General features: G+C 40.9%; 3 protein-coding genes across 3 annotated transcripts; 1 reads left to right on the forward strand and 2 right to left on the reverse strand.

Annotated features, from left to right (window-relative positions):
* Window positions 1–2102: 2102 nt before the first annotated feature.
* Window positions 2103–106460, forward strand: LOC134678434 (protein crumbs). The gene is made up of 47 exons (XM_063537010.1): window positions 2103–2342; window positions 36383–36538; window positions 53777–53988; window positions 57463–57646; window positions 61221–61320; window positions 62809–62960; window positions 63116–63235; window positions 65983–66111; window positions 69818–69963; window positions 70332–70509; window positions 71162–71233; window positions 71675–71803; window positions 72147–72253; window positions 72569–72757; window positions 75225–75726; window positions 78436–78543; window positions 80154–80276; window positions 80915–81063; window positions 81586–81781; window positions 82055–82244; window positions 82666–82845; window positions 83172–83278; window positions 84138–84256; window positions 84841–85083; window positions 85515–85727; window positions 86074–86287; window positions 86726–86894; window positions 87331–87472; window positions 89009–89101; window positions 89217–89384; window positions 89969–90162; window positions 95583–95687; window positions 96151–96279; window positions 96858–96986; window positions 97072–97148; window positions 97518–97657; window positions 97928–98014; window positions 98607–98722; window positions 99355–99508; window positions 99954–100060; window positions 100238–100425; window positions 100749–100870; window positions 101364–101511; window positions 104632–104734; window positions 105482–105662; window positions 105981–106222; window positions 106341–106460. The coding sequence occupies exons 1-46, from the start codon at window positions 2282–2284 to the stop codon at window positions 106218–106220; spliced, it is 7071 nt and encodes a 2356-aa protein (XP_063393080.1). The 5' UTR covers window positions 2103–2281; the 3' UTR covers window positions 106221–106222; window positions 106341–106460.
* Window positions 106461–115912: 9452 nt separating this feature from the next.
* On the reverse strand, window positions 115913–120731 carry LOC134678423 (protein OPI10 homolog). The gene is made up of 4 exons (XM_063536998.1): window positions 120607–120731; window positions 119973–120225; window positions 119431–119540; window positions 115913–118973 (listed from the first exon to the last, which is right to left on the reverse strand). Exons 1-4 carry the CDS (start codon window positions 120643–120645, stop codon window positions 118776–118778), a joined length of 600 nt encoding a protein of 199 aa, XP_063393068.1. The 5' UTR covers window positions 120646–120731; the 3' UTR covers window positions 115913–118775.
* Window positions 120732–128252: 7521 nt separating this feature from the next.
* Window positions 128253–131207, reverse strand: LOC134678479 (delta-1-pyrroline-5-carboxylate dehydrogenase, mitochondrial). The gene has a single exon (XM_063537048.1). The coding sequence runs from the start codon at window positions 130991–130993 to the stop codon at window positions 129296–129298; it is 1698 nt and encodes a 565-aa protein (XP_063393118.1). The 5' UTR covers window positions 130994–131207; the 3' UTR covers window positions 128253–129295.
* Window positions 131208–135001: the final 3794 nt, after the last annotated feature.

A 135001-nucleotide genomic window follows, 5' to 3' on the forward strand; every position in this document is an offset into this window, starting at 1 on the left:
CATAAAACTGGTATTTTCAAAATCTATGACTGGATCATGTGGAAAGCAAAAATAATGAAAGTTTTATTTAACACAATAGAAATTTAAAAACATACTAAACGTATAAACATATAATCAGACGTATATGTTTGAATTACCCTCCTTTTTAAAGGTGTCGTGTAAAATTAGGACATGATTTTTTAAAATCAATAACTTGGATCCATAATTTTTAAAAGTTGGTGAACAAATGTTGGTCAGTTTGAGGAGTACAGCCTTTAGTTTGATTGCTCCTGTTACAGGAAGCACTCTGTATTATATCTGTGTCCGAAACTCAGTCATGACTAAAACATGACGCGACGGGTTACATATCAGAATACCGAAAACTGATTTACCTAATGTTGAATCACCTATGTTTGATTCACCTATTTTTAAATTACCTATCGATCATTTTACCTAAATATTGACTGACCTAAGTTTATAATACCTAAGCTCAAATAACCTAATGGACGAAACACCTAATGCACGATGTATCTAATGCACGTTTTACCTATTGCACGTTTCACCTAAAGCTATTATACCTAATGCACGAATCACCTATACCTAATGGACGATACACCTAAAGCTGATATACCTAATGAACGATGTACCTAAACTTGATTTACCTAATGGACGAAATACCTAAAACTGTTAAACCTATCGCACGAAATACCTAAAGTTGATATACTTCCTGCACGAATTACCTAATGTCGATATGCCTAATGCACGGAATACCTAAAGTCTATATACCTAAAACAAAATTCATATCATTTTGCCGAACGATATGAAACTGTTTGTTCGGATAACAACTTAAAAATACACTTTTTGAAACGCTACTTTTTAGGTAGTAGAATGATTTTGTAAGTCTGATACAAAATTAGTTATCTTATCCTATCTTATCAAAAACTGAATTTTTGTAAGATAACATCATGACGATGAAATAAAAGTCGGTTTTGGCACTGTTTGGTCGCAGTTAACCTAACACGCTCCTCCTCGCTTTACTCGTCGTCGCACCTATCTCGACTCTGGCAACTGACTAGACATTATATTATAATAAAAAATAGTTAGCCAATTGAATAATTTGGCTAAAAAATGTATACTAAATGTTGTATGTCCTAGTAATATTCTACCAAACAATAATTATATTTTTTATTTTAGGTACATATTTCGTTCATTAAGTGCATCGACTTCAGGTATTTCGTGCATTAGGTGTATCGAATTTAGGTATTTCGTTCATTAGGTATGTTAACTTTAGGTAATTCGACCATTAGGTATACCGACTTTAGGTAATTCGTGCAGTAGGTATGTTAACTTTAGGCAATTCGATCATTAGGTATACCGAGATTAGGTATTTCGTGCATTAGGTATATCAACATTAGGTGTTTCGTGTATTAGGTATATTAGCTTTAGGTATTTCGAGTATTAGGTGTTTCAATTTTAGGTGAATCGAGCATAGGTATTCTGAGCTTAGGTAAACCAATTGTAGGTGAAACGTGCAATAGGTAATTCGTTCATTAGGTGTTATGAGCTTAGGTTAATTGATCATTAGGTATTTAAAAAAATAGGTGAAACGAGCATAGGTGATTCAACATTAGGTAAATCGATTTTCGGTATTCTGATATGTAACCACGCGACGACTCCCAACGCGATGCTGTGTGTTGAGGCTAATAAAATGTTATTATTTTGTATAACCAGAAGAAGAATCACATTAGTTGTTATTTTTATTGCACAAGGTATTTAAAGCTTTGTATAGGTAAAGTCCAATCAGTTGACTATAATAATCATAATCATTTCAATGCATCCATGGTATTTCATTCATGGGAAGTATGAATATCATAACTCATAAGTGACCTATATGCGAATTTCAACAGATGCCTCGAAGGTTAGCAAGTGGATAACATCCTTAATCTGAATGTTAACAAAATTTAAATATAGATAGTGTTACGTTTACCCAAATTGGTAGAAAACTGGTTACAGTAGGCGTGCATAATCTACCATCTACCCACCACCCACGTCACGCGTCTTCGAGTTCGCTTCGCTCCGTTCCTTCCTACTGAGTACTGAGTATCCGCCACAGTCCACAATGAACGTCGGAGGGTGACGTTACGCCGCCGGACAAAACTTACGAAAACAATTATTGTGGTTCACGTACTTTTTCGTGTTACCAATTAAGTTGTGTTTGTGAACTTCAACATGTTTTAGTGGATCAGATGTGTCCGAATTGGCGTAGTGTTTAAGTTATTTTGTGTTTTGTTTGTTATTTACGATGAAGTTGGACTCGGGAGTTGGTAGGCGTCGCGGTCGCAGCCTGCTCGGCAGCCTCGCAGGTACGTTACATAGCGCCATTGCATTGCATTCTTTGTTTTAAGTTTGATATTTAACATTTAAAAGTGTCGAAAGAAAGTTTCAGTTGGCAAACGGACGACGTGAAAGGCACCGCTCACGGTTTCACCAAGTTATTTATGTTTGAAAACTTTTACACGCTGTGCGAACGTTTCATTTCAAGTGGCTATTGCCTATTAGTCAACACTTTAGGTTTTAAAAAAATAATCTTAAAGTACATTTGGTTGCACTTTAAAAGACCCTTTTTTGTGTTAGAAAAAGTAAAAATTTCGAAACGGTGTTTTGGTTTCTCGCGCACCTGTGGCGCTGTGTGCTTGCGCGAAAGAGATAACATGCGACCGTTAAAAAGTTTTTTTTATAGTTGAATACAATGTATTATTAAGTGGCAGCATACCGCCGGTGTTCTCACGACCATGTCCTCATCTACTTGGAAAACTTTATTTTGAAAGAGCAGTAGGTAATTGCGTAAATTGCCAGGCTTTGTTTAGGCTTTCCGCGCATGTTGCTATGGTAATTTTAGTACAAACATAACGATATTCGATATACCTTTCAAGTACGTAGTTAAAAATCCATACATTATTCTGCGATGGTCTGTCAGATTTTTTCACAGCTAAATTACTGAACCTATATTGATACAATTGGGTATACATATCGAACTAACGCGAGGAAACCCACGAGCACAGCTATTAGCTTAGGTATAAATTGTACTAAATACAAAACTATGGCCTTACAAAAGTATTTTTTGCATAAACGTAAAAATCTTAGTTTCACTTTACATTTTATGCCTTGAGTCATTCTCACCATTCATGGTTAATCTACAGCTGATTGTCTATGCTTAATTACTTTTTAAATACCACGAGGCAATGGGTTTACAATTTTACATTATAGTGCCATGCATCGCTATGCATGGTTATTTAATTTACTGTTAGGTGACTCACCTTTTACGATTTATGTTTTGAGATTAAATGCGTTAAGCGAGGATTATACTTAAAAGGTGTTTTAACATTAATCGTACGAAAAATAAATAACTGAAATGTGTAAATGAATTAAATGATGATGTGTGTGTGTCAAGTGCAAAGATAGCGAAGTAGATGGCGCCGTTAGACGCCGTAAATAAAATTTCTTTATCTGCCTCTCTCGCTCTTGCACTTGCACATTCGAACAATAAACAGCCCAGTAAAGAAATCTCGTTTTTTTTTTCGTGGACCTGCAACACCTCGGGGCAGAGCAGAGCAGATGTGCTTATATTCGCGGTATTAATTACAGGGCCATCTACTTAATCTCTGCCTACAACAATTTGCACTACATTCATTCTAATTCTAAGTAGGTACATATCAGGTTAGAAAGGTGTGCTGGACTTTAAATATTGCCAACAATGCCAACTCGCCATTAGCACTCAGGTGCCATCGGTTAGACTGTTCTGTCCATAGGTGGACCTTATGCCTTTTGTAATAAGGTCCACCGCTACTAAACCACTCGCCACAAACTGTCGATGGGGTAGTCACATCCCTACGGCTACGAGTAGATATATTACGCAGGTTTGATAGTTTATTATTCTCTTTATTTATTTTTCTTCTTATTATTATTTGTATCTCCTTCGATATCACGGGCCTATAATCCCGGTTTTTTGATAGGCTTGCGTGGGGACACAGATCCAACACGTAGAGGCCCCTTGGAGAGCTTTTATGTCATGTAGAACGCCTGCTGGAACCCGTTCACAGGTGCAACAATAGACACCCGTGAACCGGTCTCAGCAGGCATTGGGACTATTGTAGAAAAAGAGAACAGTATACCGGTCTATGGATTGAAGTTTGGGTGGACTATGAGACTGGGCTATTGTAAAAGAGGTCCGGACACCTGCCATAACAATGTTAACACCGTCATCGAGGCAGGCGGTGACTCGCCGCTGACTAGATGGGCCCCTGAAACTGCCGTCGTAAAGACGACCAGGAGCAACATCGGTGTGAGCGGCTCAGGGGTGTCGAGAGGTGTGCGCCGCTTTCTACCCAGTGGCTGTTACCAGCCACTGTGCCAACTCGCGTCTTATGCATCTTTCACTTCCACCCCTGTGTTACAACCTCATTTCATACCGCATATCACATTATCGACGGTCTTCATATGTCATGTCTGTCAATTCACTTTTCATTGTCAACGTATTTATAAAACATTAATTAAGCCAATAAATATGTAATTTATATCAGTGGCGACGAGGATTAAAGAAAAATCGTCACAAAATGAACAGCGAACAATTTGACAAATTCCTTGCATTGCAAGCTACACAACAACAACAAATCTCGGACATATTACAATTGCTGTTAACGCAACAGCAAAAGGCAGCTGCCGCGACTCCCACACCAACAACGACACACGGCACGGAGTCGCCCAGCTCTTCGAACACGAACGGTAACAGAAACAATGTTTACAACGGCTTTAAGAGCGACAAATTCAACCCGGATGACACCGCAGTTGAAAATTTTGGGTCTCTATTGTTTCCCAAATAGTTTTAAGTCATAATGTATTGATTGTCAGAATTTTCGTTAGTCATAATTGGTTTTTCTCAGAAACGCGTAACTTTTCAGGATTGCCACAAAACAAACCTAACCTAACCTAACCTATCTATAGCATAACCTTAGGAAAATCCTGAAAAGTTAACGGTTTCAGTTTTATGACTAACGATAATATGTCAAACAATACATTATGACTTAAAACTTTATGGGAAACAAAGGGACCCCGAAAATTTTATCGACTATTTCGAAACCAAATGCAAACTTTGGGGCGAGGATGCACGTATCATACAGAAGGAACTGCTATTTACCTGCCTCTCACCGGAGACCTTTCACGAAATTAAGGTTGCCCTTACACCGCACTTTGAAAACAGTACATATGCGGATATTCGAAATAAACTGCTCGACCTATTTAGAATTAAACGCACACGATACAGAGCATTAACGGACTTTTGGAACTGCATACGAAAAGACAACGAATCTATGGAACATTACGCTAACAGATTGAAAGAAATAAGTAAAGATTGTGGCTATAGCGATAACTTATTAGAACGACAGTTACGTGACCGATTTGCAACCGGGCTTAACCACGAACAATTACAGATCGACCTGAAACAAAAATGGCCGGATCTACAAGAAATTCAAGATGGTACGACGAAAGAAGTCACCTTCTCTCAGATTTTTAGCGTTGCTCAATCGCGGGAACGAGCAGAAGGCGATACAGACACACACGTCAAAGTCAATAAGATTAAAAGAAACCCCAAATCTTACCAGAACACGTCACCGCGCAAATTACGGACCCATCAATGCTTGAGATGCGGTGAGCCCGAAAGACATCCATTAAACCAGTGTGCTGCCAAAGCACATACATGCAAACAGTGTAACACACCAGGTCACTTTGAGGATTGCTGCATCAAATCAGGCAAAGCATGCTTACCTAATCGGAACTATAAACAAACAACATTTACTAAAGGAAACAAGCTGCACAAACTTAAGCATGACGGGAGCAGCAGCCACTCGTCTCAATCTTCCTACTCAGACGACAGCGGAGATGAAACGGACGTTGTCTGTCAAATAAGCAAAACTAAAAGCAAGGACAGCAAAAAAATTGATGTTTTCATTAACGACATTCCGTGCACGATGGACTGGGACCCCGGTTCACTCTATTCAATTATTAGTACACAATTGTGGGCGCGTATCGGAGCTCCTTCCCTCATGAAGGCTCCCAGCTTGCGCGCATATGGAAATACAAGACTCAAACCAAAGGGTCTAACAAACGTTACCGTACGTATTCAAGACGAGGAAAAACTACTTCCTGTTGTTGTAATGAAGTCAGCTGACCCTATGTTGTTCGGCCTACAGTGGAGCGAAATGTTCCAGATGGATTTCCCAAAGCCAGTCTATTCCATCAAGAAAACTCGACACGAATCCATTACACTAAAACAACTCTTGGACAAGCATACAACTCTCTTCGACGGCAAACTTGGAAAAGTAAAAGATTATCGAGTAAACATACATATCAAGCCCCATGCTCAACCGAAACACATCCCAGCCAGATCAATTAAATTTTCAATGAAGAAAAACATTGAAGTTGAACTAGATCGTTTGGTCGAAGAAGGAATTATAACCAAAGTAGACCCAAATATAACTCCGGTTCAGTGGGCAACGCCGACAGTTAACGTGGTGAAAACCAATGGCCAGATCAGAATCTGTGGTGACTTCCGCAGTACACTTAACCCTGTTCTTATAACACACGCACACCCTGTTCCTTTATTTGACCAACTACGCCAGAGTCTAGCGGATGGTGAGAAATTCTCGAAAATTGACCTAAAAGACGCGTACTTACAATTTGAAATTGAACCTGAATCGAAACAATTCCTGACAATATCGACACACAAAGGATACTACGTCTACAACAGAATGCCGTTTGGCATTTCGACGGCGCCGTCAATATTCCAACATTACCTTGACAAGCTTCTAGAGGGATTGCCAAATGTAGCAGTCTATTTTGATGACATTGCGGTTACAGGGAAAAATGACAAAGACCACCTTGAAACATTACGTACCGTATTCGAAAGACTGGAACAAGCCGGATTGAAAGTCAATTTAAAGAAATGCACCTTTTTACAGCCAGAAGTCGAATATCTTGGACACACAATTGACAAAAATGGAGTACGCCCTACAAAATCAAAGATTGAAGCCATCACCAAAGCCTCCCCGCCAGCTAATGCCAAGGAGCTACGAGCATTCCTTGGGTTGGTCAACTTCTATGAGCGGTTTATACCACACTTGCACAGCGTCTGTGCTGATCTTCACGCACTAACTGGAAACAGGGTGAAATGGCAATGGACCGACAAGGAAGCTGAGGCTTTTGAACGTGCTAAGTTAATGATTGTACATTCTAAACCACTTGTAGCTTTCAATGACAAATGCCCACTTTATCTAGCCTGTGATGCTTCAGAAAAGGGCGTCGGAGCAGTGCTTTTTCACATGAGGAATAATATTGAACAACCAATCGCTTTCGCATCACGAAAACTCCGACCCGCAGAGTCAAAGTATTCTGTCATAGACCGCGAAGCCCTAGCAATATTTTATGGAATTAGAAAATTTGACCAATACCTTCGCGGCACGAAATTTACATTAGTCACGGATCATAAGCCCCTAATACACATTTTGGGATCTCAACGAAACTTACCCAAACTCGCTAACAATCGCCTAGTACGATGGGCTTTAATAATTGGAAGTTACGATTACGACATTAAGTATACAAAAGGTTGTAACAACCTGATCGCAGACTATTTATCAAGAATGCCCAACCCAGAAGAACTGCCATCCAAATCTGAGCTTAAGGTTCACAGAATTGTAGCGCGATTGCAGACTGACAGCATTGGTGATCTTGCACTATCTGAAAGCGTTATACGAGAAGAAACACGCAAAGATATCACGCTGAAACAAGTATATCATCTTATAAAAACTGGTTGGCGTGAGCATCAATACTCAAACGATGTAAAACCATATGCTCGAAAGCGCGGTGAGTTGTCACTAGAAGATAAAATAGTCATGTGGCAGGGCCGTATTATTGTTCCTGATACTCTAAGGAAGGCGACCCTAAAATATCTGCATCGTGGACACCCAGGCATTTCAGCAATGAGAGCACTGGCACGTTTTTACGTTTGGTGGCCAACTATAGAGGAAGATATAGACACGCATGTGAAGGCTTGCCACAAATGCCAAGAGAATAGACCTAATACTTCAGATTTACCAATCTTCTCATGGTCTATGCCAGATCAAGCCTGGGAAAGGATTCACGTTGACTTTGCCGGACCATTCGAGGGCACATATTGGTTAGTTGTATCAGATGCTTTTTCCAAATGGATCGAGATCAAGCCGATGACCAAAATTACGACAACCAAACTCTGTGATGAACTGGATACCATTTTTACTACCTTTGGCCTACCCCAATTTTTAGTGTCTGACAATGGCCCACAATTTATATCTAAGGAATTTCAGGATTACTGCAAAGAAAAAGGAATAAATCATATCAAATCGTCACCTTATCATCCACGGACGAACGGATTGGCCGAAAGGCTTGTGAGGACTTTCAAGACCAGAATGTCATCCAGCACAGGATGCCTCAAAAAACGTTTAGAACATTTCCTTTTCGCTTATCGCATCACACCCCATAGCACCACTGGCAAATCCCCGGGCCAGCTAATGTTTGGAAGACAACTACATTGTGTGCTTGACAATGCCCGACCAAGTGCTAGACGTTCATTACAATACAAACAGATACAAGCAAATGTTAACTCCGACGGCCAGACTCCAAACTATAGACCAGGTGATGCTGTGTATGTGCGAAGCAGGGAGCAGCCGCGGTGGGAGCCTGCCACAGTATCTCGACGCACGCATCGATACTCCTATGTCATTAACACTCCAGTCGGGGTGGAGAGGAGGTATCACGCAGATCATATACGACCCCGTCTGCCTGATCTAGAAGAAAGCCCTGCAGAGCAAACTTCTCAATCATCTATGGTCCCAGTTGCCTCATCGACGCCAGTACTGGGAACCAATAGATCCGCAATGCCTTGCCCAGGGTCAAGAGCTGGAGTGGAACTTGACCCAGAAGTTATTTCAGCTGGCTCACCTCAGAATGAGGCTCCAGAAGTTAGTCCAGCTGGCTCACCTCAGAATGAGGCTAGCGAGGCCACAGCAGCTACACCGATGGCACCGCGTCGAAGCAAGCGTGCCATTAAACCACCTCGTCGGCTAATTGATGAGATGGACATGTAAATCTTTAAAGGCGGACGAATGTTACAACCTCATTTCATACCGCATATCACATTATCGACGGTCTTCATATGTCATGTCTGTCAATTCACTTTTCATTGTCAACGTATTTATAAAACATTAATTAAGCCAATAAATATGTAATTTATATCACCCTGGAGCATATAGCTCTAGCGACTCCTCTCTGGACGGCCAATTAAGGCAAGCCAGAGCTGAGAGTCCTGCGGGTCCCCTTGGGGTCCACTCTGACCGACGAAGACACGCCGGAGACGGAGACCCTGACCGACTCTCGGGAGCACTCGGGTCCGTGGGGTCGTTACTCCCCAACAGCTCGCCACAAGCTGCCCTGCGGGCTTATTATTATTATTATTATGAGCCTATATTGTCCCACTGCTGGGCAAAGGCCTCCCTCTTATTTCTCCACGTATCCCTATCACCTGAAGTCTCCCACCAGTCTCTCTCATAGGTGTCAAGCTCGTCCCGCCATCTCCGACGAGGTCTGCCGTGACGCCTTACAGTCCGTGGGACCCAGCGGGTGGCTGTTTTCGCCCACAGATCATCCGGCATACGGCAGACGTGTCCCGCCCAGTCCCATTTAAGCTTGGCGGCAGTTTCAGCTACGTCAGTGATTCGCGTTTTGGAGCGTAGTATTGTATTTTTAATGCGATCGGTCAATTTCACGCTCAAAATACTACGCTCCATGGCCCGCTGACAAACCTTGAGTTTGGATTTTTGAACTTTTGTCAAAGACCAAGTCTGCGCTCCGTAGGTAAGGATGGGGAGAATGCACATGTCCATGAGTTTTCTTTTTAGCGGTATAGGAAGGTTTCCCTTCATGTACTCCTTCATAGACCAAAAGCTCTATGAAGGAGTACATGAAGGGAAGGGGGGATTTTTCTTCTTAAGTTAGGTTAATTATAATATGAATATAAAAGTAAAATATAAAAACACTTACAAAACAATTAAAAAAAAATTATAAACACATTATAAAAAACCTAACCTAGGGTGCCGCCGGCAGCGGGGCAGGGCCCAAGCTGCCGGTGGTCAGGGCCGCAGAGTGAGGAATCGACGTACTATACGCGCCGTGTCCAAAATTACCGCCTTCTGCATCTGACCCTTGATCCAACCACCTAGCGAGAGTCTCTCTAGGTGTTGGTCGAGACTCTTCGCTATGAGACCGTTCGCTGACACGACTATAGGAACAATGATCGTCGAGTCAACATCCCACATGGCGGTTATCTCGTGAGCTAAGTCTAGGTACTTGCTGGACTTGTCCTTCAGAATCAGAATCAGAATCAGAATTGTTTATTGCACTCATATTAGTATACTTCTCGGCCTTCACGAGATTCTCATCATGGGGGATGGTGACGTCGACGATCGATCTATCAGCACGATGTCAGGCTTATTGGCTACAATAGTCCTGTCAGTGATGATAGATCGATCCCAATAGAGCGTGGCACGACCATTTTCGAGAACTGGCGCAAGTGAGTACTTGTAGTACGGCACTTCACGGTCCACAAGGCCGTATAGGAGGGCAAGTTGCTGGTGAATAATTCTGGCTACGAGATTATGCCTGTGCAAGTACTCGCCGTTAGCAAGATGAGAACAACCGGAGATAATATGCCTGAGTGACTCTCCGGGACGGCGGCATGCCCGACAAATGTCGACCGTACCGTACCGTCCTTCAGGATATATCTCCGGTAGTTATTCGTCATGATAATGATAGTTTATTATTATTATCTCATTTATTTATTTTTCTTCTTAAGTTAGGTTGTTTATAACATGAATATAAAAGTAAAATACAAAAGCACATAAAAAACAATAAAAATACATATAAACACATTGTTAAACCTTATTACCTATTATGATTACATAACCTTTGATCGGACCTTCTTCTTCGAATGATTTGTACGGTAGGATATCGCTTGGGCTCCTCCCTAACTACCTTCCGACGTGTCGCAAGCCGGTGTTGCTCGAAGCCTGATGTGGGCCCTATATTTCGTTTTTTTTGCATTAGAAAGAACTTGCAAGAAGGTAAGCGATCTTGACATGTCTTTTAATTGAAAAACGCTTTTTATAAATCAAAAACTATTACTTATGAAAGCAGAAGAATATGAATGATCGTATTAGGGCCCCCCTACATCTGGCGTCTTTCGAGCGTCGGCGTCTACAATTCTATGGCCGACGTCGACGTAACGTCGACGCAGCGTCGACGCAACTGCGCAGCGACGTCATATTCCATAGCGCTGGACCGACGCCGACAGACGCCGACACTCGAAAGACGCCAGATGTGGGGGGGGCCTAAGGGTGTCTACAATTCTATGGCCGACGTCGACGCAGCGTCGACGCAACTGCGCAGCGACGTCATTTTCCATAGCGCTGGACCGACGCCGACAGACGCCGACGCTCGAAAGACGCCAGATGTGGGGGGGGGGGGGCCTTACATTCATAATTGTTACATATTTGCCGTGACTTATTTTAAAACGTGTTTTTCAATTAAAAGACACATCAAGATTGTTTACCTTTTTTCTAATGCTAAAAAAACGAATTATAGGAGTAGGACTATAGGCACAAAAAATAAGCCCCAAGAAACCAAGGCTTCTATTAAATTTATTGTGTTGTAGTTTCCTATTACAAAGGGACGTGTAAGCACTTGCATACTTGCACCCTAAGGGCCCCCCCACATCTGGCGTCTTTCGAGCGTCGGCGTCTACAATTCTATGGCCGACGTCGACGCAGCGTCGACGCAACTGCGCAGCGACGTCATTTTCCAGAGCGCTGGACCGACGCCGACAGACGCCGACGCTCGAAAGACGCCAGAGGTGGGGGGGGCCCTTACCGATATTGGTTTTATTGAAATACCTACGTGCTACGTGCATCCACATTCCACAAATCCACACACTTGCAATAAACCCGCAGAGCAATATCATGCTATTTCTCCACATACGCTGGTTGCTATTTCAAAGGCTATCTTAAACTAGTTGCAACGCCAAGTCAACCTTAATACCCTTTTCTAGGCATAGCACGATTTATCAACCACCTACGCGCCAATAGAATTTCAACTTTAGCGTTCCGATTTAAGGTTCCAGTTAGATTAGATTAGACATTCGGAAAATGTAACTGTCTTTAGTTGAATCATCCAAACTGGATTAGTGAGATATATTTTTTGATTTTTGGGAAAACTTTCTACATTGGTGCGGCGCGGCCTGGAAAAGGGCTTATCTTGCACTACGAAGTGCGGCTGAGAGGGGGGGGAGGGGTAAAATTTGCTTGTCATATACCTGGCCAGTATCACTAGCTATATTATACTAAAATTATACTGCTATGGTATGCAGGTTGACGATATATACATGCATGCATGATATGTACTATTAAATGAAAATTAGACAAATAGACATGTGTTCGTGATTTTTATTTACTGGACAAACTTTGTAAGATTTCGCGTTGACAGTTCTAAGGTTCTAACTGACCGCTAATCCAGTGTTAAATTGTACTGATAACCATGGTAACTCCAGGTTGAACCGGTTAACCCCGGGTTAGTGAATGGTGCAAGTGGCCCTAAGTCTTCTAACTGTCACATTTCCACAACACGGCCTCAGCGCACGGTCCGTCACGCACTACAGACTCCACCTGCGCCTGCGACGCTGCCCTTGCAAACTCAACTTTGTCCTTATCAACTTAAGGTCGAATTTTGAACTTGAAACGGCATAGATATTGCTATTGTTGGTATAAATGGTGTGATGGAAAATTGGATTTTATGGTGGTGGAATTAAAGTCGAAATTGGCAATGGTGCTTAAGGATTAAAAGACCTTTTTGATAGTTTAACCGTAGCTCGCACAGATTGGGGGCTCTAGATAGGTGTGTCGCGTAGTTTCGTTTGTTCTTGGAAACCATTAAATACTAGTAATCTGAGAATTATAGTACAGAGGGCCTACCGCGAACCAAGTTCGACGTGTTACCTCCCTGTCACACTTACGTACGAATTTACGAGTGCACCAGAGAGGCAACACGACGAACGTGGTTCGCGGTAGGCCCTCTGAGCGGCTACCGCGAAAACCGAAATTCGCAAATTGCGGGGATCTTTCTCTTTTACTCCAATGAAGGCGTAATTAGAGTGACAGAGAAAAATCCCCGCAATTTGCGAACTTCGATTTTCGCGGTTATGGCCCTGATTTCTAACCGGAGGGCCTATACCTGACGCGTCGAATGTTGATCCTGATCCCTATGACAGTTCCCCGAGTCGCTTTTGAATAGGCTTACTATAAAAAAAAAAGTTTTTATTACTTGAATTTACATGATTTCAAAATAATTTAATATGCTAAACTTCCAGAAAATGTCTACAATCATTTTACGTGATAGAGCTGCCCCATTTAAAAATGAACTCTCATAAGGACCATCATACGCGCGAGTTATATTAGCCGTTGGGTTATATGTAGGTGTATGTTTCCTCGATATGAGCCGAGTCTTGTAAATATTCTAACATTGTAAACACTCGCTCTATCCAACTTACTTTGCAAGCGATCGTGACCGGGAAAGCTGGGCTCTGGATTAAGTATAGATTTAAAACAATAACTTTCATTCTACTGCGTATAACGTTTGCTTCCAGGTCCTAAGGCCTAAGGTATACTTGGTTAATACATTGAGGACTTATCTTAGTAAGTAACTAAACAACAGTGATATATCACTGTTGTTTAGTTACTTACTAAGATATGGCTAATTATCACTGCACATTAATTTTGATATTTCTATTAATTAAAATAATAAATTGATTCAATATAGGTACCTAATAACAAGTGTCCAAAGCGTACAGCAGTATTACTGAATCGCAATTAAAAAGGGATTGAGATAGCTGTCAATCCATATTGATTTAGACGTAAGTGTATGGAAATCTGTCATTTCTAATCCCTTTCTGATCGCGGCATGATAATATAGGTACTTCAGAAATTGGCTGCACGACACGTGGCCAATAGTTGTCAAATAAAGGTTAATCATTTTTCAGTCAGTCACTTCAGCCCCTTTTGGTGGTAGACAGAGACGAGACAATAGTAAAGACTGTATACATACAACGTTGCGTTTCCCATTATCATGTGGAAGAGGCGTTGGCCCCTGTATAATGGAGAACTAGAAAGAACTAGAAAGAACTAGATACTACATGCATAATGTTCGCAGACGACATTTCAGTGCTTATTAACTGCGTAGGAAGTGAGGAATGTCATAAAAAACTAGAAAATTACGCTAACACAATTTTTGAATGGCTACAAGATCATAAATTAGATATCAATCTAAGTAAAACTAAGATCGTCCAGTTTAAACCGTATCAAAAAAAAGAACTAGAAATAGACTTCAAACTAAATAACCAGACTATTGAACAAGTTGACCAGTTCAAACTTCTGGGCATAACCGTCGATAGTGGAATGGATTGGAAACCACATGTACAAAATATAAAAAATAAGCTATCCACATTCATATATGCCCTTAGTGTACTCAAAACTAATACAAATTTCGAAGCATCGTTATCTGCATATTACGCATATGCCTACTCCTGGCTACGTTATGGACTTATCTTATGGGGTGAGAGCACTGATGCACACGATCTGTTTCTTCTACAGAAAAGATGTGTCCGAATTTTAGTAAATATTCGAAGGAGAGAAACAACAAGGCCACACTTTATAAAACATAACCTCCTGACACTGCCTTCCCTCTACATTTTGGAAGCAATCATGTTCGTTAGGAAACATTATAATTTATTCGTGCAAAAGAATCAGATTTGTAATAATTATAATTCAAGGACAGGGTATCAGTTAGCGTTGCCAAAAGCGAACCTTGTTATTTTCAAAAAAAGTCCATATTACCGATGTGCCCAAATTTATAATAAAATACCCCCAAATATATTAAAACAAAATAACAATACTAGGTTCAAAAATATAATAATGAAAATTTTAATACAGAAATGTTATTACTCAGTTGACGAGTTTTATAAAGATAATATAAATGAATTTGATATCGCATATAATAATTGACCTTAGCCTGCATTGTTTTGTTATTTTGTTTTGTCTAAAATTTATAAAGAATTATTAATTAATTATATTGATTTATTGACATCTAAATGATGAATTTGGAGGAATTTTAATTTTTTTTTTTCTAATGACTACAATTTTTACGATTTTCAATTGACTTTAAGAATTTTGTGTAATTATATAATAATCTAGCGTAATTTTAGTATGTACATACATCCTTGCTTTGCCCTTACAGGGCCCATGTGAAACTGCTTATAATATTGTGTAACACCTATATTACCATGGTCGCAATAAAGTATTATGAATATGAATGGCTCCTCTACACGATGGGCCAACGCCGGCCACTCCAAGGGACGCAGCAATGCGGTAGAATGAGATAGCAATATCACTTGCTCCCTCTAAAGCATAAATGCGTCCCTTGGAGTAGCCGGCGTTGGCCCATCATGTAGAGCAGCCATAACACCGTCTGTTACATATATGCGTGGCAGTGGACCGTATTGACATCAGTGTGTTTGACGTTACTTGTCACGCTTTTAACATAACAATATTTGCAATACATTGCGTCTTCAAAACATGAGTTATTTTCAAAAGTTGCTGAACAAATGTTGGTCAGTTTGAGGAGTACAGCCTACAGTTTAATTTATTGCTCCTGTTACAGAAAACACACTGTATTAGCCTGGTACAGTAACAAATGTCATCTCCATACAATATAAGCTTAAAACATCCAAGTCTATGATTTTTGCCTCTCTGTCCGTCGTTGTGCCGACCTTACTTTTCACGGCGAGGACCGGACGCGCGCTCTTTTGTCTTCAACGACAATGGATACATATTAATGCACATGCCAAGTATGCGTAGGCGCCTTCGTGATTACATCACTCTTGTAAGTGAGCCCGTTCATATCGCAAGTAGTAGTATGGACGGCCGTAGGTAGTACCCTCGTTACCTTGTCATAATGACAATAGTATGAGGTACTTTACCTAGCGACTTTCTTATGAAAATTATAATGTTTTTAACTTTCCCTCACCTTGATTTAAACTTTCACGATTATTAAACATTATCAAACTGCACAACGGGACTTAATCGCGTATTTAAGTTTTAAGATTTACCTCCGACGTTTCGAGGACGGCGTTGTCCCCGTGGTCTCGGAGAAGACTGGCTCAAGTTGACATCAACATCTTCTAGCCGCGCAAGTTTTTCGAACTACCCGCACTTGATCTTGTTTATCAGTTTGAACGTTTTGCGCACTAGGGATGTCACTCTGTCGACACACAACACTAACGATATTCGATTTATCGACTGTCGATATTCGTTTCCGCTTACATTTACTAATGACTGGATTCCATGTGGATGAGATCTTAAAACCCTCGTCCCGATTAAAATTGCAATGTTTTTTGATTTCAATGGCTAAACCTAAATACGCGATTAAGTCCCGTTGTGCAGTTTGATAATGTTTCCCTCACCTTGTTCTGTTCTCTTCGGTGTAAAGTTAGCTTACAGCCTTACACAGACTATATATTTCTCGTCAGAATATCTCGTTTTTAATTAAGTTCTACTACCTCCGTGAACTACGTCCTGTGTCTGCCCCTGACAGGATCTTTGTTCCAAGTTCCGCGTAAAACTAGCTAATATTGTAATTTCCACTGTCTTTGAAACTTAATTAAGCCTTCAGTTTACAGAACTGGGGTGAAGGTGCTATTACATTGAGCATGACGTGTGGTTTTTAGGTTTTTACGCACTTATTGAGCCACCGCTTTTATTTCTTTTTTTTTTATTTTATTGGTGGACATCTTACACAGATCAACCTAGCCCCAAACTAAGCAATGCTTGTACTATGGGTGCTAGGCGACGATATACATACTTATATAGATAAATACATACTTATATACATAGAAAACACCCATGACTCAGGAACAAAATAAATATTAGTGTTCATCACACAAATAAATGCCCTTACTGGGATTCGAACCCAGGACCATCGGCTTCGCAGGCAGGGTCACTACCCACTAGGCCAGACCGGTCGTCTTTGTATTCTAAACTTGAATTTGAATCACTTCCCGGTGTCTGATTGAGCTGAAATTTGGCATACTTTCTTATTCGGAGCTGATCTTATGACTTATGATGCAGTCGGAAGGTGAAGAAAAAAACGTAAACACAGAGTTTAGGCTCATTTGAGAGATCTCGAGTAAAGAAAAAAGACACGCAAAGGAGAAAAGGTATAGTCGGCAATAAAAGTGTGTATCAAAGAATATTTTTGACGGTAAAGTAACTTGTTTCCTCTAGTTTTGGGAATAGCGGACGGTAATCAAGAAAATCAAGATGTGTATCGGTTTTCTCAGGCCCTACCGCGAAAATCGTGATTTCTTTATCTGCCTCTCTATCGCTCTAAGAGTTAGATTTCCCTTTTTCGTCGTGGCTGGTGGACATATTTTTGGATTCTTGGTTATGTAGGATTTTATGGCAATTTTATTGACTGTTGACTGCACGTGAATCCTGCTGACGATATTTAATCTTTGGTAATACTAAGCTAGTGTATCGTAGGTATTTATAAAGATTGTAATTCTATAACTGTCATTAGATATTGAATCTTCTTGCCTTGAGTACAAACAGCAACACTCTTTAACTGTCCATCCGTGGACCTTATGCCCTTTGTAATAAGGTTTATGTGGGTGATGGTACATATTTAAATACAAGTGAACGAGTTGCCGCGCCGCCGGCGCATCTCAATGTTACCGAAACTCGACACTCGCCGCGTTTATAAGAATGTGATAAAAGTTTATAGATGTCATAGAATTATACCTTATTACTTTGTGTTAAAGTGCATAATTGTTTACATATCATTGTTTACATACATGTGTTAGTTTCGACAATAGTGATTGCAGCTTTCCATCGAGTACCAATGCCAAGCGATTAGGCTTCGAGTTCTACAGTTCGGTCACACTATGTGCAAACGGGGCTTCGCTATATTATGTGCATAGTATCGGTGTAGATATCGGTTGAATGATCAGGCGGCCTAGCCATGATGATGCTGATAATGATGTAAAGCCTTTTTATTCTGAACTTCTCGGTTTTGTGCGACTACTAAGACATGTTCTTGTTTATTATAATACGTCTCGAAGCTCAGTTTGCCTCTTGGCATAGGCCTCCTCTAACATTTTCCACTGGGAGCCATGATGATAGAAAACGCCAAATTATTTTGGCCGCAATATTTGGTAGCATCTTGACTGAAGTAGCATCTGGCCTGTAATTTTTTTCCTCTTTTTTCTATTCGTTTGGCGTTTGTTGCCCCAGGCTCTATTCTGATTGGCTACAACAACCAGACTAACATGACCCCTAGGTCTTTAAATATTACAGGTAAACTAAGACCACAATAAAACTTTATAACATAGAGATACGCGCTATACTTAGCCGTTCAGATTCAGACTGCACTGCGACATATATTACTACCGACTGCATTACTGCCGCAAATGTCAAAAATTCGAGTATAAGTAACTTCGATTTTGACATTTACGGCAATATTGCAGTCGGCTGCAATACTGCTGCAGTCGACTGCATTTACTGCAGGAAACGTCAAATTTAATGAAAAACTGTATAAAATCTCCGTTTTGACATTTACTTCACATTTCTACATTTACGCAGGGATTTGATGCCGCCGCATTGGCGTGGTCCGCCCTAATAGCTCGAATGCCGAGGACCTACGGTACGGTAGTACCGCAAAAATCGTACATTGAAATTTCGTTATCTGTCACTCTCGCTTGCATATTAGAACAATGGACAGGCAAATGGACGAACGAACGTAGTATCTCGCGGTAGGCACTCAGAATTGGCTATACAGTGTTTATAGACCCGCAAATTGCCCAATTGGCCCGGTCAGCATCCATTCGACTGTTAAGTAACCGTTGCATTGTGTTGACTCTGCCTGAACTATCACACCACATCGCACGCCCTGACGTCACTCTAAGCAGTCTGCCCTAGCTAGCACCCAGCAGACCCATCGGCCATGTTAGGTAACGTATTTTTATTGTGCTGTAGCCGAACTATCACAATGCATAATTAAAACACTTTCACAGAATCTTTAATTACACATTGTCTCGCGAGTTGCACTAACACTTATCTTCTTCTCTGTCGTATCGCTCTTGACAGAGCGGTCGTGGTCACGTTGAGGCGTCCGCATCGGTAGTAGAGGCGGACACAGCTCTTCGCACGATCTCCCGCCATCTCTCCCTGTTGGCAGACACACTTATACAGTCTACATATAAAAAAGTGAGTTGCAAGTGTATAATTACATATTAAAACATTCATTACTAACTAGCGACCCGCAAGAGGATTTTTTTGGAGTTACTCGAGCGTGCCAGATTAAGATAATATATTAGGCTATTACATATAATGAGTGATATCGTGCTACTTGTGCAGTTGAGATTTACATAAGTACTGTAACCACTTTTAGTCATCTATGTTGTTGGGTTGGTTGGTGGGGGGTTGGTAGGCAGTTAAAAAAATCGTTGGTAGATTCTGGGTTCGGTTAGTTTGGTCCATGATGCTATAATTGTGCTAATACTGAATCTGACAATAGTGACAATTATGAGTATTTGTACCTACTCATTGACGGATACATGTTTGAAACCCATTTTTAGATTGTAACCGTCAGATTAACAAAAATAGTCCTGGGTGTCCAGCGGTGGAGGTGGAGTGGGCTGCGTCACTACCGACTAGGCTAATAGGATGCCGTCAAAACATTACCAAGATATTTTTAAAATTTTTGGAAACTATAGATAGTCGTACAATCTCATTGCGATTGGTTGTGCAAAAGTAAAATGTCTGCTAATATAAAAATGGACTTTGCCTGTTTGTAGCACGCCGGCCTTGTCAATAATTCTTAAATTAGGCATTAACATTGACCGCACGTAAGTTAATTACTGTTTAACTGTGCGGTTAACTCTTGATCTGTTGGGATAACTTTAATCCTTAATTGCATAGAGGCAAGATTGAAAATTAATCAGCAATATACGAGCTGTCTGGTCTTTTAGAGTATCTTGGCTCGTGCTTGATTTGATACCTCAATTATAAAAATACTGTTGTATTTAATTCTGCTACGTTGCCGAAATAGTTATTTACGATACAAGTGCGGAAAAGAGGGAATTCGAAACGAGCGGCAATTCGACACGAGTTCGTACAACGTTTTACATGCCCCTTTAAACTTTTGACATACGCACGAAAAGTGCTATTACTCGCACTAGTGCGGAAAAATATGACCATATGGGTACTGTAATAGTACATTACTACAGAGGCCGGGACGAAAGGGGTTGCCGGCCGAAGACATATAGACGGCCGAGCGAAGCGAGGCCGGATAGGTCTGAGCGCGGGCAACCCCATTTCCCGCCGAGGTATGTATAGTGCTTTTCTCAAACATGCAATGAAATAAATAAAATAAAAAATCCACGAAACCCAAAGTTTTGTTTATAGAAAAAACTAAAAGTAAACTACACCCAAAATATAACCAACACGTACCTATATCATTATCACGCGTATGTTTTACACGAGTCGTGTATTTTTACTACCCGTACATTTTCATGTATCTTTGATTTTTTCGCCTTGTATCCGTCTGACTGTCGTTTTCGTCACATAAGTTTACATAGTCTTTTATATTGATATCATGTTTCACATACATCGTTGCTTTATGCATGGAGTAAATAAGTATAGTTTCCACAGTGTTGACGAATTTGTAGTTACATTCATTGAAAATATGCCACAAAACTATTTCTAATAAACTGTAAGCCATTTTTCTTAGTTTCTCAAATAATAAAATTGCCATAAGCAACCATATACATACTTCGTCTTTGACTTGGCGGCAGAGGCAGCAAGTTATTTAAAATCAATTCTGCTTACGCTGCCAATTCCAACACCTACGATTACAATTAATATTAAATTCATTATTTCGTCGGAACTCATATTAAAGTCAAAAAATCAACAACGCACCATAAATCCAATAAAACAGAATGAATATTTTTCAACTTTACCTCCATAAAAATTTAAAAAATATAACTACGCGTGTTTCAGTAGACCTTTTTAGCGCTAACGTTTAGATGAAATATTTTAAATGTTTTTATTTGTGTAGTTAAATTTATAATTTAAAATTATAAAATTATAGAATGTATTATTTATTAAGTTCATGTTGATTTCATACAAATAAAACTGCAAATTATAGCAAACATTGTTTTTTGTTTTTTTTTATAGGCGTAGTGGCAGAGTGTCATTACGAACCATAAAGCAAATACTGCCTCTAGTTTTTTTTAATGGATGAATGCCACGATGCTGTGTCACAAATATCTGTGAAATGAAAATTAAAAAAGAGGACTTTGCCGGCCTAGGCCTGCAAGATGTGTATGAAATTCCATTAACGACCTTTTGTCCTAGCCGCACCTGAAACGTCATACTTCGCAGCCTATTATAAGGAACATAACATCAATATTTCATTGCATGTTTGAGAAAAGAATATTGCTGTTTGCATGCATGCCCAGGTCCTGTAGGTATATCTGCACTCGATCTAGCCTGCACCTACGAGGGTGGATCAAAAAAAATATCTAGGCTCGGTTGTATCTGAGAGTGGCAAAATCGAGGCGGACGTGGCCCATAGAGTAAGTGTCGGCTGGCAGAAGTGGCGTTGCCTAACAGGAGTACTCTGCGACCCCCGAATGCCAATCCGCACAAAAGGAAAGGTATACAAAACTGCTGTTAGACCGGCATTGTTGTATGGAGCCGAATGCTGGCCAGTGCAGAAGACAGATGTACAAAAGCTTCACACGACAGAAATGAAGATGCTTCGATGGTCGGGAGGGGTTACTAGGCTTGATAAGGTCAGAAATGAACACATACGTGGAACCTTCAAGGTAATCCCTATCCCCGAAAAGCTAAACGAATGTCGTCTGCGGTGGTACGGACACGTCATGCGCAGAGATGACGAGTATGTGGTGAAGAGAGCGCTATACCTGCCGGAAAAAGAAAGAGGTAGAGGCAGGCCCCCAACGACGTGGTGGACCAGCATGAACAGCCTATTAAAGAAGGAGGAGCTTCCTGATCCGACAACCCTAGACAGAATGTCATGGCGCAGAAAAATTAGGAGAGCCGACCCCACCTAATGTGGGAATGAGCAAAGAAGAAGAAGAGTATTATTTATTAAGTTCATGTTGATTTTATACAAATAAAACAGCAAATTATAGCAAACATTGTTTTTTTTTTTATAGGCGTAGTGGCAGAGTGTCATTACGAACCATAAAGCAAATACTGCCTCTAGTTTTTTTTAATGGATGAATGCCACGATGCTGTGTCACAAATATCTGTGAAATGAAAATTAAAAAAGAGGACTTTGCCGGCCTAGGCCTGCAAGATGTGTATGAAATTCCATTAACGACCTTTTGTCCTAGCCGCACCTGAAACGTCATACTTCGCAGCCTATTATAAGGAACATAACATCAATATTTCATTGCATGTTTGAGAAAAAATAATTTAATTACCGTCGGTCGTGTTTTCATTTATCGCCACTCGTTTCGAATTTCCTCTTTTCCACACTCGTATCGTAAATAACGAATGTAGGCTTTATGTTTGAAATTGAAATACATATTTACAACTTCACGGCTAAACTACTGAAATAGATATTAAATAAAAAATTAAAAAAACCCTACGCATTAAGTATGCCAAAGCCAAAACAATCGTTTTTATGCCAAAAATGCCTAACGTCAGTATAGCAACTAGTAACTAGTGCGCTGGAGTATCGAACCAGAGGCCGTGAGTTCAAGACAGTAATATTTTCCACTTTTAAATTTATTCGAAGTCAGTTACATTTTGCAAAAGAGGTGATACTCTTCAAACTGCTGGGTCGATTTCTATCAAACATAGCTAAGAACCACCGCAAGGGAACTCGCTTTCACGTAAAAAAGCGCATCGAAATCGGTCCAACCGTTTTGAGACGTAGGTACTTATGTTTGAAGCCAATGTCTGTCTGTCTGTGGCATCGTACGTATACGTACGATGCCACAGACAGACAGACATTGGCTTCAAACATATAATATAGGTAACACCCTTTTTGCGTCGGGGGTAAAATTTGATGCACGAAGCTAATTACTTGAGATATATGTAGAGGCCCTCTAGAAAAGTTTTTTCATAGACAACTTTTTTTAACGACACAGACAGTCCATTACGTAAATTTTTCACACCGTTAGTGCCTTATGGCCTGTAATTGTGTTAACTGTAACGTGCCGGTGACAGCTGGACCGCGAACACAAAAGTGTGGGACCGTTACGGCCGCGACGAATCTTACTTCTTTTAGCGCCGCTTGCACCATCCCACTAACCCGGGGTTAACCGGTTAAACCGTTAACTGAGTGTCAAATTGTACTGGTAACCATGGTAACTCCAGTTTAACCGGTAACCCCGGGTTAGTGGGGTGGTGCAAGTGGCCTTTAGACTACTGCCGTTTCATGACAGCTCTTGTCTAAACTACTTATGTAGGTACATTTTCATTTCTCATTTCATTTAAAAAATCTTACATACCAATACATTCATGTAAACTTAATTCAATTATCTATTAAAGATGGGAGTGATGGGACATGTCGGCAGCGAACCAAAGTAGATACATATTTGCATAATACCTTCAAGTCTGGTTAGTACAAGCAGCAACACACTTAACTCAACTTAGGCTTTATCTCGTCGCAGTAAGACATACGAATGGTCAGTCAAATCTGTCGACGGATGGTACCGGTCCTCACCGAGATTGAGTCATTGTGTGACGTCACCAACGCGCAGGCAATCCCCAAACTTGTTTTCTTTTTTCAACTGAACATGTTACACTATTGGCCTTTTGATACTTTTGAAATTGCTTAAAAATATATATGTATGAAACCGACAACGAAGCGCACAAAATATCAATTATAGTCAAAATAAACTTGAGTTTTTTTGTGTTGCGAGTCGAGGTCAAAATGGATAATTTTGGACAAAAGGAAGCGCGTTTCCGCGACCAGTTACCTGACACTTGCCGCATGGTTAGGGTTCGTTTTTAGGGTTTCATAGTCAAAATAAGGCTTCTACTTATAGTTTCGGCACAAATATAGAATAGTACATATATAGAATAGTTACCTATTCTGGACATGCCTTTAAAACAACAGGACACTCAACTCGACAACGCTGAATCAGTGTGGCTGATGCAGTCCGCGCCGTACGAGGGTTCATTATTCATTTATGGGTTTAATATGCATATGCATTTTTTCGTCTTAAGCGTCATCTATCTGGTGACTGGTGAGTTAAAATGTACATATTAAAGAACCATCACCGCGTGGAATAGCAATAAATATTACTAGTTTTGGAGTTGGTGAATAGTTAGGAGTAAAAGTCGGGGGTAGGTATTCAGTATCGTAAATAGTAATTTAAAACTTTAGACTTGTTCCTTGGAGAGCAGAGAAGGCGATAACAATAAACAGCCTCGGACATATTTCAACAGCCTACCAACCTCGTGGCCACCGACTTATTATTAACCTTTATACATCGCACAATTCGCACAGAACAAGCGACTTTGGTTCCAAGGCGCTACGAGCCAGTGTCGCCTGCGCGCGAGCTTGGTGACGTCACCACAGGGTTCGGTAACCGACACAGGTAATGCCTTGCGTTCCCGATGCTGCCAGATCGACCAGTGTTATTGTGAACGTGGGATTTCTGACAAACACAATCAAGATCAATTTAAATATTATTAGAAACGTGAAAATGACCAGGTTTATGCTTTTGAGACGAGCCGATCTGAAGATGGACACAGGAGCTCTAGCTATAGAACTCTGAGATAAAGCGAGGCAACCTAATTGTGTTCGGGTTTGTTAGAATTATCTCGATAGGTATTATGTGGCTGTTGAAAGCTTCATGAAAGCAGTCATAGATAAAAGCTTATTTAACCCTTTTCCAGGCATAGTGCGATTTATCAATCTCAAACGTGCCAATAGAATGTATAAACTTTAGAATTCTGTAATTTTCTGTACAAAACAGTCTGCCGATTTTTGCGGGGGAGGGGCACATCAAATGTATGGCTTTGTACGTAACGTTGTACGGTCAGCCAAGAAAGTGGTCTACCACTTTTCGACTCTATCAATCAGATGAATTGAAAATTGGTAGACCACTTTCTTGGCTGACTGTACGATAAACGTCAATCCCATACAAAACTATGCACAATTGTGCAAGGTTTACTGCAGAGGGTTAAGCTTTTAAGAGCCTTTAAAAGCGAGTCCGATTATTAAATGCTCGAAAATGGGTTGGCTCGAATGTTCGCCTCGGAAATATCACAATAACAATGCAGGTCCTGTTTCAACAGCCGTTGGAATTGGAATATTAATGTCAACAATATAGAGTGTAAAATCGTTTAAAACTGGTTTCGAATTCCTTATTCTCAATGTTTGAGTCATGAGGGCTTTCTCCGATACTAGGAAAAGAGATAAGGATGTGATGCGTCAGAAACGGTACTCAGGTATTCTTAACGTGATGCGCATAGTTATGAATTAACTAAGCCTGAGTCGGAATTAATGTACGGAACCCTTGGAACGTGAGTCCGACTCGCTCTTGGCCGGTTTTTTCCTTTTGCGTGGTTACAATCTTTCGGGTTCCTCGTGAGCACGTATAGGTAAGGTACCTACCTACTTAATACGGAGTCACGGACTTTAATTGTTGACCCATGTAGGGCTCAAGCTAATTTGGTTGCCAATACTAACGGTATGAAATCCAATGTAAAGTAAACCCTTAATGGGTCAACAGTAACGTCCGTAATTGTATCTAATCTAAACTATTACGAGTAAGGGCCGAGTAAGTATATCGAAGCGCTTGTTTAATCGGGTGTTGTTTTTAATGGACTGCTATTTACGGGTACAATGTTTCATAAACATGCAATATTTATCCGTTGACATAGTTTCAACGTTTGAGACACGTTTTGCTGATGTTTTGCCTCGTGACGATTGTTGTTCCAATGCCATTAGATATATCAGAGCGGCCAAGGTGATCACAAGTATCTGAACAACGTCCCCCTAGTCAAGACGTTCATGGTCAGATACTTTTGGGCGCCTTGGCTGCTCCAATATCTGATGGGGACTGTTCCATTTTGCGAGAGGAGCTAGAGTGAGCGTGTGGCCTCTTGGTGATCTTGGTGATGGATATCTTTCTCATTACCTGCAAAAAGTCTCTTTTAACCTCGTTAGGCCCACGGCCCTACCCGTAGGACGAATGAATTTGATTTAATTTTAACCATTTTCAATTGGAACAAGGTTGAGAGTTACATTTCTTTTGATTCGTTCGATTTCAGAATAATAATTTCCTTCACTATTGATTTTATTAAAATCATATCGCATTTTTGTACAGAGGTTAAAACTATTCTTTACATAATTCCTGATTCTCAAATATATCCTAACATTCCTAAGATTCCTAACAGATCCTAATAGCAACTCACTTCTAAACTGATGAGCTCCGTTTTGCTCACAAATGCAAATTCGCTATCTGACTTTATCGCACCAATATGCTAGTGTTGTAAGCTTCTACAGTCAGCAGCAGAAGATGCTAAGCGGGCGAGGTGTTCAAAATGATATTGACGCGATTTTATTGTTAAGAGAATAAGAGTGTGTCAAGGTCATTTTGAACACCTCGCCCGCTTAGCAACTTCTGCTACTTACTGTGCCAATTCAAAAATGAAGTTTTCGACGATAAACTTATTTACTACATGCTTACAATTAGGCAAATTAATCTTTTAGTGCCGGTACATTTGGACTGCAACCCGACTCCAATTTTTATGGGAACTGCACGCCAACTACAACGTCCCCTACGTTCCCATACAAGTTGCAGTCCGTCTGTGTGGGCCCTTAGTCTAGTATCTATTTGTGAATAGTAAAACCCCAGTTTAGTGGTCCATTTCCAGCCGCAGCCGAACGCTTTAGAAAGTCAGTGGCCGACCGTTATGCAGGTCAACGCGCTAGGAAACGAAACACTAACTTTGCCTATATCTCTAGCATGCAGCCCCATTTATAGTTAGTGGACTTCTATACAAATGGCAAATTATGTAAACAAAAGCTTTTGATTTATTGAAATTGAATTTATTTATTTCAGGCAGAAGGCCCATTACTAGATTTGGGCGGTAGGTGTCAGTTTCGACAGAAACCAGTTGAGATTTTGGACAAAATCTCTATAATTTAGATTCTGGTTACTTCAGATTACCTATAGTTCGGTTTCTGAATGAGATGGTTTCGGAAAAAAACGTATGAAGTTTAAGTCACTTTTTTTTCAATTTTATTTCTGAGTAGGTCAGATTCTTAGCAGGTTACGGTCATTAATGTCATTATAGTATCAAATCAGATGACCATTAAGTGTGATACGAAAAAATGAGATTTCTCATGTATGTACCTAACGTAAACATAGCCGTGTCAGATAAACGTCAGTCCATACATGTGGTTGACCATTGGCCGCCTATTTTCGATAGAGGGGAACGCCGGTTAATGACCACTCAGTTTGGTTATGTTCTCTAAGCTCGGGAGACGCGGTTGGCAATGTCAAACTTAATGGTCATCTGATTTGATACTATAATGACCGTAACCTGCTAAGAATCTGACCTACTCAGAAATTGAATTGAAAAAAATGTGACTTAAACTTCATACGTTTTTTTCCGAAACCGTCTCATTCAGAAACCGAACTATAGGTGAAGTAACCAGAATCTAAATTATAGAGATTTTGTCCAAAATCTCAACTGGTTTCTGTCGAAACTGACACCTACCGCCCAAATCCATTACTATACAATATGAAATAACAATAAATATATCAAATTAATATTATGACTATCATATTTTAATAATGCTTTGGGTTCTTTTAATTGGTTCCAACGCCTCATCAGTGGGCAGTCTACTCTGGAGACAATTACATTTAGGAAACTGTTGGTGCTACCTAAAAATATCTGAGAAGGTTGTTTTCACTGAATTATCAATGAAATAATATCTTAACTTTTATTTTTTTAATCGTATGGCAAACAAGATACGATGTGGGTAAAATAAAAAACAAAAAAAACTATATTTCGCTAATGTTAATCAAGTAAATCGTATGGCAAACAAGATACGATGTGGGTAATATTAAAAAAATAATTAAACTATATTTCGCTAATGTTAACCAAGTAACACTTCATTTAAAAAAAGAAATGCAAGAATAGCGTAAATAAATAGGCAATAATAACGAGGCGCGCGGCGTTGTATGGAGGTTAATACTTAGATTAATTTACTACTATAATTGTATAAAGTGTAATATACATACAGTGTATGACACGTTTCCCGTGTTGACCAATCAGAACCCTTATCACCGCTACATAAGGGCTATTGGTCATGGTCAGTGAAGTGTCCCGATGGGCTGACACGGCGCGTCTAATCGATACCTAACTAATTGGATTGGCCCGAGTCGAGAACCGACGCAAGAGCCTAAGGCAGCTGTTACACCGCTCAGAGGACGACAATATTTGTTCGCTCTACATACTTACCCCCTTATTCACATCATAAACGTTTACTAAAGTTGACAAGCCGATAGTAATCGTTTGTCCCTTTCCATCATACTAATGCGTCGGAAAGGGACAAACGATTATTATCGGCTCGTCAACTTTAGTAAACGTTTATGATGTATAGAAGATTTAGAATAAGTTCATAAAGTTAGACCAAAATAAGTCTTTGGCGATTTCGAAAGCCCAGAGTGTGCAAGTGTTATTTTAAACGTCAAACTTCTATGAATTTATGACGTATAAATAACTTTTGCAGAGTTATCTTGGTCTAACTCTAGAAAATCTGGCAAAAATAAATGCATATCATGAATGAACGAATGCACCTGAAGTAAAACATCTGTAATAAGGTAGACGTACTGGTGCTCGACGCGATTCCAGTACATGTCATCTTGAAACTTAAGTCATTGTCAATTAAGGTGAAAGTAAGGTGTCATCTATTGGGCATTAGCATGTCGAGCACTAGAGTCAGACCGGGAAAAGTCTGCAGCGGACTTGATAGCCCACGCAGTGCAAGAGTTATAATAAAAGTCAAACTTCTATGAAATTATGACGTATAAATAACGCTTGCACTCCGTGGACTATCAAATCCGCTGAAGACTTTTCTTGGTCCGACTTTAGTACGATTACCTTACTCATGTAATGAAATGTTTAAACCGTTTAAAGTTTAATTTGCAGTTTAACCGTTTTGATGATGATCATACTCAGATAAATGCGAAGTGTGCAGTTAGCTAGCTTTATGAAAATAGGCATATACACAATTATTCGCCAGTCGATGCAATAGGTAAAGGGAGCGTGCGTGAAGTATGATCTGTCGGGGGCAGCATAGGAGCTGCCAGATTTTTGGCGCAAATGTGAAGTTTATGCTTTCGGTGTATGACTACACGGTGTAACATGAGAAAACCGAATAATTTTAACAGCGTATTCCTGATCATATTTAGAGACAAAAATGTCCTATAAACTTTTTTGAAATCCGCCTAGTTTCAGATATAATTATTTATTAAAAAAAAAACAAGTTTTTATTGTTACATAGTGTAAAAGGCCTTTTTGATAGTGATGTTGCTGCTATGGGACGTAGTCTAAATATCCTTATTGATAGATGTCAAAAAGTGACAAGTAACACTTTGCAAAAAGTAGGTTCTACAAAAAAAAATGTAAAAATCAATTTTAAGTGACAAGTTTACCAATAACATTTATTTTTTATGTACAAATACATTCAAAAACTCGAAAAAACAAAACAAAAAAAAAATTTTTTTTTGGCGAAATTGACCTAAACTCATATTACATTTTTTACTTCTTTTGACCTCAGAAATGCGTGGTTAAAATTATTCGGTTTCCTCATGTTACACCGTGTATAATGTGAGGCCATAAGATGGCAGAACCTACTATGCACAAGAAAACGTATGAGAACGGTAGATCAGGTAGTTGGCAGCACTTGCTAAGGCAATGTAGATGTTTGTTTCCGATTCAGGCCATGCTTTAGACGGCAGACCTCCCAACGCGCATAAGAGCTGTATAAAACTTGTTATCGGTATGGTCGGCGGTGGAACGGCTGCCTTCTTCTAGCAAAGCACGATGGTCGTTTATTAAATTAGTTATATTTACTCAGTGTCCAAAGGGCTCACGTGAACTAGCCTATGTGTTTACCATGATATTATCTTGATTTGTAGGTTCTTTACTAAAAAAACTTTTCATTTCATTTCATTTATTTCATGCGAAAAACCATGGATATAAAGGTGTTACATATAGGTTTGGTACATGGTCACCCTGCAAGGGCGTAGCACTGTCTTAAAAACTAGTTAAAAACTAAACAGTTTATTTATACAAAACAAGATATGTTTAAATTGGTAATTGCAGTGGAAATATAATAATAATCAATTGGTAATAAATATTTAACATTAGTGATTTATCATAATTATCGTCATACATTATTATTATAGTAAATTAGAATGATAACAAATTAAATAGTAAAAATTAGTTAAATGTCAAGTCGTTACAGTTAGAATTTGTTAAATTGTCATCAAAATATTCAGTAATAAACTCGGCAAACTACTTATTTTCTTCTTCTTTTTATGGCGCCGTCTCCTGGCGGAGGTTGGCTATCATTAGGGCTATTATCACTTTTGACGGTTTTGTTTATTTTCCCCTTGATAATAATTATATTGTCTTTAAATCAGATTCAAGTCCCAAAAATTTTGAATTTTACAGTTAACCACAACACCTGATCGTATTGTATCATAATATTTCGTATATTTAAATACTAACTGTAAGTCAGGAAATCACAAAACAATTTTTCTCAAAAATGGACGGCAAAGTCGACTTTGCCGTCTAAAAAATAGGTCGCGAAGCGCGTAGTTTATGGTCACTCAAAAATTAAAAAGTTAATAACATTTGCAGTCTCGATTTTGGGACTGCAATGTTGCATACAAATTCCATTATTTGTCGAGTTCCAAACTTTTTAAAAGTTGAAATGGCCATATCAAATGAAGGCACAGGCCCATTAAACAGCCAAACAGATGATTAGTACCGCGACTATTTAGGTGTCTCAAATAGGTTGGCGTATTTTCGGCAGAAAAATACACTTCTATTTTTTTATTAAAAAAAATAAAAAGGCGGCAAGGGCTTTTTTCTGTGAAAATATATACGTAAGAACGTTGCTTTTGTAAAATATTTCTATGATATTTATATTTCTTGCACCATTTTTGAGAAAAGCACTATATATGACTCGGCTGGAAGGCTACTTGCTGGCTTCGGATTCAATTAAACGGACTCCCAAGGTCGTCCGTTTAAAACGAATCCTCAGCCTGCAAGTAGCTACTTCCGAGCCTCGACAATAATGTACTATTATTAAATTGTATCTTCATGCATAGAAAGTAAGGTCGCTATTGGAGAAACACGTCGTCGTCGTCTTAAACGTGTCTGAGCAACATGCCTACAATCATTCACACATTCGCTATCGCCGCAAATCGATTCAATATCGGTGGAATGCACTACAGCAGCTCAACAGAGGCACTAGGCAAGATTGCGGGCACTTTGTATTACTATCAAATAAATTACAAACGTTTTGGTACATTCTATCGTGGGGCCAAGACTTATAAGTTTTTAATGTTTTTTATACCAAGATCTAGGTCGTCTAGAAGGTACCTAGTGCCCTTGTTTCTCACCTAGTGCGCTAGTGATAAGCCAAGTTACAATGAAATACTAAACCTCCGCTAACCGCTGCACGGCGGGGCTTGAAGTGTATAATAGTATACCTACTGAAGCACTGGGTACACTTTATAAAACAAAGTCGCCCACGGTGCCAGGGTCCCTCTATGACATTTGGTCGAGCACCCCCCACCTAGGTCTGACCGTTTGGCCGGGCCGTCATACATTTTTCTGACCGGAAGCGGTAGACCAAAAGTCGGGATTTTCTGGGGGTAAGGATACTACACCTAAACTATCGTGAATATTCATGGTATAAACTACGATAAATAAATAAATTCTCGTTCTCGAGAACATTCTCAGAAGTGACCGAGAAATTCTCATGTGGAAAGTTTCGCAACTTTGGAAAGTTCTCGTGCGTGCATTGCTACCCCCACCCGATGGAGGAATTTGTTTTATCCCCGCCGCGTCTGTTTGTTTACATGTACTTACCACTTACCTATGTTCGCAATAAACTCAAAAACTTCTTAACGGACTTTCATGCCGCTTGCACCTATCACAGAAAACCGCTGGCACCTAGCAATAGATTGATTCTTTAGGAAGGTTTAGGAATATACATATTTTGTTAAGGTTTTCGTGCGAATCCGGGGCGGGTCGCTAGTATAAGAACACTTGCACATTTGTGTACCTGTTGCACAAAATACTATTAATGTAAGTAATGCAATACTAATTTCCAACCGTGGTCCAAAAAAGGAGGTTAAACTTTAAACCCACCGTTGCGGTTAGCGTGCTGTATGCAATATACCAGCAGTATACCGCTGTGACCCGGTCATACCAACAGCGACTGTTTTGATCAATTGGGAACCTTATTACAACCACATAAGGATCACCAGTAGTCAGTTTTTGTTATTGTTAAGAACATGCAATGGCTCCACGATTAAGATTACCGTAACGACTTGAGGCGAAATAGGTCTAGTCTAGCGTCTAGACTAGCTTTTTTTTTACAATTTATGAAATGTAGGTTGATGTACTCGTATACCACCAGTGTGACACTGACAATTACAGCTGACCAGGGTGCTGGTAATGTATTCGCTAATCGTATGTGTAACTTACTTTCTATGCATCTCGCTCGTACTAGCATATTAGTGCGAGTGAGGTGTAAATATGTCAGTTTGACACTGCTAAGGCAGTCGTGGTATAAGGCTACTGGCACAGATTATATAATAGTTCTTACGAACAGATACTTATCTCTCAAACAAAACGCAACTACCTACCGTTTTGATACCTACACAAAAATACAATGGAGTGACCTTCAACGCGCCGCTCCCCGCACCGCGCGCACCGGCACAACGCTAGGGTTGCTGACGCTTTGAAATGATAAATAAATACCTACTTAAACAGCGGATTGAAATAAAAGGAAAGCTAAATCTTAAATTATACCTAATATTCCAATTTAGCGTTAGTGTTTGCGAAATAGTCATTTTAAAAGGTCATATGTCCCTGCAGTAACCGCCGTTTTATAAACTGTGCAAAAATCCCAGCAAGAATTAGTTTTAAAACTTCGTGTAATTTAAAACCAGATAAAGATTAATTTTACACAATAAAGAAAAATAATAGAAACACATGAATACAGGTAATTAATTATAAGTTAATCAGAGCAAAAATGAGTAGGCACTTTCCGGTGTAAAGTTAACTTAATACTGTCATTAAAATAAACATTTACCAAAATAGATTAAAAATTTGCTACCTATTTCAAATAGATATCTAAAGTTATACATTTGTCATACATAATAAACATTACATGTTTAATTCAATAGTAGGTACCTACTACCTACTTGTAACTATCGTAAAAATTGACAGTGCGGCGCGCAGTGACGTGCGTACATGAGCGCGTGTGGCAACCAACTGGCTTGCTTTTCTACCGTGAACGGGAGCAGATTCGTAGGCATAACTCCGACCTCGCGCGGAGAGTTCCATAGGCCTGCTACTGGTGAGGTTTTTGAGTACCCTCTCAGTCAATGTATTTTACCATTATTAAATGTAAAGTTTTAACAATTGCACGCGTCCGACATTTCATTTTCTACGACAGGTGAAAAAAATCACGTGATGCTTTCTATTAAAAACTGAAGTGTCGGACGGCTCTTATTAAACTCAAGAAGGCCTGTGTTGAGGGTCATCGGGCAACAATAAAATTATATGATACTAGACGGGCCCGCAGCTCCGCTCGCGTAAATGAAATAAAGAGTTCGTTTTATGTTTACTTAAATACCGACATTATTATGTATTCAACCCTGCCATGGTTTAAAACTGTAATAGGGATTTCTTATTTGTAGCCGTTATTTGGATAACTCAATTCGCAAATTTGTCAAAAAATGATGTGATTTGATAAAAGGCAAGATTGTATTTTTTCATCTACACGTATTTATTTAAAACTTGTTTCAAGATAAAATTATTATTTGTTCTTATAAGCCTAGTTGCAAAAACGTTCATTAGATTAATTTTCGCCTTAAAACGAATATGGACGACCACCGCCCTTAAATCGCCTTTTCATACAAATAGGTAGTCTAGTCCTCTCGGTCTTGCGATAGCTCTCGCCAGTCGCCATGGCCGAGCTTGAGCAACTACGTCGTTTCAGCGGTACCTAGGACGCCCACTCGGGCGTCTCCCATTTTGTTGTCCCAAGTACCTGCGCTCTCTTCACGGCACGATCCTCTCCCATTCTCTCTAAGTGTCCGAGCCACCACTGAATTTAGCCGCTTTTGTCTCTCAATATTTCGCCACTATATCGGACCACATCCTTATTTCTATGGCAACAAAATTATATTACGATATTTGGCTGACTGCTGACTGTATATTTGCTTATTTTTATCAGGTCGCTCAATAATATCTGAACATGCACTTTAATCTACCTACATAACTTACTATCAACTTTGTATTTTTGGCCCATCTCAGCATTCTTAGCCCGTTCCCCGGACGAATGGCAATGTTTGCCGAAGCCGTGAAAGTCAATCTGAATAATATAACTCAAAAATAAATTTAAAACAACAAAATACAAATTGATAACAATAATATAGTAATTACTTTGATTGATAAGAATGATAAGTCATATATGACATAAATCACTCGTATGGGCTCTATAGACTAAGGTTGAGGTTGACAGCACTTTTTATTTTACTTCGTGTAAAAAAACTCAGAAATACCTGTATACCAACATGACAAACATAATTTAAGTTACTAACTTACGGATAATTTGGTCTAGGCTGTAGCACCGCCAAACGAAAACAACCGAGAGTTGCCGAAAATGGGCGAATATCGTAAAATCAAGATTGTTATGAAAATTTCTTTTACTTATTGTAAATTAAATACGCATAGAAAGCGATAGTTTTTATATTCTAGTTTTATTCCCATATGTAGATAATAGATTTAAACAGTTTTTTCTTATCATACGTGCGTTGTATTCGAGATACGTGTCAAAAACTTTTTTAGAAATTTGTAAGGCGCCATCTCTCTTCTTCGCTCGTTTTTTATCCCGTTCTGGTTTTTCAATTTTATATATATGATTGATATTATACAAAACAATCTGTGCTCTTCACACAAATAAATGCCATTACCGGTATTCGAACCCATGACCATCGGCTTCGTAATGGTAGGGTCAGTACCGACTAACCCAGACTCAATTTTATAAAGTGTGGTATAATAACGGTAAAGCTCACAAGAAAAGGCCACAGCCCGGCCTTGAGATAGTTGAGATCACCTGTCGATCTGGCACCTGTCTACCGATAACTATATTTACATACGGAACCGGGCGGCGAGTGGTGCATCGCCCTTATGCTGGCTGTACGTACTTACCCATCTTTATGATAATTATATGGGTAATTGGGTACAATTCGGTCCGTCTAAAGTGGGAAGTAAGAAATTTGATAATATTGCAAATGCCAAGTAGTGTTAGCTTGGCTAGACTCTAGGTTTTAATGGAAACATCCTTTATATTTATTATAGTTTATACTTACTCTTACAATATACCGAGGAGAAGTTTCTTAAGTTGCGAAACTTCTATGAAGAATATTCTCTGGAACTTAAATTTAATAAACAATCTAATCGTGTCAAGACCGACGTAGACACATGCCAATATTTCGCCTGCCCGCTTTACTGTTATGTGGCGTGTAATATTATATATTACATAAAACGTTAAAGTTCTCATGGGAACATTCTCACAAAAAACTTCCAAGTTTCTTCATGTAATTTCTCTGAAATTTCCGAGAACATTTCTGCAATTTCTGCAATTTGTACATTGCTAGTCAGTGCTAATTCATGATTCATTATAACACAGTGGGTATTAAAAATTGAATTTTTATATGTACTTGCTTAACTTAAGATAACTAACTACAACTTATCTGATACCTGGCGGAGTTGCGTTCTCGCGCGAGTCCATACTTGAAGTCGCGCTAGATATGCAATGGAGTCGCGCTAGAAGGTCTGTTATGATTCTCTTTCTACACCTCTATAATGTATACTAACCATATAATAATTTGTTACAGGGTTCAGCCTCCTGCTCTGGGTGGGAGCTCAGGCCGCGAACCCGCTCGGCCCCTCCGAGAGGCCCGAGGCTTATTTCAACGGCAGCTCCTACATACGACTCTCGAGGCCTATATCGCTCAAGCAACTCGTCGGCCTCAACTTTCGGACATGTGTCGGTGAGTGGACATTTTGTCTTGTAAGGGCTCCGTAGGCAAGGGGTGAATAAGGGTCCTGCTTGAGGCCTGTGCACACCGGCTTGCGTGTGCGTGACGTGCAAGTGCGCGTGCGCTAAAATGTTGGAGTCACGACGTCTCGCAAGCGGTGTGCCGTCTCTCATAAGGATCTGTATACTACAAAGCCGCACGCGCACGTACATGTCACGTACACGCAGCCGGTGTGTACAGGCCTTTGACCTAACTAAGGGCAAAATGGTTTTTCCGTTTAGGTGATAAACTGGTAAAATAAGTAAGAAATTAAAACTAAGTGACAATGCCCGGTGGACCGGTGGACTTGATGGTCACTTTTATCCGTATGATATCATTGATATCTTTTTCAGTTTATGTGACAAAGACGAATTGTTGGGAAATCAGTAGGACAACAATAGTAATATTATACTGATTTATACATAAACTAACCCAATTCCCCCAATGGAGGCGCCACTGGACGGTCGACGCATTCTTAAGCGTAAGCGTCAATCTAATAAATCTGTGGAAAAAACAGGCTCATGATTTTTCCCTTAGACTCTTCGTACACAAGTGAGTAATTCCATAAGTATGTTGGATATGTGACTTAGGTATGTGCAAAAATAATAAACACAATCCTTATAAGTTGTGGATATACGAGTATTGTATTGATACGACCCGATAGTATCAATATGTGGCTTATGTGACTCAGCATAATGAGTCATGGGCGAGTAAGATGGCGGCCCTCGAAGGGTCACAATAATAAATCATTATGATTGGCTGTAGATTAGCACGTTTGTTCGTAGACAAGGCTTTTTGGGTGATGGGTAGAATGTTCACTATGTCATCCGGGTCATGCAGCACATTGTGCATTAGGCTCATAGCACACTGCATCCGATTCGCAAGTGCAGTATCAGCAGTGTGCCATGCGCCTAAGGTAAGGTTTTCAATAGAATGCGCGGAGCGCTGAGGGTCTGAGGTAACGGCTGAAATCCACAGACAATACTACCTACGATAGCCATGAAACTCATGGTTAAAAGAAAAACAAATATAAAAATCCGGGTGTGACACACGGTTACATCATTGTCGAGTTGACTCTTCACAGCATCCAAAAAACCGAGCTTGCTCAAATGATCAAACAATAGTCCAAGTAGCCGTTTTTACTAAGACACCGTAAGCACATAGAACTAATAATATGGTAGATAAAGCTTGAACACGCCAAAACGTGGGCACATAAAATTACAAATAAATAGAAAATAAAGGTCTAATGGAGCGAAATATATATTGAATATAATTGAAAATATTATAGTTTATCATGCTAATATACTAGACTATCATTTCAGCCTCAGGATTTGACATGTCACAGACTTCGTGATGACCAGGACACAGGCACTTTGCACGACATGATTACTGTATGCTTAAGTAGTCCAAGCCAGAGTTATTTGCGGATAAGTTGATAATATAACTTTAACGGGTGTCTTTTTCAAATATTCATTGATATGGGCCCAGTCCATTGCCATCCGCCTTCATTTATTACCATCCGCCAAAAGTACCCTTTTGGCATTGTCAGCATGTCCATCATGTTAATACCCCTTCGTCACTGTTATAGTGTAATGACAACACGATGAATGCTACCAAAATAGTAACTGTGAGCTGTGGCTTCTTTAAAATAGGTTTAGGTCATTTTCGCAAATGTTTCTTGCATACATTTCTATAGTCAATGTCCCTTATGTGAATTAACGGCGTCGCTTGATGCAATCACAAGTAGCTGGCTCAACCAATAAATAATGGGGATACTTAGCATTATTTTTATCTTGCAATCTTCGGGAATGTATTAGCAACTCATACAAGTCAAACTTTTTATTTTGTGTATTGCTTGAAGTATGTATTTCTATAGAACCATCGTCTAACACCTAACACGCTCAAATACGTTAAAAATGATCAAACGTTTTAATATCCTACATTTTGCATACAAATTTCATTTAGCACCACTATTTTGGGAGCAGATAAGCTCTTGCTAGCTCTTAATTTAACTTGACTTCTCTTTTTGTACATAAATTTGAGATATTTGTACGTTTTTTGCAACATAAGAAAAATTTGGTTTCGGTCTTTATGTAAGAACGCTGTATTTTCCTAGTTTCTTTTTTTTTCTCATTTGTATCTCGTGTTATTCTGCTTTCTGGTTGTCTTTCCATTCATTGACGTCTCCGCAACATTTCAAAAACACAAAAACTAATCGATCCTCGATATATTAACATTTTCACAAGGTTCTTTAGCCTAATCGACTTTTCCAATTCTATTGGTGCAAAGTGATTTCGCTCAGTTATTGTTTAAAGCTCGTTATCATGAAAACGAATCATACAATTGACAACTATTGTGGTATCATATATTCCTCATACTATAGCGATTTTAATTTAAGTAAAGTAATAAAATTTAACCACCCTTTCCAAAATGTATAAGCAAAAATGTGTGCCCACGTTTTGGCGTGTTCAAGCTTTATGGTCGACTATCCCATTGTAATTCATCACATCATCATGATCATGTCAGCCCATTATCGTGAGCAAAGGCCTCTCTTCTATAGTACGCCACCTGAGCGAAGCCCATCCAGAATTGATCCGCAATCTTTCGAATGTCGTCCACCGTCCACCCAACCAGCCAATGGATGCCAGGCGTTTCGTTCATCCGAAAGCGGTTACATTTGAATTCAGAGGGGGCTAACCATTGCTGTACCTTATACCATTAATAATAGTCGAATTATTAGTTAAACAGTGTGAACAATGGTAGTCAACCGGTTAACGCGCAAATTCGCCGAACACTCTCGGTTAATCGTAACCGTGGAATAAATTATACGCTTCGATGAAGGTTTACAAAATATTGCATGAAACTAGTCTGTCTATTTATATACGAGACTGGACAGTCCAAGTTAATTATATACATAAGGTCGGATGTGAACATTAACATTCTTGACTAAGTATAACTTGTATTTTTTTTTATATACATATATCATCTATTTGACGACAAACGCAAACAATACATGGATATATGTATACTTAAACTGTTTTGTATTATGGGTGAAACGTTGGATCATATCCATTGCCAACTTGTATTTTTTATACAATTTTAATTAATGTTAGACGACCTTATTGTGAAATTAGTAACATAAAATTTGATCTGTATAACAATTAAATATTTAAAAATGATATTGGATTGAGTTGCTCGCACCGGTCTTGCTCCTGGTTGTCTTTACGACGGCAGCATGCCGCGGCAGTTTCAGGGGACCATCCAGTCAGCGGCTTGTCACCACCTGTTTCGATAACGTGTGTAAGCATTGTTATGGCTGGTGTCCGGACCTCTCGGCAATAGCCCAATCTTTTGCTCAGCCAAATTTCAACACCATAACAAACATGCTCCACTGTATTTACAATAGGCTCTACGCCTGCTGGGAATGATTTACGGGTCTCTATTTGCCATGAACATTTACGTAACATATACATATAGATGTCTGGTACTTCATGTTCACTAGCCGCACCATCGCCACCATCATCTTTCAGGGCGTCCGCTGCTGGTGCGGGTACACGGAGCGGGCGCACGCACGCACGCGGATGCCATTGCGCGGGCAAAATCCGTCGTCGCGCCTACTATTTTTCACTAACACGCTCACCCGCTCCAGGCAGCGGACGCCCTCATAGATTAATAAAAGCGTCCCGTATTTTTCAGCAGTATATTTATTTTTAGCACAAATTACCCGGCACACTGCGGGTCGTATTCCCGTGAATAATTATCTCGAAACATCGCTGTGGACCTTGTAACTCTAGAGGTGATTACGTGATTAACGTGCATTGTAGGCCATCGTTAATATTGGTCTACTCTTGTATAACAATATTACTGACTTTTTACTTCTAAGTACTATATATCCCAAGTAACAATTTGTGGTACTATAGCAGTCGATAGAACGTTTCCTAAATACCACTTAAGGTCCTATAAAAGACCTATGAAGGTTGTATAAAGCCAAAATGGCGCATCTTTAGTGCCATTCAGTGATATAGTAGACCTGTAGCAGTGTCAGTCGTGACGTTTTAGGTCTATAAAAGTGATATAATGCATGATTCTTGTTCTAATTTGTTGTCAGAAACGCCATTATAGTGTCAATTTATACTATAGTAGCATTTGAGATTCCATTATAGTGCTTGTTTTATACTATAGTAGTATTTGAAATTCTATTATAGTGCTTTTTTTATACTATTGTAGAATTTATAGTTCCTTTACTACGCAATTTGCTATCAAGTTTTCCATCAACTGTTGTGAGTGGTTTTGTTGTGTGTTTACTTCACAAAAACGGTAAGTACTAAGTAAAATGGTGACAAGTAAAGACTATATTAATATGCGTCATTTAGATGTCGAATAATTCGGTCCTTAGCGCAAAAAGTATATGGGACGGAAGTTTTACCGTTAGAATAGTATTAGGTTAATGAGGAATTTTAAATGCCCCCTCGATTTATTTATGATTTTAATAAAATAATTTAATAAAATATTATGATATTCACCATATTTACTACTATACAGCCAAGAAGTAAATCCGACGCTTTTATAGGCTAACTATAGAACTTACGACGAAATATTCACCGCCATCATGATTAAAATTAGGGTTCCAAAAGAATTTTGCTGTGACCCAGTTACACCAACAAACTCTTTAGAAAGACGTAGGATTTTTTTTTAATTAAGATGTAGTTATTACTGTTGTTTTCTTTTTCAGTGTTATTGGTAAAAAAATGTGCTAATAATGGATGGCGATAAATATCAAAACCGTCACGATTATATGCTTGTATTAAAGCATTGATGATAAATCTGAACTACAATCACTAATATCACTGGGGTCTTTTTTTATCAATTCATTAATATAAAAATATTTTGTACGGAACCACATTATGTGGCTTAGGCCTGAACTTATATAAGCAAGATATAAGTAGCCATTACAGATCAAATTTATCATTTACAAGTAGTCGGTTTCTACCTTTATGTATCTAACTCGGTTTATAAAAGACATAAAAACTCAGCTATAACGTTGTTGTCTTTTAAAAGAAAAAAGAAAAACCACTATACAACAGTTTTGTGATATAAAAGAGTCATTGTGACGTTTACAGCGATGAGATATAATAGGGATTTAAAAACTACGAAAGCGATTTTTAATGCTATAAAAATATGTCCCAAAAACGCTACTACAGAGCAAAAGAGTTGTATAATAGTGTTCATATGACTACTAAAGTATTATGTACTATAACAGTGATCTCTAAAGCCACTATATCCTGAAATCGTTGTATAGATGGGTTTTTGTCACTGTTAAAACACAAAACTATAGCGGCTAGCAGGGAATCTTAATAGCGCAAACTACTAAAGTATTATGTACTATAGCAGTGATCTCTAAAGCCACTATATCCTAAAATCGTTGTATAGTTGGGTTTTTGTCACTGTTAAAACACAAAGCTATAGCGGCTTGCAGGGAACCTTAATAGCGCAAACTACTAAAGTATTATGTACTATAGCAGTGATCTCTAAAGTCACTATATCCTAAAATTGTTGTACAGTTGGATTTTCGTCACTGTTAAAACACAAAACTATAGCGGCTTCCAGGAAACCTTAATAGCACAAACTACTAAAGTATTATGTACTATAGCAGTGATCTTTAAAGCTACTATATCCTAAAATCGTTGTATAGTTGGGTTTTTGTCACTGTTAAAACACAAAACTATAGCGGCTTGCAGGGAACCTTAATAGCGCAAACTACAAAGTATTATGTACTATAGCAGTGATCTCTAAAGCCACTATATCCTAAAATCGTAGTATAGTTGGGTTTTTGTCACTGTTAAAACACAGAACTATAGCGGCTTGCAGGGAACTTTAATAGAGCAAACTACTAAAGTATTATGTACTATAGCAGTGATCTCTAAAGCCACTATATCCTAAAATCGTTGTATAGTTGGGTTTTTGTCACTGTTAAAACACAAAACTATAGTGGCTTGCAGAGGACCCTTAATAGTGCAAATTTGTTGCATAAAAGTGATTCCAAAGACTATTATACAGTAATATTGCTCTATAGTGGTTATATTTGAACCTGTCATAGTACACGCCTATAACGGCTCTATAAAATGATGATGTAAACCTTTACATCAATTGTTTATAGAATATATTAGCTGTATAAGCCTATAGAGCAAAAAGGTGTTGCCAAACGCTTTTATACAACAGGTGGTCACCTCTGGAACCTTAATACGACGTCTATACAAGCTTTTAGCGATAAAAACTAAAATTATAGGACTAAAATGTTACTTGGGATGTAACATGGCAAACCTGCATGTACAGCCACCGCGCGCACTGGCCGGTTGGAAATAAAAAAACTAAGGGTTTCGCCGTCTTTTGTTTTTTCTTCGTAAAATTTCCTTTGGAAATGTTGTCGGATTTAGCACAATTCTGGAATTATTATTTTAATGCGACTACATGGTTATAATTAGTGATAAAGTTTAATACTAGGGCTGCCACTAATGCAGCCCTTTCTTCTACCTTTTAAATTGAAGAGCTACTACTGTTGCTGCTTATTATTTGAATAATTGCTGCTGAAGCTTTTCTCTCTGTGGACCTTGCTGCGTGGAGCCTACGTTGCCAAAGCTGATTCCTGCACCCGCAGCCACAGTTGATCGTACGGTTCGACTAAGAATGCATGGGATTCAAGAACGTTAAGGCCAGTGACAATATTTATTTGGTTTAGGTTCAAGTACTGACAGAAATTAGTTTATTTTATTGTACATATTTTCATATTATATTGTTTACTGTAAAGAACCTGGTTTTCTTTTACCGCACTAGCTAGCCGGCTATACCTAACAAATCTAGATCGACTTCACGGGTCCGCCATTTTCAAAACATCCGTATACTGAATAGACAAAAAAAATCAAAGAGTTATCCAAAGGATTAGTCGACTACACTGATGACCGAAGAGCTGACAGCTTTCTCGCGGAACGTACTAATTAGCATCGCAATACGGCCGAGAAATGCTGCCAGCATCCTCCACCATACCAAAGGGGCCAAACTTTTTAGACGTATTTAAGTATTAGTTTTTAGTTCTAATTTAGTGTAATTTTGTTATTAATATTATAAAATTTATAAATTATGACCACATTTGTATATTTAGTTTATACACATATTGTAACACTGACTATTCACTGCTGCCAGCAGTGAATACCTTACCAGCAGGTAATACCTTATTTATTACAAATTATAAGGTATAAGAAATGTCAGATCTTATTGTTAGTTGTGAGGCGAGCGGCATGCTCAGCTCTAAACATGAATCACTATTGTCACCTCATTGTCACAGCGCATATACAATACCTATTGGGAATCAGAATGCAGTCGTGTTTTGTAATTCCGCAGGCTCTGCTTGATGTGTTCTAGAGTGAACATATAATAACATAAATCAGAGAAATGTTTCCTACTCGTATAATTCTGTGACGATTGAATGCGTCAACTTGGAGCCATTTCATTAGCTTTATACAAATTATATTTCCGTTTGACTATGAATTGTAGAATTCAATACATCAGGGCTACACAATTCTAAACAGCCAGATTATTTGACCGATTGTTAGCGAAGATCTCCGTTTCAGCTTGGGCAAAAATGCTTTCGTATGTCCTGATGTGCTCCTCTGCAGGTCCCATTTCTCAACCGATTCTCGTGAAACTTTGTGAGCAGGTTCGGTAGTTAGGTATAACTTTTCTGTCGATTAGTTTTTTGGAAAAAGATCAAAATGGTGGAAATTGACGTAAAGGACTTAACCGCCAGTAAAGTTTATGGCATTTCAGTCAGTGATCAGTGCACCTTCGATAAACTCTTTTAAAAACAAACTCGATGAACACTTTCGTAGACTACAAAACACAAGTGGACATTGATGTGCACGTATCAGCTTTAAGCTGCCTGTGCATTTACATATAATAATATAATATAATATAATATTTAAAACCATTGTGAATGAAGTATGTATTAAATTTTTGAGCTTATAGTATACATTACATCAGTATACAGCTGACAGAGCCACTAGTATTAGATTTAAGCCTATTAGTATTTTAGTTGTGTTTGCTCAGAGGATAAAAAGGTTAAATTATTGAGATTAAAAGTATGCTATGTTATTCCCTGGGACTCAAACTATCTCTGTACCAAATTTTAACTAAATTGGTTCAGCAGTTTAAGCGTGAAGAGGAATTAAAAAAAAAGTATTTTTTTTATATTTTTAGGTTTTTACTTCGGAATGGTGTCATTATGATATCAGAATTGAATTCGGCACCCCCGATTTATACGGAAACGATACCAAACTTGACCTAGTAGCTTAAATGATACAGATATCAAGATCAAGTTGAGAGCCCCCCCCCCCTAAAAATTTACATCAAAAATCTCGGTGGCTCCACTTCTTGAAGTATCTGAGGCGTAACAGAGCTCGAAATAGTTACAGTTTTGAATTGCCATCCGATATGTCGGGGCGGCCATGGTGCTCACAAATATCTGAACACGCCTCTATTGTCAAGGAGTTCAATAGAGTGCGTGTTCAGATATTTTTGGTCACCTCGCCTGCTCCGATATATCTGATGGCGAATGTACAAGCCTCACTGAGCTTACCGTGAGCTGTGGGATTAAAAACAGAATATTTATAAACCATTTCTAGGAATAAAATCTTTTGAGACGATGAAAGCGATTTTTTATGTTAGCATCTCCTTTTACTTGTATTATAGGGTACATCGCCAATTACTAGCCACCCCCCAATTACTGGCCACTTAATTTGATTTCTATTTATAGGTGAACAAAGTTCATTTTAGTATATAAGGTACGAAAATCCAATTATTAGCCAGTTTTCAATTACTGGCCACCTATTCCAAAAATGAATTCTATTTACAGATAAATAAAACTCATTTTCAGTATAAGGAAAATGGCCAGTAACTGAAATTTATCCACAACCCACTCGTTCAATAACTGGCCGCCTCTTACAAAAATGAGTTCTATTCACCTATACACAGAATTCATTTTAGTATAGGTGGCCAGTAATTGAAAACTGGCTAATAATTGGCGATGTACCCTATATTTTATTTTATGTGGCATTGGTTATTATATCATCATCATCATCATCAGCCTACTCTCGTCCACTGCTGGACATAGGCCTCTCCTATTGCACGCCATTGAGCACGATTTGCGGCAACTCTGATCCAGCTCTTGCCAGCCGCCTTGCGAAGGTCATCGCTCCATCTAGTCTGAGGGCGTCCTACGCTACGCTTTCCGATGCGCGGTCTCCACTCGAGAACTCGTCTACCCCAACGGTTATCGGTTCTACGGCTAATATGACCGGCCCACTGCCACTTCAGCTTGCTAATCCGGTGGGCTATGTCGACGACTTTAGTTCTCTGACGGATGACTTCATTTCGAATACGATCCCTCAGAGAGACTCCGAGCATAGCCCTTTCCATAGCTCGCTGAGCGACTTTGAATTTATGAACCAGTCCTACCGTGAGTGTCCACGTTTCGGCTCCGTATGTCATCACGGGCAGGACGCACTGATTGAAGACTTTTGTCTTCAGACTCTGTGGGATTGACGACGTGAAGACTCGACGCAGCTTCCCATATGCTGCCCAGCCCAGCTGTATCCTTCTATTCGACTCTTTCTCGAAGTTGTTCCGTCCTAACTGCAGTATTTGCCCGAGGTAGACGTATTCCTGAACAACCTCGAGAACAGCCCCTTGTACTGCAATAGGTCCCGGAGCAACACGTTCGTTGAACATAACTTTCGTTTTGTCCAAATTCATCCGGAGACCTATGCGTTGAGAAGAATCAGCTAGACCGGTCAGCATATGCTCTAAATCCTGCAACGTCTCAGCCATTATAACGATGTCGTCGGCAAATCGCAAGTGTGAGATGTATTCGCCATTAATGTTAATACCATGTTCCTTCCAGTCGAGCGTTTTAAACATATCCTCCAAAGCATTTGTGAACAATTTGGGGGATATCACATCCCCTTGTCTCACACCACGATGCATGGGGATAGGCTTAGTCTGCTGGTTTTGGACTTGGACGGCCATGGTAGCTGCGTTGTACAGACATCTCAACACTTGGATATATCGCCAGTCGACTTGGCATCGCTGCAGGGAATCCAGAACAGCCCAGATTTCAATGGAGTCAAAGGCTTTCTCATAGTCCACAAATGCTAAGCACAGGGGCCGATTATACTCTTCAGTCTTCTGTATGATCTGCCGCACTGTGAAGATGTGGTCTATGGTGCCGTATCCTCCTCGAAATCCGGCCTGCTCCGGTGGCTGAAATTCGTCGAGTCTTCGTGCTAGGCGGTTCGTGATGACCCTCGAAAACAGCTTGTAGATGTGGCTTAGGAGCGAAATAGGTCGGTAGTTCTTCAATAGGGACTTATTTCCCTTTTTGAAGAACAGCACGACAACACTCCTACTCCACACCTCTGGAGTTCTCCCATCGAAGAGAACGGCGTTAAAGATGTTCTGGAGCTCCTTCAGTGCAGGTTTGCCTCCCGCTTTCAGAAGCTCAGTTGTGACGCCGTCCTCGCCTGGGGCTCTTCCATTTTTAAGCTGTCTGAGGGCCATCTCGATTTCGTCAGTGCTGATTTCTGGCAAGTCTTCGGTAAAGTGGCGGATTAATGTGGCTCTCGAATCCTCATTTTCGGAATCTGGTTGAGATGCATGCGAAGCGTATAGCTGGCCATAGAAGGATTCGATTTCAGAGAGAATCCCCGACCGGGACGATACAACAGCCCCACCGGTTGTGGTCAGCTTCGTCAGGTGGCTTCTTCCAAGGGACTGGACAAAAACTTTTGACCCCCGATTCTGCTCAATCGCTTGCTCAATGAAGCGTGTATTGGCGCACCGGAGGTCACGTCGTACTAGTTTGCCAATCCTCTTGTTTAGAGCCCGTCGCTGTGACGAAGTGGCAGGTGGGTCTTCCCGTCGTACCTTCATAAGCCTGAGGGTTTCCTCCGAAAGCTTCGACCTCCCGGCTTTACGCCGTACTTCGCAAAATCTCGTACCTTCATCCCTGAGGATTCCAACCACATTTTTGAGGGTCTGGTTTATATCAACGGCATTTGTGCTTTCCACGGCAGCGAATCGGTTCTCCAGGTTTGACTGGAATGCTTCAGATCCTACCATGGTTTGGAGCAGGCTAGGTCGGAGCCTGGACTTCATCAAACGGACACGTTCGAGCTTATAATTGATATTCAGAGAGCCTCTAACAAGTCGGTGATCACTACCGGTGTTAAACCTGTTGATCACTGAGACGTCTCTGAATATATGCTTTTTGTCGGTTATGATGAAGTCGATCTCGTTTTTTGTCATAGTATCGGGGCTCCGCCATGTCCACTTCCTTTGGGACTTTTTCTTGAAGAACGAATTCATCAAGAAAAGCCCCTCTCTCTCGAGGAAGTTGACAAGCATTTGCCCCCTATGATTCCGGCTACCAAAACCATGGGATCCTACTACCGACTCGCTGCAATTCTGTACTCCCACTTTAGCGTTGAAATCACCCATGACAACGTTGAAGTGGGCCTTGGTGGTGCGATGTAGGGCCTTCGATATGTCATCGTACATATCTTCCACTTCTTCGTCCGTGTGTGTCGAGGTCGGTGCGTAAACCTGTACCACCTTGAGGCTGTATCTCTCATTGAGCTTAATTACGAGGTACGCAACCCTGCTCGACACACTCGACATTTCCACGACGTTGTCACAGAGGGCTTTGTTTACCAGAAACCCTACGCCACCTTGGGATAGCTGGTCTCCCTCTCGAAAGTACATAAGGTGACCCGATTCGAGGGTTACTGTGTCCTCCCCCTGTCTTCGGACTTCGCATAATCCCAGAATGTGCCACCTTATCCTTCCGAGTTCTTCTTCGAGTTGTGCCAGGTGCTCATCCAGCCGTAGCGTGCGTCCGTTGTACGTCGCCAAGGTCAGTTGTTTGTGGCGGCCTTCCGTCACCCGGCGATTCTTCGCACCCCCTACCCTACCGTTACCGAGACCGCCGCCGTGGTCCCGGACGACAGGGCGACCGGGAACTGGGGGCCGTGGTTTTTGGTGTGCTTCCATGGAGGCTTTGCCCATAATCGCCACGCTGGGCAGGCGGGTTGGCGATCGCAGAGCGTAACATATCGCACCAGTGTCGCTGCTGCCCGACACTGGTCTGTTGGATTTTGCTACGCTTGTTTACAAATGGTTATACCGCCATCAGTCGGTCCAGAGCCTCGTCTGTTGTCCGGCAGGATGCACCACGAGCAGGTGAGGTTGGTGGGAGCTCTGAGGTGATATTTGTTCTCCCTTACATCCCATTGGTTATTATATGTAGAAAGATCAAATAAAATAATGTTCAAAACTATAGTTAAAAATTAAACTTCAAAGATCTTATTTCATGCAGATGTACTAAAAGACAAAAGCCTATATTGTTCCCGCGGGAGTTTTATTTTCTTTAATTAGGTAAGTACTCGTATCAAGCTTGCTCATAAAATTTCATGAATCTCGCATGGAAAATGCGTCCTATAGAGAAGAATAGCCGATTAGTCGGACATAGAAAACAAAATGATCCCACCTACTCGTAGCGGGTTCTTGCTAGTGAATATGTTAGCTACATACATTCGTATTCACAACGCTGAAATGACTAAGGCTCGAAGCATACGCCCACAACTCGTATCATACAGTCGCACGTGGCCTTTTGTGCAATTAGATTACAACTACTACAAGTAAGTACCTATCTTCTGCACTAGAATGCTGAACACATCTACTGGAGCAGGGTGCACTCCCGGTACACTCAAGGTTCTTCGTAATGAGTAACGACGAAGAACCTTTGCAACGGTACAACACACGAAAATAAATAAATCTTCACTAGTTTCCATTGTGTGTTCAGAAGCAACGCGCTAAAATCTGTACAATAGGTTTACAAGGATCAAACGCCTTTGATGTTTGAATAGCAAAGTGGGACGTACGAGGGTGGATCAAAAAGTACCCGTGTTAGAAACGAAGACGCTTTTTTTTTACTTTAAACATTATATATTTTTTAACGTAATCTCCTTCTAGGTCCTTACACGTTTCCCAACCTTCCGGCCACTTATTTAACTCTTCCAAAAAAAGAAGTTGTCAAACTCTCTAAAATATGCCTCTCTCTCGGCGATAGCTTCTTCTGAACGTCAAACGATTGACCAGAATTTCTTTCTCCGGAGCCATTTTTTTCATACTGGGGAACAGAAAAGAGTCGCAGGGAGTCATCCGGTGAGCAAGGTGGGTGTAACATCAATTCGCATCGTAGTTGGTTTAATTTGACGGCGACAAATCTGGAAGAATGTTCTGGTGAGTTGTTGTGGTGAAACAAAACTTTTTTCTTTACAAATGGGGCCATGTCTCCTTTATTTTTTTTTGTCGAGATGGTCTAATAACTCACATTAGGACTGCACGGTAATATTTTAGCTTAAAAGTAAAAGTCCATACGGATTATTCCCTTGAAATTCCAAAAAATCGTGAACTTAACATTTCCAGCTGTTTGTTGACTTTTGCAGCTGTTCTTTTGACTTTTCCTTCTTCGGGTCAGAATTGTCAGGAAAAATCCATTGTTTTGGCTGCTACTTGGTCTCCTGGAACCAAATTTGATCAACGATAACGACACGACGCAAAAACTCCTGCCAATATCGCTCAAACAAGCCCAAATACTCCTTCAACATTAGCAGCAGTATCGCCAGCATCCGCTTGTTTTCATCCGTGAGCAATCGCGGCACACATCGGGCGGACACTTTTTTATGTATGACTAGTTGGTAACCATGTTTGCAGGTAGTCCTGGGCGGTTCTCATAAAAACACATGTGTGACCTCGTGTAAATGTATTATATCAATATCTCATGTTTGTAATAGACGGCGAAAGACCTCCATAAACAGCATCTAACTTAGCTTTTAATTGTTCGCATGTATTTTCATCCAAAAATAAGAAGCGAATTACGGAACGATACTGCTTTTTTCCATTTAGTATGAGAATCAAGAAAGTCTCACAAAATTAGCCGCCTAGAAAAACTAAACCCCAGATACCTGTCAATTTTTATTTTTTTTATTCAATAATAGTAAAACTACACGACGGTAATAGCAATTTTCCTAAGCAATGCCATTTGTCATCAAACACGGGTACTTTTTGATCCACCCTCGTAGGTGCAGGCTAGAGTGCAGATATACCTACAGGACCTGGGCATGCATGCAAACAGCAATATTCTTAACTGTACATCGGACCTTATTACAAAAGGCATAAGGCCCACCGATGTACAGTTAATAGTGTGGGCGATGGTATGAATCTAAAAACATCAAAATTAAAATAATGTTCTGCTTGTAGGTCTCAAGGGTCCAACATTTACAGTGACATCATAATTATAATAGTAACATGTAAAACATACATATATATGTAATTATAAATACAACAGCCAATACCTTATGTGTATTATAACACTCTTAAACTAAATGACTACTAATATATGAGATGTATACATATTTGTGTAACTCAATAGGGTAATTTATACAATAATTTTGGAGATGTAAAAGGTTCTTTATATGCATCTCTCTCAAACTCTCAACGTTATCTTCAACTCTTGCATATTCCAGAAATAGACAAATAAAGAAACCTTAAATAGAAATCTTGGCCATTCGAAACTTAAAACAGCCCTATACATTTTTTCCACTATTTTTTCTATTCCTTTGGCGTTTGGTTGGTGTGGCGTTTGTCGACGTATCATCGCCCTCGCTGTTAACCGTCCATCGGTGGACCTTATTAAGTTATTACAAAAGGCATAAAAAGGTCCACCGATGGACATTTAAGAGTGTTACTTCTTGTACTATTGTCATCTTGATTTAGTACACACTCACATTAAAAGTTGATATAATAGCTAATAATATTGAAGGTGGATAGCAACATTTAAAATAAGATGAATTAATTATTATTAAGCTATTAAGTTCGCTTCATTTTTGCAAACACGTAATTGTTAAAGCTCAGATTATGATTTAAGTATTAAATTCATGAATTTTGATAAAGGTAAACGGATTATGTCTAATTATAATTTAATCTCAGTTTCTACCTCTTCTCCCGAATGTTATTTAGCTAAGTTTTGCTTCATTTTATTGTGTTTTGCTCTTCAATAAAACGAGACTAGCTACAGATTTTAGTTATTAGGTGCACAAGGTATTTGGTATTAGAATAAGGTGTATAATAGGTTAAGTTTTTATTTCACACCATATAAACTATTTCTTTTTCATAAAAAAATATTAGCCATGAAAGCGGCATATTATTTGACCCTGCACTCTTCGTAAACGCTTGCGGTGTCTGTTTATATAAGTCTGTGACAGTTTCACATATGCCAGGCCCCATGGACAATCTATTTCGATTTAGAAATATACAGTTTACACTTTTACTTAACTCCTTTGTACATATCCATCGTTATGTACGGACTTATACATTTTCTGTGTGTGTATTACTTAATGCATTGTCCTTTAACTATTAACTATTGTGATGCAGATACATATAATTATTACGTAAATATGTATATGACTTAAATATGTGTTATCCACTATGATAACGTTTTTAGGGTTCCGTAGCCAAATGACAAAAAACGGAACCCTTATGGATTCGTCTTGTCTGTCTGTCTGTCTGTCTGTCCGTCCGTCCGTCCGTATGTCACAGCCACTTTTTTTTTTAAATCAATGACCCAAATAACATAAACCGTGGTCGGAGTCTGATAAAATCCTCTGTAAAGTATTTACCTTCAACCATTTTAAATCCTGCCCCAAGTATCTACAGCACAATGTAAGGCTTCCCCGACGGCAGTCGTCAACCCACCCACGCTGTAACTCGAAGCACCAAAACTTTACACCGCACCTGCCGATCTCCTGCACTCGCTAATTAGTCTCTCCTTGCCTTGAATACCTGTCAATGTCACAAATTATACCAGTGGTGTGCAGCTTATGTAGATAATCCTTAAATATAAGAATTATAGATTTTATAATTCTTAGATTTAAGGACCTAGGTTTAAGGAACTTAGTATGTAGTTATATGTATTCAAATACAATTGTCACATTGTTCATGAATAAAAAAAAAATGTCAATAGGGAGCAGAATTTAGACCGCCAAAGACGCCAACTGACGCGCGCGGCTTCGGCCCAATATCATTTTTACAGCCTGTAACAACAATTTAATGTTACCTATTTAACAAATTACATCATACAGACGACCTGCGTCTCGCCGCTGGCTCCTGCAATCGACTGTGTGAACTTTGGAAAACTCACTGACACTTGCGTCGGGGGCGCAAGTGTCAAGGGGGGGGGGGGGTCGGGGGGTGAAGGACGAATGTTTTGTTTTAATTGGGGTATTTTCATCAGTACCTGTATGCCAACTTGACAACCCTAGCAACTTGTGTTGTGCATCTGGGTGCATCAGTATAATTCTTTGCGTTTTTATTTGTCGAAGGTTTGTAAGGCATCACTGCTTTATGAATCTTATTATCGATAATTTATTGGTAATACGATTATACAAGTTTCAAAGGATCGCTTCATAAAATAACTGCAATTCTATACTTGGAATTAACAGTGCAGATTTCTAATTAAGTAGCATTGATTTGCAATTTCCACTGTTGCGAATAATTCACGTTCATTTGAATTTCCTGCTGTTCAGATCACTGGCGCAGTCGGTAGGTTTACGCGGAATCAAAAGGAAATGTTATATATTAACAGTCGCCTGTGTTCCATATTGGTATATACTACTGATATACTAGGAAAAGCTTTAAAAGGACGAACGGCGATTGAAACATAGGTACCTAAATCGAGAATAGATGTTTTCTCCCGGTAGGTAGGCAGCAGAAAACTAAAGTAAAAAGTAATAAATGTATAGCGTATGTTATCACTCAACACGTCAAGATTAGTCGATTAAACAGTTGCGTAGTGTGAACTTTCCGAGCCGTGGGCGAAGTCACATCTCCGAGGCCCTTTTCGTACACTGTGCCCGAAGGGCCCTCGCGCTAGGTCGCTCTTGGGGCGCAAGGCCGTGGGTGAGCTCGCTAGTCTGTGGCCATGAGTAAGCCCATTCAGAATTATAAAAACAAAAAACTTCACCCACACCTAGCTATGCCACTACGATTAAAGGTGTTAAAATATTCGTTTAAATATTGTAACATTTTTCCTCTTTTTGCCAGGAGGCGAGCTGTTCTCCCAGCGTTTCGCCGGCTACACTCTCCACGTGACCGCCCTCCTGAAGCAGGTGGTGGTGTCCTGGGTGCGGCCGGGGCAGCAGCAGCGCGAGCAGGCCATGAACCGGAGCACCCTCGACAACAAGTGGCACTGGGTGGCGCTCAACTACCAGCCCAACCCGCCCTCGCTGCATCTAGAGGTCGACCGCGAGTCCAAGGTTCGTATTCTCGAAATTAAGAAATTAAGTACACAATAGCCTAAAAGGTTACACAAACAATGGTATTGTGGGGCGTTGCAGGGCAGTAAATAACACTAGAAGGTCTGCTGTTTACTGAACCTATTTATTAAGTAAAATCGGGCTTATATAAATACTAGTGGTCTACGTGAGTGGCATTTAGGTGACCTTTACATAAATGTAATTAGAATTATTGTTCATCTTAATAAAATATATTTTCTATTTCTTAAATGTCACCTTAAATGTCACATGACGCGTTGACCCTAATACTCAACACGTCATGTGCCTGCTCACATTACACAATGGAACGGATTAATTATTAAAAATAGAAAACAAAAATAAGAATAGAAAGATGAAACATTAAATTGAGGAATTATTTTACAATTTAACACTATTATAAAAGTAAAAAAGCGATCTAGCTGTGTGTGGGTGGGGTTCTGTATGTAGGTATTGTATGGTACGTGTGAAAGTGTTATGTATATTTATTTACTTATCTCTCAGATAAGTAAACAAATATACAGATACAGATAATTCTCAATATCCTCATAACAAAGGGTTTAGGGACCCGGGTATGTCCTTAAACTACGTCCAGGACCCGGGTATGTCCTTAAACCACGTCCAAGACCACCGGTGGACGGGCAGCAGCGTCCCTCAAATCCGGTGTACTCGACTGCGATCGCCAACCCGCCTGCCAAGCGTGGCGATTATGGCATTCACCCCCCTTAAGGGGAGGCCTATGTTCAGCAGTGGACGTCTTATGGCTGAGATGATGATGATGAAAGGGTTTAGAGCCAGATTTGCTTTTCGAATTTTACTGGTCTTGAATATTCAGGCAAAGGAATTTCTTAAGTATGTACAATCTTAAGTACAACCGCGAGCGCAGGCGATTGTACCTACATCTTTGTTGTATAGGAAATGTACAATGCGACCGAATCGTTTTGCGTATACTGATTGATTTTTTTCATCATATTCTTGTCTTCATATTTTTACCATTTTATGGAGCAATTTAAAATCCAGTGAACAAAGCACAAAGAAACTTCACTAACAATTACTTAATATGTAACTAGAATATTAGTTTGCACGACGTGCTTTTCAGAAATGATACCGGCAAGGGATTAATATGAGACTTTACTAAAATAGTCAAAGAGAATTGCAAGCCGACCTTATGGAGCAAAAGGCATTCATTACCTTCGTTGGAGATGAGTTCGACTTAACGGTACATACCTAAATAATATGGGACATCTCACACAAATCAACCAACAACCAAGCCCCGCAGTAAGCTTATCACACAGTAAGGCTTGTGTTGTGGGTACTAGACGACGATGTACAGTCAACGGTAAAAATATGGGTGTACTCTTATGTCAGTGAATTAAGAACTATGGGACATATTTTTGAGTAAGTTGTCTACACCCATATTTTTACCGTTGACTGTATGTAATATAATAGATATATTACAGTGAAACCTGGTTAAGTGGGACCTGGATAAATGAGAAACCTCTATAGCTGGGACTCATGGTGCGGTCCCGACACTTTAGCACTGAATTACCTCTGTTACTGAGAAAAAACGAAGCTCTATAACTGAGATTCGTTGTTGTGATTTTATAGTCACATTTACCTCTATAATTGAGACAGAGAGTGTATTTTACCTCTTTTACTGAGACTATATTTATAAGATTACATTTTCCTAATTGTTTTTTAGAATTTTATAGGGAATTGACTTCTGTATCTGAGATAACGTCAATCTATGACCTCTCTAACTTGGACTTCATTGAACAATTTCCGTATTCTTGCTAACTCTTAGTTTATCCACAAATTCCGCATTTGCCTAATTGTGTCTAAACAACTTCAAGTTTGATTTAGTTAATTTATGTAAGTAGTTAAAACGATGGAAACAAAAGCTGAAATTTTGATAAGTAACACGAAAAAATAAATTTTCATTTATTAAATTTCTAATATGCAATGAAGTCCGTATCAAATTTAATTTAATTTTGAAATATCTATCCTTTGGAGAATCATTCAAAATAAATTCAAAGAAATATTTAAACAGACTTAAAAAATATTTAGGGACAAGGATTATTTTACCTTACTTATTTTTAAAGATAATTACTAAATACCTTATTAACCACCTCTATAACTGAAATATACTCTATTCTCACCTCTATTAATGGAACCCTCTGTAAATGAGACAGAAATTTATTTGTACCTGGCTAACTGGGAGCCTGTGTAAGTGGAAAACCTCTTTAAGTGAGACAAATTTGCTCGTCCCTTGAGATCCCACTTATCCAGGTTTCACTGTATATGTATATCACTATCACTACACCTTATAAAACAAAGTCCTTCTTTGTGTGTTTGTATGTTCGAGATAAACTCAAAAACTCCTGAACGGATTATCATGCGGTTTTCACCTATCAATAGAGTGGTTCTTGAGTATAGGTGTATAATTTGTTAACCCTTGCGAAGCTGGGGCGGTTCGCTAGTAGATAAAGATAAATAAATACTTCAGTACATAGAAAATCTGTGATGGACACACTAATAAACGCCCCCAGGTGTGGAAACCGGGACCTACGGCTACGTAGGCAGCATTCCTAGTTCCTTCTGGTTTATCAAACAGAGTGATCGTGGTATGTCTCACCACACTCCGAGGATTGGAAATGTAGGTATAGGTAATACTGAACAAGGTTTTCTATGGACCATATGGAGCCAACCATGAGCTCCATATTAAAACATACAATTTTTAATTTATCAGGAATATTACATAATGGAAAACTTCAACGCCTACGGCAAGACTTGAACTTGCTACCTTTAAAATATGCGTTTTAGCTAGAGGTCGTCAGGCGCCTCTGTAAGGGGTAAAATTAAAATATAATTTTACTAATAACCCGCGATTCTATTCATAATTCGCCTTCGGGCGTGAAAAACAAAAAGGGGAATGGAAAGTTAAGACAGAGAATTTTGCTTGTCAGTGGCTAATTGGCGGCTATATTACTAGTTATTTTATACTTACTAAAACTGCGGTATGCAGGGTAACGGTATACAACCAAAAATAAATTAAAGTTAGATATATTTTCGTGATTTTTATCGAGCCTACTTTAAATAATTTAAGGTTTTGTTTGGAGTCTGCTCTTGTATAGTCTAGTTTCCTTGTAATTTTTCATGGCAAGCCTTGATTAGAACTTGTATAATTTCAATATAGGAACTACAATTTTGCGTTATTCTCTCAATAACTTTCTCACACTGACTCCTAACTTTGTTACTAACATAATATGGGACTTGTCCTGAAATAAATATTTTTAATTTATTCATTCAATGAGTAAGGTGGTGGTACTGGTGCTCGACGCGGTCCCAGTACATGTCACCTTGAAAGTTAAGTTATTGTCAATAGAGGTGACAGCAGGGTGTCATGTATTGGGCATGGTCATGTCTCTTACTCGTACCACCTGGTTATGTTGGTTGCAGGTGATATCGAACCGCACGCTGAACCCGTCGCTGCTGTCGCCCGGCAACCTGCAGGCGGACGGGGCCGAGGTGCTGGTGGGCAACGTGTTCGTGGGCTGCATCCACGAGGGCCCGCAGCTCGAGTTCCACGCCAGCGCACAGCTCAGGAACGTCGAGTTCGGGGAGTGCCCGCTCACCAACAACTGTCAGTACATACATGTCATTGTTAGGGCCGCCATACACGGACTGTTTTGAGCAGTCAGTGCCAACAGCTTCAAGCGGTCGCCGTTGGGTGATCTGCAGTTTCAATACAAAATCGTCATTCGCAATACACGAACCGCTCAAGCAGTTGCAACTGCTTCGGGCGGTTGGTTGCGCGGTGAAATTTCATCATGCGGTCAAGCTGCAAAAGCAGTCCGTGTATGTTGATCACTGGGTTACTGCTCGAGCAGTCCGTGTATGGCGGCTCTAAGTTGTATTATGTCGTGGCCAGCGTTTTGATCATTTCATGAAATGCCATTTCAAAATTGATCACTTCATGATTTAGGGTGTACCTATTTCATAAAAATTATTAAACGCTACCGCCTCTGCGCAGCTATTGACTGCACTAATGCGCTTATAAAAGTAACCGAGCGGCATTTGCTGAGCAAAATTCATTATTCAACTACTCAAAAGCAGTTCTTTAAGTATATAGTGTCAAGCAAAGCAACAATGGACTACTTACATTTTAGAATATACGTACTAAAAGCTCCGTGTACCTGAAATGTAGAACAGGGTGCTTTGAAATCCCGCTGCATTTTAATTAAATATTAATATACCTACTAAGTACAAATCGATTTTCATGTCTGGCCGCGTTTCTATTAACAATATTTCCAGGGAATATGTATATTGGAAATTACCTTCGCCATCACATATATGATATATCGAAGCGGCCGAAGTTCTCATAAAGATCTGAATAGGCCTATATTGTCGAGGCGTTAGAGTGGGCGTTGACCATCCTGGTATCTCGATCTTGTTTCATTTCAACTTTATATATTCTGTGTACGTATGTCGGCGTCAGCGATCAGGGGCCAAATTCGACACGTAGAACTGTCAGATTTCGCATCCACGTCAAATCAAACGTTGATTTTATTGCATACTGAGCTTCGAGCAACACCGGCTTCCGACACGTCGGAAGGGAGGGGCCCAAGCGATACCTCACCGTACAAATCTTTCTGCCATTTTTCGCGGGGGGAAAGGTGCACACAGACGCACTTCTCACACACTTACATACAAAATCCAATCTGTAATGACGACACAAATACATAGAAAATGACGCACGTCAAAAACAAATCTTGCAAACCTCGATCTCTTTTTGTGTACGGACGAGTGACTAGTGTCACAACACGCACACTAACACATTTTCGTTGAAGTATGTCATTGTATTCTGAGAGATGAGAAGTCGGATTTGTCGTTCGACCGATCCGCAATTTGTACTGAGCGAGCAAAATCGATAAATCCAACAATTACTTGAGACTAAAATATAATAATTGTATTTATATGTAATTTAACGTATGATATGTAAAAAAAAATTACATGTGAAATGTAACACTTTCTTTTTGTAAATTTGATGTCCCCGATCTCTTTTTATAACAAAAAACCGAGCAAACAGGCATTTTTGTGCAGCAGTGTTCACGCGCGCGTCTGGACTCGGTCTAGTGAAAAATCCAAGTGCAACTAGTTTTATTACCCGCGCTCAGTGAACGCATATATTTAGTATGGAAACCGCCTTTAGGAACATTACCGTTCAAATTATCGGGTCAAATTAGCACACATACAAAATTACGCCTACATTTAAATAAGACGACGAGTTTACAGAGCCTGTAATCAAAGCTGGTAAACAAAATAATAGTCATCTTTATTACACTAATGGTACATAGCTAAGTGTAGATGAAATGCATATAATGTCAATAACTACCAATCAGCGACATTAATCCGCTAATAACCTTCTTGCTGTACGTACTGGCCGCTGAGAGTTTGCGGTTCATATTTGATTAGAATATGACTTGGACAGGGATAGGTTTATGCCATACATTGAAGAACCAGTCAAATAATTCACGTATAATAATTTAATGCAGATTAAAAGATAACTAGTTAAAATGTTGTTATGAAATGACAGACTAACTCTATAAGTAAATATATCATTGTTGTATAAATGTATTCCGCTATAATAAGTATTTTGTATATTTTATTATCAATTTGTATGGCAGTGCGAAGTCACGTTCAGGTATAGTCTGTCCGTTTTTCTAAGATCAAGTACGCCATTGTAAATGTATGGTAAACTTGATCTTAGAATTCGGACTGGCTATACACGAATCGGGTCAAAAATATTTGAATAGGCGGAGTCACAATAAATCCCCACTTTCAGTTCCAATGGAATTATTTTATATGTATATAGCCGGTTAAGCAAGTTTGTCAGTAAAAAAAAGGTGCAAAATTAAGATTTTGTATGGGACCACACCCGTTCGCCCGCTTACATTTTCTAAATTTGCTGCTCTTTTCTACTGACGGAAATAGCTTGAGAGAGAACCTACATATATGTGACGGTAGAGGGTGGATTCGAATGATCAACATTTTCAGATAATGTCTGTATTTGTTAAATTAATTCAGTGGAAGTGTATCTACATATAGGAGACCGGGTATATGATTATCTCACGAGTTATATCTCATGAATAGAACATATTCTAGATATCTTTCCAGGCATCCAATTAATTTCATGTCTCTCTAATTGGACAGCTTTTTTCCATAGTTCTCTGCGAATAGCATCTTGTGGGAATCTGAATGGAAAGTAATGTAAAATGATAATATCAAATTTGATTATTAATTTGTAATAATTAGGTAGTTTTTTTACAGCTCCATCTCATGAAATAAAAAAGGAAAATACAAATCTGTAAGAAAGAATTCATTACTACATTCATAATTATATAGAAAATACCTAAACCAAGTACAAGTTAATAAAATAGTCTACTTCATTTGGCATAACACCATCCCTATTATCCTCGCAATTTAAAAAGTCGTATGTTGTTATGAAAGTCGTATGCAGTTGTTACGTTTTAGCTTAGCACGGTAGTATTGAAAACAAATCGTCATGTTTATTCCAAATTTTACTGAAGTTATCTGTTTACTACAAGTGAAAAGTGATTTCACTATCCTTGGTACGAACTAAAATAACTTCTGCACCACTTCACGACACATGAAGACATTTTTAATTACAAAAAAACGTTGTTTTTATAAATCAATTTAGCCATCCGTCACTGACTGTCATCTCGGACGAACTGAAGTTGCGAATCGAATAGTTTGTAAGCACCGCCTACAATCGAATAGTTTACGTTGGGTCATAACTGAGCGGACAGAATACTTCCATGTATAACAGTTCGCTGCCCGCGCTAGATTAAATTGACGTGCTAATCTTGTACCTCGGCAGAGGGGAAATAGTGCGAATGCCGCCTCCCTTCCGTGTTGCTCGAAGATACTGAGTGTTGATTCCATCAACGGTGGATAATATCATTTGGTACAACCAAAACTCAACTCTAAACTAAGGGTGGTTCGGTTTGGTTTGCTTGTCACCCTAACTGTGGATTGTTAATGTCAAATTTTGACATTGTACCTATTCGAGAACTTATGATTTTTCCCACATCAACGGGAGATCAACACGATACGTCAAAAGTCGCTTGTCGAATAGGGGTCCAGCGTGTACGCTCAAAGTACCCTTTATGAACATGTAGTTGATTGTGTGGCAGGCACCGTGCGACAAGAAGACGTGCAACAGCACCTCCCGCGGGATCGCTGCTACAACGAGCCCTGCATGCGGCACGGGACCTGCATATCCAGGCTTGACAAGTAAGATATACTTATAAACTAGCGCTAGCTGCAGCGAGCAAGCGTTGACAGATATATGTGCTCGCATTCATGGAAAACTAAATTTATTCTACACAATTATTTTGTTTGTTTTTCTCCATTTGTCTTTGTATGATTATTTTTTTCTAAGTCTATATTTATTTTTGTACCACCGAATGGACCCTAGTGAAAACCAGCGCTGGTTTCAAAGCTAGCATTATGGTGAGTTGGGTCCATTTCGTGATGCATGCTTAGTGATCTCAGTTCTGTTTCTCTGCTTTTATGGTATGTACATGTTCGTACATGTTTTGTGATTGTCACGAATAAATACCTTTTATCTTTTTTATTTCTCTTATCTAAACTTTGGCCGCCCAGATGCCTATAAAATGGTATTTCATTCCATTCAAATTTTAATTTTGATAAATCATAATTGCTTTTTATTCTTGGTAAGTTTTGAATGTGTGGGGGGCGCCTAGAGGCCCTAGAGGCTAAGGTCAACCAGGTTAAAGTTTATTTCGTTATTTTCGAATATGATTGGTCGGAACGCCCTCTATGTTACGTGTTATCCAAGTAATTTTTTACGCTTGTTTTCTATTCTCTATTAAATATTTTAAAAAGTTGTCTTAATTAATGTCTGAAAAGTTGCGGGTAATGCAATATGCTTTGCGAATTAAAGATTCATTTGAACGTACGATATAGGTACTGCAGTACCTGTTATTAAAATATGCTATGATTATTTAAGCGTTGCGAAATGTTGTGATATCCTTTTCTGTAAATTATTTACTAAAACATCGACTACAAACATATCAGTTTCATAATTACGTTTCATGATGTAAACTGATACGTTTCATATACGTTGAATAATGCAAACTCAAATATGCAAATTTCGACCATTTTCCATAACATGAAATGACAAAAAAATGATATCTAACTACTGAACCTGCTCACAAAATTTCACGAGAAACTGTTGAATGCGACCTGCAGAGAAGAACATCCGGACAAAAGAAAACATTTTTCCCGATACGGAGACCTTCGCTAACGCTTTGTCAGTAAGTGTAAAAGAGCGTTTATAGTTTTAATTTCTTTGTAGTCGTATCCGACATCCGATATCGAATCAGACACGGATCGGACAGTGTGAATACGCCCCAAATCTTCGACTCGATTACATTACTGCCTACTAGCGATTGTTTTGTATACCTAACTGTTGATAGTTATTTTTGATTTTACTCATTATTTTTCGAGTGCTGTTTGCGTTGTTATAATATCCTACCTAACAATATGTAGGTACACTATTGACATAGACAGACAAAAATATGTTGAATGACGTGAGAAAATTCCGCTTTTGTATACTTAAAGTCGGATCAAACTAACTCTGCACGGCATTTGTAACTACAAAGCGAGCAATGTCATGATTAATGTCAAATTTCTATAATAATACGACGTTTATAATGACACTTCCTCGCTTTGTTCTATTCTCCTTGCTCTCCACAGCTACGAGTGCATCTGCTCAGCGCGGTACACCGGCAAGAACTGCGAGGTGGACACGGGGGACCCGTGCGCCTCGGGCCCCTGCCAGCACGCGGGCCGGTGTGTCGAGGACGCGCGCGGCGACTACCAGTGCGTCTGCGACCCGCGGTACCACGGTGAGTGGAGCCCTGTGTGCCCCCTGTGGGACCCTAGCGCCTCCGGCCCTTGCCTAGTTAGTGTCTGTGTCAATTGTAAGGGTTAGATTGCCACCTCAGACTCTCCATGTGAGACGTAGATGATTGTGTGCTAATATGCCTTCTCCTGTGACCAGGAGAGCATTGCGAGCTGGAGGTGTCCGAGGACCCGCTGTGCGTGGCCGGGCCGTGCCGCAACAACGGCAGCTGCAGCGTGCCTCCCACCGCCGACACCTACGTCTGCTCCTGCCCCCCTGGTAATTGGAAACTTGCTTCGTATCATAAACATTGTATTATGATTGATTATTACCCTCTTAAGTTCCCGCGTAGGCGTGCACCTTGTACAAGTACAAATTAAATTCAAGCTTTGAACTCTTGTCCTCTGAAGGTCCAAGGTAAGCCCAAGGTCATACCTATAGTAGGTATTTAATTATGTAGTTGATGAAATTTGCGTGTTTTAAAAGCAAAACAAGTTTCAAATTTCTAAAGCGCAATAATTGGTTTGGTGCTTACGGGGTTCATCTTAATGTAAAATTGAAAATACGCAAGTGTTTTGTAACATTTTTGTAAAGATATTTGAGTTTAATAATGTAATATTAAACTTATTTCTAATGCCTAATATACTCAGCGAACTGATATACATGGAAGTATTCTGTCCGCTCAGTTATGACCCAACGTAAACTATTCGATTGTAGGCGGTGCTTACAAACTATTCGATTCGCAACTTCAGTTCGTCCGAGATGACAGTCAGTGACGGATGGCCAAATTGATTTATAAAAACAACGTTTTTTTGTAATTAAAAATGTCTTCATGTGTCTTGAAGTGGTGCAGAAGTTATTTTAGTTCATACCAAGGATAGTGGAATCACTTTTCACTTGTAGTAAACAGATAACTTCAGTAAAATTTGGAATAAACATGACGATTTGTTTTCAATACTACCGTGCTAAGCTAAAACGTAACAACTGCATACGACTTTCATAACAACATACGACTTTTTAAATTGCGAGGATAATAGGGATGGTGTTATGCCAAATGAAGTAGACTATTTTATTAACTTGTACTTGGTTTAGGTATTTTCTATATAATTATAAATGTAGTAGGTAATGAATTATTTCTTACAGATTTGTATTTTCCTTTTTTATTTCATGAGACGGAGCTGTAAAAAAACTACCTCATTCTTTCAAATTCATAATCATATTTGATATTATCATTTTGCATTACTTTCCATTCAGATTCCCACAAGATGCTATTCGCAGAGAACTATGGAAAAAAGCTGTCCAATTATAGAGACATGAAATTAAGTGGATGCCTGGAAAGATATCTAGAATATGTTCTATTCATGAGATATAACTAGTGGGATAATCATACCCGGTCTCCTATATGTAGATACACTTCCACTGAATTAATTTAACAAATACACACATTATCTGAAAATGTTGATCATTCGAATCCACCCTCTACCGTCACATATATGTAAGTTCTCTCTCAAGCCATTTCCGTCAGTATAAAAGAGCGGCAAATTTAGAAAATGTAAGCGCGCGAATGGGTGTGGTCCCATACAAAATTTTAATTTTGCACCTTTTTCTACTGACAAACTTGCTTGACCGGCTATATACATATAAAATATTTCCATTAGAACTGAAAGTGGGGATTTATTGTGACTCCGCCTATTCAAATATTTTTGACCCGATTCGTGTACCCATGTAAATTTTGCAGGCTGTATAGCCAGTCCGAATTCTAAGATCAAGTTTACCATACATTTACAATGGCGTACTTGATCTTAGAAAAACGGACAGACTATACCTGAACGTGACTTCGCACTGCCAAACAAATTTATAATAAAATATACAAAATACTTATTATGGCGGAATACATTTATACAACAATGATATATACTTGGTCAAGCAGATCTTGTCAGTAGAAAAAGGCGGCAAATTTGAAAAATGTAGGCGCGAAGGGATAGCGTCTCATACAAAATTTGAATTTCGCGCCTTTTTCTACTGACAAGATTTGCTTGACCATCTATATTTACTTATGTTGAGTTAGTCTGTCATTTCATAACAACATTTTAACTAGTTATCTTTTAATCTGCATTAAATTATAATACGTGAATTATTTGACTGGTTCTTCAATGTATGGCATAAACCTATCCCTGTCCAAGTCATATTCTAATCAAATGTGAACCGCAAAAAGGCTTGCTACACGGTCGCCGACAAGCCTTCTAACCGTCTGACCTTGGTCTGTCCTTGGTCAGTTTTGGTCAAATTTTGTTGGTAACAACTGTCTACACGGTCCGGGACCGGCCAAGGCCACGCGGTCTGGGGGCTTGTCGGCGACCGTGTAGCAAGCCCAAAACTCTCAGCGGCCAGTACGTACAGCAAGAAGGTTATTAGCGGATTAATGTCGCTGATTGGTAGTTATTGACATTATATGCATTTCATCTACACTTAGCTATGTACCATTAGTGTAATAAAGATGACTATTATTTTGTTTACCAGCTTTGATTACAGGCTCTGTAAACGCGTCGTCTTATTTAAATGTAGGCGTAATTTTGTATGTGTGCTAATTTGGCCCGAGAATTTGAACGGTAATGTTCCTAAAGGCGGTTTCCATACTAAATATATGCGTTCACTGAATATACTCGTAACGAAAAACTTGCTTTTCGTGTTTTCTTTTATACATTTGGGCAGCAGCGCATTTTATACATTATTTTAAATGATAGACTTGGTTCAGCCTTTAGTATGACGTTAGAAAAACGTGCGTGTAACTGTACAATGTTTGTTGTTTGTTAATTTTATGTTTTCTTTATACTTCTAATATGTAACACATATTTAATTACACAAACGGGTCTACCGAGATATAATTGCGATTTAATCGCTGGTGCAACTCAGCTGAAACGTCGGAATTAAAGGTAAAAACAATGAAATTATATCGCGGTAGACCCGTTTGTGTAATTAAATATGTGTACAAAACGCGAGAGATTAAAGTGTTATGTATATTACAGGATACACCGGCCGAAACTGTGAAACGGATGTGGACGAGTGCGCCTCCTCGGGCGCCAGCGTGGCCTGCCTCAACGGAGGCCGGTGCGTCGACGCGGTCAACAACTTTACCTGCGACTGCTCCGGTACCGGTACGTATACTTATATTTATATACATATATTATATTGCTATACATTATATATGTCGCAGACCGTCTATAATTAATTATGTATGACAGCTGCGTTTGAAGGAATGTCAAGTTGAGTGTGTTTGACTGCGATACAGTGACTTTTAGACCAGAACAGCTTCTTTAATGGATTGGTTCCTGGCTGATTCTGAGGACAGATCGATAAAGAAAGTAATACGTTTGTCCTCGGAGTAATTAACAATTGGTTATATCCTCTAAGCGTTTGTCAAGCTTGTAGTAAGTTTGATTTGATTAAAATTAGAAATTTAACGTCTATTGGCGCAACACGCGCGCACGCGGGTGAAACACGCTTCACGCTTTTTACTTTCATAAGACATAGCATAAGTTGCATGTGGTATATAAGTAACGATGAAACACCTGCCTCCGTGCTTTGAAGTTGAAGTGGTGTTTCGATGATTAAGCATAACGATCTTGTTTTTAAAATCAGACAAAGCCCAAGTTTATTTATTTATGTTAGTTATTTATTTATGAAAAATATTTTCATGACAGTAGGCCAGCATAAGTGTTTTGTATGATTGTTTTCTTTCCGTTAATGGTTATAATAAATAACGAACGGTGAGTGGAATGGTGAGGTGATGTAATAGACGCTGCGAAACCGATTTGATTTTAAGGATCGAGGATGTAGAATAAGGACCGACTGAGCAATTTTAACTTCATTTCAATTTTGATCACCTGAATGGTGGTGAAAGGTGATAGATACACATCGAAACAATTCATGCTCACCTACCTACAGTAGGTACCTACAAGTATGCTCACGATTGGTTAGGGAAAATACGAAAGTGCCAAAACCTTTACTTTCAACTAATCTAGACGATGATAATTGATAATGCAGTCTGGAGCAAGTTCGCAATGATGACTTCGAATCATTAATAAATCATTAATTATTAGGTTGATAAAATGTTTAATATTCTCACGCGAATGATACCTACTAGTAGTACATCTGTGATTTCATTGGTGGTTTAGCCAATGATGCAGATTGCGGGCTACGCAATATGTTGTGGTTTTTCATTGGTGGTTTAGCCAATGATGCAGATTACGGGTTACGCAATATGTTGTGGATTTTCATTAGTGGTTTAGCCAGTGATGCAGATTGCGGGTTACGCAATATGTTGTGGTTTTTCATTGGTGGTTTAGCCAATGATGCAGATTGCGGGTTACGCAATATGTTGTGGTTTTTCATTAGTGGTTTAGCCAATGATGCAAATTGCGGGTTACGCAATATGTTGGGGTTTTTCATTGGTGGTTTAGCCAATGATGCAGATTGCGGGTTACGCAATATGTTGTGGTTTTTCATTGGAGGTTAAGCCAATGATGCAGATTGCGGATTACGCAATATGTTGTGGTTTTTCATTGGTGGTTTAGCCAATGATGCAGATTGCGGGTTACGCAATATGTTGAGGTTTTTCATTGGTGGTCTAGCCAATGATGCAGATTGCGGGTTACGCAATATGTCGCGGTTTTTCATTGGTGGTTTAGCCAATGATGCAGATTGCGTGTTACGCAATATGTTGTGGTTTTTCATTGGTGGTTTAGCCAATGATGCAGATTACGGGTTACGCAATATGTTGTGGATTTTCATTGGTGGTTTAGCCAGTGATGCAGATTGCGGGTTACGCAATATGTTGTGGTTTTTCATTGGTGGTTTAGCCAATGATGCAGATTGCGGGTTACGCAATATGTTGTGGTTTTTCATTGGTGGTTTAGCCAATGATGTAGATTGCGGGTTACGCAACATGTTGTGGGTTTTCATTGGTGGTTTAGCCAATGATGCAGACAGAATACTACTAGTCGAACAACCTGTTCCATTTTTGCTGATAACAAAGCCCTAAGCAAATAAGGTTATTGCGAACTTGCACTTGAACTTGTTTCGGCTTTGAAATTCTTATATTCATAAATAAAATTCGATTGAACATGATCGAGCAAACGTATGTAAAGTCTGTTTGCACTTATGATTGTGGTCAGGATAGCCGAGTGGACTTGTTGTTCCTTAGACTTGCATAGTACTCTTCCCACGAGGACGTGTGAAAGGTCAGAATGGCCTGTCGCTGTCGATTTGAATTGGAAAAGTGTCGCAATCAACCTCGCTGCATTCCTATATTTTATATTTTATGAATTGTATAGTTTTAGCCATAGGTTTTAGCTGTGCCGTTCCTGGATTATCATTAATTTATCTGCTCCCCGTCATATACATATTACTTCATACAATCATCATGGCCTGTAGAGATAAAAATATTCCAGTGATGACAGTTTTTATGGACATGTCAAAAGCTTTTGACAGGGTATCACATGATATACTACTGTCTAAGTTATACAGTTTAGGAATAAGAGGTAATGCACACAAATGGTACAAATCTTATTTGCTAAACCGACTGCAGTGCACTGAAATAACTAACTTCTGCCATAAAACAAAAACAGTAGTGACATATAGATCGAATTTCAGTAATGTTAGATATGGAGTACCACAGGGAAGCATCTTAGGACCTCTTCTTTTCCTAGTTTATATTAATGATTTGCCTGATGTTACAAAGCATAAAATTGTACTGTTTGCTGATGACTGTTCTCTGGTTGTAAGAGGCGATGACCCTATGTCCTATGAGTCTGAAGCAAATCTAGCATTCAACAATATAATTACATGGTTGGAAAACAACAACCTTAAAATTAATGTTACAAAAACAAAATTTATAGAGTTTTATGCGCCCCAAGGTAAACCTAAATGCGTCCAGCTACTGTGCAATGAAAACTGTAATCAACAGATAGAACAAGTCTCCTCTATTCGTTTCTTAGGAATTACTGTGGATTGTCATAATGATTGGAAACAGCACACTGAAAATCTTATTGATAAGTTGAGCCGATTTGTTTTTGCACTTAAGCGACTCAGATACATCACATCCCAAAAAACCGCCCTTCTGGCTTTTCATGGTTACGTAATGTCTAATCTTAGATATGGCATAATACTATGGGGTAACAGTACAAACGTTTCAAAAGTATTTCTACTTCAAAAAAAATGCCTGCGCGCAATTTACGGGGCTCAACAAACTGACTCGTGTCGACCAAAAAATTGAACATATTAACACTACATTCGCTCTACATTTATGAAGCGAGTCTATTTGTTAAAAATAACATAAGCTCATTCTGTAGCTTTGCTTCAACCTCAAGATATAATACTAGACATGGTTTAGACCTACATTATCCGGGAACAACCTCTGCCCTTGTTAATAAAAATATAGTATTTATGTGCACAAAAATTTATAACTATCTCCCTAAAGAGCTGAAGGAATTGGACTTACCGGAATTTAAATCAAAACTATTTAGATGGTGTATAGAAAAAATGTATTACGCCAACTCGGAACACTTTGCACTCGGAACGACGCAATAATGTAAATATAGATATAAGTCCTGTAAATATAGTTGTAATATAGTTGCAAGGTTATTCAGTTTGTATGTCTGTAATAGGCCGAAAATGGAGACACTGTCTATAGAATAAGATCATTTATGTATACCCATTTTTATACAAATAAATAATTTCATTTCACTGCCAGCCAGGAAACTAGAAGAAAACAATAAATATTGTGCGCCGCCCGAAATTTGCGTCGGGAGACGACTCAAATTATCCGTGATATTTCTATTTCAAACATAATTTCTGTTGCAGGTTACACGGGTCCACGTTGCGAGTCCAACGTCAACGAGTGTCTTGAGGAGCGGGATATTTGCGGCCACAACGGGTTGTGTTACGACACGTACGGCGGGTTCGTGTGCGTCTGCCAGCCGGGGTACACGGGCGAGCGCTGCCACAGGGTACGTCACACGGGTGTAGTGATCCAGACATGTGCGGCCACAACGGGCTGTGTTACGACACGTACGGCGGGTTCGTGTGCGTCTGCCAGCCGGGGTACACGGGCTAGCGCTGCCACAGGGTACGTCACACGGGTGTAGTGATCGGGTGCAGTAGTATATGATAATTGTCGAGTGGGCGCTGTTATCCTCATGTCTAGGGTGACAGTTCAGTATAGTATGAAAAATTATAGTTAACGTGAAAATCCGTCATTTATTATTGGTCAGGCTTTATTTAGTACGGTACCGCTTTGAAATTATAATTTTGGTTATCAATTCAGTTGTGATTTAACACCAACAACAACATTTAATATCAAAATTCAACCCCCCAGATGTCTCCTTCGCCCTGCACGTCCAACCCTTGCGGCGCCGGCGGCGAATGCATCGAAGACGGCCCTGTGGACTTCCACTGCAAGTGCCGCCGCGGCTGGGCGCCGCCGCTCTGCGCCACCCCGCTACCGGCCAGCTGTGACGTCACGTGTCCGCCGCGCTCGCACTGCAAGGAGACCGGTGCGTACACCCGGGTACCCGGGTACCCGGACTGTCATATGACACCTAAAACCATGGGCATAGAAAACTTTTTCAAGAGCTCTTCTTTCTTTAGAGCACTCGCTCAGCTCGCTCTAAATCTTGTTAAATATATGTAAGTGTTTGATTCGCTCCCTTATTTCTGATGGTGACTTACTAAACACGACTGAATGTTGGTAATTATTTTATGCATAACAATATTCATATGTGTGACATAATTAAGAAGGTTGGTAAGACGGCTTTTTATTTTGTATTCATAAATACCTAGTTCTCGCACGAGACCCGAGGAACAGTTACGACCCACAAGTACTCCCCATGTCCCTAACCCCGATATTATACTACTCTCGTTCACCAACCATAGTGTTATCATAGCGTAACGCAGTTAGAGTTCGTCCAAATTAAGTTTGCAATAACTTTGAACAGAACAAAGTGAGGGAGAGTCACTATAACGTCATATTCTCATAGAAAATGAACCTTAATGATGACATTGCCACACTTCGTCATTGCAAATGTCATGCAGTGTTAGCTTAGTCGGGCTCTACTACTGTGATGTAAATACGGCGCGCGCCGCATTCAATGTGAACACCGGTGATGGTTTTGATACTTTTAGTTATAGTACTTTATTGTTTCACAGGTGTGCCAACGATGGTAACCGGTGTAATGATACAGAAACAAGTGATGTGCGTTTGCGATTTAGGATTCTACGGTAAGTTGGAGTTTGTAATATCCTCGTAAGACCCAGGCCAATGATGCGCTGTTGAATTTGAAACTTTCTTTTATTATAAAGAGTTCAAAACTCAAATTGAGTTTGTACTTGAACAAGTACACCGGGACTCACAAGGCTTAGGGTCGGTTGCACTTAACTGTTCGTATCGTTAAAGAGTTCGCTAAATTTGTATGTATGGAAAGTTTCATAGTGCCGCGCCGGCTGACGTTGATCAGTCTGTCAAATGTGGTTGGTGCAACTGGCCCTTAGTGAACAACTTCCTCAGGTGGAACCCGAAAGGGACCTATTCCATTAACATGATAAGGCTATAACCGAAGTGAAGATAATACACGCTGGTGAGGCTTTTTTTACAAAGTGAGAAGACTACCTATATTTTAAGTGTGTTAAAAAATAAATACCTAAATCAAGTACTTTGTCCAGGCGCCCCAGGGTTGTCACCGAACTGCACAACTCTGGAACTCGCCTGCGAGTCAGGGGTGTGCCAAAACGGCGCTACCTGCAGCCTAGGCACCGACCATTTCAACTGCACGTGCGCCCCTGGATACAAAGGTATGTAAACAAAAAAAAATTTTTTTATTTCCTCGGCCCTCGGATTCAGTGGCTGAAATTCAGCTACAGTAACGACCGAATAATATATCATCATTATGCTGCCTAACAAAGAAGAACTGCCTTGCGAGGCAGATAGGTCTTAGTTCTCGATCCGAGGCAAACTTTACACATGGCATTGAACCTACGAGAGTAGCTACAATGCCTCTTGTCTTTAAAACCAGGCTGCTTCGCGCGGCAAATTCCTCGCCTCATCTTGTGTGTACTCGCTTAACTGTGTATTTGTCTATACATTCGTACTCGTTTGTAATGTTTATGTTATTGTTCGTGTGCCGTGCCGACGCAGGGGCCTATTGCGAGCTGGCCGCTGCGAAGGCCCTCTCGGACCTGAAGGCGGCCCCGGAGCGGTGCTCGGCCCAACCCTGCGCCCACGCAGACGCGTGCCAGGACACGGTGAGAACCTTACATCTCAGTTAGCATGTTCGTTTATTTAACACTCTCAGCGCCACGGGGGCCGACGGCTGCCTACCTGGCCTGCCGGTAAACTTACTAAATATCCATAGCGATCTACTGGACTCGAATATTTTGGGGTGGCTGGCAACCAGAACACAGAAATTTCTATGGCACTGAGCGTTTTAAACGTTAGATTAAGTTTGTTTTGTGTATTACGAATTGTGTGTCATGCTTTTGAGCGCTTGACTCCTGATAATTTTCAAGTCTATGTAGCCCTTGTGTTTTGTAAACATGACACTTTGTTTTCATGTCCAGCCGATGGGCTTCCGCTGCTCGTGCGTGCAGGGCTGGTCGGGCGTGCGCTGCGACGTGCCCGACACGTGCGCGCCGCCGTGCCAGAACGGAGGCGTCTGCGAGGAGGGGGCGTGCACGTGCCGCGCGGGGTACGAGGGCGCGGCGTGCGAGCTGGCCGACTGCAGGCCGGCGGGCTGTCCGCACCAACAGGTATTAGTTACCCAATTTAACAGTAGATGGCGCTGTGCAGTAGCACAGCCCAGTACCCAGTAGGGTACTGTTCGATACGTGCTCCCCTCCGTGCACGTGTCTGAGCACGACCTTGGAGAGGGAGATTGGCAGGATCGCCATGTAAAGGAGTTATGTAAAGGGTTGGAGAGAGTTTAAAGCGATTACGTATATAAGCAGGTATCGTAAATATGTATGATAGCAATTTTGGTGCAGCAGCATAATATAGTTTACTATTAATATTAATTAGGTAAATTTAGTGATAAGTCTATTATAATTAGTTTTAAGTACATATATTTGTAACCCATAACTTGCATGTTTGGTTTAACTGTCAATGTAAAGTTGGTTAAATAAAATAAAATAAATAAAATAAGTTTAGTTAAAGGATTCGCTAAAAACAATTTGTAAATAAATCATAATTATGGTAAACCAGAACTTTGGGAGTATTGTCAAGAGGGCGCTCGTTTTGAATTTTATATAGCAACAATTTGTATAGTGGGGACAATGGATATTGGCATATGATTTTTGTTTTATTCCGACAACTTTAATTAGTGCGAATCGGGCTTATTTTTCCTCACGATAATTAGCAAAGTGGCTATAGTTGCTTTTCGCGGGTCACTAATATTATTGTCATCGAGCCATTTGACAATTGTTCCCTTCTTCCATTGAGTGTTAGGTGCTTTATTGACCTGAAAAGAAAGATATCTTGCGTTGTCCATGACAACACAGGAATTTTTGTCGAGATTGGGAATAAGTTTTTCTGTGACCCACTTTTTAAAATGATCTTTATTCAAGAACTCGTGGTAGTCACTTTTTTTTTCTTTGTCATTATATGATGGCAGTGCGTTTCGAACAAAAGCAATCCGTGATACCGATGCATGCGATACACCTAATACACAAATCAAATTATTACAAGACATCAACCAAATCGTGACGACCTGACTATAGTGACATTTGTCCATAAGTTTGAAACTTACCCGTCAATTCAGATGCTAATTTCGTTATGTTTTCTAATGGAAGAAATTCCTCTCCCGCACGTTTTTTTTTCCAATTAATAACTATATACACTATTTACAACTTTTTTCTCTGTAAAATCTAAAACTTTCGGCATGATTATTGCAGTCTAATAATAATTCACACGAAACTAGACAAAGCAATGTTTACATTGTCAATATTGACAACTATCATAGAGGGTAGATGTTGTCTATTATTAAAATTGTTGCCATTGCTAGAAATTAGTACCAACAAATTTCCGTAACATGGCGCACCCTCAATAGATCCTGGTTCACCTATACGTGCAAGCTAATAATTTATTTACGATTACTTAATTTTTAAGAAAAATGTTCTCAATACTGAAGCAAGTCTGTTTTGTTCCCACGACAGGGAGTCTTTATACAGGTATGACTTATTGGTAGGCTAATGTATGTGCAGCTATAACTGTAATGTTGTTAATATTATTTTTGATGTATAATTTAGGCTGTAGCTTTTTGTTTAACTCAGCGCATCCAATAAATAGATCAATTCGCTATAACTCTTGAGCCATTTTATATGTCGCTTTTAATGCCCCCATCTTGTGAGGGTACTTCTCGGGCATCTTGCGAGTTAACATCTGTTAAAATTGGATATCGTTTTGTTTGACAATCGTCCGACGATTTACCCATGCCACTGATATAACTATCGATAAGTTATACTCATACATAAGGAGCATTAAAAAATACTTCGATATTTATTTGATTACCTACGAATGGTATAAATCATTTATTTACATACAATATATATACAGTGGTACAACTAAACGAAATTAATAACTAGCTTATATCTAAAATAGGCCCCTGAGGCATTGTACCAAGGATGCTGGCGGCATTTCCCCGCTGTATCGCAATACTGATACGTTGTGCGAGGTAGCCGCCAGCTCTTCGGTCACCAGTTAATTAATATCTCTTGCGTGTACGGGACCTCGTTACCACGTACACGTCTCTCGCTTGTCTAAGCCTGACTAAAGAGCATTTAATACAATAGTCACAAGTTAAGTGCTTCATTTTTGGAGCACGTATAACCTATCTATAGTTATAATATCATTGCCCACCGCCCAATATTTATTCCTTCGCTTTCATTCAATAGCTTTGTACAATTTAGATTTCATCAACTCCTAATAGTCATGCATGATTGTCTGTTTCTCTCTGTGCCGAGGTTGAGACTTGATAGTGCTATTTTGAAGTATCATCCTCCGACCCTTTAAATGCCAACAGTCTTCAAGGCATCGTTTATTACTGTTACAGCGGAAGCCTATTGGCTTTCTTGGCCCTTGTCTTTTCAAAGGAATGTTATTCTTGGCCTATACCAATGACTATTTTTCTTAAATTAGCCAACTTTGCTGTCCCACTGCTGGGTAAAGGCCTGCCCTCTTAGGGTTATTCTTTCATAATCTCATTGTATTATTTTTTCATAGGAATGCGTAGAACAAAACGGCACATGGCGATGTATCACACCAGTGGATGAATCAGCGTGCACCCCTCACCCGTGCAACAACGGTACCTGCGTGCCATTGGACGGCGGCGGCTTCGTGTGTCAGTGCGGCGCCGGCACCAATGGTGAGTGCTGCATCACACCAGGGGACCAATCAGCGTGCACCCCTCACCCGTGCAACAACGGTACCTGCGTGCCATTGGACGGCGGCGGCTTCGTGTGTCAGTGCGGCGCCGGCACCAATGGTGAGTGCTGCATCACACCAGGGGACCAATCAGCGTGCACCCCTCACCCGTGCAACAAGGGTACCTGCGTGCCATTGGACGGCGGCGGCTTCGTGTGTCAGTGCGGCGCCGGCACCAATGGTGAGTGCTGCATCACACCAGGGGACCAATCAGCGTGCACCCCTCACCCGTGCAACAACGGTACCTGCGTGCCATTGGACGGCGGCGGCTTCGTGTGTCAGTGCGGCGCCGGCACCAATGGTGAGTGCTGCATCACACCAGGGGACCAATCAGCGTGCACCCCTCACCCGTGCAACAACGGTACCTGCGTGCCATTGGACGGAGGCGGTTTGGTGTGTCAGTGCGGCGCTGGCACCAATGGTGAGTGCTGCATCACACCAGAGGACCAATCAGCCTGCACCCCTCACCCGTGCAACAACGGTACCTGCGTGCCATTGGACGGCGGCGGTTTCGTGTGTCAGTGCGGCGCCGGCACCAATGGTGAGTGCTGCATCACACCAGGGGACCAATCAGCGTGCACCCCTCACCCGTGCAGCAACGGTACCTGCATGCCATTGGACGGCGGCGGTTTCGTGTGTCAGTGCGGCGCTGGCACCAATGGTGAGTGCTGCATCACACCAGGGGACCAATCAGCGTGCACCCCTCACCCGTGCAACAACGGTACCTGCGTGCCATTGCACGGCGGCGGTTTCGTGTGTCAGTGCGGCGCCGGCACCAATAGTGAGTGCTGCATCACACCAGGGGACCAATCAGCGTGCACCCCTCACCCGTGCAACAACGGTACTTGCGTGCCATTGGACGGCGGCGGCTTCGTGTTTCAGTGCGGCGCCGGCACCAATGGTGAGTGCTGCATCACACCAGAGGACCAATCAGCGTGCACCCCTCACCCGTGCAACAACAGTACTGATAGAAACTGAAATAAGCAAATTGGACATCCATAGAAAGGCAATGATGGTTGATTATAAAAATTGGCATGACCTTGTGTGCAACTAGCAATACCAGCATAACTATTTACATATGCATTTATATGAACTCGTGATCTGTAAAGTGGGGTAAATTAGAAATGTAAACAATACAATTTGCGAAGGTGCTATTGATCATTTTATACATGACGCCAACTCACGCGGTTTCTTATTACTATCTTACGAGTAAGAGGAAAGTGGACGACCGCGCGAAATACGCCTTTTCAAATAAACGTAGTCGTAATTTTCATTTCTGGATATTAACATTAATTAAATTATCTTACAAAAATCATCAAAATGGTTCCTTTAATCTTTGCCCTTTTGTATGCGTTTACCCGCCGTGACCATATCAGGTGCGTCACTAGTGATGCGACCAAACCGGTTGCCAGCAACCGATCCAGTCAGCTGATTCATAATCGATATTTAATCGATTCGCGCGTACCGCTCCGCTCGTGACACACCGTGGCTATTGTTTTCTTTTCAATTTACTCGCGCGTATAGTACTAGTACGACGTACACTTGTGCAAACCAGCTGTTTAAAATGTGACTAATTCTGAGGTTGTAATATACATTATAACAATTGAGTGATAAAATTTTGTGCTTTATATGTTGTGTTAAATTATTGAAATGGTCAGTTTTAAGGTTGTGGTATTATTTTTATTTTATTTTAAAGGTAACTATACATTTAATTTAAAAAATAAATATATTTATTATAAAATAATAGGGATTTTGACTGTAAATATTTAAAATAATTTATTTCACTCCAATCAATCAATTAATCAATCAATCAATATTTTTTATTGCGAGAACGAGAAGAGATAGTTGAATTATGTACATTAGGTGATAACATTTTTAAACGCGTCTTATGTTCTACCAGAGAAGGCATGCAATAATATTTGCATTCCATGCGTTTTGCATTTACGCATTCCATGCATGAATTAACCGCCATCATGCAAATGCATGCATGAAATAAGCACGAATTTTGGAAACAAATTTTGTTTCATAAATCGAAAAAGTATAGAACTATAAACAATAGTTAACTTGGCCGTGACGTCATTTGCTAGTGTTTCATACAAATTCCAAAGTGGCAAATAGTTTTACAGTTCATAAAAAGATACTGATTTGACTAATAGTCAAATACCATTGTTGTAATCTTATTTGGTAAAAGTTAGGTTCTCTCTGTTGTTTGACCAACATTAAGAAGAAAAGCATGTTTTTGTTACGTGATAGCGTAATCATGAATGGGGTAACGAGCTATTGTTTTTATATCTGAATGATGAAAGGAGAGTTTATATTAATCAAAGTAAAACATAAATTTTACATTTTTATTTTGCTTTTTATTTTTTGTTTTGTAGTAGGTATTGTTAGTGTATTTATATTAATAACTCAACACTAATAAAGGGGGCCACAGATTACCAGTTCGCTTGACGATATTAGCCTGTCAGTTGTTCGGAACTGTCACCTTTTGCGTATAACGTCGGCACAACATGTTTTTCTCCTACACTCTCCTTTGTATTTCGACACCTCAGCACTCACTCCTTTCTTTCTCATATTCTCATCCACTTTCTTACGTTTTTCAAGCCATAAATCCTATAACCTATTAAATATTTTGTTATTTTTTAATGACAATGATAAGACCATAAACCTTTCAAACTGGCACTGATTACGTTATAAATACATCAGCAATCAACAGCGGAGATCGCGTTTTTCAGTAATTTCTATCGACACGACATCCTGTAGAAATATTGTCAATAATAAAGTTGATTGACACATAGTCGTTACATTGAACAGAACAATTGACAACTACGGCATTGAATTAGACGTCTCAATCAGTGTTAGGTAATATACAGATATTTGTGAGAGACGACACACCGCTTGCGTGACGTGTGTGTGTATGTGTGCGGCTCAAACATTTAGCGCGCGTGCACGTCTACGCAAACGCAGCCGGTGTGTTCTGGCCCTAATACATGTGCTTTTTGTTCGGCAGGCAAGTTCTGCGATGTCGACATCGACGAATGCGCCGTCAAACCGAAGATATGCAACAACGGAGTGTGCGTCAACTCGCCTGGTTCCTACCAGTGCTATTGCAGGCCAGGTGAGCTCATAAATTCGGAGTCGACACAAAAAAATATATAAAATAAAAACAGTAGTGTGATTTGTAAACATTTGCAACGTGCAACAGAATCAATGCAGTAGCGGTACAAACGCGTGACCATCGCGATGTTTTATCGCTCTGTCGCCGCGTCAGTGTAGCTTCGTTAGTGTCGCCGGAGCCGCTTTTCTCGGAAGTCTACCTTAAATTGCAATTGTATCGATGCTTTATCGCGGCTGTATCAATACTGAATCGCAGCAATATTCCAGCTGTATCGTGACTGTAGCGATGCTGTATCACCATACATAGGCCTTTCAGTCTATCGCAGACTATACAAACAGTGTCAGGCAGGGCGACAACTTTTTTCATGGCTGTATAAGCCAATACGGGAGCGACAACCACGACCGCAAAACTGGCAGGTGTAGTGTGCCCGTGGCGAACAGATGTCGGGCTGATGACGCTTGGCTCGCTTACTTGCGAGTGTCTTAAACCAAGCGTCATCGTGGATTTTACGACCATCGAACACCAGTTTGCGCCACTTATCTCTGTCCTCGGCAAGATCCTCCCATTTATGAACCGGGATGTTGAAGGAGTTCATGTCTCGCTTGACGCAGTCCTTATGCCGTAGCATCGGCCGACCGACACTTCTCTTGGCATCAGCTATGGCGCCAAGCAAAACACGCCGCGGCAAACGAGAAGGTTGCATTCGATGCACATGCCCCAGCCAGCGTAAGCGTCTCTGCTTCAGCAGCGCAAAGAGGCTGGGCAGCTGAGCAATCTCAAGAACCCTCTCGTTTGTGACCCTGTCACAAACCACCACCTGTATACTCACTGTGTATCACCATAGTAATATAATAATAATATATACCAATTTAGAAATGAATATACAGGGCGTCCCACGGCTATGCCACATGGAGGGAAAGTACCCTAAATATTGTAGATGGAACATTTTACTGAAAGAAGACATTATTTTAATTTAAAAAACAATTTAAACTGCATTCATAGATTTTTAAATAATTACATGGTTGAACCGGGAATCGAACCCGCCGCACGAGAAAAAAAATCACCCTGTAGCTTTATCATACCGATCGAAAGGCTTGATCATAAGGATTATTTTTTGCTAAAGAACATAGTGTCAGAAACAAAAGGAAGACCATGAATTTTAACATTTGATGTGAAATTTAGCGAAATAATCAAAAGAGTGCGGCTTTGTATTCAACAGAATGAGACTACATTTTGAGCATTTGATAAATTAAATTGATTAATTTTGAATTAAAGATGTTAAAATTCATGGGCTTCCTTTTATTTCCGACACTATGTTATTTAGCAAAAAATAATCCTTATGATCAAGCCTTTCGATCGGTATGATAAAGCTACAGGGTAATTTTTTTTCTCGTGCGGCGGGGTTCGATTCCCGGTACAACCATGTAATTATTTAAAAATCTATGAATGCAGTTTAAATTGTTTTTTAAATTAAAATAATGTCTTCTTTCAGTAAAATGTTCCATCTACAATATTTAGGGTACTTTCCCTCCATGTGGCATAGCCGTGGGACGCCCTGTATAGTGTAAAACTTAAAGAGGCACAATAAAAATGTTACATATCGTCCACAGGGTACACTGGTGAAAGCTGCGAGCAAGATATAAATGAGTGCCTCTCCGCGCCGTGCAAAAACGGAGGCGTGTGTCACGATCTGGAGAACAACTTCGAGTGCACGTGCAAGGAGGGGTACAAAGGTAACCACTTCGAATAATCCTTACACTTTAGCCGAGTTTTACGAACAGTGTGTTGCACATACCAGTCGTGTATAATAACCAAATACGTGCTAACATCACGTGATATTACGAAATCAATCGTAAATACGCGATACAAATACCTAATTAATTACAGAGGAAAAATTACAATACCTTGAACGATAACTCCAATTGTCTCTTAAGCTTTTTTATATAGGTAATAATACGAACGAACATTAAATATAATATCGCCCACATCATTCATTTGTAAACCTTAATGCCAAGACATAAGGCCCACCAATGATCACTCGAGAATTGCTGTTAAAGGCGTCGATGGTTCAATTTGGCATGCAACTATTCGATCGTTGATTGCTGCGGGTGCCATTTAAGTAGATATGTATCGGTAATTTTCTTGGAAAATATTTTTATTGCGTTATAGGTAGTTATGATGGCGCCAGACTATCATTGTATTGCAAATTGGTATCATAATTAATGACTGGTAATAATGTAAACTGAGTATAACAACTATGATTGTATAAACAAAACTTCTAAAATTAATCCATGAAGGTCGCTATCGTCCGTAATTTTTCAGATTCATATTTTTTTGTATGCGCTAAATTTTCTTATTTTTTTACGTGCAGGCAAAGATTGCTCGATAGATATCAACGAGTGCGACTCTTCGCCTTGCGCAGAAGGCTCCACTTGCGTAGATGGCGTGGCGAGCTACTCCTGCGTGTGCCAGGACGGCCTTACCGGACCTACTTGCGACGTTAACATTGATGATTGTGAAGTAAGTATTGCTCATACACCGACTACTCTGGCGTCGGCTGTTAACATATATGCATAATTATAAAGTTAGTCGTTCCCTTGCACAGATGATATGGCAACTAGCTTTGACATGTGAAGTAAGTATAGACTTTTCCTTCTTGCTCGCCTTTGCTCTTTCAAATGTACCAGCAACACTCCTAACTGTACATTGGACCTTATTACAAAAGGCATAAGGTCGACCGATGTACAGTTAATGGTGTTGGCGATGGTATATATGTTGTTACCTATCCTTGTTTCGTATAATAAATAGTGTTTATTACTTATGACTTCGGTCTAGTTGTTATTGATTAATAAGTATATTTAATTTTATGTACTATTATTTTATTTTAGAAATTTTTAATAGATTTTTTTACAGTTACATAATGTTCTTAAACCTTGTCATTCTTTGTAACCATACTTCTTTCTTTAGAGTAACACGCTCTGAGTCCCTTTCAATATAACGAAAATTCTAAGAGAAGAAGCTATAAGACATCCCTCTTTCCAGTCCCAACCGTGTCAACACGGCGGCCGCTGCATCGACGGGCTAAACACATACACCTGCGACTGCAGTAACACGGGCTACGCCGGCGTGCACTGCGCGGTGAACATCGACGAGTGCGCCTCGCAGCCCTGCGAGAACGGCGCCACCTGCCGCGACCTCGTCTCGGACTACCGCTGCGAGTGCCACCAGGGGTACACCGGTGCGTACACGGGTTACATGTCAACATCGACCATTTTTCTACCGTACCATCTCCTCCTCCTTCCTCGCGTTATCCCGGTATTTCGCCACGGCTCATGAGAGCCTGGGGTCCTCTTGACAACTAATCCCATGATTTGACGTAGGCACTAGTTTTTACAAAAGCGACTGCCATCTGACCTTCCAATCCAGAGGGTAAACTAGGCTAGAGGTAGGTTTTTCTACCGTACCATGTATTCAAAAAATGTTACTAATATTATTTATATTGTTATTGCAGGCAAAAACTGTGACGTCGACATCCAAGAATGCGCAAGCAATCCGTGCAAGTACGACGGCATATGCGTGGAGCACAGCAACACCAGCCTGTACCAGCCGGCGGACGGGCCCCCGGTGCAACTAGGCCCGCAGCCGCATATGGTGCTCCCGGATGTGTTCTACAGGCCATTCTCCCCTGAAAACGCCCACGGGTGAGTAGAGCACACGTGTACTCAGATACACGGGTGTCGAAATGATATGTGTACCGGTAATACCAGTCTTTATCAACCAGTAGACTTCTCTCCTGAAAAAGCTCATGAGAGCATATGTAAATATCAGGGTACACGGGTGTCATCAAATTTAGTAGTAGTCTAGGAAAAGCTCAATTTTGCGCTGCATTTCTGCCATCAACTAACCTTATTCTAATAAAACATGGTCTTCTCTTCCCAGAGTGACACAAGCCTACGTCACAATAACATTGCCACTTTGTATAGCGCTATTGCATACTATTATATAGCGCTGTCGCATGATGACGTAGGCTTGTGTCAGTCACGTGGTCGGAAGAGAGTACCAGGCGGATATGCTCCGCCGGGTTATTATACCATGCAACTAACCGTAAACGTTACGTTCCAGGTACGAATGCATATGCGTGTTCGGCACGACGGGGTCCCGGTGCGAGGTGAACATCGACGAGTGCGCGGCGAGCCCGTGCCGGCACGGCAAGTGCGTGGATGGCGTGGGCGGGTACTCGTGCGAGTGCCTGCCCGGCTACGAGGGCGACCACTGCGAGATCGACATCAACGAGTGCAACATGTGAGACCCCACACTCTCTATTACTACTATCGCCTATAAAAGAATTAATTTATTTATTGAAACTTTATTGCACAAAAGAAAACTTATCGTACAAAAAGCGGACTTAACGCCAAAAGCATTCTCTACCAGTCAACCTTAACGCAAAGCAGGGAGATTGTAGGCGGTGCTACTAATCAGTAAAACTAATCTAAAATATTATATTCGTATTTTGTGTTAATAATATCAATCGATCCTATTATTTGTGAACAGTAAATGTTTCTAAGAGACCATTTGCATTAAAGCAATACTAAAGTGTACGTTCTCAAAGTTAACGTATTATCTGGCAGATACGACCCTTGCGGCATCCACGGGCGCTGCTACGACGGCCGGGCGACCTACTACTGCGCCTGCGACCCCGGCTGGGGCGGGCGCAACTGCTCCGTCGTTCTAGAAGGTGAGAGTGAGAGAGATAACGTATCATCTGGCAGCTACGACCCTTGCGGCATCCACGGGCGCTGCTACGACGGCCGGGCGACCTACTACTGCGCCTGCGACCCCGGCTGGGGCGGGCGCAACTGCTCCGTCGTTCTAGAAGGTGAGAGTGAGAGAGATAACGTATCATCTGGCAGCTACGACCCTTGCGGCATCCACGGGCGCTGCTACGACGGCCGGGCGACCTACTACTGCGCCTGCGACCCCGGCTGGGGCGGGCGCAACTGCTCCGTCGTTCTAGAAGGTGAGAGTGAGAGAGATAACGTATCATCTGGCAGCTACGACCCTTGCGGCATCCACGGGCGCTGCTACGACGGCCGGGCGACCTACTACTGCGCCTGCGACCCCGGCTGGGGCGGGCGCAACTGCTCCGTCGTTCTAGAAGGTGAGAGTGAGAGAGATAACGTATCATCTGGCAGCTACGACCCTTGCGGCATCCACGGGCGCTGCTACGACGGCCGGGCGACCTACTACTGCGCCTGCGACCCCGGCTGGGGCGGGCGCAACTGCTCCGTCGTTCTAGAAGGTGAGAGTGAGAGAGAACATAAAAGCACAAAAGTATATTTAGTTTTACAGAATTCTGTCAATGTTAGACAACGAAGGACTACGAAACATGTTGTCCTTCACTGCTGCGCATAGTCATAGGGATGAGTAACTAGCATGTTCATCTACAAAGTTAGATAATATCTACATATTTCTTTTATTCATAAACTTTCGATATCTACACACACGTTTTGTGCGCGAGAAAAAAAGCGTCGCGTATTCGATTCACAATGTATATATTATTATATTCCTCTAATGTACTATCTGTTTCCGCGCAGGATGCCGCCAGCAACCGTGCCGTAACAACGGCACCTGCCTGCCGTGGCTGCGACACGAGACTGAACATCGGTTCAACTGCAGCTGCACCCCGGGCCACCACGGACGCACGTGCGAGAAGGTACTGTGGCGCTGTACCTAACTGTACAAGCCGGAGATCGCGGGTTCGATCCTGTCGACAGCCTGCAACGGCACAAGCTTGCTATGGCTGTTGTTTAAGGAGAGACAGATCGAAAGAGAGGAACGATAGATATACTTAAGTAGCGGTGTGATTACCTGTATTCTGACATCCAGTAGGATTGGGTCTCTGACGCCGTACTCTGCGCCGCGTTCTATCGATCGAAAGACATAATTTATTTGAAATTATGACTGAAAAGCGAGGCGGAGACTAGCAAAGACTTGCATGCAATTTATCTTACATTGCCGACTACTAAGGTAAACTGCATTCAAAAGTTCGATCAGATACCGCAATGTAATGAAAATTGCATGCATCTTCTTGCTAGTCTAAACCTCGATTAACATAATTTCTGTACGCAGCGTCCGCAATGAACCGGAGTTTAACATTTATTATTATTTAAATTAAAAAATAACGCGATCCACATCAATACGACAGATATTCCCAAATATTTCAGAATATTTCAGCTCCTGCTAATTGCTCCAATCAGATTGGTATAATAAGTTTGTATTAAACCCCCCTTTTTTTAGATCACAACAATGTCCCTGGAGAAGCGCAGCTACGCCGAGATCAACACGACCCGCGAGGAGGGCTACGACATCTCGTTCCGGTTCAAGACCACCCTGGGCAACGGGCTGCTGGCCATGGGCCGCGGCCTCACCTACTTCTTCCTGGAGCTCTCCAACGGCAGGCTCAACCTGCACTCCTCGCTGCTCAACAAGTGGGAGGGGGTCTTTATTGGCTCCAATCTCAACGACAGCAACTGGCAGAAGGTTGGTGTTTACGCATATCTGGTCCATATTATTTTTCTAGATCATAGTGTAGTCCTTAGAAAAGATATACAGAAATAAACACACCTGAGTAACCTTCAAGACCTTTTTAAAGAAACTGTTTCTTGATCAGTTCAAGACCACTTTAGGCAACGGCCTCCTTGCCACTTCAAGACCACTTTAGCAGACGGTCTCAAAATTGTACAAGTAGTCAATTTATCCATCCAGAAAGTGTTCTCAATTTCTCATATTCTATTCAATCCATATATATTCGAGACATTAATCCGAAGTCAACCTGTTAAGCCGTTAATCCAGTGTCAAATTGTGTACGGTAACCATGGTAACTCCAGGTTTAACCGGTTAACTCTGGGTTAGTGGGATGGTGGAAGTGGCCCTTATTAAGTTTAAATTCTTCTAAACCCTATCCCTTACAGGTGTTCGTCACAATAAACTCGTCGCACCTGGTGCTCGCCGCCAACGAGGAGCAGACCATCTACCCCATCAGCCAGAACGAGGCCTACAACTCCTCGGTGACGTCCTTCCCGACCACCCGGCTCGGCACCGCCGGCTCCTCGTACGCCACCGTCACGCACGGACCGAACTTCTTCGTGGGCTGCTTCCAGGACGTGGTCGTCAACAACCAGTGGGTGAGTCGCTATAACACAAGGAATAAAATTAAAATTTATATATGAAAATTATGTCATCTACAACGTTAGCTATTCTCGCGGCGTAGGGGGGCTGATAGTCTTCTTTATTTACTAGAAAAAAGAAAAACTCGGCCTAAGCCCTCCTACAATAACACATACAACGCATCTGGGCAGCTTTACTGTGTTTTGTGTTGTCGCACTTTCAAAACCAAAATTTGAATTTGCGAGCCACGCGCCCTTGCACGTATAGTTAAGACCCTTAATTTGTCAGGATGTCGCCGTCGACGGATAAGTCTGGGAGGACATCAATTATTTACTAGACTTCTAACTTTTTTCTCTCACCCAGGTGCTCCCAGAGGACTCGAACGCCACCGTCCCGGACCCGGAGCTGGACGAGCCGGACACGGTGGTGCGCGCGCAGCTGCACGGCGTGCTGGCATCTTGCCCGCGCAGGGAGCAGTGCTCGCCCAACCCGTGCCGCTCGGGCGCCTGCGAGGACGCCTGGAGCTCCTTCGTGTGCACGTGCCCGAGGCCGCACCTCGGCGACACGTGCCAGTACAGTGAGTGTGTCCGACTCGTAAGCTTAGAACGCACTGCGATTGATTTCTTGCGGTTTCAGAACCGCATAAAGTGTAACGTGCGGCATGCCTCATAAAGCGCACGCACTTGCAAGACTGATATTGCAATAAAATAATCACAGTGCTTTCTTGCATGCAATATTCAATACATTGTTAACTACAGAGTACAATGAATTCAGTCGAACGAACAAATACCGCAATGTAACGAAATGTTGCCTTATCCTTCCGTTCAGCTTTAAGACCCCAAGACTCTTATTTGTGTGCCAAATGGCAAAACATAGTGAAACATAAATTATTGTATAACATCTTTATTTGACCTATGTTTACAAATAAATAAATTTTGTTTTGTTTTGTTTTACAACACTCTAGTGTACTTACCTGGCTACATAAAAAAAACTAAAGCGATTCTTTTTTTTTCAGACTACACCGCCGCAACCTTCGGCCAAGAGTCCGCGACGCCGCATTCAGTGGTGACAGTGGCGGTGCGCGAGAGCGCCCGCCGGGCGGTCCACGCCGCGCTCGACATATCCATGTTCATACGGACCCGCAAGCCCACCGGACAGATATTCTACCTGGGCTCCATGCCGAGGTATGTTAAACCTTCATAAGAACATTTGTTTCAAAGTGATAGGGTTCAATATTGCATAATTTCTGACACCCTCGAGCCCGTTATAGGGTTACATTACTCTGTCTATTCAGTGACAGTGGCGGTTCGTGCCGCACACGCTGGCCTCGAGATATCCATGTTCATATGACCTGGGAGCGAGATGTCGCATCCCAGCGTCTCACGAGCAGCTTTCCTCCGCCCCTTAGGATGCTATTCCATGGAGATAGAGACGCAATGACACTGGACCAAGAAATTGTACAGGCGAAATACCACCCCACCTTTACCCTTCAAAACAATTTTTGGTATAGGTTATGTCATTAGAAAATCCACAAAACTGAATGGAAGATATTCAATTCACTCCAATTATCGAGCAACTTTGTCATATCTAATGATCATAATATTCATAATAATGACAAAGGTACGGCCAGACGGAGGAGACGCTGGTCGGCGCGTCGCTGAAGGGCGGCGAGCTGCTGGTGCACCTGCGGTTCAACCAGACCCCCGAGGACTACACGGTGGGCGGCACCAGGCTCGACAACGGGAACCTGCACCTGATACAGGTATGTGGCACACTCGCCAGCTGGTCGGCGCGGCGCTGCAGGGCGGCGAGCTGCTGGTGCACCTGCGGTTCAACCAGACCCCCGAGGACAACACGGTGGGCGGCACCAGGCTCGACAACGGGAACCTGCACCTGATACAGGTATGTGGCACACTCGCCAGCTGGTCGGCGCGGCGCTGCAGGGCGGCGAGCTGCTGGTGCACCTGCGGTTCAACCAGACCCCCGAGGACAACACGGTGGGCGGCACCAGGCTCGACAACGGGAACCTGCACCTGATACAGGTATGTGGCACACTCGCCAGCTGGTCGGCGCGGCGCTGCAGGGCGGCGAGCTGCTGGTGCACCTGCGGTTCAACCAGACCCCCGAGGACAACACGGTGGGCGGCACCAGGCTCGACAACGGGAACCTGCACCTGATACAGGTATGTGGCACACTCGCCAGCTGGTCGGCGCGGCGCTGCAGGGCGGCGAGCTGCTGGTGCACCTGCGGTTCAACCAGACCCCCGAGGACAACACGGTGGGCGGCACCAGGCTCGACAACGGGAACCTGCACCTGATACAGGTATGTGGCACACTCGCCAGCTGGTCGGCGCGGCGCTGCAGGGCGGCGAGCTGCTGGTGCACCTGCGGTTCAACCAGACCCCCGAGGACAACACGGTGGGCGGCACCAGGCTCGACAACGGGAACCTGCACCTGATACAGGTATGTGGCACACTCGCCAGCTGGTCGGCGCGGCGCTGCAGGGCGGCGAGCTGCTGGTGCACCTGCGGTTCAACCAGACCCCCGAGGACAACACGGTGGGCGGCACCAGGCTCGACAACGGGAACCTGCACCTGATACAGGTATGTGGCACACTCGCCAGCTGGTCGGCGCGGCGCTGCAGGGCGGCGAGCTGCTGGTGCACCTGCGGTTCAACCAGACCCCCGAGGACAACACGGTGGGCGGCACCAGGCTCGACAACGGGAACCTGCACCTGATACAGGTATGTGGCACACTCGCCAGCTGGTCGGCGCGGCGCTGCAGGGCGGCGAGCTGCTGGTGCACCTGCGGTTCAACCAGACCCCCGAGGACAACACGGTGGGCGGCACCAGGCTCGACAACGGGAACCTGCACCTGATACAGGTATGTGGCACACTCGCCAGCTGGTCGGCGCGGCGCTGCAGGGCGGCGAGCTGCTGGTGCACCTGCGGTTCAACCAGACCCCCGAGGACAACACGGTGGGCGGCACCAGGCTCGACAACGGGAACCTGCACCTGATACAGGTATGTGGCACACTCGTTATATTTAAACTGCAACCAACCAATGCATTTAAACCAAACTGCAACAATCAATTTAAATCAACGCATGATGCGGTGAAAAGGTGGACTTTCGCTGGACGACATTTTCATACCTATTATGTATACGCTACAGGAGCAGTCTGCATGATGAGTCATTCATTAGCGGTATCTCTTATTCTTATAAACAAATGGAATTTTAAAATAACAGGCCAGTTAATTAGAATAAAAATGTGTGTATATTTAAATTGTTATACTTCGCAGGTTGTGAGAAATTCAACGTTGGTGCAAGTGAAACTGAACGGGACGGAATACTTCAGGAAATCCATCTCGGCGGCGAAACAACTGGACGCTCAGGTAATAGTCGATGATTTACACTCTAGGAATTTTGATCTTGTATTGTCTCTCGGGTCATTAGGGTCAAGAAGTTTGCAGTTGGTGCCTCATATTTGACCGTGTATTGTACCCACAGGTGCTGTACCTAGGCGGGCCGCCGCCGCCGCCGCCCGAGGCGAGCACGCCCGCGCCCTCCTCCCCCGCGCCCACCCCCGGAGCCCCCGCCGACCCGCTCCCCGCGCCGGCCACCCCGCGGGTGCCCACCGACGCGGACTACTTTAAAGGTGTCATACAGGATGTCCAGGTCAGTTCAAATGTAATGAAAATTGTTGCCTATTTATTGAAAGTGAAAGTCTTTATTCTTCATTTTAGGCATATTACAATGCACTTAACTGTCTAAAACTACCACAGGTTCTAACCCAACACCACATCCTCGTGAAGATACTGTCGTAAGAAATTCCAGGGGACACATTAAAAAAAAGTGGAATAAGAATATTTTTAGTTACTCACTTAACACTAGAGGCACTTGGAGCTGTAGACCACGCGAATGCCCATTATTCTGCCACTACTAAAAAAAACGATATACCTGCATAATTTTCGAACCTGCTCATCGGGTTTCACGATAATCAGTTGAAAACTGCTACCTGTAAAGTAGAACTATCGGGGTTTGTCGATGAAATAAAACCGTGTGGTCTGAATAAGGGCTCATTTAGACGATGCGAGCTTCATTACACTGTGGGTTTCGTCGGTCGGTTGAATTGGGCGTAACCAACAGTCCGCAATGTAACTAAAATCGCATGCGAGTTCGCGCGCCGTCTAAATCAGCGCTAAACGAACCCCCCCAGATGTCGAACGGCGTGAACGTGACGATAAACCCCCTCCCCCCAGATTTCAAACGGCGTGAACGTGACGATAGTGGAGTTCTTCCCGCTGCGCGTGTCGGGGCTCCAGCTGCCGCTGTCGTTCGGCGACGTGACGCTGGACCCGGCCGGCGTGCTGCCCGGCGAGGTCTCCGACGACGCCTGCGCCTCCAGCCCCTGCCTGCACAACGCCACCTGCAGCGTCACCTGGAACGACTACACGTAAGACTGATGTATATATACCGCCCGGCCTCACGCATACATAGAATTTAGCTAACAGTCTTAAGCTTGTATTTCACTTTTTGTCTTTTTTTACTTTATGGTGCAATAAAAGTACTTACTTACTAGAAAGTATAACTATCACCTGTATGTGATACTTGTTGTACTCTTTCATTGTTCATTTATTTCAAAATGTAGTCACTTGTTTTTTTTTGCTAATTTGTGCAAATTTAGTTTCTCGGTGTATTGATGTCATACTGTAATGCCGTGCAAATAAATATATGTCAGTAAATAAGTAAAAGTGGCGGAATAAAGAGGAGGCCTAGCAATGGGACACAAAGTAGGCTAAAAAAACAACGGGTTGCACTCTGGGAGTGCCGGCAGAAGTGAAAACACAACAACATTGTAACTCAAGATATTAATAACAGCGCCATCTAGTGCAAAATGTCTGCAGCACTATGTATAATTGACCCCTAAGCACATCACTGTGAGTACTACAGTTATATTAATACCAGTTTGAGGGAAACTGACTAGATGGCATTTAAATAAAAAAAGAAAAAACACAATGACATTGTCCGTCACACGTGACGTCACGCAAGCGCCCTGCGCCGCCTAAAGGAAACAGCAGGCTCAGGCATACATTTTCGTCGCGCGGTAGAAAGAGAGGGTTACGCCTTACGTTGTATCGAGTTTAACATTTTTTCCCCCCTCAAAACGTGCACAGCGCCGCTAAAGAAGTTTTCACTTCATAAATAAAATAAATAAAAATAAAAAATAAAAATCATTTATTTCAGGTTACCAGGACCCATATTACATTCACAAAAAATAATTAAATTAAATTAAATTAAATACATTTACAAACTAAGTACGCTACAAACATTTACAAATAACAAACAACATACAATACAAATTACACATTATTAGCGACACTGGGTAAAAATCATCACTTTGTCTGGCCAGTAATGATTTCTACCCAGTGCTTTGTCATGGGGCAGTCCAAGCGCTCAGCGAACATGCTCAGGATGGTGTTGGAGCTGCCGCGCACTCTGTTCAGCAGAGACGCTACTCTCTTCCTTCTGACGGCGTGGAAGCCATCAGTGCGCGCCTCTGCGAACATACCTGACGCACTACAGCGTCGCGGCAGCTTCATCAGCATCCTGAATATGTTATTGTACTGTACCCTGAGCGCATTGTATGTGCGTTGTGTATGACTCACCCACAGGCTGCCAGTGTAGAAGGTTTGGCAATAAGCCCTAAATAATGTTATTTTTACTTCCTTCGTACACTGAGCGAACCTGCGAGCAATCATGTTACCTCGCACAGACAAGGCCCTCCTCTCCCTCTCTATATCCGCATCATCTCGCAAGTCCGGCGTGACCATGTGCCCCAGATATTTAAACTGGTCCGCTACTTTTAGTGGAACGCCACCCAACACTACCGGAGGTACAACTGTAGGGTTATATTTATTCGATTTGAATATCATAACTTCACTCTTTTTTGAGTTGTATCTCAGGCCATGTTGTTCGGCATAGTTCTCACATTTATTAACCAGTTGCCTAATTGCATTGATTGAGGGCCCCAGCAGCACCATGTCATCAGCATAGCTAATGTTATTGATGCTGACACCGTCAATATGACATCCTACATGCGTGCTGCTGAGCTCCTCGATCAACTGGTTTACATAAAGGTTGAACAGAATCGGCGACGACAACCCCCCTTGTCTGACACCACACCCAAGCCTATACTCATCGGACATGGTGTTCACCCATCTCACCTGGTTGACCTGGTTGCCATACCAATATTTTAAAAGGGTAATACATTCTACTGGCACGGTAGTACGGCTTAGCTTTTCCCACAGTAGGTGGTAAGCAACCAGGTCAAAAGCCTTGGACAAGTCCAAGAAGCAGGCGTAGACCGGTGTTTTTCTGTCCTTATAGTATCCGATAGTCCGCTTAAGACACACAATTGCCGTTTCCGTGGATAATCCAGCTCGAAAACCAAATTGTGCGTCATGCAGCTTGACGTGTTTTTTAAGCTGTTCATTAAGCAGGCTATCGAGTACCTTTGAGGTTACAGTAGCTAAAGATATAGGCCTATAGTTTGTGATGTCGGACACGTCGCCCGTTCTGTTCTTGATAATGGGCACAACCACCGTTCTCATTAGACGATCCGGCAGATACGCATGTTGCAGACATAACGTAAAGAACATAGCCAACACTCGAGGAAGATGAACTCCAGCATATTTGAGGTGTTCAATGCTGAGACCATCGTGCCCCGGAGACTTACCGCGCTGCATGGCCTTTATGGCTCCTGCCACATCTTTGGCAGAGAATTTAATGGTACTGTCTCCCACAATGGTCTCACCATCGAAAATCCCCGCCTCCTGGCCATTTGCAAGAGGTGACTTTACAGTGAACACCTCCCTGAAGTTGTTGGCTATGTCCCTGGAATCGACTACGCCTCCGATGCTCACAGGGACTCCGGGCACTACGTTGAGTTTCTTGGTATTCTTCCAGAAGCCTTTAAAGTCCTTCGCAGCATGGTTCATAGCGAGAATGTCCCTTTTTACCTGCTCTTGCCTGTCCTGACACCATTTAAGCTTGGACTTAAAGACCCGCCTACTCCGACACATGCCTTCGTAGACAGGTCCTGAGGACGGCCTCCCAGCCTCAACCCACCTTAAACACGTTTGCCGAGCCTCCCTGTGAGCACAAGATACGTGTCTACTCCACCCTGCAATATATCCTCTCTTTTTCTTACATTTCTTTTTCTTACTCGACTGTTCGGCTGCTTTTATTAATATATCAATTATTTCATTATACATTTTGTCCAAAACTAATCTATGTTCTAATGTACGACACGCCCTGTTCGCGCATAACGCCAACTCAGGGGGGAAATGCAACCCCTTTAGTTTCTCATGACAAAGTTTATGGTACATTTCAACCTGAGCATCTTGCCTCTCCCCCCAGATTACACCGCTATGTAGTGGCTCCTGCGTTATATTATTTTTAATATGCACATGACCCACATCACACTCAATGACTAGCGGCAGGTGGTCGGACCAGTACACGTCCTGCTTTACCCATACATTTAATACGGTGTCCCGAGCAGATCCCGTGACGATGCAATGATCCAACCACCTACTACAACCATGCGCTTCACTCACGAAAGTGTATGTACCTGACGACACGCCCAGCCTTTCTACGTCAATACAGTACCAGTTTTGATCAGCACAAAATTGAATTAACTCATTATAAAATAGTTCTTTCGGATGCGCGTTAAAGTCACCAAGCACATAAACACTTTCCGTATCTGCATTCTCTTCCATAATGGCATTTATTTCCCCTAAGCATTCCGTAAATATTGCTAAGTTCTCAATTAAATTGACAGGCATATAGACACAAAATATTAATATAGATTTATTATTCAATACTATTTTGATGGCCGACAGCCGTACATTATCACATTTGAGAACGGTGACGTCCGAGAACACACTCTTTCTCCATAGGATAGCGACACCCCCATGCGGTCGTCCCGTTAGTAGTTCTGCCTCGGTGTCTACGCCAGAGGTTCCCGTGAACGCAAAGTCACTGTGTACAGAACCAAGTAGTGGGAGGTCGTGTTGTAGCAACCAGGTCTCCTGCAATGCCACTATATCCGCCTCTGAACACAGAGATCTTACGCCCTCAATCGAACGTTTTAAAGATTTACAATTAAAGCTTACTAATTTACACAATAGCGAATCAGGAGTATGAGACATAGTTATTAGTAAGTATTATCTAAGGCAAAGTTTATGTAAAATTATTCTTCCTATTATTATTATCCTTCCTAAAATAAAATAGCGCAATGTAGTTAGATCTATCGATATAAATTTAATTTAGAAATATATAAAACACCAAATATAAAACACCAAATATACAGATAAGATTACAGATAATAGATTACCTCGTACATTCAATTGGGGCTCACTTTAACATCATTCGTGTCCCTAAAGTTCACGAAACGTCTGAAAACAATACCCGCCGGCCACAAAGAGCCGTCCATAAACATTTCGAGCTTACTATTTGAAACAAACATCTTGTATGATTGATATTCCCTCGGCTGTCGCATTCGTATTTTAATAAGCGTCACTTCCTCACTTGTTTTTTGAAGAATGTACTCCCTGATATCGACTTCCGATACGTCTTTGTGAACGTTTGAAATATACACAGCAGTTTTTCCCTCGGCCGCCTTAAATTTATTTTTGACGTCCAGTTTCGCACGTCCGAGCTCCCCAGTAAACCGGTTCCTTAATCGCCTACGCTGCACTAATTCCCACTTCTCATCTCTCTCCACTGATTTCCACTCATTTCCATTTTTCATTACATCGGAATAAGACTCCCGCTTCGATAAATGCACAGTTTTGTTTACATCCGTCGATACACATACCTCGTCGTTCAAATCAACATGTACTCGATTGTCCACAGGAATAGCACCCGTATCATTACTACGTTCAGTTGATAATCGCTTGCTAACATCTTCACGGGTGTTACTCTCCGATATTGCGATGCATTCATTTTCGGGCTCTGTGCGCAAGTGAGATAGCAATGATGAGTTATCCGCGAGCGACGGAGACGGCGCATGCTCCGTCCGCCATATGGACTGCGCTTGCGCCGGTGTCGCCGTCAACCGTTGAGACTCGAATGGTTGACGACTCATTGCTTGGTCGGTGTTATTATCAATAATTATAGGTTGGTTATAATTGTTAGATGTTAAAAACGCCATAGGACCACTATCAAGTAAACAAGCGCCCCTCTTTTTGTTCACGTTATTCTGACTTAAGCCTGACGATCCATATTTATTTTCATGGCACCTGTATCCCAGGTCCTCTAACTGTTTTGTTGTTGCATATGTACTCTTAATATTCTGTACCTCTGTCTTCAGCCATATAATATCTTTAAGCAATGCAGTCACATCGACATGATCGAATGATACAGGCGGCAACTTACTGAGATCCCGTGCAACAAAAATGGGTAATAATTCCGGGTCAACCTCCTTAAGAACGACGATAATGTCCTCTAAATCCCTGTTTATTTTACCGTCTCTTCTTCTCGATATCTTCTTCCTGCTCGTTTTAATTGTATCATAAAGCAGATTTTTTGCTAGCTCCACCTCCTCCGCTTTGAAAGCCGTTGAACATATTCGAATTAAGCTCTCATTGTCCATAACATCGTGTTTATTTTGAATGTATGAAAGCACTTCACTAATTACTATATTGCAGTTTGCACACTTAACAGTTCTCGACGTCAATGACATTTTACTCGTAATTCAATATCTGTCGCACGCACAAAAGAATAACGCATAACGAATAAATAAATAAGTAAAAATATATGTACATTTGTAATGGCCAGTTTGACTAGTTGCTAGTAATCATCTGGTTGTAGGTGCTCGTGCCCTCGGGGCTACAAGGGCAAGCAGTGCGCCGAGGTGGAGTTCTGCCAGCTGCAGGCCTGCCCCGTCAACTCGCACTGCCGGAACCTCGACGGGGGGTGAGTACTGTACCAGTTACCGCGCTAGCGGCTACAGCGCAATATCAACCTTCGTGCATTACGATAAGGTTCACGATGACGCGCCGCGCACGGTCATACCGCACCAATATTGTTTTCAGCTTTTACTCTAGGAAGGTAACCTTTGATAATGCTGGATAAATATTAGGGTAGAGTTAGACCAAGACAAGTCTGCAACGTAATAGTTAAAACTTTAGCTTATTGAACACATTGAACACAGACGGGTCTGTCGCGAATTTATTTTATTACCTTTTTTTTACCGACGGTTACGCGACGACTTTAGACCCTTTAATAAATGTGAGTTAATTACTTTGCAACGATTTTGATAGCCCATGCAAGTGTTATTTTAAACGTCCAACTTCTCTGACATTATTATGATGTATAAATGACACTTACACTGTAAATATGTTATTGTATGATTATTTATGTTGTGCTATATTTACAGGTACGAATGTATATCCAACGCGACGTTCGACGGCGTGAACACGACGCTGGGCTACCGTCTGCGGCGGCCGCGCTCGCTGGATGGCTACTCCGACGTCCAGCCGCCCACCTCCATCACCATCACATACAGGTATACCAACTATTCTGTACTAGCCTTCCCATCGACCTTTTATGGTCTTGAGCCAATCTCATCCACAAGTGGCCCCCAATCTTCCGAATGTTGTCCACCCAATGAGCGACACCCAACGTCCTGTAAAGGGGACGGCCTATTGGGAGGACGCTGTGGGCACTGATAAAACACCAGGATACTTCTTCTTGTATATATTTTCTCAGTAGTATTTTTACAATTAAACATCTATACTCGATAGCTGCCTCTAATCGAATACCAATTCCGCACCGCGTTCTGCTTGACAGCGGGCTGATATTCTAAATTTAAATATCGTGACTAACCAGTCACAGATTAAAAAAGGCTGTAAAGGTTGCAAACCTTTACAGTCCACACATACTAGTAGACATGAATTATCATGTCTACAAGTATGGCATTAGCCAAGAAGCCTACATACTTTCCACCGGAAGTATGTGGCTACTAATTAATGACAATAAAACCTGCTTTTTTTAAACAATCAGCAAATAGCTAAGTTAAAGAAATTATATGCGTAAAAAATTCCAGTACGGTACGTTGTGGTAACTGCGAGCTTGTATCCCCAGGACGAAACTCGGCGGCACCCTGTTCCGAGCGGAGAGCGTCGCCGGCCCGGACTCCTGGTTCACCGTCGGCGTGTACAAGGAGCAGGCCTCTCTGGAGTGGCGGCTCGGCGGGGCCTGGCCCGAGAAGAGGTCTCTACTAATCTCTTGTTTTTGAACTGAGCTCCTGAGGTTAAGTTAATAGAACCTAACAACACAATTATTATGTTTGCAACAGGTCCATACGGCGGTCACTTCAGACGCACTCGCAGTGGAGCGTCCTCAAGATTGCCGTAGCAAGAGACATGCTCACTGGTATGTACTTTAATCTTAATCTTTCCATGTAAAGTCCAATGTACATATGTATTTATTATATGCAGAGGTGCTAAGCTAACACGTGGGCCATACTGAAAGTTACAGGATTCTTATACATGAGACGACTTATGTGTTACTTAGTGGCCAGTTCCAGGGATTTTCAGTATGACCCGTGCTGACTGTACATTGTAATGAACTCTTCGAAGGCCTCAAAAATATCTGACACGATCTTACAGCTAAACGAGATGGCTGTTGTACAGTGCCAGCTGTTTCGGCTGTCAAACTAGGGAGTACGTTATTCTAATCATGTATAACACATCAATAACTCTTTGATTTAAACCCAATCCAAACTTGTTTTTCTCCGTTTAGCGGCCTTTGTAGACTCGACCGGGCATGACGAGATCACCACGACGTCGCCCATAGACCAGGCGGCCTGGCAGCTGTTGCTGACCGACGGACGGATCTATCTCGGCGGGTCGGCGCCGCAGGAACACACACTGCAGCCCGCGGTATCTATTATACTTTACTTAACAAAAAAATAGTTATTGTCACATAAAAAAACTTACATACATACATATAATCACGCCTATTTCCCGGAGGGGTAGGCAAATACCACGGATTTCCACTTGCTACGATCCTGACATACCTCTTTCGCTTCCTTCTCTTTCATGACATTCCTCATATTTACACGCTCGCCGGTTTAGGGTGTTCTTGAGCTGACCTTTGTTCAGGATTTCCCAGAAACTTGTCAGACATTAACAGTGTAGTTGTATCGTCAGGTGGAAGCGTCGACGGAACAGAACGTGTTCGAGTACACGGAGGGGGACGGGTTCACCACGGACAACGACGCCGGCAAATACTTTAAGGTACTACACTCATTTATTTATTTACATAAGGAGATACAACAGCTAACTAAATAACAATAGATATATAAAGCCCATTAACCAGCCATTGCATTGTAGCCAGTTAACTACACTTGTGCAATAATCACGAACATTGCACATAGGGGGATTTAGATAAGTTTTTTACCTATATGTGTACGAGCCTGACAAGATTATATTTGGCTCTGAGCTAGTGGCGCTACAAGCAGCTTGCATATGGACATTGATATGGCAATAATGTGCGTACGCCACGTATAGTCAAATAAAATGTCAGTACCGGTCATGTCAACATTCAACAACTACCTAATTTCAAAACATTGTTTATCGGACTTCTACGCAATCCTTCGTCATTTTATCGAAGTAAAAGTTTTATTGTATACAAACTTGTTTGGCATTTTTATAATTGCGAAATATTCTCTTCTTAAATATTTACTTCGGTCCCTGACCCTCAAGTTTCAACGTCTGTTGTCAAAGAATTTCCTTGCCAGTAAAATAAATTAGTACAACTGCAAACATTTAAATGTTGCATGATGCTCTTTTGTGTATAAATGAAATGACAGTATAATTTTGTATTCAGGGCTGCATGGGCGCCGTGTACGTGGGGTCGCTGTTGCTACCGTTCTTCACCGACGGGGAGCTGTACGTCGGCTTGGCGGCCTCTAAACGCGACGCGCAACCCCACTACGAACTGATGTGAGTGTTGGAGTCATTCAGGGCTGCATGGGCGCCGTGTACGTGGGGTCGCTGTTGCTACCGTTCTTCACCGACGGAGAGCTGTACGTCGGCTTGGCGGCCTCTAAACGCGACGCGCAACCCCACTACGAACTGATGTGAGTGTTGGAGTCATTCAGGGCTGCATGGGCGCCGTGTACGTGGGCTCGCTGTTGCTACCGTTCCTTGGCCGCTTGTAGACGTTCGTTGTTTTCACCGGACAGCGCACCGTGTCACGCGACTACGTCCGGCTGTCGGTAAATACACCCTAGAAAACAAAACATCGACGCCTAACATGGAAAATTGCCCGGTGAGAACAACAGACGTAAGCGGCGTTACAGCTTGTTAAAAAGATATAGCAAAGTGTATTTTCTGTTCGTATCAATCTCTTTTGGAGAAAAGACTTTAAAATACAAATACAAAGTCGGTTGAGGCTGCTCGGTCTACATATTTAAGCTCGAAAAGTCACTTCAGTTTATCTCTGTTGTACGATGGTACACACTGTTAACTGACAGTTCGTAAACCTAATTACAAAAGGCATAAGGTCCACCGATGGACAGTTAGGAGTGTTGCTGTTTATACCTATACTAACAGTATGTATTTATCGTGAACAGAAGCGGCCGTCCTTGGGGTACCGCCGACGGCGGCACCACGATAGGCTGCGTGCTGTGCCTCGAGCAAGACTGCGCCCGAGGCGGCCGCTGCGAGGACGTCCGCTCCTCGTACGCGTGCGCGTGTCCCGCAGGTTACTCCGGTGATTACTGCGAGGTGAGTCCGGCACCCTGTGCCACCATCGGCTGCGTGCTGTGCGGACTCGGGGCATGGCCAACTCATTGGCTTTTATGAAATGTGTTCATACCACGCGTGCACGCACACGTCACGCTAGCGGTGTGTCGTCTCTCGTACAGATCTGTATATTACAACGCGTAAGTACGCACGCGCATCCGGAGTACACAGGTGTTATTTGAATGCCATTTCATAGTTGGAAACTTGTAACGTTAGTGCATAACTAACTACGTACAATAGTCAGTGAGCGCGCGGTGGATTACTAATAGATATTTTAAATTCAATTATAATATAAGTTAGGACATTGTATGTAAATTATTTAAGTAGATTTTAAGATTGACTTTGATCTGTATTATGAAATAAATAAAATTTATGATTATAATATTATTGTTAGTGTAAAACTTATTTAAACACATATTAATTTCAGACCGATATAAACGAGTGCTTGCATAACAAATGCCAAAATGGAGCAACTTGTCGTGATCTCGTAGCCAACTACACCTGCGAATGCCCTGAAGGATTTACCGGACAATTGTAAGTACATTTGCTATAACTGACATCAACAAAGAGGTATAAGTACATAAATTATGTACTTATTCTCCCGAAATTGGTCAATTAGTGAAACTGGGGGTAAAAAGATACAATAAATACATATCACATAAGTTTGCATTTTTAACAATTTCTCATTGATCTATTTCACCCTTCTCTCAGCTGCGAAACGGACATCGACGAGTGCGCGTCCATTCCGTGCGAGCACGGTGGCACTTGCACGGACACGCCGGGCGGCTTCGTGTGCACGTGCGCGAGCGAGTGGCGCGGCGACCGCTGCGAGACGCCGCGCGAGCGCACGTGCGCGCACCAGCCGTGCCAGCACGGCGCCACTTGCAGGGACGTGCCAGGTATTGGCTCATGCTATACTACCTTTCAGATCCTCTTACATCATTTTACATTCCGATTAGAGCAAACATGAAGAAAATCAAAATTGCCGCCATTTTTTACAATTTTGACTTCGGAATCCTAGGAACCTTTCGAATAAATGGCATTATGGCAAGTGTCTGACAGTTTTATGAAACATCACAAACCCGTACCATTCTCACATTAGGCCGCGGACTGGATGCAAGCGGTGCGAGGCGCAGGGAGTGGCCAGTCAAGGCGCGTGGGTCCAATTAGCGGCCTTATACATATGATGTGAGACATTACTAAGCATGTGTGCACGTTGCAGACGCCCCGCGAGGCAACAACTACACGTGCACGTGCTCGAGCGGCTGGGTGGGCGTGCACTGCGAGCGCGCGTTCTGCGAGCTGCAGCCCTGCGAGCACGGGGCCTGCGTCGCCGACGGGGAGGTACGTAGTGCTCCGACTGAATGAACGACTGGCGGTCGCGTTGTGACGACGACCAGTAGCTCAATGCGGCCGCCCTAAATCTACCTTTACCACTACCTTTTTGTGCAAAAATATGTATGTGTCGTGCTACGTCAGTCAACCTCAGTACTTTTGTATCGAGACTGACTAAACTACTTAGCAAGAGACGTTCGTACGTTTCCGTGAAAATATGATGCAAAACACTTATGCACTACATCTGTATTCTGTCTGTTTATGTAACTGCTACATAATGAAAGGCATTAAAATACGTGTGTGCGTTTATGAAACGAGCTGAAAGCGAGTTCCATAAAAACATTAAAGAATGTTTCAGTTAAGCACACTGCTTTACACACATATTATAAGCTTTCTATGATAGAGCAGTTAGATGCTGGTTTAAAACAACGTAGGAAATGGTGCAAAATGATGTAGTAAACTTACAAATAGATAAATGTAAGCAATGTTTCCCCATGGCTAGGTACCAGGGTGCTTGTGCGAGCCCGGGTTCACCGGCGTGCACTGCGAGACGGAGAAGGACGAGTGCGCGGAGGGCGGCGCGCAGCGCTGCCTGCACGGCGGCACCTGCCGGCACACGCGCGGCGGCTTCCTGTGCGTCTGCCCGCCAGGTCAGTCCCCCCCCCCCCCCCCCACACAGAAATAATACTACTAGCTACAGAACACTCACTCTCTAACAAAACGCATTTGTTACGATCAGCACAGATATGGCCGCTAGGTGGCGACAGCGCCACGCGCGGTTTATGGCTAGCCACCAAAATTGGTGCGTTGTCCATACTTAATGATGCCCTTAAACTTATGAGATATTGATATTACTATTTATTATGAAATTGCTTCTTTTTTTAGTGAAGATTAGCCTTTCATTTATTATTTTAAGTTATGGGTCATTTAAGCTGACTAAATGATTTATAACTAGCCGACTTTAAAAAAAGGAGGTTAATAATTCGACCTTCTTTGAATTTTCGTGTCACCGACCTGATTGGTGAGTTTACATACCACTTCTTAACGCTATTGTAGGTCGAGTTTGTTCCCACGAAGCGTTCCTTATCTCTTATCTTTCGAAGCCGAGACTTGATCCTAAACTGATCAGCTAAAAGTAAACCTTATCATGATTGCAACAAGGTTGGCATCCATTCGTCTGTAACCTGGGTCAGTATCAGAGACATAAAAAAAGTAAAAAGCTTGCTAAAATTATATCTATCTATTACACTGATTGAAAAACCTAAAATGAGTAAAATGACGGGTCGATTCGATGAAAAAAGTAATCGACTAGGCTTTAGAAGCTGTTAATAACTTTTGTGCAAAAATAGTAAAAGAAAAGTTAATGGTGCGTTTAAGACCTATGTTTGTGATTTTTTTTTTCTGTCGAACGAAGGTTGTTTAATCAGGTTAAAGTTACTAGAAAAAGATATCTATTCATATTCTTTGGCAAATTAATTGTGATCTAACTAAGCCCTACGATTTTTCTTAAAATATGGTGGCTGAGTCCCCTGCGCCTTAAATCCATAGACTATACGCTACTGGTGTAGGAGTTAGGACGTTCCGCCCCACGTTCGGTCAGCTGTTGGAATCTTATCGCGCCGCGCGCGATCTGCCGTGCTGATAACTGATAACGGCGATAACGCGACGGCGGCGCTCAAACTGTGATGAAACCCACTGAGAATGTAGTAACGTATTGAAGATTTTTAACAAAAAAGAACCGACCCACAATAGTGAAATAAATATAATATTATAGAACAAATTTTAGACAAATCGACCTAGCCTCACACTCCTCACAGTAAGCTCAAGGCTTGCGTTGTGGGTAGACAGACAACAATATACAAATGCAGAGAAAACGTTAATGTCTCAGGAACGAATATCTGTGCTGATCACACAAATAAAATGTCCTTACCGGGATCCGAACCCAGGACCATCAGCTTCATAGGCAAGGTCCTCACCTTCACTACCAAATAGGACAGACGAGTCGTCCTAGAATAAAAGACCTACATAAGTACAGACGTTAAGAAAAGTTTGTTTCCAAGATATTTTAAATCAATACCTAGTTAGCATAGATTTCGTAGAGTAGCTCAAGGCGCCAAAACGAGCAATGCGTCATCACACATTAATCATTATCCTCAATTAGTCATTTTCCTCTTAACGTGCCGCTATACTTGTGCATACTCTCGTGTTTGACGCGTCGCTCGCGTCCAGATTACCTGCGGTTTCCTTAGGGATGTGCTCCATCCGTTTTAACAATTTAATTTTAACTTTGCATTATTCGTATTTTTTTGGGAATTAGGTAGGTGCATTGGGATACCTTCGAATGCGGGGTAATTTTGAAAATTGCAAATATCTAAAAGATCCGGCCAAGTGCGAGTCGGACTCGCGCACGAAGGGTTCCGTACCATTACACAGAAACGGCAAAAGTATTATTCATAGGTCCCTATGACATGTCATTTTCATATGGATGTTTGAAAACATTTTAAGGATAATTTAAAGCACATTCACTTATTTAAAAATGTAAAATTTATGTAAAAAATACAGTAAAACATAGTTCTTTAGTTTTTTTTTTATTAATTCATATATGGTCTCTATATGGTCATAGGGACCATCATTCATTAGCTACTAGGATAAAATACTGAAACTATTCAAGTACACCACTAGAACCTGAAACAGTTTGAGAAACGGCGTACAATCCGAGTCATGCAGAATTTATTAGACTCTCACTACACAGACTAGTGGCGCTAGTAAGAAGAATACGTTACATTTCAGAACAAAAATCAACAATATCCAATTCCATAATAACTCCAATGTACTTACGATGATTGGTATTGAATTATTTGAGTGTAACTGTTTACAGTCCAGTGGTAAATTGTTTTGTTATGGACTCTATTGTGCAGTAGTGAACTTATATTGTCTCAGTGTTACTGTGGTATGACCAATTATTAGTCATTGTCCTCTTTGCGATTGAAATAACACTAGGAAGAAATTTATTTTTAAATTATTAAATATGAATTTTGTGAAATCTAAGTGGTTATTTGTGACATAGAACAAATATTATAAAGATATAAAAATATGAAGTTTCAAGCAGAAACAATAAGGACGTGTATATTTGAAGATGCCTAATTAACTAAATACGACGACCTGTGTGTGCCTGCGTGTTTGTGTGAGTGTGTAGTGACAAACGATCTTATCTCGTGGGAGTGCATTGCGATGAAATGCGAATAATATGTGGCAGGCTGTGCTAGTCGCGAGTCTTATAGGTACAGTATATAATCTTAGATAACTATTGAATTAAAAACTAAATAAAAACCGCCTACGCATTATACCAAGAAAGTCCTTATCATTTTAGAAAAGAGTCGATACTTTTCAAACTGCTGGATCGACTTTTATAAAACATAGCTATAAAGAACTATCGCAAGAAAACTCGCTTGTCATGTAAAAAAACATTGCCACAGACAGTGTCAGACAGACATTGGCATCTAACATGTAAAACCCCCCTTTTTGATGCGTCGGGGGTTAAGTAATTTAAAAATGACATTCAGTAATAACACCTCAATTTTACATTTTAACAAAAAAAAAATCGTCTATGAGTCTGATGAAAAATAACATTACCACGCATTTTTTCATTTTCACATTTCAGCATTTCTGCAAAAACGTCTGCGTACACACAGTCACGCAGTCGGTGTCTCTGGCCTATCACCTCACGCCTGTCGCTTTAAGTGTTATTAATAATAGTTATTGTGTTGCAGCGTGGACAGGCCTCCACTGCGAGGCCGACGTGAACGAGTGCGACAAGGACAGCGTGAGCTGCGGCCCCACGGGCACGTGCGTCAACCTGCCCGGCTCCTACATGTGAGCTATCATTAGCCTTCTTATCTATTACAGACTATACCAGCAGTGTCAGGTAGGGTGACAACGATTGTCATGGCTGTTTAAGCCAATAAGGGAGCGGCAAACACGACCACAAGCTGACAGGCACCTAGCCAAGATGACAATCGTACATCAATGAACGCCTCATGTAAGGGTCGGAGTACTCGGAGTGAAAAATAATCTTACAAATATCTTAACAGGACTTTATTTTCGTACGTTTTTGGGTTTATATTTATTTAACATGATCTCGAGCTCTTAGATGTAAGTACCTACTTGCATACTTTTAGTTATTTAGGAATTGACGCGGTGATTATTCATTACTTACGTTAATACATATTTTCCGCAAAATGCGACTGATTCAACGGAGTTTCAGTAAAAAAACCGGCCAAGTGCGAGTCGGACTTGCGTTTCTAGGGTTCCGTACATAAGTCCGAGTCACGCTTGACTTCTAATAAGTTTTCCTGGCATCTATAGGTAAAGCACTATTTTGTGTATTTTTTTGGTAATTTTTTGGAAATATTCTTAAATAACTTCGAACATGTATTTTAAAATTATAAAAAAAAAATGGTCATCTTTGGATCACCAATTTACATATGTGTACCAAATTTCAACTTAATTGGTCCAGTAGTTTCCGAGAAAATAGGCTGTGACAGACGCACGAGTGATCCTATAAGGGTTCCGTTTTTAGGATCTTTAAAAAGCAACTAATTTAATATGTGAATGTTTCAGATGCCAATGCGAGCGCGGCAAGTGCGGGCACGAGTGCGCGCTGGCGGACCCGTGCTACCCGGCGGGCAACGACACGGGCCCGTGCGAGCACGGCGGCGGCTGCACGCAGCGCTGCAGCGACGTCGTCGACTACACCTGCGAGTGCATCGACGGCTGGGCCGGCAAGAACTGCTCGCAGCAGGTGCGTCACACGTCTCTGTTTGTCTTCTTCAACCTAGCGTTTCCCCGGCCTAGCGCCAGTGGCCGCTGTCCTGCTCAATCTTCTCCACTTTGCCCGGTCTTTGACATCCTCAGGTGCGAGATCACATCTCTCTTTGTAAATATAAATAAATATTAGGGGACATCTTACACAGGTGGTCAATATGGTATATTCATTTCTCGTGTTGTGTCTCGTATTGATGCTGGCTTTGCTTTATATTGTTAAGTCTGCCTCTTAGTTTACAGCGACAGATCAAACCATTCTACAAGTTCCCAACTAAACTCTGTATTCTTCTTTTAGAGTGTCGCATCAGAATCGGAAGGCAGCGACTCGACGTCGTCGACAGTACTGATCGCGGTCGGGTGTGCGCTGCTGGCGGCCGCGCTGGCGGCGCTCGCGCTGGGCGCGCTGTGCGCCCAGGCGAGACGCAAGCGCGCCACCCGCGGGACCTACAGCCCCTCGGGCCAAGAGTACTGCAACCCCAGAGCGGAGATGATGCACCACGCGCTCAAACCACCCCCCGAGGAGCGCCTCATATAAAGGTATGTACGTACAGCCCAATATCAACCTTAGTACATTCCGACAAGGTTCACGGATGACGCGCTTCGGGGCGTTCAAAGGATTGACTAAGTGGTTGTTTCAAGTCAATAATTGTTCCAGATCCGAGCCCCGGGCGGTCACCGCTCGACCACACAAACGCCAAGTACCTGTGCGGGGCGTCACTCCACGACCCGACATCGCCCGCAAACCAAACTTAATTATCTAGTACTTACTCAATGTATTTGACAATATAATCATGGATGTTCATGTATTGTTGTCGGTGTTAGGTAATTGAAATCAGGTTCGGTAGAATTTAATATGCTAAATTCAAATCTATGTAAATATTCTAAAATTTTATCTTATGACTATGAATTTTAAAAAATGTGACTATGACCTACAAGTATAGCCGAATAAAATGCTAAACTATTTTCAGGTTTGTCATAAATAAGATATCGAAATGAAATTATCATTTAAAATAAGAATTGATACCTGTATTCCAAATTATAGTACAGGTAGAGATAACTTTAAAAAAAGGTGCGGAAAAAATGTGTCTTTAAGGATGTGATGTGACAGAGCTAGAGGTAGGTAAATATGAGCTTGTATATTTACTATTTTCAATAGAAAGTTTAATAGTAACAGTACCTAGTAAGGTTTCCATAGTACTTAAAATTACAATTTTATTATGTTGTCGATTTTTTTTCGTTAGGTTTTGTTAAAATTTGGCTGGTTTGAAGAGCTCCTCATTCTGGGAGTAATAAATAAACAATCCTAATTAGGAACAAAAAAATATTTTCATTTAAATAGGTATTATACTTTTTGGTAACTCAGTGGAAGATTTTTTTAGGACATAAGGACTAAAAAATCTTCCACTGAGTTACAAATTATATCGAAATCTGATGAGAAAAAATTATGAATAAATTTAAAACGGCTCATTAATGTGTATGTTTGTACAGTCAACCATGAAAGTGGTCTACCACTTTTTGACTCTATCATCTGATTGATAGAGTCGAAAAGTGGTTGCCCACTTTCTTGGCTGACCGTACCTAGCGCGTTCGACGCAAATAAATGGAGTACCTTATATAATGAACCTTACAATCATATCACACGTCATGTAAAATATAATGAACTAAACGTGTTAAACCGTATGTGCCCTTTGAACGCTTATGTTATAAATACAAACGCCAAGATCCCGGGCACACGCGGGCTAATGTAAACCCTACTCGAAAGTGTGAAGGTCACTCCGCCATAACACGTATAGTTGTCCTTGGCGCTGTGGGCACGACTAGTAACGACACCTTCAGGTGTTCTTGGCGTTCAAAAGGTTAAATATCTAGTTCAGGAAACTTTCTGTACTTCTTTCATCTGACATTCCATTTTTTTATAATTATCATATTTAGTGTTATAAGAGTTATAAGATTGAGGGTACCATATCAATTACGGATGATATCATTGAATTTATTCTTACGCAACTTATTTGCGCACTACTTGGGTGATCAAAATTATGCATTCGAGTATAGTATATCACATTAAAGAAAGACTCAAGTTTATAACACTCATCATATTTTATAAAATGACAATCATTTAAAACTATTTTTATAAATTATGTACTTAAGGTAAATTCTAAATTTGTAACGGTGTGCGTCCACTTAGAAGTTTTATCGAATGACTGCTATTTCATATTAGATTATATTTAGTAGTGAACTACCGAAATGTGATGAGAATTTGCGACTTTCCTTCTGATCAATATAAGTAAGCAATCCCCGGTTTGACGGGAGCAAAAATTCCCTTATGCTAGTGCTTGTGATTTAATATCGACATCCATTTGAAACAAGTTTAAAATGATCGTAATTATAAATCTCTTCGTGACCTGATAAAATGGCAACATGTGTTGAAATTGCGTTGATAAACAAAATATATAAATATTATAGCACAATTTTACACAGTTCGACTTAGACCCACAAATGAGACACGTTAACATCAATTTATGTCAGTGAAATATTATACCAATATGACCTTGTTTGTTGATCAATTCTTCGGCATATTTACAATATCGATAGTTTGATAGCATAAATGAAACAGGTTTGCAAGTAGATAATGGGAAAAGTAACTACATATATGTATAACATTGGCGGCATTGACGCTCTTATTTTATAGTTACGATCCAAAAATAGCTTCATAAATATGCATATCGATAGACGTCGATATTTAATTAAGGGTATTTTATCTTTGCTCCCGTCAAACCGAGTGTGTACTGTCTCTTCCGAAAATCGTTTTTTCCAGATTGACATTTTTGCCATTCGCAATTTTTACCATTTCATTTTTTCTCGATAGCTTCCTTTCCCGAAAGCATTTCTAACCATTCGCATATTTTCCCATTAATTTTATTTTCCAGTAGCTTATTTTCCTAATAGGTTTTCTAACCATTCGCATAATTTGGATATGTATTCTTATTATAATATACGAGACACTAACTAAAAAATAACTTCTTTTTGTAAATCAATATCGTACAATATAATTAGTCGGTTCTGGCGCTCGCCGGCCGGCCGGCTTCGCGCACTGTTTTGCTCGCAGTTCACCTAACACACTCCTCCTCGCTTCGCTCGTCGTCGCACCTATCTATTCCGTGATTGTAAACAAATAAAATATAGTGGGAAATTATGCGAATGGTTAGAAAATCTATTAGAAAATTAAGCTATTGGAAAATTAAAATAATGGGAAAATATGCGAATGGTTAAATATGATTTCGGAAAAGGATGCTATCGAGAAAAAGTAAAATGGTAAAAATTGCGAATGGCAAAAATATCAATATGGGAAAAACGATTTTCGGAAGAGACAGTACACACTCGTCAAACCGGGGTTTATAAATAAGTCTGTGTTAGTTTAAAACTGAGCATGTATTTGTGACTCGTGTGATACGGCAGAATGAAGAATACTTTAATATTAAGAAGGTAAGAGCGTAACAGATTCTAAACTAATATAAGATGTGACGGTGCCGAAGGTGCGCGACGTGCTATGCTTATAGTTCACGTGTTTCTAGTTCTTTGTGATGTAAATAGTTCACAACACTATACTAGGTTCGCAGTACAATAATTCACTTAGTTCAAAAGTGCTCAAAATGATAATTACGTATATGCAAGTAGGTAACGTGTATTTTAAGGCTAAACAACATATCGAGAGTTGATTAAGCTGCATAATGACATTAATAACCGAAATTTTGTGCATTAACCCTTTAACCGCCAGAGTCTGATATATAAGACATTACATATCCAGCTCATTTCGCCACAGTCTGATAAATAAGACAAAGGTCTGATTTGGTTTTTACAGCACATTTATAACTCCCGTAACTATGCCAACCTTACTCTGCGTGGTACAATTACTGTCGGTGGCGACAGAGCACGCTCGATCAAAAATTGCTGGCGGCTAAAAGGTTAAAATAACAGGGTTTATAAGACATCCTGAGTACCTAAATGAGGTGAGCGAAGCTATAAGTAAACACATGCACATATATAGTAGGAGTAGTTGTACTTACACCTATGCTTTAAATCTCCGTCCAAGATTGTTCTCATTCTTGAGTTTCATTGTGATAACAAATATATATTTATGAATTAAAAAAATTGATAAGTACACATATTTTTGACATTTAAATATATAAGTACCTAACTATGTTTGGTGGCTAAGCGATTTCTTCTACATTATGCAAACGCGAATGCATTTTAACGCATTGTTATAATGTGTGAGTGTTTAGAACTACTGCAGATACTTGGTGTTGGTTGTGTGAACTCGCACGTATGTACCTCGCGTCGAATGATGGTGCCTATGGCGGTTCATTTTATGTGGAGTACTTTAGCTGTCACGTAAAACGTTTGTAGACATTTTCTGAAAGTTTAACTCATACATTTGTTTAGAAATGTGACATTTAAATAATAATAATACGGTAAAAGCATATTGCGTCTATTATTTTTTAATTAAGCCCAACCAAAAGAGACTTGAAGGAACTGCCGTAGGGACCATCCTTGGACGCGAGAGGTATATCTAACGACGAGGCGAAATAGTTAAGTAAAGCCCCTCTTATAGGTATTTAGTTGTCAAGTGTTTGAATAAATAGTAATACATAGATAGGTTTGCAATGCAAACACATTATTTAATTATTTACTAAGAAGATTGAGTATTTTAGGCTACTTATCATTTTATTGTCATGAATAATCCCTCAGTTAAATATAGGTAGGTTGTCAATGTTGAGTTCTTTTTTTATGTACACACACACATGAAAGAGAGGCTTCACTTATTGTTTTTACTTATATATCGTCAGGTGACAACCAAAACTCACTAATTACTTACTATGATTACTATCACAAGCTAAGAGCCATATTGAACCATAATTGTACCAAAACAAAGTTGATTCTTGTTCAACTCGTGAGTTTTGGTTGTCACCTGACGATTTACAATACTGGCTAATAAATATCATCTTCATTATTTTCATGTTTTCTAAATATGAGTTCGCTGGTGTTGGGGGACCTAGTGAACAAAGCTATTAACATGAAAATTGCTTCTAAAATAGCGTACTATTGTATTTGATCGAACTCACAATTTACCTACCTTTATTTTTGTAACATAATCTGGACCTGAACTCACTGCACGTTAAGAATGTGGTGCACCTAATATTATTGGCCGGTACTGTACGTAGTGTTTCAGTTGTTTGTTTTGTTTTGAGCATAGTGCGCGCGCTACGGACCGTCGGTGCCTTACCCAGACGGGGCGGTGTACAGTCAGCAACAATAATATTCAGGCGAATAGTTCTATAACTTGAATTGTGATAATTGTCAAACCCCGTGGCATTGTCACGAATTAGTATTAAAATCTTAAACTATACCCATCTAATAGGTACATTGAATAAATCTTTGATTACATTACAACCTTAGTTCACTCGTTTATTTATTATTAATGTTGACTGTAGACGTAATAAGATGTACTTAATATATAAACGCTTTTTATCTTTTACTTTATATTGACTTTTGTATATCGATGTAAGCTTTTATAGACAATGTATTTGATAGGCGCTATATAATATCTTTGGGGTATTTATTGTATCGTTACACAGTGGAACTGTAACGTTAGGGCGTCCGCTAGCTGGTGCGGGCGCGGGGACCTGACGGAGCGATCGCATGCAAACGGGTGTCATTATTGGGAGAATCCGTGGCACGCGACTGCGCCAGTTAACGTCGTTGCTCATACTATATTCCTCGTTAAACGCGGTCACCCGCTCCGTGCAACCGCACCACCTAGCGGACGCCCTTACACAATAGACAGTGCATGTTAGTTTTAGATAATATATAAACTATAACACCTTTTATATACCAGCTTAGATGCCCTAGAAATACTCTAAACGTCCAATTTGTTTAAAAAAACACGTTTGTACATAGCTTTGTAGTGACACCTCCATACTTTGTTACTTTATGGTTGTCCATAATTAGAATCTGCGAACTCTATTTACTATAAATTAGTTATCTGTGTTTACATGTGATACACTTTTGGATTACATTCGTTTCTATCATTTAAAATAGTTTCTTTTCTGTACCCTAGTGTATAATTCATTCGATACCGTGACGTGACGTTCGCGGTTGCTATAAGTGTAATTATGTATGGGATTATGAGTTTCTATAACGTCCCGCTTGGCGCGCTGTTCAATATTCCATACAAAAATACACATAACTTAAACGCACGTCACGCTATCGAATGGGATTTACACTTGAGGTTCTGTCATTCCGCTTTGTGACGATACAAATATCAATGCTTTAATGTAACCACTTGCTCTGTACGTAGTGACTAAATCAGAGTAGATAAAAATATTTATGCAATATTTAATATACTAGAAAATAACTTAAGATATTTAAATTATTAATGTAAGTGTAACGCTTATTGGTGCACTAAATACAACCAATAAGGTCAAGAAAAATGTTAGAAAACTCCCCAACTATGGCTTTTTCATGCCTATGGTAGAGATCCCTTGGAACATGATTCCTTATTTTATTAACCGAATATAAAAAAGCTTCACTCAGATGGCGCTGAAATCGTTACTAAACTTGTCATAAATATAGGTATGTCAAATCCAAAGAATCACTTTAAAAATCGATAATAATGTAGATATGTTTTTCTTTGCCGTAGTTGGGTAAAAAAATTGACATTGTGGTTGTTTCTATAGGAAGAATTATTAATATGTTGCTCGAGTTTATGAAAATTATGAATGACAATAACTTATGACTGTGTGTCTCCTGTGTTACTTTAAGTACGGTCAAGAAATTTAATGTCACACTGACGCTATAGGCCCCTAGCAAATTTCATATTGTTGATTGTCACTGGGACAGTTACCATCGCCCACACTGTTAACTGTACGATGGTGGACCTTATGCCTTTTGTAATAAGGTCCACCGATGTACAGTTATTAGGAGTGTTACTGTTTGTACAAAATGGTACAGAAATTCAATTGTTTGACTACATTTGTAAACGGGGGGGATGTTTTCTAAAGTGTAACGAATTTCCATCCGTGTGGAGAGCTTTATTATAGTAGTAGATTTAATTAAATGGGCTAATGAGGTATTTGCTCATAAGTGTTATACAGGGTGTCTTTAAATCGTTATTAAAAAAAATATGTCATCAGTAAGCAGTGATTACATTGATTAACTTTTTTTAAATATTGTTTTTCATACATTGAGCTTCAAGAAAATAAGCAATGTTTAATTTTGAAGTCACCCTTTATAAGAATATCAGTGCTGCTTCATATACTAATAGTAGGGTATGGCTCTGCGACTGTTTCTGAAAGAATGATATTAAATTAACATTGTATAGGTACTTAGATTAGTTATATTTAAGTATCATAGGCAAAGGAATAGTAAGACGACTTGTGCAAAATGATGCATGTTGTGAAACTGAACAGCTGATGTAGATGGTGCACTATCTAATTTGTCAAGCGCTCAAGTATACTTTAGAGTTGCCACACGCGTGCGCCCGTGAGGGACAGAACATAACCTACGCAATGCGCCGAAATTAAAAACTACAACATAACAAAACAACCTACGTAATTTAGTCGAGTTTATTGTCGCCCTCCAAGCTTTGGTGGGGAACATATACCTATACATATACAATACATCCGTTATGACTGACAATTTCTAAACATATTTCTAATTTCTCAATATTTTTGCAAAAAAATATCTAAATCGCGAAATGCTTTTCACACACTGCTTTTTTTCTGAATATCGCTTTAGTATTTCTTTGTCTATGGTCAATGTTAAAAGTAAGTCTTACACGAAGACGTCACGACCACGGTGCAGCACATTCCAAAAAAACATTCCATTGGAAGGGATGAAAAGCGGGAAAGCCTAGATTTTAATTAAATTTAAGACGACTCTATCGGAGTTTGCCGCGAAATTCTTATTCATAATTTAAGTGATGCGTGTTCTGAGTGTTGCTCGACGTCATTCATTCCATCTAGTGGCCAGGTACAATGCCAGTTGCCTCTTTCTTACAATCACAAATGTCGAAGTGACAGACAATGACAAATATATTTTTATTAACTACCACTAGTACCACTTATCTCAGGCGGTTGGAATAGAAGTTGCGTGGTGAGTTTTGGGAGTTTATATATTACATCTTTATTTACTTAACTTTATTCTAATCAGCTTCACGCGGCCAAGTCTTCAACCTACTGGCCGTATTATAACCCATATCATTTACAAGTGATAGGAACTGTTAAGATATGGTGACCTACCTATAAGTGAAATATAATTACAGTATTTAATAAAGATGTATTTCGTGTGATATTTTACATGTGTCGAGTAAATTAATTTTAAGGTACTTAAGTGAAGGCGGATCCACATACATTGAACGAGCCGCCTCGCGGGAAAAGCGCCGCGCGAAGCAGGTCGGTCTGTGTAGATGTGCCTCATTGCCTCGGGCGAGTCACGTCTCCGCCGCCACGGAGCTGCTTCGCGCGGCTACTTCCTCGCCGGATCTTTTCTTCCTTTGTGGATCCGCTTAACGAATAAACGTGTTGTGTATTTTATGATTGACTGCGTTGTGCGCATGAGTATGAGTAGATTAATATAATTTACGTTTATTAGAGCTAGATTTCTATTCGTCATGCATGCCTTTTACGACTAATAATACTATGACGCTTAAAGTAGTGCAAAACATTGTAGACGCCATTTTAATAGCTGAGCGGCACCAATTTGTGGTGACTGGATTGCCAAACAGCTGCTACAATATTTTGCGCTATGGGTGTTAATGTTTATTAGTCTACGATGATATAGTACTTAATTAAGTGTGCTTGTCGAATAGAAATGTGGTGAAGTATATGTTTTGTAACGTTTATTTGAGCTATTCAGTAATTTGTTTTATGTACAATTTTTTATACTTTTACAGTCAAATATCAGTGTAAATGTACTAACTTCAAAATGTGAATCCGTCACAAGGGTACCTATGTCCACACCGAAGCGTTTTTATCATCAGCTTGTCTCGTTCATTTTCATATTGTTTTTCGTGTGTCCCATGTCATATTTAAGTTACGTTTATACTTTGCATGCAGACTTTTCTAAAAATAAGTACCAACTGCAGTAAAAAAGCTCTAGTTTTAGTGATGTGGAAAAAGCCACAAATATTGATGGGGACTAAATCAAAACTTTGTGACAACAGACTGCTTGAATTTTGCTTTCAAATGGTTGTTTGAGAAATTTTACCTTTCAAGTTCCATCCTGTATATGAATCTATATTCTATCTACAATTTATAACTCAAACTTTACACGAATTTTATCTTTTGACAAACCTATGATCTAACCAGTTATTAAATGTGAAATTATGTAAGAAAATAAATACCTTGTATACACATACAGAGATAGTGTAGTCGACGCCAATAATATAGTAGAGATACCAAATGTTGTCCATGTGTAAAGATTGGTTGTCGACTGTACTACATATAACAATAAGGATGTTGACTGATAACTCAAATCGGCTTATTTTACGAACTGTCAAAATGCAATGACGTCACTTGCCTGTGATGTCAAATTATCTATTACTCTTTGTAGATCTTTCTGATGTATTCATTACAAATTCCTACTGTTTTATTTGGCGCGTACTGACAAATAATAGTTTATTTTAACTTGCAGTCAACATCCCTATAATAATAAATGTTGTAAAAAATAATTACCGCATGGACTGTAATTCGAACTGTAATTGTAAGCAACTGTCATTGAATGTACAGTCAAAATAATTTAATTTCCGTGCCATTTCGTACCTTGTCACGGTGACGGTACGATTGTGACGTCACAATCGAGTCCGGTACCGATCGGGTACTGAAATTAAATTCCTTGACCGTAGATACGTTGGATATCGCAAGAGGTCTGGACAATAGTACGACTGTGCCTGTGTAGTTACCGTCCGTGCTTCTACTCATTACAAATACATTATCTTTCTGTAGCAAACTGAACCTGTGTTGTCTTATTTTAGTTTTAAGTTCCCATTTCCTACAACAAAGTCAGGGTAGTTTTATAATAAGGCGTGTGGGTGAATCAACTGTATATATATTATTATTGTTTGCCATGGTACGTTCTACGTGTCCTGGGCAACTCTTTAACCCCTCGAAGGCACAAAGAAGGCAACTTTAGTGGGCTGATTTACGGTGCAAGTAAAGTAAAAAGCAAAACTTAAGCAAAAACGATTTCATTTTTATTAATAAGTATGAGTATAAAGCTCACATTTGTATTGAAATACGATATAATACAATAATTAAAACTCTTTCAACGCCATACCCCATTCGACAAAGCCACGCTTTACCTCTCGTGTCGAATGAGGGTCCCTATGTTAGTTCATTTATTTTTTATTTATTTTATTTATTTTTTATGTGTCAGGTAAAATAATTGTAGACATTTTTATGAAATTTAGGACAGTAATATATTTAGAAATGTAATGTTTAAGACATAAATACTGTATTATCATATTTTTTAAGTTAAGCTCAATTAAGAGGGACTTGTAGTAACTGTCATAGGGACCATCTTTTGACGCAAGAGGTATAGCCCATACACCGAGACGTTCACTTGACAAACCAGGATTACCGCATAACTCAAAGGACCAAAAGAGAGTTGCCACCTCTATAGTATTGTATCTCTGAGCCGCATAATGTACAGTCCACGTCAAAAATATGTTTACTCTTTTAGCCTTATTACAAAGGAGTAAGGTGCAAAAGTGTAAACATATTTTTGACGTCGACTGTTACAGTCGACGTCATAACGGGGTACAGTACCCCTGTAGAGCGCCTTCTACTTCTGCCGTCGTTGATTTAGAGGCACGAATTTTACATAGACTACATATCTATAGTGAATCCATATTTGTATTATTTGTTATCATCAATAGGCGGGCTCACACAGAACGTGCCGACTCGCGAGGAAAATGCCGCGCGAAGCAGCTCGGTCGGTGGAGGCTTGCCTCGACCGGGGCACGTCTACAGCTACACTACACACTCGCGGGGCCGCTCGCTCTGTGTGGAGCCGCCTACTTAACGTTACGTACACGCTACGCTGTCGCGACCACACCCCCAAGCAACACAACACTCTCAGTCTTACTGCAAACATTAAATGCTCTTAAACGTTACATATTTGGGTTGGTTCGATAATCGCACTGGAGCCAACTATCTACCAACAGTAACACTTAACTGGATATTTACTCCTTTCAATTCTGGATACCTCCCGTGCCAGTCTTATATTTGAAGACATAATCAAAATTAAAAGTTGTAGCACATAATAAATATAGTAACTTCATTCGACTGTATTTAAAACACATTATGAACTGATGTTTCATTTGAGCATTATTTACTAGAAGTTTATGCTGACACTGCATAATGCCTAATTATGTACACTGCTTTTTCTACCTACACACATATCATAAGCTCTCTATGGTGTGTTCAGGAATCTCATGTTACGACCGCCATTGCGACATTTTTATCAAACTGTAATTCACATTTCATTTCTAATAAATCGTCGTCTCGAATGTCGACTGATACTAGAAATGAGGTCAAATCAAATCCTTTTGTTTTTAATGAGCTGTGGCAAAATGCCGAGATAACGCGAGGAAGAAGAGAAGAAAGAGGCAGATAACTAAATTTCGATTTTCCCGTTTCCGGTAGGCCTTGTTAACAAACCGCCTTGATGCAACAATGCATATTGTCTGTGAAAACTTATCAAAAAACAGTTTAAGGCACAGTATGTATAAGTTAGTCTATGAATTTACTGAGTCGGTAGTGCTGCACTCTTGCGGCAGGACATTGCAGTAATATCCCGTACTTAGTGCTGCACTCTGGCGGCAGAACATTGCAGTAATACCCCCTATTATAACATTTTCACAGATATAAGTGTTCTAACAAAATAATTTATCTTTATGCTGGCTGTAATTTGCGGTTTTTGAACGCGTCATAGAGGGTATTATGATATGTGTGTATAGTTCGTTTTTTTAGCATTAGAAATAAGGTAAACAATCTTGATGTGCCTTTTAATTGAAAAATACATTTTAAAAATAAGTAACAATTATTAATCTAATACGATCATTTATATTCTTCTGCTTTCATAAGTAATCGTTTTTGATGTGAAGATCGCTTACCTTCTTGCAAGTTCTTTCTAATGCTAAAAAACGAACTATAGATGAAATGGGGCATTATCTATGAAAAGGGACCTTATTGTCGATGGCGCATACGCCGTACAGCGTCGCGCGGCATTGTATTTATATCGGAGCATCGTTAATAATGGCGTAAGCGCCATCGACAATAAGGTCCTTTTCATAGATAACGTCGCAAATTATTAATATCACAATCTCGCCTTGCGGAACATTGCTATAAAATTAACATTTATTTCTTACAAGTGTAAAAACCTATTCGTACGAGATATAGTAACTAGCTGCATCCCTGTTTAACAAATAGTATACAACTTCAGGGCCATCAAAATATTCGATAGATTGCCAACACCAAATTAAATGAAAGAATTCATAATTATAAGACATAAATTAACTATGTTAATTGCAAGGTTAAAATGGCAAAAATATTGAAATCATCGTTAATAACATTCACTCAATTTTATTGTATGGGAAAAAACCATAATTCAATGCTTATTCCCGTTGATCAGTCCGTCAAAGGGGTTGGCAACTATCAAAGGTTTTTATAGATGGCGTCAGCATAGGTTTTTCCTGTCTCTAGTTTTGTTCTATGAGATTTAGCTTAAAGAGCTATCTAGTCCAGGCAATAAATAAAAAATATAAACAAGAGTATGACACTATGGGGTTGACAGGTGAAACTTATGCTGGCGATGGCGCGGCGATGGTGCGGTGCAACTGGCTCTCAGTATCGCCACAGATAAACGAGTAAGCTCACAGTACTCACTCCATATATAAAAAAATATTAGTTGTCAAGCGGACCCCAGGCTCCTATGTGAGCCGTGGCATAACGCGAGGAAGAAGATTTCTCAATGGTATCGCGTATTATCGCATATTTTAGTTACCAGGGATGCAGCATGATCACCAGGACGACTAGTTCTTCCAAAAGTTAGGGTTCTGCTGCAGCCGCCGCTCGAAGTTCTGGTACCAGGTCTGCAGCGTGCTCAGCGGGATGTAGGAGACGCCCGGGGTCGGGCTCATCTGCTCTTGGGTCACGGCGAACGAGCCCACGAAGTTTATCAGGTTCTCTAGCATCTTCTGAGCAAAGGTGACGTAGGAGTTCTGTTGTGCCTGTGAAATAAAATGTGATGACAGTGAATGTTAGTCTATTAGTAAAGTAAGGAATTAGATATAAAATATATAGTGTAGTATAAAAGAAACATAGTGCAACTTAATACTTATATATATTATTATTATGTTACACAGCAATAAAGGCTTATTTTATTTTATTTATTTTTTATTTATTAGTAAACACACCTAAAGCAGCACCACTAATAATGAGACGTATACTGTAAATCATGTAAAATATAGTTATTTACGATAGAAGTGCTGAAAAGTGGAAATTCTAAATGAGTGGCAATAAATTAAAACACGACCGAAGGGAGTGTTTTAAATCAACATGAGTTGCGATTTCAAAATGTATGAATACAAAAACTGCTGCTCTGTGTGGTAGTGGTGGCTGCTCGTTCTGTGTGGTGCCTATTGCGGTTACTATAGTTAGAAAAATAAAGATGAAAAATGTACTTACAACAGAGGAAGCCAGCAGTGATACATTGGACTCTGGCTCTATGGCGACACCTATTTGCGCGTTGTGACAGATCTTGGGCGCGCCGAACGCGGTCCCAAACTGGTTATCACCTGAAGAACATGATTAAACAGTATATTAAAGGCTGCCAATCATGTAGCTGCCATATCAGTTACTCCATGTGGGGGTTATAAGTTTACTTTTTTTATGAGTTGATTAGAATTGCAGCTCTAATTTTCTGATACATATTTTATAACACATTACACCATTTAAAATTGAGCAATCAGTTTCTAATAATAATCCTAAATAATTATGAGAGATCTTTATTAAGATGTCCCAGCCCAGTGCAGGAAACTGACCCAATATTTGCCACATTCAATAGTAACTCCATTCCTTCTAAAATTATATTTAGGATACTACTTGTACAGATAGGAATTGGCACTTAATATACATCATTCCCATATCTGTCCCTGCTTCATGTATAGTGGTGGTCTCATGGGGCGGGGACAAATGGAACTACACCGATTATTAAAGTATATACTTACTAGATAGTTCATGCAACTTCTTCAAATTAGAAATCTTAAATATTGCCGACGGCTTGGAATTGGATATGTGTCCCAGCAGCTGCCAGTTCGGCGGTGCTGAGGGGTCCGGCCAGCTCCAGTAGACCATTCCGCAGGCGCCTTCAGGCAGCGGAGAAATGCCGGTGAGGAACACAACAAGGTAGTTTATAGAGTCTGCCTCGGGTATTGTGATGAGAAACTGCGTGTCAGATACTGGTGTGAAGTCTGTTTGGACCTGGAGATGATTTAAGTGCCGTTATACATATGATACTAGAGTCGGACCAAGCTTCATGGCATTTGATGTGACAATTGTGACAAAGTGAGGTAATGTGTTCATTGTCACTCTCACACTTTGATCTGTTTAAGTCGGTGCAGATTTAACTAAGCCGAACTCTAACCAATTGACAGCAATAATAACTATAAAAGTCAATAAATAATCACAGAAGTCACTTGTTGAGATGAATGCTCCGTCAACTTAGCTGCTATTTGGAAACTAAAACCTTTAAAATCTCTCTAAAACTTCAATAAGCATTAGATCAATGAACTTTTAGCGTATATGACTGTCAGTTTTGTATGCAGTTGCATTTTCAGAATGCATAACGTATTATTTACTTACCAAACGGCCAGACACTATTAATCCAAACACATTTGCCATTGCAGTATAATTTGATTTAGGTTATGTTCCGGCGAATTATAAATAAACTTATCTTTCTTGTACTTTCTAGAACTACCTGCCGCCGCCGTGTACGTGCCGTGTAGTGTGTACAATATTTTAAGGCAGGGCCACACGATTGGGCTGCTGTCAAAATTCTAGAATATACGCTTTGTTTCTAGATAAACTTTTTTAACACAACCATACCCGACAATGAAATATCTATGTATATAAAACGACATCTAAATTTATAAATTTTTAATCTACCTAATTATAATTTATAACGTAGAAGATATATATAAATCTGCATTATAAAACTAGTATAAAACTGTCTTTATACCAGTGACACTTTACTTATGACTCGCGGTTTACATTCGCGTGCGAGCCACGAGCCGAACCGCGAGCCGAGCCACGAGTGCAAGGGGTGGGCTGGTGGGTCATCTCACGACTCCCTGCCGTTTGTGTTTAATAGATTGTAGCTCGACGAGCTTACGAGCTTGAGGCCGAGACGCGAGACGAGCAACGAGGCGAGAATGTAATAATTATAGTTTGTCAAAGGACTGTCTCAGTCAAGGGCCCAACCTTTTCTGTTCTCTTTCACGACGCAGCAACTAGTATCATTTCTCTCTCCTCGCTCTTTTAAAATGCCGTTTGTCACAAAAGGACAACCATACTGTTGACAAGGTGGACTTCAAATCAAGTGTTGCCTTTCTTGATGCGCCCAGGCTGTGTATGTGTGCGTAAAAGCGTATATGTGTGCTCTTTTAGGGATGTGAAAAGTCGATTTTAATCATGTTATATATCGATAAACGCTACACAGCGGAACGAAATAGCGATTAATTGAAGCTTCAATATCTTCGTTAAACATAAACATAATTGAAATGCTAATGGATAATGAATATATTAATCTCTCTCCTTAGTCGTACACTCTTGTCAGAGTGGTCGTGGTTATGGGTTGTCCTTTTCAATGTTTATTGTGGCTGTTGCGATACTCCTCCATCTCTCTCTGTTTGTGGCACTCCGAGCAGCCTCAGTCAGGGAACATTTCGTCGTGGACTTTATGAGATCCGTCCACCTTGTAGGAGATCGGCCACGAGAACGTTGACCTTCCACTCTACCCTGCACTACCAACCGCTCCATCGACTTTTCGTTGCGGATGATATGTCCAAACATTTTCAGTATTCGCACTTGCACAATCGACGAAAGTCTTTGCTTAACATTTAACTCTTTTAGGATGGAGAGATTAGTACGGCGAGCCGTCCATTTTATTCTCAGCAACCGTCTCCAGCACCACATTTCAAGTGCGTCAATCTTCTTGGGATCTTTTTCACGGATTGTCTATGTTTCAGCTCCATACAAGAAAATTGGAAATACTAAACACCTCATGAGTCGAACCTTTGTGTTTTTGGTTATTCGGCGATCTTTCCATATTTTCGTGAGCTTCTCCACAGCTGATCGTGTTACAGCACAACGTCTTTTAATTTCTTGTTCACAATTTCCAGTATTTGTGATAGTGGATCCCAGGTAAACGTAACTCTGGACGACTTCGCAATTGGCTATGCTGTGTAAATCTGGTCGATTGTTATTCTTACGATCCACTATCATCATCTTCGTTTTGTCCCGATTTATGGTGAGACCAAAATCGGAACTGGTTGTTTCCAAAAGTAAAAGGAGCTGCTCACTTTCCGCCTTTGACGTCGCAAGAAGGGTGGTATCATCTGCATACCTCAGGTTAGATATCAATCGGCCGCCAATTGATATTCCTTTGTCCCACTTTTCTAAAACAATCCGCATGATGTATTCGGTGTATATATTAAATAAAAGAGGGGAAAGAATACAGCCCTGTCGAACACCAGCCTCGGTTTTGAAAATCCCCGAATCGATCCCATCCACACGAACTGCGGCTGTACTGTCTGTGTACAGTTTTTTAATAATGTAGACTAGGTGTTGTGGTACACCCATTTCCAGCAGCACTTCCCATAGCTTCCACCATTTAACGGTGTCAAAGGCCTTTCGGAAATCCACAAAGCAAATGAATAGCGGATTATTGAATTCTCGCAATTTTTCTATGATCTGCCTTAGATTGAGGATCTGTTCCCGTGTTCCCTTTCCTTTGACAAATCCAGCTTGTTCTTGAGCAATTTCCTTACTTATAGTCTGTAGTCTGCCTGTAGTCTGGTGTTAAGTATATGAAGAAGTACCTTGCTAGCGTGGGATATCAGAGATATCAAGCGAAAATTGTTACACTTTTTGGTTGAGCCCTTCTTGTGGAGTGGGATGAATAAAGAATGCAGCCAGTCCTTGGGCCATTCGCCTGTTATCCATATTTGCTGGCAGACTACGTGTAAGATGTCCACACCAATATCACCCATTGATTTAAAAACTTCTATGGGGATTTCGTCTGCACCAGTAGCCTTGCCACATTTTAGATGTCGAATTGCAGCTTCCACCTCTGCTCTTAATAAGCACGGTTCCATCTCCGTTGGTATTGTGCAAACCGGCGTATGGCAAGGCAATCTTTGGCTATCCATAAACAAGGACTTACAGTACTCCTCCCATACCTTGACAATTGCTTTTATATCTGTAACGAATATATTAATATAATAATATAATTCAATTATTGCGGAACACCTATTTTAGGAGGTATTTATGTATTTTAATTAAATATCTGAACTTTCCCTTGGTTCCCTGCTGGGGCGTGACTATAAAATTGTGATCTGATAACCACAATAAAGAATAAAAGCGTTTTTGGTCATTTTAGGTATCGTTAAGCCTTTGAAGTAAAATTAAAATTGCAAGAAATGTCGATAGTTTATCGATATGACTTTATCGACATGGCTACAGCAACGTGGGCCTCATTGTTAATCGTACACTAAACAAAAGTGGCAACAGTGACAGCTCGCTGAGACACCGTCTTTATATATTATAAGTCTATGGTCTCAGTTCAATCATAAACTGAGAGAATCATACTATCTTTGTCTTACACTGGTACTAGCACCCAAAAGAAAGGGATGAGTATAGTTTTCCTGGTTCTTATTGACTGACAAATTGGTTTGACCAACTATACCTTGACGAGCTTAAGCCCGCTACACACTCAAGCGCGAATCGCGGCGCGAAGCTGCGAACGCAAGTGTGAAGCCTACTCCACACTCGTGCGCGAAGCCGCGAACGTGAGTGTGGCGTCGATTTTCGCAGACAGCGAAATCGACTCCACACTCGCGTTCGCGGCTTCGCCCGCGATTCACGCGCATAGTCTGGAGGGGGCTTGAAGTCAAGATCGCAGATCTGCGAAATCGACTCCACACTCGCGTTCACGGCTTTGTGCCGCTCGGAGTAATTAACAATGGAGCCGCCATTAACAGGCATTCCCCTCTGTCGAAAATAGGCGGCCAATGGTCAACCATATGTATGGACTGACGTTTATCTGACATGACGTACCTATACATTTGATGTGCCCCTCCCCCGCAAAAAACGGCAGACTATTTTGTACCGAAAATTTTAGACAATTTAAATATCTTACTTTTTTTACGTATAATATGTTGCCACGCCCTAGTAGGGTCCATGCTGTACTGAATGAAACTTAAACACCTTTATAAACACCATGGATTGCATCGAATAAATGATTATGATTATGATTATGACATGGCGTCTCCATTGTTAATTACTCCGAGTTGTGCCGCGATTCGCGTACGAGTACGAGTGTGGAGTGGACTTCACGATCTCGAGACGAACACATCGGAGCGACGTGCTAATAGTATCCAGGGCTATAGCCCCCTCCAGACTATGCGCGTGAATCGCGGGCGAAGCCGCGAATGCGAGTGTGGAGTCGATTTCGCTGTCTGCGAAAATCGACTCCACACTCGCGTTCGCGGCTTCGCGCCGTGATTCGCGCACGAGTGTGGAGAAGGCTTTTAACCAAGCTATAACCGCGAAAATCGTAGTTCGCAAATTGCGGGGATTTATCTCTATCACTCTAATTACGCCTTCATTGGAGTAAAAAAGAAAGATCCCGCAATTTACGAATTTCGGTCTTCGCGGTAGCCACTCAGTGTGTCTCTGCCTATGGGCACTATAGGTGCCTATACTCTTTGCAGTGTGCTAAGCGCCTAATATACAGGATGTTTGGTACATCGTTTGCCAAATTAAAACGGCAGATAGTATGAAAGGTAGAGGCACTTACTTCTACACTCCAAAGCAGATAGGTTGAGTCATTTACTATCTTCTCATGATACGATGTACCAAACACCCTGTATGTATAGTATTGTATATTGGCGTTGGCGGCGCTAACATTGTTTGCCACGTCGAGTGCGATAAGTACCTAATCGAGTAATCGCTTTTATTTCACCACCACCGACTGACACCGTACCACAGAATAAATAATAGTACTACCGTACAGAAAGGAAACTTCCTACAAAACCGAAGTTTGACAGCGGTTCAGGGTCAAATCATGCTATCCCTTTTTAATACATGACACTATCCCTTTCGGCTATTTAGGGTTGTCAAAATTCAAGTGATTATCTTATCTGTGGTCGTGCACGCAAAAGGAAGTCAAGTGGTGCCAACCCTAAAAATTGCTCGGAGCAATGCTGAGCCGAGCGGAGCCGAGTTTGGCCGAAGTCACGAGATTCGCACCCCTGGCCGTACGCTATTATGCAGATTATGTTGTCTAGTCTAGCCATTACTCAGCTAATGGCTATACCGTATGACGCTGTATACAGCGTAAGTTACGGAGACAAACACACAGACTCTTTGAATTATTGATTTGGGCTATGTTAACAGCAAATAAGCACCTCTTAATACCTATAACCTTAGATTGTGCTAAATAACTTATAAATTTATATAATAGAACAACAATCTAGTCGGACCATTCACTCTTTTGCAAGGCCAAGGTTCTGCCGACGTTATTATGAGATTATTGCATATTTGGCTTTCACGGCTAAAGCGCCCTCCAGACTATGCGCGTGAATCGCGGGCGAAGCCGCGAACGCAAGTGTGGAGTCTAGTTCGCTGATAAGCGAAATCGACTCCAGACTCGCGTTCGCGGCTTCGCGCCGCGATTCGCGCACGAGTGTGGAGCGGGCTTAATATATAACCGTCTGGGCTAGATACGCACTGGTATAGGTATGCCCAAATATCTTTCCTATTTGTGATCATAGCAATCGATCAACTTAAATTATCAACTCGCAGATGGACCGTGGTAGAAATTATACCTGTTAATTATTAGCGCGTGGGTTGTTTTTGGCGTTTTTGTAACTCAACGAAACTTTTCGACGGAATTGCGTAAACTTTTACGTAAGGTAACCTTACCCCACGTAAGACTAGACATAGTTTATTTTGCTCGGCGCAAGACAAAGAGTATGAGTATTCAATACAAATGTCTTACCCCAATCATAGTTTTACCCCACCATACCTTGCCTACATACCCAAGCGTAATATTCCAAAATTGAACCACGAGCGTAGCAATGTATCCCCATTTGACCCCACCTCATTTATGGCGGCGGCGATCATGTGGGGCGGAGACAAATGCGAATAAAGTCTGTGCGGAAAGAGAAGAGTCGCGGAATGTAGGGAGCCCAATACATTCCACGACTCTTCTCTTTCCGAACCTAACTAAAAACTCTACACTCGCGTAGCTAGTGGTTAGAAAACTGGAATCATGAGCGTTGCGAGGGTTTCAAGGTGAGGCTTAAGGCTCCTCTTCACGTTGGGCCAACGCCAACGCCAACGAGGGACGCATGAGGTAGAATGAGATAGCAATATCACTTGCTCCCTCTAACGCATAAATGCGTCCCTCGTTGGCGATGGGGTTGACCCAACGTGAAGAGGAGCCTTTATACAAACTTTGCCACCGAGTGAAACACAAAATTGTTCACCTCAGTGCTCACGCTAAGTGAGAGAAAAACACGAACCTACCTTAACACCGCATCGAATAATTCGACCTTCAAGTGACACTGTCTTCAGATACGGATGATTGACGACGTCTTTAACTCGGTTAAATAAGAGCTATAGTCGCATGGCGGAAACCGTGCTAATTTTAGAGATTGTTACTAAATAAAATATGTAAGTATTTGTGTCTGGATATTTAGGTGGCTAAATTTTATTGAACAAGTTTGAATATTTTAATATGTTGTTGAATGTGTAGCCACAACGTATACATAGGTAGGTAAGTATACTACTGTATGGTAGGAAGCAGGCACGGTAACAACGTGTAGCGCGAATATTCTCACCACTAACATATTACATCATTAGTTCATTACAGATAACAATGCACAACAACAGCATTCGTACATCGTAGTTTATTATTACATGAACTTACTTATTAAGTATTAATTAGTACCTAAAGGGTTCTTAAAAGAACGGACTCACCACCACATTTGTTTTACAGGGTGACAATAGTTATTTGTTTTACAAGGGGGCAAAGTTGTTGTTTAACCGCTCGTGCTAATATTGATACCCGAGCAAGCGCAAGATTCCAAAATTGAACCACGAACGTAGCGAGTGGTTCCAAAAATGGAATCTTGAGCGTTGCGAGGGTTTCAAAGCACGAGGGTTAAACAAAATTTGCCCCCGAGTTTTTTTTTAAATTCAACCAGCAAACAAATCAAAATTTGCATTTGATTCCTTTGCCTCACATGTGAATAAAATGCAACTTTGCTATCAGTTTTTGAACAATCAAGAGAACCTTTACCAGTTGGTGTGGTGAAAACCATGGTGATATATAATATTATCTACATAATATATATATACTTACCTAATACCCTGACAGCACATGCTTCCAGCTTCAGGAAATAGGGTAGAGGGCAATTACCCCTGACGGCGCCGAGTCTCCCCTGGAACCGTGCCTAACTGATGTATTTTGGCAAGAGCGACACCTACAGAGACGTCGTACTTTTGGGGTCAATACACGGCACATCTGTTGCATGGTGAGCATAGCTCGGAAACTTCGCAAAACAGTTGTAACTCAACTCGGAAATAGAACAAATTATGTAGGACAGTCGTGTGATTTACTGTATATTTTTACTTAAATCAATGATCACAATAGCAACAATAAAAATTCGTGTCGTGTACAATCATGGGTTTGCCGCAGGCGGGTAAAGCTGCCGGTCCCGTTTGCCGTGAAAAGGGGTCACACGGCCATTTGCCAACATTTTGCCAAAGAATAGCGCTACAGCGTTTACGTAAACATTACATAAGTACCGTTACCAACCAAACCTAACCCGTGTTTACTACCGTTACTTCTGTACAAACAGAAAGAGGCGTATAAGTAGGCATCAACGTTTACGCAATTATAGAACGTACGGTTATAGTATTAGGAGTACCTACAGCCAGCAAAATAATTCTACATAATAAGTTAACTACATTTTTTCCGGCAAAAATTTTCATTACTGAGTGTACAGTCGCTATCAGATATATCGGAGCGGTCCAGGCTCACAAATATCTGAACACTCCTCTATTGTCAAGGCGTTAATGTGTCCAGATATTTATGATCGCCTCGACCGCTTCGATATACCTATCTGATGTCATATTCGGACAATTGACTAGAATTTTTGAACGGGTTAATTTAAGTAATCTACCCTCTTAATATATTTAAAGGTCACATAGAAACAACATTCAACTTCCACAATTTATTGGAATATCAATGACTATAATAATTATAAAATAAAACAGGAACGCAAGCTTCGAGATAAAACTTAAAAAGGTAATAACAATAGTGTCAACACTCTCTACAAATATGTAGGTTATCATATCAACCATATAAATGCAGACAGACACACATCCTGATAGCAACTGATAAGACACGCAGTCCGTCTCCGACTGTGGAGCGAGCCGCATAAATAAGTAAATAAATAATAGATCACAGCATTTTTCCAATACTTCATGTGCAATACCTAATAGGTAAATATTAACATCTATTTCATTTCAATTGTTTTTATCTACTGCTAGTAATTTTGACTTAAATGATATGGGACAGTGGCGGACTTTTAATATCCGTTATAGAGACGCAACTAAAATAGTCTGGCTGGTAAATTAGTGTCGTAGCAAAGCAGACAGAACATAATACTCATCCCTTTTCTGAAGATGGTACTAGCGAAGTGAAGAGCACATGGTTCTTTTAGCTCTTTTCTATTAACATGGTTGTTGGCCAAACTATACGTCATCTTTCTCTAACACTTTGAAGATATCCCTGGCTAAATTATAAGAATTCGCGGGCACTAGTTATTCCGCAATTCCATCTGACAATCTCAGAGGGGAAACTAGGCCTTACTGGGACAAGAGTAACTTGTAAACGTTCAAGCAGGTCCCTAAATAAAATGTATATTATTTTGTTGGTTGCGTCCCTATACATAATGTAATTAATTTTAGAAGTCTAAATATTACCTAGATACAGTACTGGCCAAAAATATAAACTATTTTATTATGATACATTTTCATATATAACAGGAACCATGTAGCTTTTTATAACATCAAGGAAGAGAAGAGAGGATATTATATACTTAAGGGTTATTTATTAGACATATAGGATCTCATATATGTCCTATATGATTGGCCAGTACTGTAGCCGCCACTGGCATGAAACAACATCTCCGAACATAGCTACATAGCTTTATCCTAATTATTGTTCAAGTATCATGTTGTTGAACCGCTTGCTAGCTTAGTCTCGCATGTAAGGGTAGTCGATATCGCGCAGCGGCACAAAGGTCTCCTTGATGGACTGCGGGGAGGTCCAGCGCATTACATAAGTTGGTCCACCAGCCTTGTCGTTCGTGCCCGACATGCGGCCGCCGCCGAACGGCTGCTGACCCACCACTGATCCTGTAGATTTGTCATTTATATAGAAGTTACCAGCGGTCGGCTTGAGCTCCTCTAGAGCCAGATGCAGGAAGTCCTGGTCGGCGGCAAAGACGGCGCCAGTCAAAGCGAACTTAGTTGAGGACCCTACAAGAGACAGTGCCTGCATGAGATCCTTGTCCTCGTACACGTACATAGTGAGCACGGGGCCGAATATCTCCTCCACCATGAGCTTGTCATGTGGGTCGGTCGTCTCGATGATCGTTGGCTGTACGAAGTAGCCTTTGCTGTCGTCAAACTCTCCGCCGCCCAGAATCTTGTTCTTGGGGTTATTCTTGGCATTCTTGATGTAACCTGTAATCCTAGCGAACGCCTTGTCGTCAATAACCGCCCCCATGAACACGCTGAAGTCATTGACATCTCCAACCTTGAGTTTGGCTCGCTCCGCCACCAGACCTGCCTTGATAGGTTCGTACAGGGATCTGGGGACATACATCCGGGAGCAAGCGGAGCACTTCTGGCCGCAATATTCAAAGGCTGAGCGGATGGTAGATGTCACTACAGACTCAACATCGGCAGTCGGGTGAATGAAGTGATAGTTCTTGCCCCCACATTCACCGATGAGCCTGGGATAGTTGCGGAAGCGGTCCAAGTTCTTAGCTACTGCTCCCCAAATCCAGTTGAAAGTGGGCACAGAACCGGTGAAGTTGACACCAGCAAGATGCGGGGATGAAGTAATAGTCTTGCCGAAGGTAGGTCCATCGGCAGGCACAAAGTTGACGACACCTGGAGGCAAGCCCGCTTCCCGCATGATGTTGAAGATTCTCCAATTAGAAAGGACAGCAGTGTCAGATGGCTTCCAGACAACTCCATTGCCCATCAGAGCTGGAGTGTAAGCGAGGTTACCACCAATAGCAGTGAAGTTGAAGGGGCTGATGGCAGCAATGAAACCATCAATTCCACGGAACCTCATGGAGTTCCTGGTTACTTTAGGATTTTCCGAGATGGGTTGATATTTCGCGTTTTCCTTCAAGAAGAAAACGTTGAAACGGAAGAAGTCGATGAGTTCCGCGGCGGAATCGATCTCGGCCTGCACCACGGACTTGGACTGGCCGAGCATGGTGGCGGCGTTGAGGCGCTGGCGGTGCGCGCCGGCCATCATCTCCGACGCGCGCTCCCAGATCCGCACGCGCTCCTCGTACGGCGTGCGGTCCCAGCGCGCCTGCGCCTCCACACTCACCCCGATAGCCTTTTGGATAGTCTTCTCGGATGCGTAGTAGAATTTAGCGAGCTTTTTACCGTGGTTGTGCGGCATCACCTGGTAGCGCGGCTCGCCATCCTTGATGTTCTCGTTGCCGATGACGATGGGCACGTCCTCGGTGACGGCCGCCGTCTTCTTTAGCTCATCCTCGAGCGCGGCGCGCTCCTTGCTCCCGGCGCGATACCCCAACACGGGCTCGTTCTGCACGCCGAAGTCCTGCAGCTTCGGCAGCTCCACCACGCTCGCGAAGCATCGCTCCAGCGGCCTCGCGCTCTTCACTTTCGAACACAAATTCAACATCGCTCACAGCTGAGAGGCGAGCCCCCTCGGATCGATAGGTTACGTAAATGCGGCCGAGCGCACACCCGTAAACAATATGTGGCACGCAGCTAGCGAAGTAATTGGCAACGGGCTCCGCGACCTTCACTGATTCACATTTTGTAGACGAGCGCGGAATTATTATTCTATCCGCCCGAAGTCGCGCCGACGTCACAAGACAGAGTCACACAAAAATAATTTTCTCATTAGGGTGGGGCGTGTTGCCGTTGTAAATAATTGATTTATTTTCTTCCTCCCTGCAGTTCGTGCCGTTGAACTAAAGTGTACCTTATGAGAAGATAATAAGGCGCAGTTGTAATCGTATCGATGGTGGTTAAATCTGCGTCGACTCGTGTTGACCCCGATTGTTGAAACGTTTCTAGTTCAATATTTTGTGGGCTGGTAACTTATTTTCACTCACGGCTTTCGCGCTATTTTTGTAATGTATTTAATCGATATGAGGTCCGAAGAATCGAAGTCGAATTGTAATATTTGAAGGGGCTTGTACATATTGGGCCAGCGTGGGCCAGTCTACGGGACGCATTTATGCGTTAGAGGGAGCAAGTGATATTGCTATCTCATTCTACCGCATGGCCGATGTGTCCCTTGCACTGGCTTGCGTTGGCCCAGTACAGGGGCCTTTGGGTTTAAGAATATTTACAGACCATGCGTTCTTCTGTAAACAATATTATTTACTGCTGAAAAAGTAAAAGCAAAATTTCTTTTAACACGTTGCTATTCCGATCAAAAGAATCGTAACGACAAGATGTCCAATAAAGATAAGGGGGCCCGACGTAGATCCTTCAACTCCTTCCAACAGATGGTCGGACCTCGGACGTCTCTAATGTAGATTTTAATTAGCCTCATTGCAGTTCGGAGGATACTCAGATTCCGCCTGGTCAGCAATCGCTGACCCAGCTGACGCGATTCCGCCAGCTTATTTACTCGTAATTATAGACTCACAGGAAAATAAATCGCCCATTTTTGCAGACTCTTCCGTCTCCCCTGGACGTAATAAAATAGGTACCGGATAGGTCCACGTTCTGGCATGCGCAGCGTGGGTAGACCCCCCACAAGTGGGACTGACGACCTGGTAAAGGTCGCGGGAGTCCGCTGGATGCGGGTGGAGCAAGACCGGTCATTGTGGCACTCTTTGGGGGAGGCCTATGTCCGGCAGTGGACGTCCTCTAGCTGATTTAGCTGAAATAGGTACCGAACCGGTTTTTGGTTTAAGTATGTCCAGAAAACTAAAGTGGCCTTAGATTCGGGGACAATATTGGCGAGGGTCCAGTGAAAAGAATCGAGCGAAATCGGCTTTAGATTATTTTCCATTCCGGAGAAGACGCTTACCTTTTTTTGCACTTTATCTCATAATAACCAAGGCATCTGTAGCAACTTTCAGCGTGACAAAAAGGCTGCGTGGGAGTGGTACGAGAAATTCCTGCCGTTGGTCTCAGGGGGTGTCAAGGACGGTTGGGGTTCCAAGGTCCAATTCTGGAAGTCCCCTCCTCATCAAAAACAGACAGTTGTTGAGTACAGGCCGGATATCCCTAATCAGCAACCGTCCCAAGAACAGTTCATACTTATATTTAGGAAAATAAAATTTATCTGTTTCTTCGTTTTTTTTTCCTCCCGTCAGCCCATTGGCTAATCCTTCTTTGATTTCCTACGTATTCTGCAGTGGAACAGTCGCAATATTACTAATGGCTGCTATTTAACTGATCACCAGATTTAATAAAATTTAATACCAAAAAAATGTACTTTACCACCCTAAAATAATGAATGATCACCAAAATTATAACACCATTTTAATGTGAAATGATTACCAATTTTATTACATTTTATAGCGGAAGCAGTTATAAAGTTGACCCAAAATTTTTTTATTAAGCTATGAGCTTCATCACATATGTTCCTTGAGTAATTCTAAGCATTTCAAGCCTGGGAGGCAATAAGAAATGTGTGTCTACTCGGATTTGTAATGGATTCAAACTTTCAACCCCTTTTTAACCCTGTTAGGGGATGAATTTTACAAAACGCTGAAATTACTTTTCCTGTCTTTTAATAATATCCCCAAATACAAAGATTCAAGTCCCGCGTTCGAAAATTTTTTTGATATCCATACAAACTTTCAACCCCTTTTTCACCACCTTAGGGGATGAATTTTCAAAAACGCTGAAATTAGTTTTCTTGTATTTTAATAATATATCGTTTTACGAAGTTTCAAATTCCTAGCTTTAAATAAAACTTGAACCCCATACAAACTTTCATCCCCTTTTTAACCCCCTTAGGGGTTGAATTTCTCAAAATTGCTTCTTATCTCTTGTACACTTTATAAATGTAATCTAGTGTGCAAATTTCAACTTTCTATCTTTTGTAGTTTCGGCTTCGCGTAGCAAAAATCTCCAACCAAATTTTTCACCTTTTTACGTTTTTCTTGTAAAATTACTATGAAACTAAAAAAAACAAATATCAGCAATGAATTCTACGTCTTTGGTTTATACGAAAATGATACCAAACTTGCCCTAGTACCCACCAGGATCAGAATAGATTTTTTTTAAAGATGACGGGTGGCGGCCGTCTTTGTACCCCACCATCCCCCCCACTTCAGGCTAGAAATGCTTAGAATTACTCAAATATCAGATGTGATGAAGCTCATAGCTTAATAAAAAAATTTTGGGTCATGTATGGCAGCGATACATAACTGATTCCAGTATTACTATCCTATTACAGGAAATGACACCAAACTAATCATTATTAACCCAAAAAATGTAAATGATTACCAAATTTCAAACCCCATTTTAATGTCAATTGATAACCAAATTTTCACATCGTGATATCCTATTAAATAAAATGACACCAAAATAATCATTGTAAACCCAAAAATCGTAAATGACCACCAAAATTAGAACTCCATTTTAATGTAAAATTATAACCAAATTTTTAAATCTTGCTATCCTATTAAAGCAAATGACTCCAAAATAATCATTGTAAACCCGAATATAGTAAATGACCACCAAAATTGTAACCACAATTGTTTCTGTATGGGTCACAGATCAAACCTAACCTAACCCACTTTTCTAGTAGAATTTTGTTTCTGTAAGGGTCGCAGTTCAAACCTAACCTAACCCACTTTTCTAGTAGCATTTCGTTTCTGTATGGGTCGCAGTTCAAACCTAACCTAACCCACTTTTCTAGTAGCATTTCGTTTCTGTAAGGGTCACAGTTCAAACCTAACCTAACCCACTTTTCTAGTAGCGTTTCGTTTCTGTAAGGGTCGCAGTTCAAACCTAACCTAACCCACTTTTCTAGTAGCATTTCTTATCTGTAAGGGTCGCAGTTTAAACCTAACCTAACCCACTTTTCTAGTAGCAATTCATTTCTGTAAGGGTCGCAGTGCTAACCTAGCCCACTGAACTGATAGCAGTACAAACCTAACCTACTTTTCTAGTAGCATTTCAGTATGCTCCTAGAAAAGTAGGTTAGGTTAGATAGGTATGCGGTGCGGGGTACGGGGGCGGCTTGAGCGGGAGGGGCTAATAATTTTGGCAGCATTTTACTTTATTTGGTAATATGTATACAATTTTTGGTAATCATAGTGTTTATTTAGGTGAAAATATCGCATTAATTTGGTCTTCAAGATTTGGTGATCATTAATGATTTTTGGTAATCATTCAATATATTTGGTATTCGAATAAAATTTGAAGTGCAGTCGTAATTAAAACGGTGGTACTTTTGTAATTTTAGGCCTTATTTTTTTGGTGTTCAGTAATTTTTTTTGGTAAGCATGATTTTTTTATTTAGGGTACCAAAGTATTTTTTGGTGGTCATTATATTTGTAGCCATTACTAATAAGAAAACAAAAGATATACTTCTACTAATTAGTCTACGATTGTATGGAGAAATGGTCGTCCACACCAGAACGAATAATCGTAAGTAATGCTTTATTTATGCAGTTTTAATTTAACGTGGTGCACGGCGTATCGTTGCAGA

This window comes from Cydia fagiglandana, chromosome Z, assembly GCF_963556715.1.
Source record: "Cydia fagiglandana chromosome Z, ilCydFagi1.1, whole genome shotgun sequence".
NCBI lineage: Eukaryota > Metazoa > Arthropoda > Insecta > Lepidoptera > Tortricidae > Cydia > Cydia fagiglandana.

Bases quoted from the DNA above. Each gene is read 5' to 3' on its own strand.
- LOC134678434 (XM_063537010.1), top strand. From the start codon at position 2,282: ATGAAGTTGGACTCGGGAGTTGGTAGGCGTCGCGGTCGCAGCCTGCTC. The intron at 69,964-70,331 runs GTACGTCACACG...TCAACCCCCCAG, and splicing joins CGGGCGAGCGCTGCCACAGG to ATGTCTCCTTCGCCCTGCAC. The intron at 98,723-99,354 runs GTGAGTGTTGGA...TATCGTGAACAG, and splicing joins CAACCCCACTACGAACTGAT to AAGCGGCCGTCCTTGGGGTA.
- LOC134678423 (XM_063536998.1), bottom strand. From the start codon at position 120,645: ATGGCAAATGTGTTTGGATTAATAGTGTCTGGCCGTTTG. The intron at 120,226-120,606 runs GTAAGTAAATAA...AATCATCTCCAG, and splicing joins TAATAGTGTCTGGCCGTTTG to GTCCAAACAGACTTCACACC. The intron at 118,974-119,430 runs GTAAGTACATTT...TTTATTTCACAG, and splicing joins CACTGCTGGCTTCCTCTGTT to GCACAACAGAACTCCTACGT.
- LOC134678479 (XM_063537048.1), bottom strand. From the start codon at position 130,993: ATGTTGAATTTGTGTTCGAAAGTGAAGAGCGCGAGGCCGCTGGAGCGA.